This window comes from Ambystoma mexicanum, chromosome 2p (genome assembly GCF_040938575.1).
Source record: "Ambystoma mexicanum isolate Mex_15411 chromosome 2p, UKY_AmexF1_1, whole genome shotgun sequence".
Taxonomy (NCBI): domain Eukaryota; kingdom Metazoa; phylum Chordata; class Amphibia; order Caudata; family Ambystomatidae; genus Ambystoma; species Ambystoma mexicanum.
Genome location: NC_090923.1, coordinates 1,250,052,505 through 1,250,196,683, shown reverse-complemented (window position 1 = coordinate 1,250,196,683; position 144,179 = coordinate 1,250,052,505).

The following is a 144,179-nucleotide window of genomic DNA, read 5'->3' as shown; positions in this document are numbered from 1 at the left end:
GCCCACCTGGCACAGGCAGAACATCACAAGGATGATCACCACTATTGGTATCAGGAACTTCATTGTCACTCCAAGCCATGAGGGAACCCAAGAGAAGATATTGTCGAACCACGAGCTATCCTCAGCTCCACCTTCAATTTTCATCTTCTCGCCCAGGTTATGTACTGCTTCAATAACGTGGGACAGGGACCCATTTTCTGCGTCTTCAGAAGGTACGAACGTGCAGCACGCACTTCCTATTTTTCGGCAAACACCTCCATCGATAGCTGTTAACAGGTCTAGAACATACCTGTTCTGCATGGTCATTAATCGCAGAGCTCGTAGTTCCACCTTTATTATGTTAAACCCTTCTTCAGTGTCATTGGCCAACTGGATCAGTTCCCACCGTGTGATCTGGAGCCATTTTGCATTTGCTCTTGCTTGGACACTTGATACTAGCGAAGCAAAGAATGTTTCCACGGAGCTGAACAGGCGATACTTGTCTGGGATCTGTGCCAATAAATCAGATGATGCTTGTGATATGTAATTCGAGGCTCGCTTGTTCCTTGAGAGCTCTTCTCCTTTCCCTCCGGAGGACAGGACATAAAGGTGCGCTTGTGTAGTTGGAGACGCTGCATTCTGGTTCAAGCCTCCGTTCATCATGTTACTTCTGTCAATATGGCTTTCGGGAATCACCATTAGTGTTGAATGCAAAGTGGCCATTGAGCAGCTACCACTCCATGATTGGGGAAGGTGCAGGTACGCCTTGTTTCCGCATACCCAGTAGGTGTCCATTAGTGCTGCTGTTCCTTTTTTCATATCTGGGATGGTGAGAGTTTTGTTACAGTTCTTGTTCGTTCCTATTGCCATTTTTCCTTCTCCCTTGAAACATAGTTCGTTTTGTATTTCACTTTGTAGCTTGAAGGGTTTCTCCATCGCTGTTACCCATGTTAATTTAGGGATGTGTTCTTTCCATATTGGCAAGCACGTTCTTTCCATCCACCGCAGCTTTTCCGGTTGGACACCCTTCAGTGCTTCTGCCTTGCACAGCACTTCTTCGTCTTTCCATTTGTTTTCGGAAAACAGTGTCCCTTGTATTGCAAAGAAAGGTTCTTTAAGGCAGATCACTCCAGACGCTTGCGAATAGCACGTTTTGTTGTTCTGTAACATTCTGAAAGAGACATCGTGTGCTTGGAAAGTGTTCTTTATTCTACACAGCGTGAGATGAAGGAGACATTGGGCATCCACAATGGGCAATTCTCGTGGCAACAATACTTTAGGTGTGCCTGATGCATGGGGGATAAGTGAGCAGACATAACAGCTCTCATTGGTTGTTTGTTTGGCTGTTGTGCTCATGTCTGCATACCATTTATTTGCTTGGTGAGGGTGTCGTGGGTCTTCCATTTTGTCTAACCCTAGCCCATAATACTCATCATACCCTTTTCCACCAGTCTCTCTCCTCCGCCTACTTTTCTCCCTTCTTCTGTACCTTCTCATTATAGGAGGTGAAGAACCAGGCCCCCCTTCCTCCCTCCCACCCCCCTTTTCTAATTCTTCATATAGGGACTTGTGTTCTGTCATCATAATCACTTTTCCATCCTCCTTAATAAACAAGAGATCGTTGTTTGAAATTGGGGCGGGAGGGATCGTGTGGTTGTTGTATGTTCCAGGTTGGGACATTGTGTCATTATCTACATTTTTGGTTCTCCATTGTGAGAGGACAGCAGTGGGTGGTGTAGTATAGTATCCCCACACAAAGTGTGATCCATCCCAGATCAAGAAATCACCTTCTTTGATACCTACAGTCGGAATTGTTTTCGTTCCAGGAGCAAGGGTGGTGTTGTTCCCCCCTCCCCCCTCGTTCATCTCGGTAGAGATGAACGCTATAATCCAGTGTAACACCAGACAAAACATTGAGATGAAGAACACGATAGCACATATTGATAAACCACATTCAAATGAATATGTTAATCTAGCCACTAACATTTCTCTAAATCTAACATATCTATTAGTTGCAGGCTGCCCATTCGATGCCATGATAAATCCTGTTTGAGACACAAAAGTTCATTAAATACAAACATGTAAGCATTTCCACGTTGTAACGTTTCGGTGATAAAATATAGGGTTGGGTGAGGGAGGGGGTTTGTTGACAGACAAGGGAGCTTTCAGTCATCATTATTCGTACCTTTATATATATATATATATAAATAATAATAAAAAAAAAACATGACATTTTAAAAACAACAATAATAAAAAAAACATCTTAAAGAGCACAGGAGGGGAAAAAAGAACCCCACGCAAAACTTTCAAAAATTGTAAAAAAAAAGAAAATTTACATATTCATGTGTACGTGTTTTAGTCCAGGACATTTGTTGCGCGCTAATTGTGTTCACTGTTCATTTTATGAAGCACACAAACTTCCAATCATTCATTCCGCACAACTTCAACGTCCGCTGTTGCCTGTGCCTCATCCTGCACCTCACTCTCCGCAGCGCTGTAGGCTTTACGTACATCTGTCAAATGCACCCAATATCGCAGGCCCTTAACCTTTACTGCCGTAGGCGTGCAAAACACTACCTCATAGGGGCCATGGAAGCGTGGTGCGTTCCACCTCCGCACAAAACTTCTAACATATATAAGGTCACCAGGCATTAGCTGTAGTGGTTTTTCAGGCAGCCTGTTTGGTTCAGTCGCGTTCCCCTCCTCTCTTGTCGAGGGGGGGGCTAGTTGCTTTGCAATTACGCGCGCTGCCCGTGTCAGTTTTCGCAGGTATTCTGTGAACTCCTCCCCCAATATAGCTGCGCTTCTGTGTGCATCAGAACGCTCACGGAGAGGCGAATGCGCTGTGTGCATTCTTCTTCCCGTGACGATCTCGTGCGGGGACAAATGGTGATCCTTACTGGGCTGGTTTCGTAGTTCAAACAAGGCCAAAGGCAGGCAGTACATCCAAGTCTTTTTAAGGGAAAAACAAAGTTTTGATAATCTGCTTTTTAACAGGCCATTTATCTTTTCCACGACGCCATTACTTTGAGGATGATAAATCGAACATAATTTGTGCTTTATTCCCAATAATGTAGTCACTTCTTTAAATAATTCATTAACAAAATGCGTCCCGTTATCTGAGCGAATAACGTCGCAAATTCCCCAGCGCGGAAACACTTCCCGCACTAGGAACTTCGCGGCGCCCTTCGCGTCAGGGCGGGCACATGGGCCTGCCTCCACCCACCTCGAAAATGGACATACAACCACAATCATGTATCGAGCCCCGTTACACCTTTCTCCCATGTCCACATAATCAATGTGGAGCTCTCTGAACGGGCCACTTGGTTTTGGTATCGTACCCCTTAGTGTACGCAATGTCATACCTGAGTTGTAAATTTGACATGTCGTGCATTCTAGAGCTAACCTTGTGACGTGTTCCTGGAGGCAAGGTGCAAACCAATCTTCTTGTATTTCTGCCATTATGTGTTTCTTTGTGTTGTGTGCGGGAAAGTGTAGTTGTTGAAATGCTATTTCTAGCAGCGTAATTGGCATTACCACTTTTCCTGAACTCTCTTGTCGCCACAATAAATCAGTTGGTGATTTGCTGCATCCTCTCTTACTCCACAGCAATTTTTCCTCTGCACTAGCTCCCTCTTGCAGCTCTATTATCTCCTGTGTGGACATCATGTTGTATCCTGTGGGGACCTCTTGGCTTGCTGTGTGGTGCAACATGTACTCTCCAATTTCACCTTTTTGTAAATATGAAGCTGCTTTGGCAGCGGCGTCTGCTGCCGCGTTCCCCAAAGATATAAAATCTGTATTTGCGGTATGAGCTTGACATTTTACGATGGCCACTGCCGTGGGGTCTTGCAGGGCCTCAATCAGTTCTTTCAATAATTCTGCATGCTGGACTGGCGTTCCGTCTGCTCGCCGAAACCCCCTCCGCCCCCACCGGGCCAACCCACCGTGAACTGTTGTTGTCATGTATGCTGAGTCTGTATATATGGTCACTGCGCACCCCTTGGCGGCATGCAATGCTTCTATTAGCGCTATTAGTTCTGCTGCTTGCGCTGAATAGTGTGATGGGAGGCGGTGTTGTACTAGTATCTCATATTCATCTTCCTCTAATCGTACCACTGCCATACCCACATGCTTTTCTCCTGTCTCCATGTCTATTGATGCTGACCCGTCCACAAAATACACCTCAACCTCGGTCAGGTCATTTTCAAAAATCACTGGATCCTTACTTTCGTCACCTGTGTACGTGGCGCAGTTGTGGTTTTGCATGTCCTCTACGGTGCATGCTTCTGTGATGAATGTGGCTGGGTTCACTGTTTTACATCTTACTATATGGATGTTAGCGCTGGACAGTATTATCTCATATGCTGTGGCGCGTTGTGTTGTCAATGTGCTCTTTGTTCGCTCTAATATTGCAAAAAGTGAGTGTTCCACAAACAGTGTCACCGGGCAGCCCATCACTATCGTGGCACTTTTTTCAATCGCGAACGCGGCTGCAGCGAGGGATTGCTCGCACGCGAAATGACCTTGCATTACTGCGTCTAGGGTGCCGCTATAGTAAGCAAGTGGTTTGTGCCCTAAAGATGTTTTCTGCGTCAATACTGCTGTCATCAGTGTTCCTTTGCAGTGTGAAAATAAGAAGAATTCGCGCCCATAATCTGGATTTGCTAGTACTGGAGCGCTTGATATCAGCTCTTTTAGTGAGTTAAATGCTGTGTTCATCTCCTCTGTCCATTCTATGTGTTTGTGTTCTTGTTGTGCTTCTTTCAGTGCCTGTAACAAGGGCCTTGTGTACGCCGCATAGTCCAATATCCATGCTCGGCAATAGTTACACATACCCAGAAATTTCTGCATCTCTTTTACTGTTTTGGGCTCTCCAATTGTTCTAATCGCCTGTGCCCTGTCTGGTATAATTCGCTTGCCATCCTTCGATATCAGCTGACCCAAGTATAGGACCTCTGTCAGACAGTACTGTAACTTCCCCTTGTCCACCTTGTATCCTTTATTGGCCAATAAAGTCAAAAGTGTTATTGAGTCCTGTCGGCACTCTTCCTCCGCCTGTGCACAAACCAATAAATCATCAACATACTGAATCACTGTGCTTTCTACAGACAAATTCCCCAGATCTTCATGTAGTACCCTGTTAAATATGCTTGGGCTCTCGCAATATCCTTGTGGTAGTCTGCAGTGTTCGAACCTCCTTCCTCCCAATGTAAATGCTGTCAAGTACCTGCTTTCTTCCGCTAAGGGAATCGAGAAAAATGCATTTTTTAAGTCAATTACTGTGAAGTGTGATGCTACTTTTGGAATGTTGCACAGTATTGTCGCCGGGTTCGGGACTAAAGGGAACTCCTTCATTACCACATCGTTCAGTGGGCGTAAATCTTGTATCATCCTCCACGAACCCCCCTTCGCCTTTTTGATTGGGTAAATGCATGTGTTGCATGGGGAGTTTGAGGGCACTATTATACCCTGTGCTAGCAGTGCATCGATTGTCTCTCTGATCCCTTCTTCTGCTTCTCGTGACAGTGGATATTGTTTCACCCGGGGTAGTATTGCTCCCTGTTTTACTTTTATCACCACAGGCTGAACTTCATGCAGCAACCCTACATCGTGGGGGCCATTAGTCCATAAGTTAGTGGGTACTGAACTCATGTCCTCATCAAAAAATGTGTGCGGTGCTCCTACTACCGCCATTAGTTCAACCTTAGTTTGTCTGGCTGTAACTACAATGTCGCAGGGCATTGCCAGTTCCATCACTATTTCACCATCTCCCTCAGTGTCAGAAAATAGCTCCTCGTCCGAGAGCTCTCTCAGCGGGATATTTGCATTTGTACACAATACTGTCCGCCACTCGCATCCTTCCATGTCAATACCAATCACACATATTCTGTTTGTTGATACATGTATTGCATGCAAATCCAACGATAGTACTGCCCCAAGAGCAGTGTCAGGGCTTGCTATGGGACGAAAAAGGAATTCTGCTGGGATCCTCCACTCCACCCTTTTTAGTTCTGGTACTATGAGAGCCAATGTTCTCATGCCTTCGACAAACATCTCCTCATTTCTTGGTACCCCTCTGATCTCTTTTATTATTGTGTGGCCGTGTATTACTGCTAATATACGGAGGGGGCATATGCCTGGCGTTGAACATACGATGCCGCTCCCTGTGAATGATATGGTCATGTTTAGTTTGCTCAAGAGATCTCTCCCCAGTAAGTTGATGGGAGAGTTTTCATAGTACAGTAAGGGTGCTTTCACTGTTTTACCCCCCACTGTCACATCCAATACCTCTGTGTAAGGAACTTCAATTACAGCCCCAGAGAACCCCTGCGTCTCTAACGTTCTATTAGATAACGGGAACCGGCCCTCTCTAATGCATGATTTCTCCGCTCCCGAATCCACCATGAATATGAATTGCTTGTCTCCTATCTGCGCTCCTATCAATGGTTCCTCTGATGCATTGTGGGTCGTAGACAGTACTGGACACGCAAGTGTTCTCTGTGGGCTGTCCTATGCGGGGTGTCTCATCGCCCCCCCTTGATCGAAAATGTTCCCCGAAACTACTGACACTCCACTGTACGGTGCGGGGGCGGGTGCCCCATTAGCTACTGTGGCGAAAGTGTTACCAGGCGTGTAGTGCACATTGTCATTATTCTGTGGGTTGGTTTGTGTTCGGTACTGATGTCCGTGTAGTTGTGCGTTACTCCTTTGTACTACATTGTCTGGTTGCTGGTATTGTCCCATAGGGAGGCCGTAGGGGCTTCCTGGATGGGGGTGTCCATACTGTTCTATCTCTTGGAAACCGTTGTTTTGTCTGCTCCTGCATTCTCTTGAGTAATGCCCCCATCTCCCACAATTCCAACAGCTCCCCTGTGGACCTCTGGGACCCTGCCACCCATTTCCTCCCATTCCTCCATACCCTTGTCCTCCTCTTCGACCCCTGTACCCACCTCTTCCTCCTCTTGGGGCCCACTCTTGCCACGTTGGACCTCCGTTCTGCTCCTGCTCTGTCCACTGTCGTTGCCCTTGTCCTGCCCAATTCGCTGCTATTCTTCCTTGTATTGCTATTTGCCCCTCCTCTCCTTCCTCTCCCTCCCGTATGAGTGGGAGTCCCGCTACCGCGGCTGCGACCTTCACCAATTTTGATTGCACCAACTTCGCCTCGTCCGCCAACCTTTTCTGTGCTACTTCCCTCTCTCTTTCTTTGATCCGTTTACAATGGTGTACTATTATGCTTTGGATCTCCGGCCAGCCTTTTGCCTCGACACCTGCTATTTTATCTAGTGCCTTTTGCACTTCCTTTGGGAGCCCTCTCTTAATAATGAAGTAAAATAGAGACGTGGATTGGTGCCAGGGCGTACCCGTTTCCGCTCTCCACATCTCCTGCACCCGGAGAATGTAATCCATAGCGTCCTCCCCGTCATTCATAGTACATTGCATTACTGACTGCAAATCAGGGGTATCTGGGAAGGTTTCCCGCAGTGCGTCCCACACCCTTGCTCGCACGGTGTTAAAAGAAGCCCCATCATGGCGATCACACTCTAAAGTTACAGCTGGAAAACCCGCTTTAGCCCATACTCTGTCTGCCTGATCCCCTACTGCGGACACTAGTAGGCTTTTCACATCGCCTACTGCCAGCGGTATACCAGCGGTATGTTTCTCAAATGCATATATCCACTTGCTTGCCCCTCCCGACAGCTGTGGTAGTAATTTCATTAAATTAGCCTTGTCCATCTGAGCCCACGGTATATAGTTTGGCCTCCCGCCCCCCCTGTGGAGTAATGGGAGTTGTAATTTCCCTTTTGCCGTTGCAGCTTCCTTTTCCTTAGTCACTGCTGACTCTAATGACGCCATCTTCCCCACCCTATTTCTTAGTCGTCCCATCCATTCATCTTCTATAGTCCCCAGTGAACATGCACCATCTAGTTCCTCGCCTTCTCCTCCTATTGCCATGCTCAATCTATCACTCTCATCCCCCCCTCCTCTGACATCACATAACAAATCCTCTCTGATCCCTCTCTCTCGCGAGACGTCACCAATGCTTCCTTCTGCTGCCCCCACTTCTATTATCCTGGTCGGTTCTTCCTCAATTCTGAACAGTATTTCCCCCTTTTTCCATCCCTCCTCAATTTGTCTACTTTCGCTCGACGCTCTAGACGTGCGTCCAGATTGTGTGGGGGCGCATGCTGTGCGTTCACATATGTCTTTTATTCTTGAGAGTTCATCTCTTGCCACTGTAAGCCTCGACTCTAAGTCACTCGTTAACTTCTCTATGTCCACCCTCTGTGTGCCTCCCTGGGCGCGCTCTCTGGTGTTTTCGTATGGTGGGGGTGCAGTTGGTCTTTGTGGTGTGCTGGTCGAAGGGGGAGGCACATAAATCGGGTCGCTATATCCTGCTGCAGGGGCTGGTTTAGGTAATATTGGGTACAACTTAATCACCTCCGCCGGTTGTTCTGTACTTAGCTGTTCCTTTTCCTCCCGCGGGATCATCAGTGGATTATCTGTGGTGGAAGGTAAATCAATATTTGGTGTTGGAGCTTTGGGTGGGGGTACTTCCTCAAACAATCTCCAGAGATCTAATATCTCCTTCCTATTCTGCCATTGTTTCCCTTTATACTTGAGGCGAATACATGTACATACCATATCAAGAACGCTTTTGTCAAAAGACCCTCCTTCTGGCCAAATCTGGGGCAACCCCTCCCCTTTCAATTCTGTTAACCATTGATCATGATATTTATTTATGCGTTCAGCATATCCCGGCAAGCTCTTACAAATGTGTGACAAGGGAGTTTCAGCACCCATCCTCTAAATCGCTAGCGCTACCGCGTTCGCCTTCGTTACTTTTGATTAGGTGTAGATATGCGTATGTATACCTTTACGGCACAGACAAGAGCGGACCTCTCAAAATTATCACCCACTGTTATTCACTGTGCAAATCTCTTCTCACTCACCATATCTCATCTCCTTCCCATTCCCAGGCACTCTTATGTAATCTCACTTGCAATTGATCAAGTAATGGTTATGGCCACACTCTCTGGCACCACCTCGCGGCCACCCGTTCGTCTCCAACACTCGTACGGTGCGCGCACCCTTCACAATACTTTCCACTCACACTTTTGTCTTTTTCCTCCCTTTCCTCCCTGGCCAGCTGTCCCTGTTTCCCTGCTAAGGTTACTGTGTTCACGTCTGTACGTGCCACTACTGAGTCCCCACTTTTTAAGATGTTCTAACTACTTTATACCTTTCTCATCTTCCCCCCCTACCCCGTGGAAATGGAAAAAAGAAATAGAGAGAGAGAGCACAATCACTAAAAATATTCCCGGTGCCTCCTTTTGCTAGACACCAATAACTTATTTCTCACTTCTTCATATATTCCCAGTACTAGTTTAGATAGCACTATGCGGCGCCGCCTTCCACCCCCTTTCGGAGCTAGGTTTCCGTCACTTCTACCACGTCACTTATTTCTTACTCCTAATGGCCATATGCAAAGAAAGAATAAAGAAAGTTTCAAGACCCGTCTCTAGTAGACCCCCGATATTCTTCTCCTCTACCTGTCCCCGTTCTTTTATTCCCAATTCCCCTTCTTCTCCCCTTGACGATCACTCGCACTCGGTACTCACGTGCCCGTCTTGAACCGATACTCTCCGAAACTGGGTCCGTCCAGGCGGCGTCACCGGTAACTCAACGGTCAGCCCCTGGCTCCGGCGAGCGGCACTCAAAGGGGATTTTTTTCCAATCGGGATCCCGTACCCTTTCTCATTGAGTGCGCACTTCTTATTGTGCCGGTCGCCGTTGGCGGGCGGCCTCCCGGAGACGGCTCACCGTGCGTATCCCTTCTCAACCGGAGATTCTCGTGCCACAAGGGGGTCGTTTAAAAAGGAGTTAGGAAAAATAGTTTGGAGATATCACGCTATCGGGGTCACCACTGAAAGGAAGCGCCCCCAATTCAGCACGATCCTCCCCGCAATGAGAGACAATAAGGGACTCTCCCGTAGTGGGAATAAGACCAAGACAGAGTGCGGGTGAGCGTAAGTGGGAGTTTATCCAAGGATAAGGCATGCAAAGAACTCTGCAACCTACGAGAGCGCTCTGTCTGACAATAGCAAAGACAGGCGTATTTCTAATACAAAAAACGTCATCAACACCTAAACACTATAGGGGGCACAAGTCGATTGGGATTGGGTGGCGTCGACTAACTATAGGTGTTGCTGCCGTGGGGTTGGTCCTGGCGTGACGACGTCACTGGTCAGCCTCGTGGGTTGGGTTGGGCCTGGCAGGCCGGCTTGAGGTCATCTGTACGGTGTTGATGTGCTGGGGCAGCCTGTGACAATGACGAATACCTTTCCTGTCTCATTTGCCCTAGGCCATGCACACTGCAGTTATTCAGAAAATGACATTTAAGTTCATTAATAAATCGCTTCAACAGCTTATCTTATAAAATAAACACAACACATGAGGAATGCACCTCGAGAGAGGTCTGGTGGTTGTCGGTTGGGGTGAGATTTACCTGTGTCTTATTGACCGGTATTTTAGGTCACGGGACGGGGCTCTGGGGCCTGGGCCGAGTGATACATGCGTGTCTGCTGCGTTAGAAGTTATTATATAGATGGGTCTCTGTGTCCTGTCCCAATGATGGGGGTCGTCCTTACACGGGGTCAGGATTCTTGGGGGGTTCGTGGGATTTATGAGAGGGTGCTGGTAGATCAGTGGGTTCAACCGTGGGTTTATTACCGTGCTGTAAATAACACAGGTGGCGGGCTGTGGCCTTGGTTGCGGTGCCGGGGCCTCTGACTCTCTGAAGTAACGCCAGCTTGGTTGGGGGAGGTGAGGGAGCGCGGCACAAGTCTTAGCTTTTTTATCTGGCAGGCTTGGTGGGGTGGGAGAGGGAATGGCCTTGCATATATCCACAAAGGTATTTTCCTCGTGCGTTGCTGATCAGTGAATGCAGAAGTTCTATACTGTTCTGCCTTATTTTGACGTTATTTAGACACACATATATATTTCAATTTCGTTACACATTTCTTTAATACAGTCGGTTCCAGTACCTTTTCATTACCTAACATTATATTCACTACATTGTGTGCGTATTGTATGTACATTAGACGTTATACGAGGGATATCTAGGTTATGGCCTACAGAGATTGATGCTCGCCGCTTTGGGTGATTCAAAAACATATATGAGTTCAAGTTTCTACATACTATTGAAAAACACTTTTACAAAATAGAGATTACACGTTTAGTCAACATCTTTCTCCGTGGTTATAGCAGCATTAGTCCAGACCTGGAGGGATATCATATAACGTTACATTTTTATGGTTTATTCACATTTTAAACAGAGGTAGTTCATTAATACCAATACTTGAATTATTTTCCACCTTCTTCAGATAGTGATGCTTCAGCTTTTTCCCCGTTACCCCGGCCTTGCGGTCCGGGTCATACGGGGTGCAATATCACATTGTTACTAATATAATGTTGCCGTGTTGGCATCTCGGGTTTAGCTCATCTCCGACTTTCTCATGGGAACGCGCTTGCAGCGGATCTGCCAGGGCTGCTGAGGCGGCAGAGATGCATGAAAGGCCCTCCAAAGGTGGGGGCCTCGTTACAGTGTGCTGAACTCACACCATGTTTGCTATGCAAGATGGCGTCTAGGCCTAACTTAATTTTTGGTAACTGCAAAGACAGGGTGCGTGTGGGCAATGTCGTCGGCGGGTGAACCCTCCTCCACCTGGGCCCGGGTGGCATGAGGGTGCGCCCACCGAGCCATGGTCCTCACCTGGGGAGGGAGCTGTAGGTGAGGAGGGCCTCGTGGCCATTCCTCCCCTACACTATTCACTTCCTTCGAAGAGTTTATACAACGTTGCACCAGCTAATCACCTTTCACTAACCTGTAACTTGTATTTGATACTTTTTGGAGGGGGTCTCAGAAGGAGCCACCAGATATGGTTACCCAATGGGAGCACTAACACACACATATAGAAATGTTTTATACTTCACCTTAGTAACCTATCCCGGTCCACGTTAGGTTTTTGGGACGTAACTGCATTTGTGACATCATTAGTGGACAAAACCAGCTGACAACCGCCGAGACACTGAGAGTGAGCGTGGAGAATGTTACCTTGTTCATGCTGCAACCCCTGTAATTTGAATGTTTAATAAACACAGTTGAACTTTGCTCTATGGCTGGGTCTTCCGTTCTTGGTGCAGGGGGATTCCCCGGGCCCAGTTCCTCTTGCCTGTACATCGGGAAGCTGCCAATAGTCCCCTGGCCGCTTTTACAGAAAAATGCTGCATTGTGTCGTTATGAGAATCACCAGACGAACAGCAGTGCAACATAGAGTATTGCACAATTCTGAATGATGCCTCTATGTTGATGTGCTTTTATAACAACATTATTTGTTTTGATCTCATTATCTACTTTGGGCACAAGTTGCATGAACATTAGTTTCACAGTAGCAATATTGGCACATATTGTTGTCACACGACACATGATTTTCTCTGAGCGCAAACACCCTGAAAGTGGGTAGTGACTGGAATAGTGTGCTGACAGGTATCATGATATGCTTTGACCATAGCTCAAAAAGCACGACAGTGCTAGAATATATTTTTGAGATGGGTCTTGTGATTATTAGATGAGCATGGTCAACATGAAAATGTGTTGTAAAACACTCCTGTATACTGTTGTTTACCTGTTATATCCACTGGACTATTTCATGTCTTGCCCTGTAGAGCGGACTTTAAATACCATGGCCTTGTATCAATTTCCACCATTTCAAGCTATTCTTTTAAAATAATTCCTGCACAATCCACCATATCAAGCCACAATTGAGAAAATATTTTCAAGTGAAGAAACTCTCAAAGCCTTCCTCGGTTGGATTGCGTTAGCTCACTAAGATTGCTGGTGGTAAATTCAGAGAAAAGATTGTTAAGGTTTTGCCAGGCACCAGTCTGTAGTGATGTTGTCAGAGTAGGGTTAAGATGGCTGTTAAGGTCTCAATCTCTTCTTTGACTAAACGTTTCACGAAAAAGCACAGTTTCCTTAGTTTGCCACCCGTCACTCCTGCCTGGCGGAATACTCTCTGTGTGTAGTGTGAGATGGAAAGATGCAGGAGGATTCGGTTAGTGAGGGGACGGTTGGTCATTAGAGCCTGTGTTTGTGGCTAGTTACTCACATGCAGTGGTGGGGGAATCAGAGAATTCATGGATAATGCCAAGCCAGCGTTTTGAGCCACAGGGTCTGGCTTGGGTCTTAGGGCCACATACAAGTGAGCAACAGACATATACCTGCCCTGCTAACACGCCATCGCCCACAATACAAGCACCCAACCTGGTGTCCTGCCTCCCCACCCCCACAAAACCCATACCTGGCATCTTGGCGGTCCACCTGCTACAACACAAAACACACAATATTAGTAAGTATGGCACTGTGAGACAAAATGATTTGCCTTGGTGACACAGTTTAGTGAACAGGAGAGCTGTGATGTGGGCCCATTTACACAGTTGATAACGCATTTTCTCTGCTCTAGCTGAAACAAATATATGTTAATGAACGACTTTAAAGAGTAAAATAATACTCTGCTTTTTAGGTATGACTCAATCACATTGTACACCAACTTATTATGTACATCCAAAAAGAGAGTATGACTGCAGCTTTGTTTCCACACACTTTATGGTAAGTGAACAAGTACCAAAATACGAAGTAAAGCCAACCTAAACATTTTCAACAGTTTTTTTTGCAAATGTCCTTTAAAACCGTAGATATACAGCATTAAAACAAGTGTGCTATGGTCAACTGCTTGAAGTCATTGTTTGACACATGCACAGTTTGCTTTTATCTCTGACAAGAAGAATTTAAAGATCCACAAGAAGTAAACAATTGTGTGTGTGTGTGTGTTTGTGTGTGTCAAACAAGCATGGAAAATATAGTAGACAGTTTATAAAATGTGGTTTATTTTGTGTTGTATGTGCTTTAAGAAGAAAGTACAGTTCTCCTAGGATTCACACTAGGAGGACTTGTCACCAGCAATGACCCACCCAGACTCACTGCTGTGTCTGTGGTGAAAGCTCTTACCATTTAAATGTGCTGATGATTTCAATGAAATGTGCCAGCAAGAATGTGCGAGGCGGACGTGCAAGGCCCCCTGGAGTGAGGCTCTGCTCGTGGAGGTGCAACAGGAAATCAGGAAAATGCCACCTCTGCGTCCAGCTAGTCAATGTTGGTGTGATTGGAATTGGAACAACCGTGAAGACACTGCAGTGCCACATGACAGCCTCCAGTATCAGAGCCATAGAGAGGAGCTAAACTTACATTTGTTGTAGATGTCAATCTATACATACACACAAACCCCCAGTCATATATGCAACGTTGATACTTACCGCATTCTATGTTTATTTTGCAGAATGTCTATCACAAAGAGTGTAAGCGATGACAGTGACACTGAGTCCGGTAAGTTTAGCCCATGTATTTGGCAAGGCCTACAACTCTATTCACAAAATATCAGGCATGCTCCATCCACTTCAAGCATTGCTTGTGCACAACACCACCATCATCGTACACGAGCACCATCTCTACTACTACTACGCACATACACACACACGCACACACACACCCTGAAACAGTCCCACAACCAATAACCCACAATAACAAATCCTCATAGCCACCCTCCAGCCTTCTTTCCCACCAATCACAAACCCCTCCCGTGTGTAAATTTACAAACACATTGGGCCTCATTACAAGTGTGGTGGTATGGAAATCAGGGTGTAGGTTGCACCGTACCGGAACCCTTTCCGGACCGCCACACTACATCTCTGCGTGCAGGTGCCGTTGCGCCTGACAGGTCTGACATGCCTGGCGTATTTGCACCCGCCCGCAGAGTTTTCACAGAAGCACCGGCGCCGTTAGCAATGCGTTACCATATGCATGAACCGAAAAAACATGTTAACATCCAGGAAGGATAGCTCAGGGGCAACGTGTCTGTTTTAGAAGCAAGACAGCGCAGCACAACACAATTTTGAATCCCGATCCTGTGCTTAGAATGCACTCGCTGGTATTAAGCGTGCTATAAATGAACATTTAAATAAATAAAACCACCCCTTTCTATTGCCTTATTTATAGGCACCTCCAACTGCCTGTGATTAAGAAAAATCAAATTACCAGGAAGTTCAAAGAACTCTGTGTGATGTAATAAAGGTGGATGCTGAATTTAAAATGCATTATTTTGACAGAAAAATACACACGAAAAATATACAGACCAAAAATAAAACTCATCACTGCAATTTGTCTCTTCCCGGTATGACTGTAATCACAAGTGGCCTTGGAAAAAGGCAGTCTCACTAACACACCCATCACCTACCATCGTCAGTTTAAATACAGTTAACCCCCATACCCAGTTCCACCCCTAAAAAACGCTCAAAACAGCACCACAACAGACACGCAAAGAACTTGGACAGACGGCATATGGCTACACAAAGGGGGTAATTCATACAATTAAGCACAGAAGTAGTGCACGCGCATGGCGCAGAGAGGGAGCGTGCACCAGCCTGCGCCAGCCGCATGGGCCAAAACCCATTTTCACGCACAGCGTATTCATGGATACTTACATCCATAACCAGCCATGGCGCAGAGTGGCGCAGCGACCCTACAGCAGCGCCAGTTACACCCCCAACCCTGCCCCATGCTCCAAAAACATAGCGAAAATCCCCCACGTGGCGCAAAGGCCAATGGACCAGCATACAGCCCCCCAACCATGAAAACACGCTAAAAACGCCACTCAACCCTCACGCGGCAGCGAAATCGCATGTAAAATTCCCCGCGCACCCCTGGAATATGCGTACCCTGCTCGTGCCAGTGAAATTGCATGTAAAACTCCCCACGCATCCCAGGAATATGCGTACCCCGCTCGCGCCAGTGAAATCGCGCGGAAAACTCCCAGCGCACCCCTGCAATACGCGTACGCCGCTCGCGCCAGCGAAATTGCGTGTAAAACTCCATGCGCACCCCTGGAATACGCGTACCATGCTCGCGCCAGCGTAATCGCGTGTAAAACTCCCCATGCACCCCAGTAATATGCGTACCCAGCTCTCGCCAGCGAAATCGCATGTAAAACTCCCTGTGCACCCCAGGAATATGCGTGCCCCACTCGTGCCATCAAAATCACATGTAAAACTCCCCGCTCACCCCTGGAATACGCATACCCCAGTCACGCCAGCAAAATCGCTTGTGAAACTCCCTGCGCACCCCTGGAATACGCGTACACCGCTCGTGCTAGCGAAATCACGTGTAAAACTCACCGTGCACTCCAGGAATACGCATACCCCGCTTGCGCCAGCGAAATAGCATGTAAAACTCCCTGCGCACCCCAGGAATACGCGTACCCCACTAGCGCCAGAAGATAGCGTGTAAAACTCCCTGCGCACCCCAGGAATATGCGGACCCCGCTTGTGCCACCAAAATCGCGTGCAAAACTCCCTGCATGCCCCTGGAATACGTGTACCCCGCTCGCACCAGCGAAATCGCATGTAAAACTCCCCATGCACCCTAGGAATATGCATACCCCACTTGTGCCAGCGAAATAGCGTGTAAAACTCCCTGCGCACCCCAGGAATATGCGTACCCTGCTCGCGCCTGTGAAATCGTGTGTAAAACTCCCTGCGCACCCCTGGAATATGCACACCCTGCTCGCGCCAGCGAAATTGCGTGTAAAACTACCTGCGTACCCCTAGAATACACGTATCCTGCTCGCGCCAGTGAAATCGCATGTAATTCTCACTCCCGTACCCCCAGATTCACGCAGCAGTGTGGTGAGAAACCACATGCACCCCCTGCAGCCAGACCACGGCACAGGGGTCCACCTTACACCCCTCCGCATGCCCCACAGGCAGCCCATCTACCCTTCCCACACCCCGCAGGCAGCCCATCCACCCTGACCATGCCCTGCAGGCAGACCATCCACTCTGACCAAGCCCCGCAGGCAGCCCATCCACCCTCCAATGCCCCGCAGGCAGACCATCCACCCTGACCATGCCCCGCAGGCAGGCCACATGGCACCATGCACTTGGGAGCCCCGACTCATGTCCCCCCCAATTGACAGGCACCTGCAGGGAGGCCCGGACTCATGTCCCTCCACCTCCCCCATTGACAGGCACCTGCCAGCAGGCCCCGACTCATGTCCCCACCCTCCCAATTGACAGGCACCTGCCAGCAGTCCCCGACTCATATCCCCCCGCCCCCCCATTGACTGGCACCTGCCAGCAGGCCCCGACTCATGTCCCCATCCCCCCAATTGACAGGCACCTGCCAGCAGGCCCCGACTCATGTTCCCACCCCCCAGTTGACAGGCACCTGCCAGCAGGCCCTGACTCATGCCCCCCCTTTGACAGGCACCCGCCAGCAGGCCCCGACTCATGTCCCAACTCCCTCCAATTGACAGGCACCTGCCAGCAGGCCCCGACTCATGTCCCCCCAAACACCACGTCATAACTATACAGACCCATGACCCTAATGCCAACCCAAATCCCACACCCCAGTACAAACACCCAACGATCCACTGCACCCACTCCCTATTAAATCACCCATTCCATGACAGTCTGAAAAGAACCAGCATGCCCATCAATAAATGTCCTACAGAGCCACACAGTGGCAACACATGACTGAGCCAATGCCCATGGAGACATGCACAAATGAAATCATAGTAGACCACACCAAGAATGAAGAATTATGAAATGTATTAAAAATAAAAACAAATGACAATATGGAAATCACACATACAAATGAAGAAATAATTAAAGCAATATGAATAAGAAAGTGAAATCCATGGAAAAATAAATATCCAAAACATGAAAAAATAAAAGTGGTCCATACCCAAAGTCCATAGAAATAAAGGCCAAGATGAAAAGCATAAAAAATCCTTACTCCATGTGAAAATAAAAAAAATAAAGTATGTACAAGTCCGTAATAATTAAAACAAAAGTCTGAAGGGTTCATTATCCCAAAACAAAAGGAAACCTACCTCAAACCCTATCTAAAATCCATTTATATACAAAAAGTGGAGCAAAGTCTGTGAACTCCAAATAAAAAGATAAACCAAATGAAACCTAAACCTAAATAACTATATACAAAGGCGGCGGGCTAGCCCAACGGCTCACTTTTTGATGTTCCGGACCAGGGCATCATCAAACTCCACGTCGATGTTCCGGAGGCAGGCCTCTTCCCTGGCCTTGAGGTCTTGCAGGGAAGCACCCATGGCCTCCTCCAACTCCCTGCGAGTTGCCTCGAGGCACTCAGCCCGCCTCAATGACCTGTGCATGGAGTTCTCCGCCCTGACCATTGTGAGCCATGCCCTCAACGCCCGCCGCCGCTCTGCACCTATTTGCTCGCCTAGCCCCTGCCACACGGAAGACACTCCCAATCCTGGGTCCTCCTGCCTGCTGAATAATGCCTGCCCCAATGATGTAGATAGCCACGAGGCCACATGCCTCCTACGCCGAGCCTGCCGCCACCTTTCTGCTGCCTGCCGCCACCACCACGACTGCCGACGGGTAGGTGGCAACACCCGGGGCCGTCGTGCAGGTGCCCCGCTTGAATGTGCCTGCACATCGTCCGTTGCCAGGGGTCCAGTTGCTGGGGTGACCATCTGTGCTGGAGCTCCGACTCCCGACTGTAGCAGGGATGGGTTCTCCACCAGCCTGGCTGCGTTGGTTGGGGCAGGTCCACAGGGGCCCCTGGTGTCATCTGGGCCGGAAGACAGCACAGAGAACGACTGGCGTATAGTGTGCACAGAGGTGGAGAGGGTCGCAAGACTGGCCGACACATGGAGGAAATCCCCGACCATGATCCCTCCCAACGTGGCCACGTTGGCACACATCGCTTCGTGATGGCGTGTGTGGTCCCCCCAGGAAGCACGCACGTCATCGCGAATTACACGTATGCACAACGTGACACCAATCAGGACGGACTCATTCCTATCACGGGTCCCCACATCCGCAGGTAGAGGAGTGCCAGATGACGTGGACCTCCCCCCTACCTGTGGACGGGCCTGGGACGGGCATCTCTGCTGGTGCATGGAGATGCAGTCACAGTGTCAGGGACAGTGACATGCACAGGCCCCTCCGTGGTGACCTGTGCTGCCTCCTGCCCCTGCCCCTGGACTGCACCACTTGCACCAGTGGTACCACCCCCACCAGGCCCCATGTCCAGCTTTGATGCGGCCTCCTCCTCCTCCGTACATACCACCAACTTGGATGTCTCCACACCATCTTCCGCTGTCGCCAGCCCCTGTGGGGGCTCACCCACCCCTTCCGCTGCAGCCGTAGTGGCAGACGCCGCACCAGTCCCCTCGCTCCCGGATGATGGAGGGTGACTGGGCCTTGCGTCCCCGGCCAGTGGAGGCATCCCTACTGCTTTCCTCCACAGCGCCATCTCCACCCTCTTCTTCACTCACCGCTATGTAAAGGGAGAACATTCAACACAAGCATCAGGGTACTGTACAATAGTCCCCTAGACACAAAGCAATAGCACATGAGTGGCACTGTCAAACGTCACTTTCATCATGTCCCTCAACAACACATGGGTCAGTGCAGGCAACACACATGCAGGAACAGGCATGGCAAATGCAACAATCATTTGCATCCATGTCCAAGGCACCGTAGAAATATCCAATGGTGGGTTGAAACACACATGCATCATGGGACATGCTGATCACATGCACACACGTCACTGGTGGGTCATGCATCTGGCCCCGTATACCCCCAGACACAGTGGATACAGGGATGACTAGGCTGTATCAGTGAATCAACACATCGTCACGGACATGTGTCATGCATTCATGGTGTTAACCAGTCACTCACACACTACTCAGACACATGGACATGTACACCATGCATGTCCATGACAGCAGCACCCATCTCTCACACCCCAAACATGTCCAAGTACAGACACAGGCATGCATACATGTGTGCGTTCCACATGCTGCTCCGCATGATGCATTGTAACACATACACCATCCATGTGGGTCACGCCTGACTGGACTCACATGCAGCACCATCATGTCTCTGCACACACATATCCATACATGACCCATGTCACAAATACAGCCAAGTAGCTAACTACCACCACACTGCAACAGGCACTGTTTTAAACGGGAATGCATGGGCACTTACCGTTCGACTCCAGACGGGCCTGCATCCTGAGGATCTGGTGGTGAAGCACTGGGCGAATGTGCTCCAGGACTCTCATCTGCTGGGTGGTAAGCTGGCACTGGCACCCCACTGCATCCGCTGCCTCCAAGAGGCGCCAGGCCTTCTTGAGGGTCCTAGGCTTGTAGTCCTCCCAGCGCTTCTGGACATGTTTGATGTCGCGGGTTGCCATCCCCTCCGCGTTGATGGCACCCACTATATCCTTCCAGATCCTCTTCCGTCCTTCCTTGTCGGCGTGTAATGGTGTGAAGAGGGCATCATAATGCCCCAGGACTTGCTCCACCAGGATGCCAACTTCATTTGCACTGAAGATGGCAGCCCTCTGCCGGGAGCTTGCCACTGGTGCCGGATGGTGTTGGTTCGGACATGGCAACCCCCGAGGCAGGTGTGGGTGGGCAACTGGGTCCTGGGGCTGGGCTGTGGAGGTATGGAACACCAGTCGGGAGTCTTCTGTTCCAGCAGGGGTGGTCACAGCAACTGGACCCTTGCAGATGGCTGATGTGCAGGCACCAAATGGCAGGGCACTGTTGGCAGCAGGCAGGCACCAGCAGATGGCTTGTAGGAGGCTCCCCAGGGCTCTGGGCGGCAGGAAAATGGCCTTCTGTGCAGGAGCGTGGTCTTCTGTGTGTTGTTGCGTGGCCAGCTTGATGCAGAGTGAATTGGCACGTGAAAAAACACCACGACAGCGTGTAATTCGAGGAAAGGGCCTTAGCGTGTAAGTGACGTAACGTGCGCAGGTGTTTCCTTCTGCACATGTAAATGGTCCGCGTGGGTCTGCAGTGCGCTGCACGTGCTTTCAGTGAGACCGATGCGTGTGTTTTTCCTACTTTGGTGTTCACACACGATTACTTCACAGCGGTTACAGTGCCTATGTGTATTTCTTTTCCACGCAGACGGTGAGTCGCGCCAGCTATTGCACGCTATTTTTCCCACTGTGGGTGCCCCTGTTTGTTGTGTGCCCCATTTATTGAGGTCACAGTAGCCCGCGTGTTAATCGCGTATGCTTTTTTGTGTTCCTGGGTGCCACAGCGTACTGCATGAGTTTTTTTTACACGCATGTGGGCTACAGGGGTTGCGTGTACATTTGTCCTGTATTTTTGGGGTGCTTGAGCGTTACGTGAACATCATTTATCCTCAGGGTCCACAGGCAGCCTTGCAGGAGCACAGGGGTGCGTCTACCATCACGTACCATGCCCCCTTCACCCCTATTGACCAGGACAACTGTTCAGTTCAGCTCCCATTGGCATTAGTACATCCGTGCCATGGTTGTGAGGCCACCAAAGGTTAAGGGGGGCTCAGCTGGGCATCCTGCCAGTGTTGGGAGTGGTCGGGCACGTGGCAGGGGTGACCAGGGAGTACGTGGAGTCCAAGGTGGTCAGGGTGGCTTGTAGAGCGGGAAGAGGCAAGGGTGCATCACAGGGGCAGGATGTCCAGCCACGTGCTGGTGCAGCCATGCCACCACCCCCTGCCGCTCCAGGTGATGCTGCTGTTGCATGCGACCCTGGCACCCTTGTGAACCGACAGTAAGTAACATGTGCTGACATGGGCCCACCGGTAGTGGTAGCTGCAGGTGCAGCTGTGGCGACCACCACACAGCCCGGCACCCGCCAGGGTTCCTCGTGTATTTCACTTGCGTGCGGGCATTGCGTGTGTTTCCCAGCGGTACTTCCCACATTACGCCTACATTTTCACGCATTGTTCCCCATTCCCTGTGTTCCGCCCCCTTTTTAGGTGTGAAAAGTTGTGTGCTTTCCCCCTTCCTGTCGCGCACGCGTTTGGAAAGTCGCAGTGACATGTATGGTTAGCGCAGATTTGGCGTACATCCCGGGAAAAACACGCGCAGGGCCTTCCATGAATCGCATGCATGCGATTTGCATGCATGTGATAGCTTTTCCACGCTTGTGCCAGCTTGTGCCACAAATTTCGGCGCACATTTATTCCATGAATTACCCCCAAAATCTTTGAGAACACACTCCCATGAACATCCACACAGTAATACACCCATAGTTGGCAAATCCTTTTATTGGTGAGCCTGCCCCCTAGACAAAAAACAGAAGAACACATGGGGACAGAGTGCATGATGCGCCCCAATGGCACTGTAGCAGCTGCAATAAACAGCACCAAATGGAAATAATAGGTCCACACCAATTTAAATGTGAGCAAAAAAGAAACACAATTTGAAACTTTACATACAAAATGCACAGATGTCTGATAAACACCAACACAATGCTTCTTGTGTTATTTTAAGACATTGCCATCATAAAGATACAAGCAAACAGTGGAGGAAAGGTCCACAGGTATGTAATTTCACCAAAACACCAGGGGTAACGGAAGTAACATCACACGACCCTTGACCCCCTGATAACATCACAGGAAGTCATGTCATTTGACCCCACCCCGAAGTGATATCACGGGAAGCGATGGAACATGACCTTTCACTCATTGACAAAACAGGAAGTGGCATCACATAGCATTGTACACTACGAAAAATATGGTTACGATATCACTATAATGTGATGTACATTTCATACTAGAATGGATCGCCATATGTATCGTTAAGATCAGTGTGTATAGGCCCATATTACCAAATTACTGTGAATGCAAGCAGACGTCCATGACCAAATGATAATGACGTGTTATTATATAGCACTTGCGCTTAAGCGCTTTATATAGAAAAAATATACACCCAATATCACCCAACTTGTGTTGATACTCATTTATCGACCTCCGAAGGATGAAAGGCTGAGTTGAGGTGTTTAAGAACAGACTAAATCAGTGACTCACCCCCTGAAGTGTGCCTGAAATAAACCTTTAATGAGTCTAGCAATTATTGTAAAGAACTCCAGAAATACACATTATTTGGTATTCCTATTATTTCTTATTTAGGGTCAGTGCTGAAAGTGTTAGACTTGTGGCACTCTTGTTCTTATTTTTCCTTTTTTTTTAAGGTGCCTGAACAAGAAAGCCACCCACTGCAGAGGTAAAGAGCCACATGGTGCTGGCCACAGCCCAGGAGCTTGCATTCTAAAAATTAAAAAAAGGTTTCTTTTGGGGGGATTTTTTTTTTTAGAGGTCACAAGGGAGACCACAGAGGTTGCAGTTGCGACCTCTCGCGACCCCTAAATGACGTCCCTGAAGGTCCATCTGCGTCTCCTTATTGTTCTTAAAAATTAGCCACTCTATCAAACCAACAACGTTTGTGCATATCTTTGGTCCGCTATACCTTAAAGGCGTTTCTCCATCTCCACTGTAATCTTCATTCAGAAATTCCATTGATCAAAAGAAGTGCTGCACCCATGGAAGATTATTCCATCTGTGTCTCGGTGTGACAAAAACACAGCCCTCATCCAACGTATAATAAAGCAACCACATGAACTGGGGCCATTCACACAGTAGTAAGCACGGCTGTCACATGGTGTGGTGAGGTTGAGGGCAAAACGTTTGGTGAGGCCCCATTATCATTTTTTTCACTGGGCCAGCAGCGCCGCCGCCGCAAACTGGAGACGCGAGAAATCTCCCATTGAGTTTGTGTGGAGGAACCCAAATATGGTCCATTATTATGACAGCAAATCAACTACAGCAAAGTTATGTTTCTGTACTGAAGACAAGTTCACTCCAGACTAACAATTTTGTCATATGCATAAATATATATAAGATGGCGTGACGACGTGTGGTGCGTGAAGCCAGCTTTAGGCAGCACAGTGCCCTTTTGTGCGCATTAAAACACACATCATACATTTTGACAGGTAGATGATGTTCAGTGGCGGCTGATTAATTTTTGAACTGGAGAGGCTTAAATGTTTGCACCAATTATGTGGGACTGACAGAGCGAAGTGAGGGAGCTCAAACCAATATAAATGGTGCATTTTACAGCACATTCTTGAAAAATTTGGTTAAAAAGCCATATAGTTTGCAATTGGTTTTGTATGGTAGCACATGGAAAAAACCCAATAGATGTAAGTCACGAACCATGCACAGGAGCATTTTCCATTGCACTTCATGCCGCCTTTTCCCACAACATATGCCAGTACGAAAACATTTTCATGTTGGCTGTTCCCATACATGTCCATGCAGGCTGCACCAATATATGCCAGTATTACCATATAAGGACTCACGGCCAGTAAAAAATACCATGCCACAGAAAGTATATCCAGGCTTGCTGTGCACCATAAGTGTTATTACTGGCTAGACTGGCCAACATTCAATGCAGGCCAGTCTAGCCACCCGATGACACTTATGTTTTCTTTACCTAGGCCTGGCTGAAGGTGAGTTGTGTCTTATTTCAAGATGACGGTTGGGGGCCTCCAATAGCTTAGAGCGGAAAACAGACTGAGGCACTTATTGGGTGCATACATTATAATGGAGACAAAGAAATGCAGCCAGGAGTTAATAGCCGCTGATTATCACAAGACGGCCAGCCAGCAGGGAGCTGAAGCACTAAATGCCCACAGAAAATCTTTAGATCCCTCTTTGTCAGAAGTTGGCTAGGTGATAATATTTCTGTATACCCAAGGCAAGTGACAGCTGAAAGGGCTCTAGCAAACACAGCTGTAAGGTGAGCATTTCAAAGTGCTCATTTTAAGCCCCAGCACGAAAGGAATATAGAAAGGAATATATTGCTGTGTTACAAGAATGATGACTGGCAACATGGGGGCATTTGCTGGTTTTCCCCAAAGCCACTTTCAACTGAAAGAGCTGTAAGGCCCCGGCTAGACAGCCAGCTAGCAGGGAGCTGAAAAACCAAATGTCCACTGAAAATATTTAAATCCTCCTTTGTCAGCAAGTGGATGATGTGTAGGAACCTGTGTCAAAAGGCAAACAGGTGATTCCCCTAGTAACTTAGGGTGAGACCCAAAGACTGATATGTTTGGGATATTTCTTCTCTGTGAAAGATAGTGAGCTAAAGACTCTGGGTAGGTCTCTCATAACCAGGACTAATGTCTGGCAGAGGGACTCCCAGGACACCCCCTTGTTGATTTGCATATTTAAGTAACTTTGGGTCTCACCCCAAGTTACCTGGGGAATCCAGACATGGACCCCTTGCTCACTATTCTTAGAGAGGCACAGCTCCACCCTACTGATGAGGTCCAACCAGACCGAAACATGTGTCTGGGGATGCTGTTGGTACTCCTGTTCCGAGGAGAATTGCCTAGCAATTCGGTGCTGGACTGACCCAGGGCAGGACAAAGACTGATATGTTTGGGATATTTCTTCTCTGTGAAAGATAGTGAGCTAAAGACTCTGGATAGGATCTCGTAACCAGGACTAATGTCTGGCAGAGGGACTCCCAGGACCCACTTTGTTGATATGCATATTTAAGTAACTTTGGGTCTCACCCTAAGTTACTAGGGGAATCCAGATGTGGACCCCTTGCTCACTATTCTTAGAGAGGCACAGCTCCACCCTACTGATGAGGTCCAACCAGACTGAAACATGTGTCTGGGGTTGCTGTTGGTACTCTTGTTCAGAGGAGAATTGCCTAACATTTCGGTGCTCGACTGCCCCAGGGCAGGACAAAGACTGATATGTTTGGGATATTTCTTCTCTGTGAAAGATAGTGAGCTAAAGACTCTGGGTAGGTCTCTCTGTAAACCACGACTAATGTCTGGCAGAGGGACTCCCAGGACCCCCCCCCCTTGTTGATTTGCATATTTTAGTAACTTTGGGTCTCACCCTAAATTACTAGGGGAATCCAGACGTGGACCCCTTGCTCACTATTCTTAGAGAGGCACAGCTCCACCCTACTGATGAGGTCCAACCAGACCGAAACATGTGTCTGGGGTTGCTGTTGGTACTCTTGTTCAGAGGAGAATTGCCTAGCATTTCGGTGCTGGACTGCCCCAGGGCAGGACAAAGACTGATATGTTTGAGATATTTCTTCTCTGTGAAAGATAGTGAGCTAAAGACTCTGGATAGATCTCTTGTAACCAGGACTAATTTCTGGCAGAGAGATTTCCAGGACCCTCCCTTATTGATCTGCAGCTTCGAAGGCGGGCATTTGAAAGCGCTCCTTTCAAACCCCAGAATGAAAGGAATATAAAAAGGAATATATTGCTGTGTTACAAGACTGATGACTGGCAACATGGGGGCTTTTGCTATGGTCCCAAAGGCCCCTTTCAACTGAAAAGTCTGAAAGGCCCTGATGCTGTCCCTAGCTCTAATCTTTTCTTTGCTTTACTCTTGATGTATGGTTCCTTGCATCCTGGGTAAAGCAAGCTAGCAAAGCCCCACCCCTTAATTTAGGGGTCGGGACTGGCACATACAAAACTTTCAGTCACCAGTCACACAGCTCCATGCATGCACGCATACATAAAAACAAACACATCATTCACACCAACATATATGCGCACATACACACACACATACATACACAGTTAATGTAAATACACATATACACGCACACACACCAATTAATTTTAAAACAAAACAAAACACCTTCATAAAGCAAACCAGGAGCCCTCCCTCCCCTCATTTTAGTGTCCCCTGGGCCAGTAAATGTAGGTGTGGCGGTTGGCACATATAACACATTCACCTATGCATTCACCCAGCAGTCACACAACTCCTTACATTGAAGCAGACATAAACAAACACACCATTGACACCAACACACACGTGCACATACATGCACAGTTAATTTGAATACACACACACATATATATTACACGGCCTGCGGTAGCCGTGTAGTTATGGTTAAGTATATGGCCGGCTCTGAATTCTTCTTGCCAAGTTGGGTGAGGTTTCGTGCAGATGGGGGGCAAAATTATAGGGGTGTCCCACATTTTTTTTCTCCATAGACTGAATGGGGAAAAATGTTCTGCACGGCTACAGGCCAAACGGCTGTATGGATTTTCACCAGATTTGCGGCAGGAGCGGGGGCTTGGGTCAGAAAGCGTGCTCTTGTGTGTTTGGTGGAAATCGGACCAGTACTTTTGTTGAAAAGAACTGAAATGTACGTCCCAAAAATTAGGGATATCTAGGTCCGCTCCGCAGACCCATTTCCCTGTTCGCTCTGCGGACCAAAGCCTCATTGGCCTGCAGTACGCCGTGCTGTCGGCGAACATTGGATGCGGCCGGTGGTTGGTTGGAGGGAAGCGTGCTGTGAGTCAAAGGTTTTGGGAAATGCCGCGATGGTGTATTGGAGGATAGTGTTGTGGTGTGTGTGACAAGGCTGTAAGACATTGTGTGAATGGCTGGGCCTCTTTTGTACATAGCAGTATGCGCAGTAAAATTTGTCATATCTGGCTCCGCTCCGGCGTCCCATTACCCTGTTTGCCGCATGGTCAAAATGTTGATTGCAACGCAGTGTACAGTTACGGGATGTTTGTTAAAAGTGTTCCATGACGGTGGTATGTTGTATCGGAAGACAATGCAGTGGGGAAAGGGGCTAAAAAACACAGTGGGCCTCATTACGACCCAGGCGGTAAGTTACCGCCTGGGCCGTGACTTTACCACCATGGCGTAAACTACGTTTACGCCATGGTGGTTGGCGGACTTACCGCCCCATTCCGACCTTGGCGGGGGGCGGTAAGTCCCCAATCCCCATTTACCCTTCCCCATTCCCATTTTTGCCCCATAGGGCATAATGGGAGTGGGGAAGGCGTTAATTACGCCACCGTAAATTACGGTGGCATAATTAACTCCATGGTCCCTTAGCGCCATGGATTTTAACACCTGCTAAAAGCAGGTGTTAAAAGCGCCATGGCGCTAAGGGACCTCGTACTCAGGCGGTAAGGGTCGGCGCTGTTAACGCTGCCGTTAACCCCTTACCGCCTGGGTCGTAATGAGGCCCAGTGTATGGCATCTGGAGGTGGGAATAAGGGATGGAAAGGGTGCGGGAGCGAGAAGCGCTTCATGTGATAGATCTCATTAGAAGAAGATGTCGGTGTGCCAGCGCTATCCGTGCATGCTCTGCCAATGCACGGATACCTCAACAGGCAACAATCTTGTGTGGTCATTGCAGGCAGCCTTCGTTATGGCATGCCAGCTGCAGTGGCAATGTATTTCTGTGATGAGTGGTGGCAGGCACATTTGCAGAAGGGGAGTGCATTCCACGAGACATGAGGATTTAAACATAGTGTGTACTATGGTTTGCTCTGTGAAGTAAGTCCGTAGCCCCATCGATGCATGGCTGTAGCACTGGAACAGAAAAGTATGTCCACTGGTTGAAAAGGTATGTCCACTGGATGAAAGTAGGTGCCACATTGTTGCTTTTTGTGTGTGGTTCGGCTGCAGTGCACACAATGTTGGTTGCATGGGTGTGGTGATTGGTAGAACAACCTACAGTTGGCGGTGTATGGGTGGAGATGCTGCAGGGACCAGTCGTGCAGTGTGTCCACTGGGTGCACTAATGGAATAGTGTACATATGGAAGAGACCACAGTGCAAATGGTTTTTATATGTGCTTGCGTATTGTGCATTGCTCAGATTAGTAAGTTTTGCAGTGCACTACGCACCATTGGTTCTATGCACATACTAGAGTGTTGGGAGCAGGCCCAATGTTGTGAAGATTGTCTTGTTTGGTTGGTATGCTTACAATGCTTTCTGATTGGAAGTGGGTAGCGATGCCAAACACAGCGATATGTTTCTGCATTACGGTAAGTGGAACACGTGTCCTTGGCTCCCTGCTTTATGGTACGGTGGTTGGGTGGAAGTGCTAGTGCGTATGTTGTCTTTGTGATTTATGGCACATGCCTACATGGTCGCCTCCATGGCTCTGTTATGTTGTGTTGAGTGTGCCCAAGGCCTAGACTTTTGGGTGCATGGCCGACACCCCAGAGACGTTTTTATGGGAGGGCAAAAGGGGCTCTTGCCCAGGGCCCCCACCTTGGGGAGGGGCACCACAGGGCTGCCTGATCTGAAGAAGTAATATTCCATTGTGCACCAGTCTTAAATAGCACACATCAGGATATTTTATGGTGCTGAGGCTCTAAACATATTGCCTTTCTGTTTCGAGAAGTACATTCTGCCTTGATCAATTCATCATGTATTGCTTTCTGTGTTCACTGTGGCATACATAGTTTGTGTGTTCCTTACTGTACAATTCTGTAGCATTCTTCCCTTCCGGTGGGAATTATGTTGATCATGTGCAATAGGCAACAGTGAAATGCATATTGATAAATGAAGTGCCACAATGGTTCAGACTTTAGCTCAGTCCGTGAAGCACCCATTGCAGAGATATGTGTTCATATGCAAAATTAGAATATCACATTCCAGCAAGGCTGGCTGAGCCTTTCCTATGTCTGAAGTTTATAAACCTGTCTGCATTTGTACTTGGTTTTGCCGAACAACATCTGCTATTATCAGCAATGTACCTGCACCAGATAGGGGTTGCTATTAAAAGTAACATATCATCCGCATGGTGAAGGTCTAGAAATTAGTTTGTTCAGATGGGGTGTTGTAAAAACCTAGGCAATCGCCTCCAACAATGAGTATAAACTGTTAGTCCAAGAGGTGAATAAGTATCCAAATTCAAGACTATGCAACAAAAGCGTTCATGCTTGTATCCTGGATTTGCCAGCAGACGATACAGTGATCCTGGTCAAATCATCTAATATCTCTTCTATTACTGTACTGTCTTGTGTGAGGTTTGCCTCCTCGCTTGCAGGTGGCATTGTTTAGCCCATTACTTGATCTTTTTTCTGCTACAGGCCATTTGAGTGGAAGGGTTGGTAGACAGAAGAGAGCGGACCAGATGTTGCAGGGCCCAGGCAAGCATATTTTAAGGTCTGCTTGTTTCACACAAGAAACGGTTTGCTATTTGGTAATACTCAAAGGTTTCTATGCACGTTTATAAATGTAAATGTCACAAGCCTTTGTTTTGGAAGTATTTAAAGCTTTAAAATACAAAAGACAAGCCAGGATTAAATTTGTTAAATCACATCGATTGGTATGCTGGTACTTATATACTTCCCTCCATTATGGAGAGAATTAAGCTAGAATCATTCCCATTTTGCATAACACCCTTCTATAACATTTTGTTCAAAAATGGTCATGTTTGGTAATGTGATTTGTGTACTTTCCAAGTCAGTTTTTATAAAATGAGATTCTTTTCCAGTTGTTACAATGAACTAAAACAAAGTGTTCAAATTCAGAAATTGCAGAGTTGGTTCACCCCTTAACCAATGTGTGATCCTGGGTATCTCATTCACTCTTGTCTTGCCTAACCTCTCAATATTGCCAGTCCTCAAACCTTACAAAATTGTCAGCCCTTCATAGTGATTTCCTTCCCATGGTATAATCTTCATAAAAGCCTTATTCAAGGTTTCACTGGCTATAGGGTTGCTTCCACTTTAATAGTGAGCATATTTATATTGCACACCACAGGCATGTGTTCCTTTGATATCTAATGGCAACACTATTCCACTTCTAATCTCAGTCTGTCTGGATCAAGACACCTTCCTGATAGCTTCTAATCTGCATCCACTATCCATGCTTTCTCCTTCCTTTCAATTGGTCTCCTCTATCCATGCATGAGCACTTTTGCATTCTGTGAGGCAGCTAATATGAGTTCTCAGTCTATTACATACGGTCCTGCATTAATACTACAGGCCACATACCTTCGTGGATGCTATTGATAAAAAAGTATCATGTATGTACTAGAACAGTAACCTCTTCGTAGACTGCTAATGTTGGTCTTCAATTGCTACCTGTTTATCATTCTGATTAGAGCAAGAATGAAGAGGGTTAGGGGACTTAAAGGGAGTAAATGTGCTTATTATGCTGCGAGACAGCATATCAACCTAAAGGTTGTGAACGTGAAGGGTGGAGGGCGGGGGGGTGGGGGAGGCGCTAATTACGGCACCGTAAATTACGGTGCCGCAATTAGCTCCTAGGTCCCTTTACGGGTTGTTTTTTTAACGCCTACTAAAATGGAGAGCTCTTAAATGTCATTGGTGGAAGCATGTGGAACTTTTTAACAGTACGCAATGACGGCGTGCTGCAAAGAAGATACTGGAAAGGGAAGAAGGAATGTTTCTGCTTCATTGAGACACAGCCCTCGCCGTCCTTGGGGAAACGCATGTGCACGTACTCCCCTTTGCCGCTAGCTACCCATGATATTGGGACAATCATGATTATCGTTTACTTGAACACATGCATAGACACCATTTGGAAAGGGAAGGGGTAGCAGAAGTGGATACTTATTGTGGGGAAATGGGAATTTGAACAACTTGGTTGTGAGGAGAGGAAGAGATTGATGTATTACTGTAACGCCTCCCATGAAACGGTTTTTGAGGGAATGGTGGGCTCCGACATGGGGAAGGAGTACAAGTGCAGGTGTGCCAGTGCTGTTTCATTTTGTCCAAAATATATCCTTGTACGCAACCTTTAAAGTGGCACAATTGTTCACCAATTTCTCCACTTGGACTTCAACGCAGTCCATTTCCCTATGCACAGAGTTTCTTTCCTTTCCTATGGCTGTATGCTGCTGTGGAAGGGTTGCCGCTTGTACTGCCTTGCTCTCCTTTCCAATATGTTCTCTTACCGAAAAGAGAATGTGTTTGGTGTACCTGAAGAAATATATATAACATAATTTACGGTTCACAGCACTGTGCGTACCAATGGGGTTACTATAGAAAGTCATTGCGTCATGAGGGAAATTTTCATCCTGCCACTCTAAGGTGCTTGCCATTGCCGTGTTACAAAAAGACACGTTATGCTTCTGTACTATTGCATGCTACAGCATGTGTGCAATTATTAGACAAAGTTTATGGTCCTTACTACATCGTAGTGACGTTCAGGTCTTGGCACTTTCAAGTCGTTACTCTGGCCGTTCTTTCTTTGTTCCCCTTTACAGTAGCAGTGCGGTAAGATTGGTGAAGGCAGACGTCACTTCTGTTGTTGATGCATTCCGTTATGGAACAATGCTCCCTATGCCTTTGTCCTGTTTGCTTCATAAGTACACAATTTGCAAACCTACTCTATTTTCCCTGGCAAATTCTTGCACATGGTGCTGTTTGTCTATGTTCTTTGCTTTTGGTGATTGGTAACACTATGTAAGAGAGCACCTGCATTCCTCAGCAGGTTGGATGCCAAACGATCTCCACAAACAGACGCATAGTCCGCGTCTGCTGTCCACATTAACATGGTGCCAGCAGTTGCACTATGTTGCACAGTTCGTGTTTACAAACTAAGGGTATCCTGCTAAAAACCAATAAAATTCACTGACAAAAAACTTTGTTAACGGGAAGTTATGGTTAAGTTGTACTAGTAAAAACCTATGCAATTCAATGGACAAACGTTGTTACAGGGACGTTATGGTTACAGGTAAAATCGGAAACCCCCAGAAATTCGCAAGTTAAGGTCAGCTAAGCAACCATAAATCATGCTACCCCTGTGCACAGCAAGGACTAACACCCATGACATCAAAGATGACATCACAAATGTCATTCATGACATGGCTGATGACATCACATGTGTATATAGTTTTCATAAACACCCTCCACAAGGGATTGTCATTGTTACATTGTCAGAAAACTATCAGAAATCATTGGAAGAACTGTCATGAGATACATAGTTCTTTAAGAAATGTATTTCCATAAACACCATTGCATTACAGAGTTCTTTCCAGTACATGCTCCCAGTCATGTAGAAACGTTGCAATTGTCTACAGCATGCATCATACAGGTGTAATAATCAAAATCTTCTGATGTTGGATCGTACAATGATGAATGCTTTCGTTTGAGACCTTTCAGCCGTGTGACACATGAAATAAGTAGCTATGAATTATCTCTTACTACATTACTGTACTACTTATACACAATTGTCTTGAAAAGGGGAAAATCTTCCCAGGGACCAGCCCTTGAGAGCAAAAATTACCCAATTCAGCCCAAATTACAGGTTCTACCGTGCTGAGCAATTAACTCATGCTAGTGAAAAATGACACCTTCAGAATAAATGTAGCATTTATTAGACAAAAAGCATAAACAGTAAATTTAGCAGCACTTTGGAATTCAAGTTAGAGAAGATTAGCTCATTAGAGCAATCATAAAGAAACACAAAACTTACAAATCCAAGGTGATCCACAGGTTTGCAGAGCTGTCATGGGAGTGAGTTCCACATTGAGAGAGCAAGACAAGAAAAAGCTCTGTATCCTTCTTGGGCTCGCTGAAATCTGTGCACTACCGTTAACTTCTGTGAAGCGGAGAAAAATATTCTGACTGGGGCATAAGGAGTCCGTTTTTCTTGAAGATGGTCCGCTAGAGCAGAGTGAACTGCCCAGTGAACAATGCAGAGCACCTTAAATTTGATGCAGATGCTGACAGGGAGGCAGTGGAACTGGGAGACAAGATCATGAGAATGGGCCAGATGAGTAGCACCGATGGCTAGCCGTGCAGAGGCATTTTGGAGTAGTTGCAGCCACTGGATTAGAAATGCGAGTTGTCCCAAATAGATTCCATTACAATAATCTAGGGTCCCTAAGATTGATGCTGTCACTACTCATCCACAGGACCCCGGAAGAAGGAAAGGCAGATTATTTTTTAAGGTTTTCAATTTTTTAAAAACCTGCATTACACACAAAGGAGATCTGCAGTTCTTGGGAGCCAGATGGAAGGGGTTTTACTCCCAGGCTCTTTCCCGATACACTTGGTGTAGGACATTATCCTAGTGATTCAGGCCAGAACTCTGTAGTCCAAGAGGTCTCTGATCCAGTGGGCCCTACCACCATGATGCCAGTTTTGTTACCATTAAGTTTAAGGCAATTTTTGCCCATCCATTTCCCTATTGCTGACAAACAATTTCTAAGCTTTGGGGTGCGGGGGGGGGGGGTGTTTGGGAGAAGAGGTCAGAGAATCCAGTTGGAAAAGCAGCAGGGTGATGTCAGCATATGTGTAAAAATACACCTTGTGCTCGTGAATCAGATCTGCTATTGGCCCAGAGACGCATATCTTTTAAAAGATGGGAAGACCCTTGAGGGCCCCCACAGGAGAGAACAACAGGAGAAGAGAAAAAAGGAGCAAGAGATACATTCTGAGTATGGTAAGAGTGGAAAGATGTACAAAAACTTAGAGAAACACAGTCTTACGCCCCTTTAAGATGGTATCATTAATCAGCGCTGGAGACCCTGGTCATCTTAAGCTAGCTGCTGCCAGCCCCGCTCAGATGACAGCGCTGCAGGGTGCCGCACAGAGCGTCAGGTTCCGGGCACTCGCTCTTGCTTGAACCAAGTCCACGGATCAATCTCCCCCCAGTTCTGGGTGCGTGCACCTTTTGTGCTCTTGTGCCGTCAATCAACATGACGCACAGTTCCAGAACTTTCCCTGTGCAAAATATAGGTTTTTTCATGGAAAAACCCAGCTTTCTCTGAGATGCTCTGTGCTCGTACCTCTCCCTTGGAGTTCTGTCGGCGAAAGCACTGGAATGCTTCTTATCAGCGTGTGGGCAAGGCCGTACCATGCCTTCTCAGGGAAAGAGGATTTGTTTACAAAGCACAGGAGAGCCCTGGCTAAGAGAAGGCAGAATATTCTAGGAGAAGCCGAAATCAATTAACCCCATGTGAGCAAGCTCTAAAAGGCATACACTCATAGCTTAGTGTCCATAGCGCTTCAAAGATTTGCTATCTAAGCGCTATATAGGTGCCATAATGCTCCAAACTCTCCAATAATGTCTCTATTAGCTACTGAGCTGGGGCCTCCGCCCTGCCTGTCTATGCACAATGCATAATGTGACCTACCACCCCTACTAGGCCTGCATATTCCTTGTAGCTCACTAAACATAATGGAGGTGCTACCACACATTACTTTCAGCATTTAGCACATACTTTGAATAAACTATTGGCTTCCAGCTGCTAATGCTGTCATCTGAAGACCTAATTGACAAGTATGGCACTTTGTATTACACGACAACAACACATAAAGAGACCACAATGTATACAAATATGAGCATACATAGAGAAAGTAAAGTCAACAAAAAAGTAGGAGTACCACCAGAAAGTGTTCATACCCTCACCGCTTCTGTTCATGCACAGAACTGATTGCTGTGTTTCAGGCTTGCTTCTTCCCCTATGTATATGTATCTTATGATGTGACTCAACCCTAAGGAAATTAGTGTCAGAACATATGAGAAGGGTAAGGTCAACAAATATAGCAAATTTCCCACTTTTGGTTCCTGACTCCCAGTGAAGAAAAGCACCCGGTGTACATTTGTCATTGAACAAAAAAAGAGGGAGCCCCACATGTGATGTCATCAGTCATGTCCATGCACCCTTCTTCATATAAGCCCATGCCACCACGGAGGACCGAATGGCCCTCCCTTCTCTCGAGCACCTAGACACAACACCTAACAGGTGAGAATGCCTCTCCTGTCAGTCATCGTGTTCATGTTGCTGGTCTCTGCATTGTGAACAAGACAGGGGAGTCCTTCTCCATTGTCATTCAGTGTGTCTGAGCTGCCAGCACAGTAATGAGAGGCAGCAGAGTTCACTTCTGAGCCAAATGGCTCTGCATACAAACAGAAAAGGCATTTTGCAGGGGACAGGACCTGGCTGAGAAGCAGGTGGCACTGTGTCAATAAAGAACACCAGTTTACTGTGCTGCCTTCCACTCCAGTGCACAGGGGTGCCGCAAGGCCCCTCCCAAGAGCGAGGCCCGTGGTAGATTTCCCCCCTCATGACAGCCCTGGTAGTAAGCGCACACCAACAATAACACATGCAAAACACTGAAACAATATGCACCTAATTATAATCTTGGAACAGACAATTGAGAATATTTAGATAATCCTTACTCGAAGAATTTTTTTTTTTTTTAAATAGTTTTGATCTTGGTTTTATTTTATGTTATATTTAGTGTTTAATAATATAGGTAACATCTTACAAATGTATTCAAAATCTTAATAAAAATGATTTAACATAAAAAATAATGGGTAATATCTTAACATTGGCATCAACCTTTTATGTATAGCAACCTTAACTGTTTTTTAATATTTTTTCTGATATATATATTTATTTGTTTCAATGCCCCACTCCTTGCAGGTGTAAATGAGACAGATGCCGACTCCTCCTTCAGTTACACCCAAGCCACACCAAAAACAGAGAGTGGTAGGATTCCTAGGTCTGTGATGAAGAAGAATAGGATGCAAAGGGATGAAGATTGCTGGTAAGAAATCCAGGAACTTTCTCTGGTGTGTGGGGTGTAATGAAAGGCCCCAAACCAATGCAACTGATGTGCCCACTGGGAAACAGACCTGCCAGCATTAAAAAATTGGACCTATTTAGGCAGACTATACTGGTGTCTTTCTGCCGGGGAAATACAGAGAAGGTTAAAAAACATATGTAATCCGAGTGCAGATAGCAAAAGCACATCACATTGCGGGCTGAGAAATAAATGTGGCTATTTTTTCGCTGGAACTGTCACCCATCAAAAGGGGGTGCACTCTAACCATTCAGACCTACTTTTCAGCAGAAAAATGAACAGCAAGTGATAAAAAGTGTAGTTTGTTAATGACTGAAAGAAACAGCCCTGCACTTTCCACGCAAAAGCAAAGTGAACTCTGATCAGTAAAACATACCATTTGTCAAAGAATAAAGGCTGATGTTAGAAAATGCAGCATGTGAGTTCATTTCAGCCAAGGACAATGGGCACAATTCACAAGTGGCTTCCCCCACTGCAAGTCTGGTTTGTGCATCACAACTGTTTACAACTGTAATAAAATGTGTCCTACCTCCACGGTGTTGGAAAATTAACTTTATAGACTTGCTGTCTCTGCAGGATGATTGGCCCTGGCTCGTGCATGACCAGAATCTAGGGGCGAGGTGTGAAACAAGGACAACAATCAAGAGAAGCTCATTTTTAAAGAAATACAAGAAATAGAAGCCTTTCAGAACAGAATGATGGTCTCCTTCAGATAAGATGACAGGCCTTGTGATACACAGCTCATTATCTGCAGTGGAAGATCTCTGTGTAGCAAAAGCATCCCCCATTTATGATCTCCAGCCATCAACTTCGAACAACCAACTTCAAACAACAAATAGGCTAATGCCAACTCTGGTTACAGCCTGGCTGAGAGAGACAAATAACTTGGAAGAAGCAGAGCTCCCATTTGCATTAACATACAGATTTACTATGAATTTAAAAGGACTATTATAACTTAGGTCTTTTTCCCAGCAACCACAAGTCGTACTGCATTGATTTATGTGTCATTGTTTAGATCATTTCCAGGCAATTTTGCAGGAAAAGAAAATTCTCCAGCTTCAATTTAGGGAACTGTAATGGCCTCCAAAATGTTTTTCTGGCTGATCTGAAAATGTCCTGAATTTAAGAGTTGGATAGGTATTCTAAATGTTCAAATAATTTTTTGAGAGACTTGGTATTTACATTAGCATTGCTTGCTGAGGATTGAGTTTGTGAACCAGAAAATGAAGCAAAAGAGCAAAGGATTTCAGCAAGAACATAGAACCAATTACAGAGAAAACTCAAACAATTCTTTGCTATCAGAGAACAAATCACAAAAAAGAAGGCAACTATAACTAATGCTATACCCTCAGATCTAAGTATTACACATTATCTTAATACAGTGGAACACGTGTTGAGGGAACGTTTTGCATCAACCCTAAGGGAACATTTAAATTGATTCTGACAAAAAGAAAATTAAAGCATTTGTTTGACAAGATCTTCAAAATTTCAATTATTGCACTAGGTGTGCAGGCTGTATGACTACAACCATTGACCTTTTTCCAGTTCCTGAGACACTCTGCAGTCTGAGTGATATAGTCATCCCCTTGCAGCACCCAACAAACTGTTCATAAGGAATCATACCACTTTATATACCCAGTTCACCAACAGCTGTTTTTCAGGCTGCAAGATATTTTTTCAATTGAGTTGCAATAACAACTGGCAGAATTGGTTTCTTTTTTAAAACGATTACGAAAGATCAAGGTTTCAAAATTTCAGTCATCATAACTTTATGTGACAATGGAAGAACTCTTTAAAGCAAGAGAACTACAGGCAGAACAACTCTTTTCTGGTTCACAAACTCAATCCTCAGCAAGCAATGCTAATGAAAATACCAAGTCTCTAAAAAAATTATTTGATCATTTAGAATACCTATCCAAAAAGGAATTGTCACGCTGGTGGGAGATCACCACTTTGGAAAAGTATTTGGCAGTAGGAAGAATACCGAGAGGACTTAGGATCTGTATTTTCCTTCTTTCAGTGAAGAAGATGTAGAAGATCTAAAGGATTGGGAGGAACTATTAGTAGCCACATCGAAAGAAATGATACATAAAATCATAATCAATACCAAGAAGGCACATGAAAAACTCATCAAAGAAATAAATACTATCAGAAGTAACATAGAGGAACTGAATATACCAGAAGGAACTTTCAAAAACTTTCAAATCTTGGATAACTACCTGGAAAAATACGAACAAGAAAAAAAAATTAAAAAGCAGCAAACATTCTTACAAGATGAATTATATTACAAATTTAAACGTGTTTACACCTTTCACAAGAGAAATATCCAAAAAAATCCTCCCACTAAAAACAAACCAGCACCTATTGTAATTTCGGAAAGTGAAACATCTCTATCATCCGAAACAGAACTGACAAGTGAAGGAGAAATAGATAATTTGGAGGGAAACACAACTCCAAACCAAGATAGCTCAGAAGAAACTCAGAGACCATACTCTTTTTTAGAAGAGTACAAACAACACAAGCAAAGAAAAACACAAATAATGACAAGATCACAGTTTGTTACAGATGAGCGCAATAAAGATCCCAACAAAGATGGAAATCCAAAAGGGGCCAAAGGGGGAGACCAAGTAGCAGAAAACGAAGCAAAAGAGCAAAGGATTTCAGCAAGAGCGAAGAACCAATCACAGAGAAAAGTCTAGTTCTTAACCTTTCAAATAAGCAATGTTCCAAATCTCTTGAAACCGCTCTAAACAAAGGACTTTTCTTTAGCCCCTCATCCTCTTCAAACTATTTTCAAGAAACCTTAGATGTATTCAGATTCGGAAGACTTCTTAAACTCAAAAAATTCTTTGCTATCAGAGAACAAATCACAAAAAAGAAGGCAACTATAACTAATGCTATACCCTCAGATCTAAGTATTACACATTATCTTAATACAGTGGAACACGTGTTGAGGGAACGTTTTGCATCAACCCTAAGGGAACATTTAAATTGATTCTGACAAAAAGAAAATTAAAGCATTTGTTTGACAAGATCTTCAAAATTTCAATTATTGCACTAGGTGTGCAGGCTGTATGACTACAACCATTGACCTTTTTCCAGTTCCTGAGACACTCTGCAGTCTGAGTGATATAGTCATCCCCTTGCAGCACCCAACAAACTGTTCATAAGGAATCATACCACTTTATATACCCAGTTCACCAACAGCTGTTTTTCAGGCTGCAAGATATTTTTTCAATTGAGTTGCAATAACAACTGGCAGAATTGGTTTCTTTTTTAAAACGATTACGAAAGATCAAGGTTTCAAAATTTCAGTCATCATAACTTTATGTGACAATGGAAGAACTCTTTAAAGCAAGAGAACTACAGGCAGAACAACTCTTTTCTGGTTCACAAACTCAATCCTCAGCAAGCAATGCTAATGAAAATACCAAGTCTCTAAAAAAATTATTTGATCATTTAGAATACCTATCCAAAAAGGAATTGTCACGCTGGTGGGAGATCACCACTTTGGAAAATATTTGGCAGTAGGAAGAATACAGAGAGGACTTAGGATCTGTATTTTTCCTTCTTTTAGTGAAGAAGATGTAGAAGATCTAAAGATTGGGAGGAACTATTAGTAGCCACATCGAAAGAAATGATACATAAAATCATAATCAATACCAAGAAGACACATGAAAAACTCATCAAAGAAATAGATACTATCAGAAGTAACATAGAGGAAATGAATATACCAGAAGGAACTTTCAAAAACTTTCAAATCTTGGATAACTACCTGGAAAAATATGAACAAGAAATAAAAATTAAAAAGCAGCAAACATTCTTACTAGATGAATTAGATTAAAAATTAAAATGTGTTTACACCTTTCACAAGAGAAATATCCAAAAAAATCCTCCCACCAAAAACAAACCAGCACCTATTGTAATTTCGGAAAGTGAAACATCTCTATCATCCGAAACAGAACTGACAAGTGAAGGAGAAATAGATAATTTGGAGGGAAACACAACTCCAAACCAAGATAGCTCAGAAGAAACTCAGAGACCATACTCTTTTTTAGAAGAGTACAAACAAGACAAGCAAAGAAAAACACAAATAATGACAAGATCACAGTTTGTTACAGATGAGCGCAATAAAGATCCCAACAAAGATGGAAATCCAAAAGGGGCCAAAGGGGGAGACCAAGTAGCAGAAAACGAAGCAAAAGAGCAAAGGATTTCAGCAAGAGCGAAGAACCAATCACAGAGAAAAGTCTAGTTCTTAACCTTTCAAATAAGCAATGTTCCAAATCTCTTGAAACCGCTCTAAACAAAGGACTTTTCTTTAGCCCCTCATCCTCTTCAAACTGTCATGCCACTCACCCGGCGGTCTGGTCTTTCCGCTCCTGCCCGATCGGCTCCCTCCTGGCGGCTCTATCCTCGCTTCCGCTCTTGGGGTTCGGCTCCCCGGGGTATTCCGGGAGTCCGGCGTTATGTTTCGCTGCGCATGCGCGGTCGCTCGTGTCCTCGCGCCCGCGCATGCGCAGTGTATTGGGCACTCGGAGCAACGAGGGCTTGCTTCTCAAGCCTCGTTCTGGGCTCGCCAGCACCTGGGAACGAGGCGGATTGCGGTACAAGCCTCTCAGGTGCTGGCAGCCCTATAAAATGAGTCCAGGCCATGTTCTATCGCGTCTCAACGCGGTTTTGCCCAGACCGTGTTTTCGCTCTGCTCCCCTGTCCCGTTGGTTCACACCTGTTCCAGGCCATTACCTTTTACCTGCTGATCTCCTGGTTCTATTCTGTGTCCTGGGCCCATTCCCTTCCACCTGGTTGCTCTCCTGGTTCAAATCTGTTTCCCTGGTCAGTGTCCTCTATCAGGTTGCTCCCTCCTGGTTCCCTTCGGTTCCCCTGGCCATTATCCTTACCTGCCAGACCCTATCAGTTCCCTACCTGTCCTTTTGACCATAATCATCTTGTTCTCCCCCAGTCCTTCTGCGCTCCTGCCTTGCCTGCCTCTTCCTTGGTGCTTGTCTGCGAACTCCCCCTTGCCTGCCTGGTACCTAACCGCCGTGGACAAGACCCGCCTGCTACCGGATATTTCTTCTACTGCTACGGAAGGACAAACCATTCTCTGCTCCCCCTGCCAGTGCTCGCACTGTCCTGACGTCACGATAATCAGGGGTAAAGCACACCGTGACGTTGGGAGTCGGTTCATCCTCCGCCCAGTTGCTAAGTTTGGGTTTAGGTTTGGACTGGCTACCCGCGTTACACTAGCTTCGGAGAAGAACAGACAGTCTGGCTGCCAACCAAAGACCTTCAGCGAGACAAACAGGTACCCACCGATCTCGTGATATCCATTATAACAGATTGAGACGCCTGCCTTCGTGTTCCGAGATGGAGGAGGATCAGGATCTTCGCAACGAGGTACGGGCTCTCAGAGCAGAAATGACGGCATTACGACAAGAGAACCAAACATTGCGACAATTGGTGATGCAGGGAGCCGTAGGAAGCACTTCGGCAGAAAACACCTTAGCCCACACTGCACCAATCAAATTTGATGGGGATCCACGACGTGTCGCCGAATTCTGTAATCATTGCCGGATCCATTTCCTTTTCAGAGCAAACCACTTCAACAATGACAAAGCCAAAATTGGGTACATCTTGGGAAACTTGGCTGGAAATGCTTTGGCTTGGGCGACACCCCTGGTTGCCACTAACAGTCCTGTCTTAAATGATTTTGTGGGCTTTGAAAAGGCCTTTTTGGAGGTCTTCCAGACTCCCAATTTGGCTTCAGTTGCTCAGAACCAACTGATGGACATCAAGCAGGGAAACGCAGATGTAATATCATACATAAGTCGTTTCCGACAACTGGCAACGGATTTACAATGGCCGGAAATAACGCAGAAAACCTTGTTTCGTCGGGGTTTGAGAGAAGAATACAAGGATGAGTTAATACACATTCCAGAGCCAGAGACCTTCCAACGCCTCATCGAACAGGTACTTCGGATAGACCAAAGATTGACAGAACGGAAGGTTGAGAGACGTCGGTTCGAGAGGGCCAATGCCAGAATGCCTAGTATTCCTACTGGTACCTTTGGTCCCTCGGAATCCGGACCCGAACCTATGCAGTTGGGGGCCATTAGAGGTCCTTTACCTGAGGAAGAGAAGAGACGCAGGAGGAATCTACGTCTATGCCTCTACTGTGGGGCTGCTGGCCACTTTTTGGGTACCTGCCCTCTTCGACCACAAAAGAAGGCGGGAAACTAGTGGACCTGTCGTGTAACGGAAAGGCTACGACGGGTCCAACTTCTTTATCTGTCCTTTCCCACTCCTGTTCGGTGCTCCAGCCCATGCAACCTGCCGTCTTGATGACCATGAAGATCAACATACAATGGATGGACCGGTCTTTGGAAGTCCAGGGATTGTTGGATTGCGGAGCCTCGGGAAACTATATTGACGAGGTATTCGCTACCACAAACCGGATACCGCTTTTGCCTAGAGGAACGGTCTTACCAGTCGAAGTCATTGATGGAACACCCTTGTCCTCGGGACCCATCCGCTTACATACCGTGGAACTATCTCTTTTTGTCTCAGAACACAAGGAACAAATAGCATTGGACGTGATCAAGTCTCCCACATACAAGGTGGTCTTGGGGCTATCTTGGCTTCAACATCACAATCCGGTGATTAACTGGGAGACCCGTACTCTGACTTTTGCCTCCGCCTTTTGTCTTCAGCATTGTACCCCATCAGCCTTATCCCAAGACTCGGATCTCACTACCACACTGGAATCTAGTGGTACTGGGTCTGGTGTGAATTCGGTTTCTCAGATACCACAGGTATACATCGACTTCGAACATGTGTTCTCTGAGCCTATTGACATTCCCTTGCCGCCACATCGGCCGTTTGACTGTGCCATTGACCTACTTCCTGACTCCAAGATACCTCATGGCAAGGTGTATGCTTTAACTCAAACTGAGAGACAGGTATTGCAGGACTATTTGGCCGACTGTATGAAGAAAGGATACATAGTTCCTTCTAAATCACCTGCAGGGTTTCCTCTGTTTTTTGTCAAAAAGAAAGAAGGAACATTACGTCCGTGCATAGATTATCGGCAGTTGAACGACATCACCGTAAAGGATCGCTACCCATTACCTTTAATCCGAAACATTCTAGAAACCCTACATTCGGCCCGGATTTTTACCAAACTGGATCTACGGGGTGCTTATCACCTAGTCCGGATCAAGGACGGGGACGAGTGGAAGACGGCTTTTAAGACACCTTACGGGCATTATGAGTATAGGGTAATGCCTTTCGGCCTGTGTAATGCCCCAGCCATCTTCCAGCGCCTAATGGACAACATCTTTGGTGACTTGACAGGCATATCTGTTTGGATCTATCTGGATGACATATTGATATTTTCCTGTACCCCGGGGGAACACGTTGGACACGTCCGAGAGGTCCTCCATCGTTTGTCACTGAATCATCTGTTCGTCAAGGCAGAGAAGTGTTCCTTCCACCAGGACAAGATGGAATTCTTGGGCTATGTGATTAGCAGTGCAGGTATCCAGATGGATCCCGGAAAGGTCCAAGCGATTAAAGAATGGAGACCGCCTCATGATGTTAAGTCACTTCAGCGGTTTTTGGGATTCGCCAATTTTTATCGGCGTTTTATCCCGTCCTTTTCTCGGATTACGGCTCCCCTTACTAGACTGACCAGTAACAAGGTTCTATTTCAATGGGATTCTCACGCCGCGCTGGCATTCGATTCTTTGAAGACGGCTTTCTGCTCCGCTCCAGTTTTGCGCCATCCTCAAGACGAGCTGCCTTATATTGTGGAGGCTGATGCTTCAGATTTTGCTGTGGGAGCCGTTCTTCTCCAACAGGATGGACTTACTTCCTTCGAACACCCTGTGGCCTACTATTCTCGTAAATTAACTCCCAGTGAAAGAAATTATGCGGTCATAGAAAGGGAGCTGTTGGCCATCAAGACTGCCTTCGAAGAATGGAGACATCATCTGCTTGGGGGCCGCTTTCCGGTGGAGGTGCGCACCGATCATCGAAACCTACAGTATCTTCGTTCCTTGCAGTGTCGCACGCCACGTCAGGCCCGATGGGCCTTTTTCTTTTCTCCCTATGTCTTCAACATAACGTACATACCTTGCACTTCCAATCTGAAGGCTGACGCCTTGTCTCGGTCTTTGGATAAGGGAGGGGAGGATTCCGGTCTCGAAATGCCCTTAATCTCGCCTAGTCATTTTCTGTTGACTTTCTCTCCCTATCTTCAGACCATTCAACGGGAGACTTTGATGGATCCTGAAAGAACGACTCTCCGTAGGAGGACGTTGGTCACGGAACGTGATGGTCTACTCTTCTATCGGGGGAGACTGTACATCCCAAGGGGTACGGTTCGCAAGTCTATACTACATGGCTTTCATGACTCGTGCATCGGAGGACATCGTGGTGTCCGAGCCACCCAAGATTTCGTATCCAGACAGTTTTGGTGGCCCGGCTGGGCTCGAGAAGTCAATGAATACGTGAAGAGTTGTCCGGTCTGCGCCCAGATCAAGGTTCCCAGGAGGCGTCCATTGGGGTTGTTACGACCCTCTGAAATACCGCCATATCCTTGGCACACCATTGCAACTGACTTTATTGTCGAGTTACCACCCTCAGACGGATGTACCTGTATTATGGTGGTAGTGGACTGCTTCACCAAGCTCGCCCATTTCATTTCTTTCCATGCGATACCCACAGCCGCTCAAATGGCATCTGCCTTTTTGCATGAAATATATCGCCTACATGGCTTACCTGAGAAGATTATCTCGGATAGGGGGCCTCAGTTCCTTTCCTCCTTTTGGTCCAAACTGTGTGATCATCTTGGCATTCGCAGAGCATTGAGTTCCGGTTACCACCCTCAGACCAACGGTCAGACAGAGAGGACCAACCAAACCCTGGAGGACTATCTTCGGTGTTATGCTAACGCCACGCAATCCAACTGGAGATCGCTTCTGGATCTGGCGGAGGTCTCCTATAACAACTCCATACATGCCTCTATCGGGGTGAGTCCATTCTACTGTTCTACGGGTCAACACCCCAAACTGCTGCCTTTTCGTCCAGTGTTGCCCAGTACCGTTCCTTCTGCTGATCATTTGGTATCCACCATACAGAGGCATCACGAGTTGGCACGTGGGACCCTGACGGAGGCACGGGAGCGCATGAAGAGACAAGCAGACAGGGGTCGAACCCTGGAACCCGATTTCCAGGTGGGGGATCGGGTTTGGTTATCTTCAAAGAATCTACCTCTTCGTAACCTCCCTATCAAGCTAGCACCTCGTTATTTTGGTCCATTCAGGGTCATTCAGCGCTTGTCCTCTGTGGCCTTTCGTCTTCAGCTACCCCCTTCCTGGCGGATTCATCCTGTTTTCCATGTTTCCCTCCTGAAGCCCTATGTGGTTGACGAGTATGGACGTGCAAGTCCTCGTCCTGCCTCTGTCCAGGTACGGGGGTTTCCCGAATTTGAGGTTCAGGAGATTTGTGACTCGCGTTTACGTCGGGGTGTGCTTCACTATTTGGTGGACTGGAAGGGATACCCGGCTTGCGATCGCACCTGGGAACCACATGTTCATGTGCACGCTCCCCGTCTTATCCGCGAGTTCTATCAGCGGTTTCCTTGGAAACCTGGGGCCCCGGGTCTTTCTGGGGGGGGTCATAGTGTCATGCCACTCACCCGGCGGTCTGGTCTTTCCGCTCCTGCCCGATCGGCTCCCTCCTGGCGGCTCTATCCTCGCTTCCGCTCTTGGGGTTCGGCTCCCCGGGGTATTCTGGGAGTCCGGCGTTATGTTTCGCTGCGCATGCGCGGTCGCTCGTGTCCTCGCGCCCGCGCATGCGCAGTGTATTGGGCACTCGGAGCAACGAGGGCTTGCTTCTCAAGCCTCGTTCTGGGCTCGCCAGCACCTGGGAACGAGGCGGATTGCGGTACAAGCCTCTCAGGTGCTGGCAGCCCTATAAAATGAGTCCAGGCCATGTTCTATCGCGTCTCAACGCGGTTTTGCCCAGACCGTGTTTTCGCTCCGCTCCCCTGTCCCGTTGGTTCACACCTGTTCCAGGCCATTACCTTTTACCTGCTGATCTCCTGGTTCTAATCTGTGTCCTGGGCCCATTCCCTTCCACCTGGTTGCTCTCCTGGTTCAAATCTGTTTCCCTGGTCAGTGTCCTCTATCAGGTTGCTCCCTCCTGGTTCCCTTCGGTTCCCCTGGCCATTATCCTTACCTGCCAGACCCTATCAGTTCCCTACCTGTCCTTTTGACCATAATCAGCTTGTTCTCCCCCAGTCCTTCTGCGCTCCTGCCTTGCCTGCCTCTTCCTTGGTGCTTGTCTGCGAACTCCCCCTTGCCTGCCTGGTACCTAACCGCCGTGGACAAGACCCGCCTGCTACCGGATATTTCTTCTACTGCTACGGAAGGACAAACCATTCTCTGCTCCCCCTGCCAGTGCTCGCACTGTCCTGACGTCACGATAATCAGGGGTAAAGCACACCGTGACGTTGGGAGTCGGTTCATCCTCCGCCCAGTTGCTAAGTTTGGGTTTAGGTTTGGACTGGCTACCCGCGTTACACTAGCTTCGGAGAAGAACAGACAGTCTGGCTGCCAACCAAAGACCTTCAGCAAGACAAACAGGTACCCACCGATCTCGTGATATCCATTATAACACAAACTATTTTCAAGAAACCTTAGATGTATTCAGATTCGGAAGACTTCTTAAACTCAAAAAAATCTTTGCTATCAGAGAACCAATCACAAAAAAGAAGGAAACTATAACTAATGCTATACCCTCAGATCCAAGTATTACACATTCACTTAATACAGTGGAACACGTGTTGAGGGAACGTTTTGCATCAACCCCAAGGGAACATTTGAATTCATTCTGACAAAAAGAAAATACAAGCATTTGTTTGACAATATCTTCAAAATTTCAATTATTGCATTAGGTGCGCAGGCTGTATGACTACAACCATTGACCTTTTTCCAGTTCCTGAGACACTCGTCAGTCTGAGTGATATAGTCATCCCCTTGCAGCACCCAACAAACTGTTCATAAGAAATCATACCACTTTATATACCCAGTTCGCCAACAGCTGTTTTTCAGGCTGCAAGATATTTTTTCAAGAAAGTTAACATATGTCTGTTCCAGACTCTTAAACCAATCCATAGAGAGGGGCTGAATTTGGGAGGGGAGAGAAGGATAATACTCCAATCTTGGGCGATAGATCTTTTGCAGGGAGTTGCCCAAGATTGTAAACTTGATGGTGTATTGCTGCTATATAAAGTGGATGCACTATGAAAAAAAAGGAGCGAGCTCCCAAAGTTAACATTGTGAGAGCAGCTGCTAAAACCTACCATCTAACAACCACAAGGAAACAAAAAAAGGAATTTTTGCAGAGATTTCATCTGGGTGGAGCTTTCTATGGCTGGGAAGGTGTAAAAGTTGACTTGGTCCTATGGTGGGGAGCTGGGCGCCATCCCTCAGAGGGTGTAAAACAGACCAGAGTCCTAAGCGCTGTGGATTAGTTAAATAAGGAAAAAGGGCAACAAATAATCTTAGCATATCTCAAATTTATAGTGATCTTAAAAGATATTCAATTGGAGTACATATTTATCAAAAACCACCTGAGTAAGGCACACATTATAATCTATATTCATTTTACAAAACAAAATCACAGTCACAATCAATAATGTGCATAACTCCAAATACCTGAGTCAAAATCCTACTCTAAAATATAGTGGACATTTATCCAAACACCTGAATCATAATCTAATCATAAATCATAATTAGAATCTGATCCAACAATAACTCATTGGACAGCACATGCCAATGTTTCACCCTACATGGCTTTTTCGAGGTAAACAGCACTTGTTTGTATAATTGCTGGCTGCTGATCCACTCCTCATGCCCCACTATCTAATGCCCCCCATCCTCCCTTCCTCCTGTCATCCATAGCGTGCATGGAAATGAAGAAGGGACTATGGGTAGTTTCTTCTCTATTTGCCCAGGCATCACCTTCTTTTTGTAGTTTTTTTTAGCATTTGTGTCATTTCCTAACTTTAAGGAAAGGTATTGGCACACTGGAAACATTGGGTGGGGTGTTTACCACCAACTGTTCCAGGGACTACGTTAAATAACTCACTTTTCTGAGGACTGTAACCTGGTCCCTGGGCCATTACGGCCTAGTCAAGCCCCAGCCTGGGGGAGGCAGAGTTATTGCTTAAGTAGTACTGGTATTGATGTTTTGTACTTGCCGTTTGGTTCTCTTTGGTATATAAGGCCTAGTTTTGTTGTTGCGCTAACTCTGTACGTCAAGGAGTAGATTAGAATGCAGGTTCAACTTCCAACATAGTGGAGCTTGTGCTCCATTATGATGTTATGTGAATGAAAGGCGTAAATACTTTGAGTAAACACCTTTCATCCGCACCTGGGGAAGGGCGCTCAGCCAATCAGGTGGCTGGAACAGCAGGCAAGAATACATGGGGCCTCATTACAACCCAGGCGTAAAGGGGTTAACTGCGCTGTAAAAGGTGTTGGCGCAGTTAAACCCTTAACGCCTGATTACGAGGTCCCTTTGTGGGTTGCACTTTAACGCCTGCTTTTAGCAGGCGTTGAAAAACCAACCCGCAAAGGGACCTAGGAGCTAATTACGGCACCGTAATTTACGGTGCCGTAATTAGCACCCTCCCCATTCCCATTGAGCCCTATGGGGGCAAAAATGGGAATGGGGAAGGGCCCATGGTGAATGGGGAATTACCGCCCCGCCAACCTTGGAACGGGGCGGTAATTCCGCCATTCACCATGGCGGAGTTGGTAATTTACCGGCGTCAACCATGGCGCTAGAAGCGCCATGGTTAACGCCAGGGTCGAAATGAGGCCCATAGTCTCCACCCGCTGTTTCCAGCCACCCGACGCCCTTCCCCAGGTGGTGCAATCTTTTTTAAAAAAAAATATGGGGAGGCAACAGGGAACCTCTCCCTGTTGCCTCCCCACCTCTCCACCCCCCCTAACGAATCCCAACTACATTCTCGCCATTGTTCATTTTCTTACACGTGTGCTGTGAATAGAGGTTTTGCAGCGCAACCTATGTTTTCGCTGGCTTCATTCCTCTTTTACATACAAATCCTGCAGCATTTGCACCAGCATGGATTTTCATGCTAGCCCAAATGCTGCAGATCCATATGGAGCCAGCCAACTTCATGCACCTAAACCAGGTGGACGCCATGGGGATCCATTGTACACACTGCCTGCCACGCTCATGTCAGGCAGCGTTTAACTGTAACTGTGAATGCTGCTTATCATGCATGTATAGTAAGCAGCCTTCATAATTAAGAGTAAATGCTGACTGGCATGCTAGCATGCAAGGCAGTGTTTACACACTTTGCACGGCGGAGTCTAAAAGTTCAAGGCAAAAGGCAGTGTACACAAACAAACAAAAACCACCTTTTGCCCTGCACATTTGAACTCCACCATGCAAATAACGAAAATGTGTTGGCGGGAACCTGGCTACGCCTGAGTGCAAACGCGCTGGGTTTCTGCTGTCAAATTAAGCATTTTAGCAACATGAGCTCCATAGTGTCCTTTTTCTTAATCACTGTGTGGACAGGTGGTGACCTTTGCCACCTAGTGTACAGGGAATGTAGATGCCACACTGTGAGTGTAGTTTCAACAAATTGGCCACTGCCCCGATTTTTGTGAGAAATGTACTGTCAAAGTCTTTGAGCTTGTACAGTGACACATCTCTGTGGATGGAAGGGAGACAACGAGCACAGGCTGATGTTGTTTGCTTTCTGCTTTCTCCTTTTGCAGAATTAATCTACCTTTCAGAGGCAATGCTCTTTGCCAGGTCTCCATCGTGCGCTGTTAATATGTGTGTGAGGTCAGCAAGCCCTGAGCTGAGCAGCAGGCAATATGGAGAGTGGTTTCGATGCATACGTTAAATGATGGCTTGTCGAGAATCCGCTGGTCCCGAGATCCCTCGGCCAATGACACGCCTGACGAGCAACTGCAGAGTGCGACACTTCTGCTGTCCTTCCTGTCCCAAACGATTGATGTCATGGCGGCTTTTCACAGAAAGATCATTCACTTTGAAGATCATAACAGTGCCAACAATAGAGAGCACTCATACGCAGTAAAATAATATTTTTAAAAAATCCCCTTGTTTCTTCCCTTCAGATCAAAGATCCAGGATGCAAAGTACCATGACGCTAGAGCCAAGAGAAAGAAGCCTCTTAGCATCCATTGCCTTCCTCACTCCCTAACTCCTCCGGGAAAAACACAAAGACAAAGGCAGAAAGAGCCGGTGCGTTACAACTCTGCCGGCGTAGGATCCACCTGTGTACAGTGAAGAAAAGCCAAACTCTTGTCCTCAGTATAACCTGTATGGATCCCCCGTTTTCAAACCTAACATTCAACCACGTTTCTCACTCAAAAAGACGATGGGGATACAGGTGGCCCAACCCATGAACTGCCTACAGACCTGGGAGCTTAGAGGTGGCAGGGGGGGATTGGCCATTAAACAAATTAGTGTCCACCCACCTGTGCTGCAGCAATAATGCCTCCAGGGTGGTCTCTTGTTGGTTTAGGGCATCCTCAATGCATTTAGTCTCAGGAGGATCGCTTAGGGGCATCGTGCTCACATTGGAAGCAAGACGACACGGAGCACCACAGGTTCGATCCCCGGGAACACGTTTAGAAACCTCTGGGTATGCGCGTATTAAATAACCTATCATATCAATATCAGTGTGATCACTACTTTCCACCGTTTTCTGTCAAGCCAAGTCCTTCCTAAATCGAGCCAAAATTTTCAATCACGCATTTCATAACTAAAGGACCAGTCAGACTTTCCACAGCACTTCCCTCCTGCAGTCAAGGGTCTAAGCAGATGGCTGCTTGGAATTTCATTAGAAAGCCATTTCATTGCTGCATCCTGCCATTCTACAGGTTCCTGGTCTTGATATGAGGAAACTCAAAAACGGAGCTCCCTGGGCCTACAACACCAAGGATTCTGCGCCCATTCTGAGTTGATCTCAGAGGCCCATGTAACCACATCATATGATTGGAATTTCATTTTAAAGTCACCTTTTGCTATATTCTGCCATTCCAGAGGATCCTGTTCTGAGGATCCTGACTGAAAAATAAAATTCCCTGAGTTTGAAACACCAATGACTTTGCCTCCGTCCTGCCAGGAAGACTGGAAGCCACGTTGATCATTGTGATTGGCTCCCAGAGAGGCACGTGACAACATTGTGTCACTGGAATTTCTTTCAATTTGAACATCATTGTTTTGCAACATCATGCCATTCCAGAGAATCCGTCTAAATATCTGAGAAGCCGACCTCATAAAAGAAGCCCCTAGGCTGTTAACCCCAAGGACTCTGTCTCCATCCTACCAAGAAGACACAAAGCCATTTTGAGAATTGTGATTGGCTCCAAGTGACCTATGTGACCACATCATGTGACGGGAATTTAATTTTAGAAAATGTTTGCCACATCCTGCCACTCAAGAGGATCCTTTCAATATCCCAGAGTTCTGTCTCAAAAAAGAAGATACACCGAGGTCTCTGCTTCCATCTTGCCAGGAAGACTGGAAGCTTCATTGAGCATTCTAATCCACTGTCAGAGCATCATGCGGCATGCGCCCACTCTTGTTAATGAGTCTCCCCTGTGGGTCCATCTCTTGGGTCCGCAGCTAGGGGCCAAATGCAGCAAAGGGCAAATCCCTGTTTCGTCCTGTAAGGACCTGAAAGGGTTAGAAACAAAGCCCATGCTCAAGCCAGGACTACGCCAAGCTCACCCTTTGCCGGACTCCTGCTTGCACACATAGGAATACTTCGACCCAGTGACTCTCCATTCACTGCAGAATCTGCTATTACCATTGGGCATTCCTGTTTTGGGCCTGCTGGCTTTTGGAGGCTCTTAACAAATCAAGCCCAACTCAAAACGTACACCTACTCTGTCCCAGCTAACCTTTCTCTCCTTCCTTTGCCGCTCCACCACCAAACCTTTCCCTCGCCTTCTTGGATGGTGCCCTTCCTCCACTGTGTTTGCTTGCCTATTTCTTTTAACCTGCATCATGCTCCCTGACTTCGCTCACTTCCTCCTTTTGCTCACTCTTCTCCTCCCCTTCTCTCATAGAACCCACTGCTATGACTGCTGCCACTCCCCACAGCAGTACTACAATTGCTGTAATACCCGAGGAACCACCAGCCTCCACTGAGAGATCCGATTGGCTACCGGCCGCATCAAAAGGCAGCACACGGCTGAGTAGGGAGGCGAAGCCGGGCTTGCAACAAAGGCCTGTATCTAAGGCTCCTGTCTTCCCATGTCAACCCCGGGAGACCCATTCTTTGGATCGGCCTAACCAGATCATCCTGCACACTGCATCTATTACAGACCACTTGATGCCCTATGCACATTGGCAAGCCCAAGGTAAAAAGCTTGGTGACCGCTCCCAAGGCACCACCTTTGGTACTCTCCCCCTTACTCCACAACCCCAACCCGAGTGCTTTTCCGCTTAACCTCCCACTGCCTGCAACCCCCTACCTGGTTCCATACCCTCTGGTAAATCATCCGCTGTGAGTCCGCACAGCCAACCCCATTGCAGGGAACGTTGAAAATCAGGAGCCCTGCACCCAACAATCACCAGTCGCCACAAAGTGAAACTCGCTTCAGCTAAGCTGCCTATGATGATCATGATCCTCATGCCACCCATGATGCCTGTAATTTTCACGCAAGCCACTCTGCAAATGTTGATTGCGAACTCCATGTTAACCATGCTACCCTTGATGCCCTTATTCTTCATGTCAACCACGCTGCAAATGTTGATCGCAACTCGTGCATTAACCCTGTCACCCATGATGTTCCCCATGTCAACCCTACTGCCTATGATCTCAACTCGCTTGTTAACCGTGCCACAGATGTTAACGGTGCCTCTCCCACCAACAATGATATCCATGAACACCACTGTGACTCCCATGATACATGTGCTATGTCAGCCTGCGACCTTGCCCTCCTTCACAAATACTACCCCCTAGCTGTCTGTATGCTACCTCTCTCGCGCAGCACCCCAACCTCCCACTTCTCAAATCGCCCAATGCCCACTAGCAATCCCTGTGTCACTCCCTCCATGACCCCTCCGGGCACAAGCATCAGCATAACCCCTAGCACCCCCAGGGCCCACCCCTCCCCCTGCAGCCCTCACCCCACCTACCAATCCTGATCTGATTCAGCACCCCAGCACGAAGCACACAGCCTCCAGCTCTGACGCCCAGCCCCAATCCAACACCCCCGTCAGGTCCAAACCCAGACCCCCACTGCCAACCGCCCAGCCACCCCTCATACCCGCCAAATTGCACCCAAACACATTCTCTCCAATCTATTCCCCAACACATCATCAGTTGCATACAATCCACATTTTTGAGGGACTGGACTTTAATCCAGAAGAACAATTATTGGTCACCATGGACATAAAGTCCCTATACACAAACATACCGCAAGCAGCAGGTATTGAGTGTATAAGGGAATGGTTGACCAATAGCTCAACACAAACCAGGGTGCTGACAAATTTCATCATAGAAGTCATGACCATCGCCCTTTGTAAAAACTTCTTTATCTTTCATAAACAAATATTTCTACAGGCAAAGGGTACGGTATGGGTGCGGCATTTGCCCTCAACCTTGCCATACTTCATATTGCTAAATATGAGGATGATTTCATCTTTTTGCAGCTTAACCAGTGGAAGGCACAAGTGAGCCACTGGCATAGATTTATCGATGACGTCATCTTCATCTGGACAGGGACAACAACAGAACTGAATAATTTCTGGACATGGCTCAATTTGTATTATGAATATATCGAATTCACTTTGGAACTGAGCGACTCAGAAATTAAATTTCTGGACCTTACCCATAAGCATAAAAGAGGCAAACTGGAATGTGATCTACACCGTAAAACTACATATCGAAACACATTGCTACATTATGTCAGCAATCACCCCACACACAAACAAAAGACAATCTCCCATATGGGCAATTTTAGGGCATATGCAGAAATTGTACCTCGGTGGATGACTTCATGAGACATGCAGACGCCCTGACAACATGTCTGAGATCACAGGGATACCCCAAAAAGCAACTGGCACAAGCCAACAAATGAGCTAGACATGCCAACTGGGATCTCCTACTCAACCCAGAGCCAGTAGAAAACGGAACCACAGCAGACGGAATGACATGTGTTGTGACTCATGGTACACATACTTCCCAAATCAAGAAAATCATCAGGAAATATTGGAACCTAGCACAACTTAATCTACCCCACGAACCCTTTCTGGGGTTCGCCTACAAAAGGGCCAAAAACATAAAGGAACATCTAGTACATTCCCTTTACCAACCGGACACAACTAGTGGTGGCCCATGGAACCTACGTCTCCTTCAGGGTCATTACCCTTGGGGAAACTGTGTGGCTTGCCAGTTTACCAAGAAATTGAATTTTTTCCTCATTGGGAATAAACAATGGGTCCTTCGTGATTTAACTAATTGTAAAAGCAATAATGTTATTTATTGTATCCAATGCCCATGTGGCTTGAGGTACATTGGTCAGACAACACGAATGGTCAATATGACAATTTCAGAGCATCGGTCTAAAATTAGGTGCAAACATTTGACAGCACCACTTGTGGCCCACTTCGTGGAAGCCAACCACACACCAAATGACATCCTGTGGTGGATGGTAGAAAAAATTAAAGGAGGACCAGACATACATCAAAGCCTTCTACAAAAAGAATCAAGGTGGATCCATAGACTGGATACCTACCACCATGGACTTATTCCAACCGGTTACTTTTGGACCCTGATCCAAATGTTATTACACAGTTGATTCACTCATTATAAACTGGACCCTCAGCCCAGCTCCACGTTGCTTAATCCTCCCACAGAATAATAAGAACTACAATAGTCATGCCCAAAGGGGCAGCCATACTGGCAACTACTGATAATAACATTGCCCGAGCACCAGCTTAAGCCAATATTCACGAGTACTACAAGAGTAGAACAGACTAATTAGGTAAAAGCGTATATAACTGCTCGCAAGCACGCATTTATCACCAACAGACAGATAGGGGGTCAAGATCTGCTGTGTGATGATTAAAGTAACAATGAACCAGATATGTGGACTAGCACACTACGGTACACGGAGTCCGACATCGAGAGTTCTGAAACATTGGTAAATAAATTCACAAGATTTGCTTTGCAGCCGCTGGGGAAATACGTGGCTTGAGTTAAACCATAGTACGCAAATGGAGTAGCTGCCATAGTGATAAATCACAACAAACCGTAGCTACCATGCGCACAAACACGCTACTGATGCGGTTTCCTTGACAACTAGGGATATACAAGCCTTGCGTGAGCGTGCACGTTTTTCGCTTCAACATTCTCCCAGAAACCAGAACGCTGACAGAAGCAACATGCGGAGCACACTGCAAAAGGTAAGCATGGACAGACATACAACAAATGAAATAAATAAATAACTACATAAATAAAATAAATAGCCTTCAGCCACAATTTGGTCTAAGATCTACCTTACTCTCCCCCTGCATGCACACTCCTCAGAAAAGACCTTTCTACAAGGCAGGATCTCCAACCTTATCTATCCCTGTGCATACCATACAACACCTCCCCCCCCACTTCCTATCACTCTTTAACCTGGACTTTGGAAAGTACAACCCCGCTGCAATGATTCTTTGTGCATCACTGACCAGTTTGACTCTTATAATCTGCTAAGGATTTCAATCAGGCACACACCCGGGTCTCGCTCAGCATGTAATGCACAGGTGAAATACTTATTTATAATGTCTATAGGTTCAATATTCTGAGTGATATCCACTCATATCACACCCATCTCAAAATACCCCCCAGGTCACACTGAACCAGGAATCAGGCTGGATGGTAAAGGTAAATATTTCTTTATTATTTAAATTTCAAATCAAATATAAGTTTCAATATATATGGGGCAGCAATCACCAATGTGGTGCCAATACAAATCCGAAAATAAGTAAAGCTATTGAATTCAGTTTTGAGCAGCAGAGAAGATAAAACACAGAGAAAAGACAGTTTTGGGTTGTGAAAAGATAGCGCTTAGGTTAATATTTCCCGCTGCAAAATTCTTAATTCACATATGAGCAATTCTACACAGATCTAAGTGACCAGCAGGTATTCAGGAATGAACAACAGAATACAGTGTTTGAAAATAATCTTCCCTCCCCCAAACCTAGAGAGAAAAGCGTTTTTGGAACTTTGACACTGTTAAACTGACAGTTGGAAATGGCTTTGTGAAACAATGAAAAATGTGCAAAAATGCTTAAATTGATGAAATATTCCTATGGGAGCAACACTAAACAGGTCCTACCAAACATAAGCTACAATATGAGCAACAGAACACACTTTAAATCAGAATGGAATTTAAGAAACACTTTGAACACGTGTACAACTTTTGCAAAAATGCGAATTCGCGCCTAATTTCCACTATGCAACCTTTAATAAAAACGGGTCTTAGGTTTAACTGAGAGTTGAAATCAGGTCTCTATCTATAAAATTGAAGAAGTTATGCAAGTTTTACTTAGAGGTGTTTTTGAAAAAATAGAACAGAGAAAAAGCAGAAATTCGGTTTTAAAATGACAGATTGGTTTTATTTAAACTATATTACTGACTAAGGGCCTCATTACACGGATGGCGGTAGGTCTTTAACGTTACCGGTAATGGAATACCGGTAACGTTAAATGCCCATGCGGATTACGACCCGGCTCACCGCCATTAGCGGCACTGCTAATTACGGTGCCACTAATAGCGGTCAGTCCGCGTGCGCGCGACCCGCCAACCCGTAAATAACGACATGCCGCTAATAGCACACCATCACAAGGCCAGTGCACACGGCAATAGCACCATGGTAAATACCCCCAAACCCCTTACCGGCATGGCGGCAATACCGCCATCGCGAACCACCCTTTAAAAGAAATAAGCAGTGTCAACACCTGCCACAGGTGGCCAAAATCAGCACAGGTGGAGGCAATGGAGACTGTGGCTGCTCAAAAGAAGCACCCCACACCCCTTCCCACACCCCTTCCCACACCAAGATGGCTCCAATACTGGCAGCATTACATGGCCTGGAGGACCTGATTGCAGCGCTGCTGCTACAACAACAGGCTGCACAGAGGAGGGGCAGGAGGAGGCGGAGGGCCAGACAGCCACAGCAAGCACCACCACGCCACCTAATCATATCACAGAGGCACCCACCAATTCCCTGGATCAGAGCCAGTCCATTTAACCTAACACCTGAGCAGATACACACCCTGTACCGTCTGGACCGGGACACCATCACCAGCATCGTGGCATGATACACAACGACATTGTGAGCCTCATAGATATCCGAACTGTCATCCCCCCTCTACTCAAGGTGGTGACAGTGCTCCACTTCCTGGCCACAGGAACCTACCAGCATACAGTGGGGCAGATGCATGGCATCTCCCAACCAGCATTCTCACGCATTCTGAACCAGGTACTCGATGCCCTCCTGAAGCATGCACCCGAACACATGTCCATGCCACAGACTGCCCAGGAGATTGCAAACACCAAAGTTGGCTTCTATTCACTGGCAGGCATCCCAAGTTGCATTGGGGCCATCGACTGCACACATGTGGAATTGGTCATCCCACATCACAATGAAGTAGTCTACCGAAACAGGAAGCAATTCCACTCCATCAATGTCCAAATGGTATGTGACGCAAACAATATAATCACACATTGCTGTGCCCGATTTCCAGGATCTACCCATGATTTCATGGTCCTGCCGAACTCAACTATCCCCCGCTACATGGAGCGACAAGTGGGACAACGTTCATGGCTACTTGGTGAGTTCCATGCTAAGCACATGGCAGTGTGATTGGGGGGGGATAGATAGATACTCCACCTGGGTGTGCATTGGGGGGGTAGATAGATACTCCAACTGGGTGTGCATTGTGGGAGGGGTAGATAGATACTCCAACTGGGTGTGCATTGTGGGGGCAGGTAGATAGATGCTCCACCTGGGTGTGCATTGTGGGGGGGTAGATAGATACTCCAACTGGGTGTGCATTGTGGGGGGGGATAGATAGATACTCCAACTGGGTGTGCATTGTGGGGGGTGGTAGATAGATACTCCAACTGGGTGTGCATTGGGGGGGTAGATAGATACTCCAACTGGGTGTGCATTGTGGGGGAGGGTAGATAGATACTCCAACTGGGTGTGCATTGGGGGGGTAGATAGATACTCCAACTGGGTGTAGCCTGTAGTCCGTCGCCCAAATGCACGTACGCTAATCGGCATCTGTGAGGGCAGCAACGTACTTGGGATGAACGGACATGCAAGTATATGCCACATGACACAGCTGACAACCCAAATCTGGTGACATCAAACATCAATCCTCATCCACATTGCACGACACTCCACGCCATGAAATACACAAATGTCATCCATGCCGCTAACATAGTCATGCAGCATTCCTACAGCACAACATCAACAATGCATTGTGCCCTTGGATGCATGCAAAGGTATACCCCCTAGCTATGGCAATGCACCACAAACCCATGGCACCACTGAAGCGTTGCCTCTCAGCATGGCAACAGCAATGTCGGAAGGACAGTACACCACCAGTGTGGTACCAAATGTGCCTGCCCACAGGGACACCAATGACCTGGCCTCACCCAGGACATGGCAGTCACTGTTGGAGGCATCCATGGGGCATGTCTACTTGCATGCTTGTGCTCACCTTTGCACAAAGCAGTCACACAGACCATATTCATTGATGCAGTTGAATGTGTACATGAATCAAAATGATAGGCCAAAGTATGTGACATGAACAGGCCACACATGTGTCAAAAAGTAACAGGAACCCATTCCTCCCCCCATGTAGGTGATGCCGGCTATCCCCTGAAGAGGTGGCTCCTCACACCTGTACGGAACCCACAGAACATGCACAAAGAATAATACAATCATGCGCATACCCGTGCCCGCCTCGTCATCGAGCAGACTTTTGGACTGCTGAAGTCACGGTTTAAGTGCATTAGCAGGTCAGGTGGCGCACTCCTGTATGGCCATAAGAAGGTGGCCAAGATCACCATGGCATGTGTCATGCTGCACAATATGTGTATGAGACGGAATGTGCCACTGCCCCCTGACGTTGAAATGGAGACACCTGATGAGGATGATGACGGGGATGAGGATGGAGGTGAACGGGATTCAGGTCATGCAAGAGGGGATGGCCAGGAGGGACGTGCTATGAGACAGCATTTGATCAAACAAATATTCTGAGTAACCTGTAGTCATACTGTCACCTGTATATGGCTGATGATGCACTGGTGTCTGTTTGTTAGCTCATAATGGACCTTGGAGTCAATAAATTGATCATACACAATGAAGGAGTCAAGGCCTGTGTTTTGCTCAAACAACAGTGTATTAATGAACAGAAACAGGAAAATGTGCAAGGCCCCAACCATCCCGCCACCCTTCCCCCACCCCCCACAACTGTCCCATCAGACCCTTCCCCCCACCCCACACAACTGTCCCATCACACCCTTCCCCCCACACCCCACTACTGTCCCATCATACCCCCCCCCACAACTGTCCCATCACACCCTTCCCCCCACAACTGTCCCATCACACCCTTCCCCCCACCCCCCCACAACTGTCCAATCACACCCTTCCCCCACCCCCCACAACTGTCCCTTCACACCCTTCCCCCCAGCCCCCACAACTGTCCCTTCACACCCTTCCCCCCACCCCACACAACTGTCCCTCATGAGTCTCCAACAATGTATGTGTCCAGGCATGCACAAAGTTCAATGGACATTCACGCCCTATTGTTCATTGCCAGGGCCAGCATTTGGGGGCTGGCTGGAGGTGCGCCTGGTGGTGCGTGTAGAGCGTCTGATTGGGCTTGTCTGCCGCGAACTGGTGGTTGAAGAGGTGGCAGACTGTCCTGGTGGAAATTGGCACTCCATAGCATCTGCGATGCGTGTTAGCACATCCCGGACGCGTATCAGCTCCCCACACAGCCTGTCTGTGCACGACTCCATTCCCTCCCTGGAGTGCCTGGATGTCTCCCCGAGGTCAGCCCTGAGACGGGCAACCTCCTCCACATGTTGACCTACAAGGTCTGTGAGAGTCTGCTGGCGCTGGATGATGCTGGCAAGGTCAAGGGAAGTGGCGGCCTGTGGTGGTGTGTCTGCTGCGCATCCTGATGCTGGCTAGTGTGCAGATGCCACCTCTGGGGGGCTACTGAAGGCCTCCATGGACTCGTGAACGCTGACGTGCGAGCAAGGTGTGTGTAGGGGTGATTGCTCGGGGGTTACAGCAGGGCTTGGGGTGTGCATAGGCAGATCGAGTTCCGTGGGCTCATCCACGTCGGACAATGGGGCAATGGCTGCTGCCTCCCCTGCCGAACTGGCAGCAGCTGAGGATGGACCCTCGGTGGTGGTGATTTGGGGGGGGAGTGGACCTCCAGAGGCGGGGCAGTTGGGTTTTGCGTGGCACTGGCAGTGGCGCGCAGGAGTTGTTTTGGACACTGCAATAGGGGTCTTGGCATTTTTCCACCTGATGTTGTTGGTGCATCCTCGCTGGGCTGTGGCCTTTTCTTCTTTTGCACAAGGGGTGCCTGGGATGCTCCCTCGCTGTCTGTATGCGACCCTGTCGGGGACAAGAAGGGGGATGTCATTGGTTATGGTCGCATGTACTCAATGCAGACCATCATGAATTCATTTGGGGCCGTTTGAATTTCAGTGTGGAGGAAGCAGGTGAGGTGTCATTTCAGTGCCTCATCCATGCAATGTTGTGTGTGCCACTTGGCTCTGTTGATGTATGCATGTGTGTGTGTTGGGGTCTGGCGGTGACATGTGCAGGTGGGATGCATGTGTGGATGCCGGGCCATCCATGCAGTGATCCAGGGCTGCCATTTGTGGGGACTTGTACATTCACATTGCATGCTTGCATCAGTGCACTTACCTCCATCAGAAGTGTCTGGCACGGCGTGCTCCATCCTCCCGACTCCCTCATAACATTCTACCCCAATGAGGTTTGCACATGTTTCCTCCCACTCCTTCAGCTTGATCGGTGACCCTGATACTCCAGCGGTGGCAGTCTTGTGGTTCTCGGCCAGGATCATCCTGACCCGGAGTCTCAGGTTGTCCCATTGTTTTCTGCACTCGCGTACAGTGCGCGTGCTGGTGCCTACAGCACTCACTTTTGTTGCCACTTCGGCCCAGATTGCTTTCTTCTTTAGGAGGGTCTCCCGCCACATGTCATTTGCGAAGACCACTTCTGCATTGTCCGCTAAGGTTTGAGTCAGCATCACTAACTCCTCGGTGGAGAACTTCTCCTTTCGCTGGTGGTCTGTTGTTTTTTTTAATGCCTGGGGCATGGTAACAGTGTAGCAATGGGTCTCAGGCAGCAAGGTAACACGAACAGGTCCAGGGGGCAGAGGATGGCAATGGATTGTGTTTTTAAAGATGGCCGCTGTGCTCTTTCCCGTTCCTGTGCGATGATGCTATTTCCGGTTCCGGTATTTAACGGTCACCACTATTAGCGGTGGCCGCTATTTGCACGATGCGTCAAGGCGGAGTTGCTAGCTGCACTGTCGTGGAAGGCGGTAAGTGACTTTTGGGGGAGATTGGCGGCAAAGTTGGAGGGCCATTACCGGCATGGCGCAAAGCTCGTGTCCACGTACTCGTACTGATACGCTATTAGCACACTCCTACGAGGGCAGACACGTTAAGGGGGCCATGCCGGTAATTTGCGGATTTTACCGCACAACGTGTAATGAGGCCCTAAGAAAAAGAGAATGCCACTCGTGAATCTCGTGAATCTCCACAGTTACGCACGGCTGCTTGTAACTCTTCACATGGCAGATACTATGTTTTCTTTATGGGAATTACTTTATTTAATCCAAATCACTAACGGTTATGGTCTTGTAAAACAAATGAGAGAAAATCAGCTCTAACACTTTGTATTACAAACAGGGTTGCAAGAATTGGTCTGACAAGGTTAAAGGTTCTTAAGTTAAAGAGAGGATATGTTGAGAGATTGGGATTGGACAAGGCAAATATACTATGGGTTACTAGGATTCCTATTGATACGTAAAGTCCACTGTAAATTCAGATTGGACCGTCAGGTTTCTGGTCATCCCGGGTCGGGTCTACATGCAGTAGGGCACTTCTGGAGGATGGTCAGCTGGGTGGTTCTGGTCAATTGGGCTGCACCTCAGATTGGATTGGATTGGCCGTTCTAGTCACTGGACACTGTAGTTTAGCGGGATGGCGAGTTCAGTAGGCAAGCCTTAATGGTAGCAAGCCAGACTGGATCAGAATTTGCTTCCCTTAGTTATGTTATGTTATGTTATGTTACTTTGCATTTATATAGCGTCTTATGTACCATTGGTATGGTCTCAAGGCGCTGGTAGGTTGAACGCCCTCAGGAACCGAAGTTCAAGTCAGTAGAGAGAATATAGAGAGTCATAAAGGTGCGTGTGAGCACCGGAAATGTGTGCATCTGGGATGGCATTTGTGTCATAGCTGCTTCTTTGCGGTAGGTGTGGTGGATGAGAGATCAAGAGTATGTGTTCGTTCTGGCAGGTTGTTATCCAGACCAATTCTGGCTGCGTTAGGCCTGAGGAGAACGCCTAGGCTGGAGGGTGTGTAACCAGCAGTGTTTAGTTAGGGTGATGGGGAGTATGAGGCAAATGATGGTATGAGGACCTTAGTGGGATTTTTCAGTATTTGGGCTTAGCTGAAAAAGAGTTCAGCAATTGCTGGGCCTTGGTTTTTCAAAGTAGCCTGGATCAGGACAAGATGAAAAGGTCTGGAACAGGGTGAAGAAGTCAGGAACAAAACGCTGCACAGAAATCAGGATGTAGTCAGGAATCAGTCTGTGTGTGTGTGTTGTGAGGTTCCCCTATTTATCATGCCAAGTGACATCACACAGTTTATGATAGGGGCAGAATTACAGTCCACACCCACTCGACTGTGATAGGTTAGAGGCACTTGCCTTTTTCTGGTTGGAAGCCAGAAAGAGCTGTCATATTTCATGATGTGACTTAGGAACTCCCACATTGATTTGAACCACAAAGTAACTTTCCCACAAATGCATATTTCTATAATTATGCCCTCGAATAAAATCGCACACATACATTACATATTTTGTGGGTTATCCTTACATCTAACTCCCATCTCAGTGAGAGCTAGCTTTGTCATTCTGTGGAATTTTGTCAATTTTAATCATAATGGTTTGGCCTAACAATTCCTAATTTAGTACATATCTGGGCAATTACCCCTAGGACACCGGTATACAATATTATATTTGCAGCATCAATAGTTTTGCCACAATTATTCTTTTAGTGTAACTTTGGTTTCTTATGTAGTACAGGGTTCACTCACGTCTTCACAGAAAGAGCATAAAATTACATTTACAACTACCAATTTTTAGATTTGTCCTCCTTCCTGTGGCAAAGTTAAAGGTTTTCAAAACTTAATCACAAATAGGCATTTTAAACAACAAATGTCGTTTAGGAGTTTTTTTACTTGTTTTTCAACTGGCAACAGCTGTCAAATTCCTTTGATCAGGGTGGGGGTCCTCTGCCTTGAGAGGGAAGAAGTTTTCTGCCCCTCCCTTGTGGAGGTGAGTGTTCAAGGCTGCCATTGTCTTTGCTTGAGCCACAGACGAAAGTCTGATGAGGTCTTTGTTCAAGTATGCGGGAACCTTCCCACAGCAATCAAGCCTTCCTGTAGCAGCAATGTGTCAAGATGAAGTGTCATCTTTCCCAGGCTGGGCACTGTCAAGTCAGAATTAAATATTTAATTCCAAACTGGGTTACTTTAAGATTCACCTAAATCTGTCATTTAAAATATATAAAATGAACACAGTTTATAGGGGATTTTGACATTTAAAGAATTAGGTCTTTCAATAAAAACATACTTTTAAACAGGTGATTTTTACACTTTCTGCAGGAAAAAAACACATTTAAACTGAGTCCTTTACATCAGATATTCCTCTGCAACACCCACATTTTATACAGCACCAGTTCTGTCCTCAAGTGCTGGGATTTGTTTTGCAGTCTGGAAGTAAGCATCCAGCCTTTGCTTGGAGTTCTCTCTGCACAGCTGAAATTGTTACATGTTTTGCCATTTTTAGCCGCATTTTTCCCGTGGAACTGAAAGAAATGTTGCTGGGCTGCCCCTTTCATGGGATACATTTCTTAGCTGCTGTCAGTCAATGAGGCCTGTCTTCTCTGGCCACACTGGATGATCTGTAAGTCTTTTACTCTCAACGGTTCACTGAAAAATGAATGGATCTAATGGCAAAACAGCACTTTGAAGGTTGCAAAGCTGCATTTTTAAAAGACATTTTCAGTTTTTCAGTTTTTAGACCAATTCTGTGGCCTTGCTTCATGTTAAATGTAACAGCACCCAGTGGCATTCTCCTGCAGTGAGTTATGTTTTCCCCTCCACTTTGGCTGCATGTGGCAGGGGTGTGCAGCCTTTTGTGATTGTGACCCATGCACAGTTTTGCAGATTTTTATGCGCACAGGGGTTAGCACATCCATTTTTGGCTGTTTCTTTCCCCATTTGTAAAGGGGTGCAGTGGGGCATATCGGAACGGGTAAAAATATCCCACACATACTTAAGTTTCACTTCTTGCAATCACAGAAACTTGGATCTCCACTCATGACTCTGCTGCACTTACACCTCTGCACAGATGCTGCTACCTACTCCCACTCTGTCTAGACCTTTGGGAAGGGTTGTGGATTGGGGCTCATTATCAATAAGGCTCTCATCACTGACCTTCTACACCCCACTGACATCACTCCCTTTTCTTTTGAATATCCCACTATTCAACTCCTCACTCTTCCTCCTTCATTTTTCTTGCACTGTTCTGGCTCTCTATCAACCCTCTGCCACTCTGAACCTGTACTTCCCTGAGCTAACTTCTTTTTGAATCACTTCCCACTTATATCCACATTATCATATTGGGGGTAATTAACGTTTCCAAACCCTCCACAGCCACAGCCTTGAAATGCAATCCCTCCTATCTGACCACTCCCTCTTCTCCCACCATGACTAGTGTAAAGACTCTGGTGGGAACTCTCTTGACCTTTTCTTTTTCTGTATTTCACTCTTCTCCTCTGAGCTCTGCATTGACCCCTCTCCCTCTGACCACTCTATTTTTTATATTGACACCCCAAATCCTCCACTCACTATGACTCCTCTCCACTCAAAATGAATAAAAAGAAATTCAAGTAGGATTCCTTCCCCTTACCATGATGATGTGAGGACCTCTCTCCTGTCTCCCACCGTAATCATGCCTCTCTGATTGACTCTGCTTTTTCTGACTTTCACTATGCACTTTGATCAACACTATCCTGCACGTACATTCGCACATTCCCACCTCATCCTCAGACCTGGATCACCTCTGAGATGAAACCGCTCAAAAATAACATGCATTTTGAACTACATAGATGTCACAAATACGGGAACGCCACCCTACTCCTATGCTACCCAAATTATCTTGCCACTACTGCTTCTGCACCAGACTTTACCGAATGCGGCTACATAACAAACCCAACTCCTCCCTTTGCATTCACCCCACAAATTTACATCTGCACTCCATGGTTTACTCACACATTACAACGCAATAACAATTGCACCATCCTCTCTACTTATGTCTTTGCTCACCTCTTTTCCTCTAAAATCTCAAAATGTGTGACACTCTCACATCCCTCCCTCCCTGCCCTCCTCCACCACCCTATCTCCCTACCCCTTCAATTACTTCTCTCTTATCTCTCACATAAAATTAACTGACATTCTTGGAAGTGCTAATACATCCTACACTCCAATAGACATGTTTCTTTTCAATAATGGACTAAAAAGTAGCATTTTACAGCATACTTTCTGAGAAAATGTGGGTAAAAAGCCACACAGTTTACAATCAGTTGTAAAGGGAACACATGAAAATATCTAACAGATGCCCAGTCTCCAACAATACCCAGGAGTAGTTTCCAACATATTGCCAGTGTAAGCATCAGTTTCTTTCCTGCTGTGCCCATACATTTCCATGCTGGCTGAAAACATATATGTAACTATTCACACATAACAGCATACCCATGTTGTTTTCTCCCTAATGCCAGTAATGATGATATAAGAAAGCATGTCCATGCTGGCACTGCCAATGTTTGGCAACGTACCCCTGTAAAACAGTATTCCTGCTAGCTTGCCCATAATGTCAGTAAAAGATGGCATGCCACTATAAGAAAACAAGTCCATACTGACTGCACTAATTTAAGACAGAACGGCTGTGTAGGAAAACAGACCATGTTGACATTGTCCAAAATTCCACTAAAGCATGTCTTTTCACAGTAAGAAAACATGTGCATACTAACCGCACCACTGAAGGTTAGTGTGGCCATGTAGAAGCACTCATCATGTTAGCTTTGCCTACAACGTCAGTAAGAAATGCAATACCACTATGGGAAAACATAGCCAGACAGTATGCCCATGTAGGAACTTTCATCATGTAAGCGTTGCCCATTATGCCAATAAAAATTAAATACCACTGTAAGAAAACCTGTCTGCTATTGGCTGCAGCAATATAGACCAGCATAACCACCTACAAATGCTCATCATGTGGGTCAGTAAAAAATATCATGCCTCTGTAAGAAAATATCTCCATTCTGGCTGCAAATATATGGCCATTTGGAACACTCACCACTTCGGCTTTGACAAAATGGCAGTAAAAAATGCCATTACTCAGTTAAAAACATATTAACACTTTTATCATGTTGGCTTTGCCCATAGTGCCAGTAGTAAATGTTGTGCCACTGTAACAAACAAACCTACACTAGGGCAGTGTACCAATTTAGGGCAGTATCGCCATGTAAGAACACTAATCAAGTTAGCTTTGTCTGTAATGCTTGTATAAAATGTAATACCATTACAGTAAAACATGTCCATACTGGCTGCACTAACATAGGCCAGTATGGCCATATATAAACACTCATTGTGTTGGCTTTGCCCATTATACCAGTAAAAAATACAACACTGCTGTAATAAAACATGTTCATCTTTGATGCACCAAAGTAGGTCATTATGGCGATTTAAGAGCACTCATCATCTTGGTTTAGCCCATAATTCCAGTAAAAATTGCTTTCCACTGTAAGAAAAACATATTCCGAGTGCCTTCAATAATGTTGTCCAGTAATATGATGTAAGAAAGTTCACTCGGTTGGCTTTGCGAAGTCCATACTGGCTGCTCTAATGAATGCGAATATGCCGACCTACGAATGCTCACCGTTGGCTTCACCCACTATGCTAGTAAAAAATGCAACATCACTGTAAGCAAACATCTTCAATCTGGTTGCACCATAGAAAGAGGGTCAAACAGGGTCTCTGTACCAGGAAACAACTACGGTTCTTGAATTGATATTGACTTGCAAGGGCCTGGGCCTCTTGCATTGCAGTATCTGCTGCCACCACAGTATTGGCCTCACACAACTAGTGAGGTTGCCAAGGACAACAAGGAGACCTTAAGTTCACCCCACCATGAGAGGCTTATGGTCGCTCAGAGATTACAACACACAGAGTTGAACCCTGAGTATGCCTTTGGATAAGTACTCTGTACAGAAAAAAGCTTTGTGAGCCAATATGATAAGGCAAGCAAAACTATATGGTGCTCATTCACAAGCCACAGCTCTTGACTTTTAACCTAACAATAGACTGTTCTGTTTTCAAATGACAAGCAAAATATGAAAGAGTCTTACTAATTTACTCTAAGTCTGCAATGGGTATCTGGTATTAGTATGTTTCGAAATTATGAATATTGAATCGTATTGTAGACTGGATACATATTGTATCCCACACCACTGTATTAACATTGCAAAAATAGTGAGGTATTTATTCATTTATTTGATGGGACTTGTACATATGTGACATGCAACAACAGTTTGGATCAGGGTACCTAGACAGAATACAGTACAAAGGGAAATAGACCATTCACCGGCAGCTATAATATTGCATTTGTGTGCTTATCTTTGGCTTTGTGCCTTTGGTGACTAGCGATGAAGTGTTCTTTCTGGGTCTTCTGTTGCATCTCCATACATAACGTTTTGCGGAAGCTCGCTCCATAGTGCTGGACCTTGCGAGGATGCTGACCGCAACCGTGCTCATGCTATTTTTGTCTGGATCATTTTCTTCCTATAGCTTTTGTATGTTATGCAACGTATTTTCAATGTGATTCTTCATTCCATTGGCAGCACTGCAGGGATTTCAGTGTTTACTAGATGCTGCCATGTTTTTTAAGCAAAATAGGTGATTATTTGCTCTGTTTCGAACTAGTTGAAGGTTGGAGTTGTTTGCATGGGCGGACTGGGAACCAAACCAGGGGCGGACTGGGAACCTGACGATAATGTTCAAAGTTGCCCCATATAACACATTTTCAGCAAGTCATCCCTTTTCCTATGAGAACATCTGGAAATATCACATGAAAGCGGGCCAGGGTGCAGTGGCATATCGTGAAATCTCCAGAGTTCCCTATAGGCCAGTCCACCTCTGGTTGTTTGTTAAGATAGTTTGTCACTGGGTATTGTGTCTTCAGTTCTACATAGCAAAGTGAGCGAGGCATCACCTGTGGCTATTCTGAATATTTGACTTGTCAGGTAATACCTGACGACCTCTATGGCCCGGTTAACAGCAAACCATTTAAGCTTAATAGTACCACAATTCCTCTTTAAGGGATGTATCCTTCTATTGATAAAGAGAACGGGTGGTTCTTCCACATCGTTTTGGACAGTAGAGCGTTCTTCCCATGTCCCCACTCAAGAGGCATCCGTTCGCAGGATAAATGGGCCGTGGACCTATACAGAGCGCTGTCGGCAGCAGGACCTTTGATGAGCAGTGTAAGTGCTCAGGGTATTGCTCATACATTTGGTGAGGGTTGGGTTCAGTGCCACGCTTAGTCTGCCTAGGGAGCGTATGAACCGTCGCACGTACAGTTGCAGACCTTTTAGCAAGGCCCTTAGCGGGGCCAATAGCATTTCCATTCTGCATGTGATTGTCTCCTCTCCAGTAATGGTGGTCATGTGAAGTGACCAGGGGGACTTCACCATGCCACACCCTTGGGCCATTGTCTTCTAGGGCGGGGAGGTCATCAGCCCCCTTTGTAGTGTCAACAAATGACCCAAGAATAAGGTGGGTTACTTTGTTACACAGTCCAAAGTACATTGACCCCCAAGGACTCCTGTGGTTAAAGTGCTGTGGACTGCTTGCCGTAGATGTTGGAAGGTTGCGCGTAGAATCCTGTGCTGGGACCCTGAGTCCTGAAAGCTGCACTACATGTAACGGAGTTCTGCCTAGAACATTGTGTATTGGGTCCTGAAAACCATTGTGAGCTAGCTAACCGTTGTGAAAGAATGCTGCACACTGGGAAAGAGAATCTTAAACCCCATTGGTTGAAAACATTGCACTGGGAAAGACATTCTTAAAGCCCAGAGGGAATTGGAATGCTGTCGTTCTAAGAATGCTGCATGATGGGGAATAGAGCCTTAGTGTGCAGAGCTATCTTTTGTCTAAAACTGCTGTATTTTGGGTTAGAGGGTCTTACATTGGAGAGTGGACCACAGTGCCAGCAGTCGTAAACACTGAATACTAGATAGATACAGGATAGATAGTCTTGCAGGCACGATGCAGTTGACTTGCTGTTTGACCAGCACACAGCACTTTGGGGAAAAGAGTCTGAAGAGCCAGAATTGTAATTTGACTTGAAGCACTGCATGCTGGGAAAGTGAGTCTCAATGACCAGAGCAAACTAATATAACAGCGATCTAAAGCATTGCATATTGAGAAAGAAAACCTTAAAGCCCAGAGTCCACTGAAGGGATATTTGTACAACATAGTTATATGCTGTGATATAGAACCTTAAAGCCCTGAACTGTCTTTTGTCTAAAACTTCTGCATTCTGGAAAGAAGAGTGTAAAATACACGAAATTGCATTTGTTGAAAATTGAAGCATGCTCTGAATATTAACGGCCAGAAGTGTCATTGGTCCAAAAAAGCTGCCTGCTGTGCAAGAGCGTCATGAAGCTCAGAACCGTTATTTTCCCCAAAACGTGCTGTTTCTACACGGAACCAACCTTGTAACAACCAAACAATGCTTCAACTTGTCACTACGGTGAGTTTAGTAGCCAGAGCTGCAGCTTGGGAGCCGGATTCGCGGGTGGAAGCTGCCGTTTGGTAGTTTGTTTTGTGGACTCATCGGCTGGCCCAGCCAGCCCCGGGGGTTTGGGCGGGGGGGGGGGGGGGGGGGGAGGAGGAGAACGCCACACGGGCCAGACAAACTCTGCCGGAGCTCAGCCGGAGCTCAGCTCCGTCTTGTTCCGGCCCATGCTTGTAAAGTCATTCCTAAAACTCACATGGAATTGAACTGCCTTGTGCCTGGAGCAACGCCACCCGCAAATGTGCTACTGGCCACAACTGTACCGAAACAAACGAGAGTGGAGCCAAACCCCAAGAGCCAACCTTCACACTCAAAATGCCATCCATTCGAAAATTAAGAATTTTCTTTCAAAGGAGTAGTCCATGTTTGATGTAATTGAATCTGGCACTGCAGCAAATGTCTTTAATTATTTCTAGAAACGTGGCCTCGGTGTCCTCGTGCAGCAAACTGTCAGTGTTCAGTTTCTGTACCAAAAGGATGCCATCTCGTTCACGCTTCTTCTCCAAGGTTCGTGAGGCAGTCACACGAGAGAAAACAGTTCTCCGAGGTTCTGGAGAACTGCTCTCTCTCGTCTTACTGCTTCACTCCTTGGACTATTAGCACGTGTGGGCTGCGTTTGCGTCTCCCCTCGTCCCAGTAGCTGTGCGCTTTTGGTCTCCCCTCGCATTGATGGGTTGAGGTCTTGCATACTGTAACTGGCCTTGTCGCTCCTGAAGTCAGACCGCAGCATCTCCAAGTGTTGGCTCTGGCAGTGGCCGTTCTAGTCCCTCTGTCTGCCGCTGCTCTCGCCTGCCAGCCGTGCTCTGGCTCCGGCAGTATAGCTTTCACATCGTCGTCAGTCTTCACCGCATGAGTGCCCAATATGAGATGCTGCTCGTGGTCCCAGTCTCACCTGTCAGGTCTGTCTGGACTCCTGGGGTTGGAGTCAACAGGCCAGCTGGTTACAGTTTCCCCCCTGCCTAGGCCTCAATCCCGGCAGTGGGACGCTAGCAGTGCGCACCGCTATGCTCCTGCAGGGTAATGACGTTCCACAGGCAGATGATGACCTTTTCCACAAGGTGGCGCTCTTCAAGTCGCTGCGTTGCTGCTGCTGATGGGACCACATGGCCCAGAACACAACACGCTGACTTCCAAGAACACTCTTCTGTGACACATGCATTTCAAATACTTTTTAGACAAAGTAAAAAACACAACTTAATCAGGTTCCATTACTCACCCAGGCAGTATACCCGCAGAGAACCTAAGAATGTATCTCCGAAGACCACACCCCGAGAAATAGACAGTGAGGGGCAGATATCCACATCACTCTCCCCAATACCCATTCCTCGCAGTAGGCATTGGTGAGCTACTTGAAAAGAGAGGCAGGGGTAGTTAGGGGAAAGATGGAGAGGAGAGATATGAGAGGACTCTGATTCAAAGCAATGCAAACACATCAATCTTGTGCAAAGCCTTAGACATCTGGGACTCTTTCTTTGACAATAAGGCAGGCCATTTAGGCAATTAAAGCACACACAGTTTACCTTTCAGTGCCTCACAATGCCACTTTTGTGATATCATTATTTCCTCATTGTGCATGTTTCTGGCATTGCCACCCATTGAAATGTGAGCATTGTGTGCTTGTGACAATTTAATGGAAAGTGCCCCAGATGCTATTTCTTCACTCTACTTTCAGTTGGATTCACGTTCCTATTTGCTCACTCTATCTTTTTAGTGTTTGCCTCGCAGGTGCAGTGTGCACGCCCCTTTTTGCAGGTGGCTTATGGGAAACTGCCTGCACTTATTTCTTCTGCAGATGGGCTTGCATGCCAGAAAAACCATGCTTTGGCAAGTTTCAAGAAGACTGTGTTTCAAAAGCAAGACAACAGTTACCTTTCATATATCCATGAACTTAGCTATATAACTTCCCACCCCCAGCCACCCAGCCCCTTGGCAGTGAGTCCAGATGGCAGTATAGAGGGCTAGTTTAGAAAGATGGATTGTGGGGAACAAAATGGCTGCCTGATTAGAAATGTGTCTGAACTGACTGTTAATAGGTTGGGCAGTTGCAGATTGAATTTGGGCCACAGATCTAGGTCTGGAAAACCAGATATGTCTAGCAAGCTTATTGATTTTACATGTGTTCCTACGCAACGCAGGTATGAGTGGCCGTTGCTTCACCCAGGTGCATCTGTGTGTTGAATGCATTGCTTCATACAGTGGGCACCCAGAAAGGGCAGTGTCCTCTGGATTCTTGCTTCATGCTGATATTGTTTCTTTCGAGAGGGCCCCAAGAACGGAATGGATGCCATGTATTTGCCCTTCCATTATCTAAAAGCACATACCCAGTCTTGAGCAAGGGCTATGCACCAGTGTAGTGTTGGATGACCATTTCGTTGGATCCTTGCCTTTCTGCCAAATAGCAGAAACATTTTCCCTGATAAGTTTTCTCAGTTCATCAAAAGGGTGGCAAGAGAGAGTTTCCCCATAAATACTTCAATTCATGTCCTCAGCCATGTGGGCTGGGGCAGTGTCCTTTATGTTACAAAATCACAGACGCGTATTTAACTCGTATCATTTCCCACTCCTCTACAAAAGCCTACAATATTCTACACCATGCAATATATGTTTTCATAACAGACTTTCATTTCACATACATGTATTCGGTTCATACAGTGGGTTGTTTCCCTTGATGGAACACACAATTCTCCCTTACCTATTACTCTCTTCATTGTGTAGTGAACAGAAGGAGCCACCATCTCACCCCCAACTATTTTAGTTTCTGGAACCTTCATTTATTATGTTTTGACCTTCTGTGTAACAAGGAGGCCAGAAATAAATGATATTTTAGATCTAGGACAGGAACATTGGGACATAACAAATGTGCATTGTTGACTATGCATTTCTTACTGCATTCCTTACGGTAATCGTGCCCTCTTTATCCACTCTGTATCTTTTAATTTAGATTGTTGCAGTTTAGGCTGTTTTTTTCTGTTTTGCTTCAGTGACACAAGCAATCCTCTTTGTTGCTTCTTTACTGCCACATGCTTAAGGAAAGATCTCATACACTCCATAGAATTTAGGGAACTACTAGTGCCCAGACTGACACTTTTTTTCTTAGGCGGCCTAAGCCAAAGGAGCGTAATAATCGGTTTCCGGGGGAGGGACACATGAAATATTCTTGCCGTTCCCATGCTTTCAGCGTGCCCATCGAGCGTGCCAGGGGCACGGTTAATGTGCACCTGGACAGTAAGCAAGACTTCAGCCATCTACGATGGGATGAAGCAGGAAGCCAGAACTGCTGCAGCTACCTGCTGAGTCAGTATGTCCTTGCTGGAGACATTTTTAAGATAGACTCCTTTTATTACCCTTGTGTACTGGGGACATAACCACTTTGAAGGCAGAGAATGTATACCACACCACCCCTTTAAGCCGGCAATCCGGTTTTTCCTCATACTCATCTTTCAAACTAGATAGATGGGACAAGCAGGGACGTCAATTGGGGGTCGCCAGAGGTCGCAAGAGCGACCTCTGCCATCTCCCGAGCGATGCCTGCCATAATTCCTCGACCTCTGGCCTGAACTGGAGCCTGGAGCTTGCGCATTTTTATGATATGATATGGCATTTATTACGCGCCCATACACAAGTGTTTGAAGGTGCGATGAGGTAAGGGAGGGGAAACAGGATGAAGACGGACAACAATCCTACTTGGCCAGGTGACATTGAGATCGAGCTAGTGCATGGGAGGGTGGAAGAGGAAAGTGCAGGGGGAAAGGGGAGGGGGCAGTGCAGTACATAGGATAACAGTAAAATAAATAAAGACAATAAATAAAAGTGTGGCCAGCTGGTGGCAAGAGCAAGGGTAGGTGTAGACATCAGCTGTCAAGTGCTAGTAGGGGCTGTAGGGATACAGAAACAGTCCCCGAGTGCAAGGTTTGCCAAGGGGGCAGTGCAGGTGTGCAACTGGTAGGGAGGGCACCTGGGCCCAAGATCATAAGGTAGCCAGCTAACCAGTGCAGTTTCAGATTCAGCCCGGAGATCAGCAGGGAAGAGGAGGAGAGAAAGCAGAAGCAAAGAGGAAGTTCTTTAGGTGCTTCCGGAACCAGAGATGGTTCTCCTCAAGTTTCAGAGAGGCAGGGAGGCTGTTCCAGAGGTAGGCCCCAGCAGAAGTAAGAGATCTACCACCATCTCGCTGCTTGGAGAAAGGACTAACCCTTCGGGAGTTGGAGGCAGATAAGTGAAGAGCTCAAGAAGGGAAATATTTAGGAAAAGGGAGTTGAAGGTATTGAGGTCCCAAGCCCCAGAAAGCCTTGTGGACAATGCAGAGGGTTTTTAACTTACTCCTCTCTGCCACTGGGAGCCAGTGCAGAGATTTAAGTCCTGGAGAGATTCGATCCCTGGGCTTAAGGGCAAGGACAAGTCTTGCAGTCCTGTTTTGGATGCGTTGCAGAGGGCGGAGAGTAGAGGCAGGTAGATTTAGAAAGAAGGTGTTGCAGTAGTCAAGCCTAGAGAGAACCAGAGCTCTGGAGACATTGATGTTCTGTGGGAAGGAGAGGAAAGTAAAAATACCCTCTGAGGAGGTGCAGCTGGTAGTGTGACTTCTTAGAGACGTCAGAGATGTGAGGAGAAAAGTAAAGTGTGGAGTTGAAGATGACCCCAAGGTTTTTAGCTTCACAGGTGGGAGCAGGAAGAGGGCCAAGAGAGGCCGTCCAGAGAGTGACAGAAAAGGAGGGAGCAGGTGTGCCGATGAAGAGAATCTCAGTCTTACTGACATTAAGGCAGAGATCATTGGCGGCACACCTCTCCTGGATGGCGGACAGACAGTCAGAGAAGTAGATGGGAGCCTGAAAATGAGCTGAGTTTCATCCGCATAGCACTGAAAGTTGGGGCAGAAAGCGGCAATGTGATGGGCAAGAAGTGCCAGGTATTGGTTGAACAGCCAGGGAGAGAGGTTAGACCCCTGGGAAACACTGCAGATAGAGACAGAGATAGAGATAGAGGAGAGGAAGGACCCAAGTTGGACCTGGGAGGGTCGATCGGAGATGACGGGGGTCAGCCAAGCCAAACTATTTATAACTATTTATGTTACAAATTATTTATAAAAAATGAGCAAGCTCCAGACTTGACTCCACCCAGGCCTGGCTGCTGGCCAGTGGAAGCAGCGTGGCGCGCTGGTGCCTTCATGTCTGTTACTCGAGCTATGGTTGCTTAGCAAACATAGCTTGTCCGGGGCTGAGGCAGGGAAGAGCAGAGCTCTGAGTGAAGCAGCAGCAAGCCACACCGTGCCAGGTGGGATTCCTCTCCGGGCTGAGCAGACTGTGATGGTGACCCAAAGTGTAAGTAATCAAGTCCACAATTTATAGCCTTTCTTATGCATGATGGTCCACAATAAAGCAGCACGTTTTGAAAATGTGTTCATACCCATAAGGTCTAATAGCTTGATATGCCAAAAAGTAAAGTTTGCTTGACTTATTGGTGAAATAAAGCAAAAGTAAAGTATGTGAGTAGGTTAATTGCACACAGAGCCCCTGGTCTTGTAGCAGAACTTCTTTTGCTGCAGTCAAGGGGGCTGGCGCTGAGCAGCTCGGGTCCACAGCCCTGATTTATTGTTGAAAGAAAAAGTAAAGTGTTGAAGTAGGTTGGTTGCACAAAAAGCCCCTGGTCATGTAGCAGAATTTCTTGTACTGCGGTCATGATGGCCAGCCCTGAGCAGCACGGGTATATCGTCACTTTTTTGCTTTTCATTATGAATCCTCGCAAATGGCACATGGACAAATATGCATTTTCAACTCGAAACTCTGTGATCGATAGTAAAAAAAAGTTAAGCATCGATTTGATAGGCTTCACAGTGAGAGGGCGGTAATGCTGCTTTGAAAATATAAACAATAGACTCACTGATTTACTGTGGAAACTGTAGAGCGAATAGGCAACAGCATAAGAAATGGTTCTCGTGTATTTCGACTGACAATTGTATCGAAAACGTTGTGCACAATTTTGAAAATATTACTTAAAAAGAATGCTAAGCAGTCTGATAGACGTGTTATAATTCGAGCTTTATAGACCATTGTAGATGACCATAGCGGCCACAGAAGTACCAGAGACCAGGTTTGCTAAGATTCTATCAAGGTCTTACCACAGCCCTGATTTATTGGTGAAAGAAAGAAAAAGTAAAGTGTGTGAGTAGGTTGGTTGCACGCAGAGCCCCTGGTCGAATAGCAGAATTTCTTTTGCTGCATTCAAGAGGGCCAACGCTGAGCAGCTCAGGTCCACAGACCTGATTTATTGGTGAAAGAAAGAAAAAGTAAAGTGTGTGAGTAGGTTGGTTGCACGCAGAGCCCCTGGTCTTGTAGCAGATTTTCTTTTGCTGCAGTTTAGAGGGCCAGCGCTGAGCAGCTCTTGCCACAGCATTCACTGGAGGGTGAAGTGCACAGGTGCCTAACCCCAGACTTGTGCACCCCATGATATCAGGTGACGCTGTGCCAGTGAAGGAAGAGCAACTGCAGAAGAACACGTGTTCTCTGGTGAAATATTCTCCCTCTCTCCCTTTCTATCCTGCATTTCCCTTATCCCCACACCCGCCTATCCACCCCTTTCTCCCCAGAATGTGATTTTGCTCTGTAGTCATGTTGAAATAACAGGGCAGATCCACATAAAGAGGGGATTTATCATTTGGGTTCATACACGTCCGTGATAATATGGTCCTTGACACACTGCTACACATGATGATGTATTCTTGTGTTAAATGTGTGTTATATTACATTGATATTGTAACCATATTTTTCTTAGTGTATTGAGGGATACTGCCTTAGGATGCCACTTCTGACAATGTCACATGGGTTCGGGGTCAAATTACATCACTTCCTGTGGTGTCACTCGGGGGCGGGGTCAACGGACATCACTTCTGCTACCCCTTGAATTTTGGTGAAATTACATCCTGGGGACAAGTAAAATATAAAAAAGCAAAAAGTAAAAGGCTTGTTATGCAATTCAAGATCTGGCGTTAAGGACTGCTTTTCCATTTACAACCAAATTGTATAAGATAACTTGCCCTTTCTTTGCCTAACAGAAGCATGACTATCAGCAACACGGCAATTAACGCTAATCCTGTTGCATGCCAGCAAATACAACTTTGGCAGAAAGCACTTATATTTGGAAGTCTTAAACATCATGAAACTCCAATCTCCTACACTTCCAAATTTATAGACAATTCTGAGAAAATGTGCCCTTTCCCATAATGCGAACTGTTACTGAGTTACATATCACGTGACTCTTACAGTCTCTTTGTTGCTATCTCAGCGGGTCCAGCATCTGAATTGGGGATTGCCTGCCCACACTTGTTTGTGTTGGAGGACTTGAATTACAGGTGAGAGACCAATGAAAACTCAATTACTAAACATCTAATAAATTGAATACATCATCTTGTCCAGCATCTCTGCTCCCCTCCACCACACATCAAGCTGAATTTATTTTAGACTAACTGAAAAATGTCAGTGAATAACCCTCCCCGACCCCCAATTTTCTCTCGTTCAAACGATTTTGGTATCCTGATCTTTATACCTTGTGCATCGTAAATGGCACTAAAAATAAAAATGGATCCTTCAAAACACAGGGGGTCATTCTGAGTTGGGCGGTAAGGGTTACCAAGCACCAGTAAGGAGATCGATGCCGGTAAACCCTTACTGCCCAATTCCGAGGTCCCTTAGCGGGAACTGCAAATAACGTGTGGTCTGAAGACACGTCCTTTACTGGTCTGTTAAGGGACCAGGGTGCTAATTACGGGCCTGCTATTCGCGGGCCCGTAATTAGCGCCTTCCCCATTCCCAATAGGGCTCAATGTGAATGGGGAATGGTTGGTTGAATGGGGACTTACCGGGTCCGCACACGTCGGAATGTCCCGGTAAGTCCCCATTCAACCAGACCCGTGCCGGACCCTTTTTGGAGGCAGCCATGGCGCAAATAGCGCCATGGCTACCTCCAAACACGGAATGAGGCCCACAGTCTCTAAAAAATGTGACTAAAGAAATGGTCAAGGCTGAGTAAAATGCCTTGGTAAGACACCATAGATTATTAGGCAGCATCTCGATTTGTGAAACTCCATGGTAACACAGCTGTTATATATTGAAGATGTGATTTCCCCAGTGACGCAATGCTTCACAGGTGATTCTCACAGGAACCAACCTCAATACCCTGTGGCACTAAGAACTTAGAAAGGAAACGGAGAACATGTGCAAGACAGTTAAATAATTATAAGTTATTGGTTTAAACCACTATGAAGAAATGTCCTTGCAGTAAAAACAATGCTTCTAACATGTCAAACGAACTCTATTTTGTTCTGATGAATTAAGCAAGCTCAGGAAATAACGGTCACCCATTTCCCATTCCAAAGCTGGTAGAACGTCTATGGGGATACTTTACACATAAGATCGAAATTATAAGACACACCCCTTGAACTAACCAAAGAACCTTCCTTCTGAGTTGCTAATGTGGGTAATTCATCACCATTGTTAGATACTTTGTAGAACAAAACCACCCAATTTCTGAATATGTGAGCCTGGACTGTGGGTTCCCATCCTTTGCAGCACAGTCAGGGCTTTAAGTGGGCCGGGGCCTGCCGGGGCTGGGCCCCGGCAGGCTCCGAAATTTCGTTTTGAGGCGGGGCCCTGCCGGGGCCCAGTAATCTCCCCTGGCAGCCCCGGCCACTACACGAAAAGGCATTTTTTTCTACAGCCTGAAGCGCTCGCACGTTTGCGAGAGCTTCAGGCTACAGAAAAAAATGCCTTTCAGCCATAATGGTGGCGCCGCACCTGCGAGGCATCCCTTTAATCCAGCGATTCCCGTCGGCCGGCGCCACCATTATGGAAAAAACGTGAGGCCGCTGAAAGCAGAGGCCTTGCTTTCTAAATACTGGAGCTGCCGCGCATTCGCGAGAGTTTCAGTATTTAGGAAAAAGGCCTCTGCTTCCAGTGGCCTCACCCTTTCAGCCTTAATGGTGGTGCTGCCCCTCCCCAGCTGGCGAGGGGCAGCACCACCATTAAGGCTGAATAGGCAGGCGCTGTCCCCTGCCAGGCAAGCCTACACAAAATAAATGCAGAGATCAGCACCCTCTCCCCATAGGGGAGAGGGTGCTAATCTCTACGAGAGGCTGCCTGGCAGGGGTGGCAGTAGCCCATTGAGCCCGGGCTCGTTAAGGGGGCGTGGCCGAACGGGCCAGCAAGATCCCCGCTGTTAGGCCACGCCCCCTCGATGAGCCCGGCTCGATTTGTAGTGCCACTTAAGGCACTGAGCACAGTGAATCATGAACTTCATTTGGGGGTCACTGGGTGTCACAGCTGTGACCCCTGCTATCTCAGCTGCAACCCCTATCCCCCTTGCTGCCCCAGGCCAAATTAAAATGGGTTTCTCCTCTTTTTTTCAAAAACGGGCTGCCCTGTTTCCACCACCAATGCCAGTTCTTGCACTCCTGCTGGAATCAGCCCACCTGGGTCCAATATCACCCATAATGCAGTCCAGACGCCCAACATCCAACTCGTACTTGTTCTCCTTGCCTACCTGATCCCAGGTTTACAGCTTCTTTGTTCTTTTGCCTTACTGCTCCTCCAGCAGATGCCCTTATAGGACTTGATCACATGTTGAATGTTTGCACCCCTCCTGTTTGTGCTGAATGTTGGTGCAGTGCAAAACACCTCAATTAATGACCAGTCTATTTGTGCTGCAAGCTACATCTCTCTTCTAGAGTAAGAATGTCAAATGATCAATTCCCTACTTTATCACCATTACGTGATGCACCACAATATATGTCTGCAATATTGTCCCAGGTCTTCACAGTACGGCTATGGCATTGCTGCTACTTTGAGGTTTCCCATGAGCGAGTCATATTTTTTTTAGGAAAGCACACTTTGAGAAGAAGGACTTATTTTCCCCCATTCTCAATATGGACCTACAAGTCCCCATAATGCAGGGCACTGTTGGGGGAAATCACATGACATGTGACCAATTAGCCGCTACGACTTGGGGACAGTCGATGTGGTGGGACTGGGGAAATGGTCGAGAAGGGGGAAAAGGCACTGAGCCATCGTGATAGATACTCATAGTATTTTTTCCCAATTTCAGTTGTTATTGGAAAAAGCTAAACGATAATAGAATCAAAGAATACGCTGGATCAATACACTACACCGGTCTAGGATGACAATGCAGGATCTTTTGGATTGGTGTTCCTGCTGGTCAGGCTATATATGAGTGGCCCATGGGTGAGAAATCATGCCCATCAGTAGACTTGGCCCATCAGGTGGCACCTAAAAAGAGACCCATTTTAATTGGCAGAAAAACCAAGAACCGTTTTTGCCTTTGACAATAGATGTAGACTACACTGCCCCACAGGACATACATACATAGTACAGGTTATTTGACTTGCAGTGAGAGGCAAAGAGCATGGTAACACATTAATCTAATTAAATAGCGTGTTTAATATCGGGGACCAGTCTCTAAGCGCGGGACCGGGATTCAGAACCTATGTTGCTCTGCTTTGTCTTGCTTCCAAGACAAATGAGTGGCCCTGAGCTAGCTCAATTAAGATTTCTAATGTCCTACAGAAAAGCAGAACATTCCACTGCCCAGGAACTTCCATTCATTCTCTTGGGTGGTTGACCTTGAAAATGAAACTGTACGGGAAAGCCAAAGGAATTTCAGACCGAAACATATTTGGACTGTGGAACAAACCGTTTAAAACCAATACTGTTCCGTGGAAAATAAACGGATGGCTGAGAACAAAACTTGCTTTCAGCCAAACAGGACCATAAGTATGATTCTCGGCAGCAGTAAATGAAGATCTCCCATTGGCCATCTGAGAGGACCGAATGACGATGCACCACAAACCATCTCACCAAAGGAATTTTTGTTTAATAATATAGTGAATTCTATGCAGAATCTGTGTTAGGATCTTTAGAAAGAATATATTATTCCTCCTCCTAGATGACCAATCCATATAATAAGGATTTCCTTTTAATAATTGATCAAGGCATACAACATGAAGTTCCACAATCATGCTTACAGATTGGTGAGTAATACAAGTAACATATATCCTCGAATTTCCCTGGATGCTACCTTTATTTTTATTTTTATTTGTACACAGTCCTTATTACTGTCCACAGGATTCAGGGTGCAACCCAACAATCAGAAATGATATAACCCAACCATCCAAGATCAGGATTACTTAATGTTCACCAGAAGTCGGGCAAGCAAGTTAAGATTTTTAGCTTTAATAAGAATCAGATCTATAAAAAATGTGTGTTCAATATGATAAAATGACAAGAAAATGCACACATTTAACAGGGATCACTAATTATGTACTCTTACAGGGGCTGCGACTGGCAGGTTGGGGGAAATCGATCAGCAGTGTGCTTGTACAAAGTGAATTCCTTGTACAAAGTGAATACTGGCATGTTGTGGCAAAACTATTATTAGTGTGTTTGTACAGGTGCTACTAGTGTTTGTACAGGTACTACTACTGGCATTTTAGGTAACCCCATCACTTGTTCTTAGAGGGGCTAATACTAGCATTTCATGGTTAAGCTATCACAGGCATCATCCAAAAAGGGGTTAAGCTGGTAATGTTGGGGTAAAGCCATTATAGGTGTGTTCTTACGGGGATGCTGACAATGTTGGGGACAGTGATGCCTGTGTCATGTTGCAAATCACAGTTCCATTCAATTTGCCAATTCAGGGGTTGTCTAACAAGAGACATAAGTACAAAGTGTTTGCATGGACCAGCTGCACAACAGGATGCACCCACTGCCCCTACAGGACACCAGGGTTACATTCTACATTGTAACATTTTGCATATTAATTACAGACACTTATGCATACAGACAGCACGAGAGACAGGAATGCATTACTGAGTTACTGTTAATAGGAGATGAGGGGTAGGGGAGGGAGGTAACATATAGGTATTCACACACTTCAGCACATGTCAATGCAATCATCCATTTCTTTACGCTGAGGGTGTTCCTGTCTTTCCATTTCAATAAAATCTCCCTGTTCGCAATCATGCATGCCATATACACAAATACAAAGTGAGTTTTACTAGGGGGTCTCGGTCAAGTGGGGAGGCCAATACCTGTGAGATTACGTCCCAGTATTCTCCTAACCGAGGGCATGCCCAGAACATGTGCAGGTGATCTGTGGGAGAGTGTTGGCATCTTGGACAGGCCGGAGGTGTTGTATGAGCCATCCTGAAGTGTCTGGCTGGAGTGTAGTACAGTCTATTCAGGAGTTTGAACTGTGTACATTTGAATCTAAAATTCAGTGAGTCGTTTTGGGAATGCATACACATGCGAGCCCACTGGTTAGCCATGATTTCAGAGTCAAGTTCTCGGGACCATCCCTGACGTGATTGGAAGGTAAGGAGGGAGAGTAGTATCTATCAGTATCTTGTATAATGTAGAGAGAATATGTCTACAATCCCCTGAATTTACAATAAAGGCCAATGAAGCGGTCTCCGGGGGTTCGATCAGGTATGAGGGCCATCTGGCAGACACGGCAGCCCACAGCCTATTGTATTGGGGTTGGTTCATGCCTGGGTTCCTGTGACCAGGCTTCCAGGTGGTAGTGATAAATTGGCCCTCTGGGAAGAGATCCACCAGGGCCATGTATCCTAAGCGTTCCCATGTTGACTGGAAGGCCTTGTCCCATGTGGGTTTTATTTCGGGGAACCTCCACAGGTGGAGCCAGCGATAGTAGGGACACTCTGTGCCCATGTGGGAAAATAGTAGGCGCCATGCGTGCAAGTTGGAGGCGACCGGGTCATGGGGGCAGTCGTCTTTATAGCGTTGATCAAGTTTCAGTGTTTTTAGATCTGAATCAGTAGCAGCGAGTCTCTCCAGTTTTACATGTGGGGCGTGAGATGCCATGGGGTACCAGAATGTGGTGGATTGCGCTTGGACAGCTATCCAGTACAATTCTATATTGGGGCGGTAAATCCCCCTTTGTCATAAGGGTATGTAATTTCTACCCATTTCTTACGGGCCGCCCAAGAGTGCCATAGAAAGTGCGCGAATAGGACATGCATTTTGGTAAAATATTGCTTTCCCGGCCACACTGGGGCATTAGTAAAAGTGTATAACAGCTTGGGGAGGATTACCATCTTGATTAGCAAAAGTTTAGCCACAGGTGAGAGCGGGAGAGGCTTCCATTTATGTATTTTAGATCCGGTATATGAATTGAGTGAGGTGTAGTTGTCCTGTAGCATGGATGGGGGGGAACGGGAAACTGTCACTCCCAAGTATTTGATGCAGTCTGGGGACCATCTTAAATAGGAAGTGCCTCAGCAATCTAGTGTGGCATCAGTGAGGGGGAATATTTTGGACTTCATGAAGTTAATTGTGAAGCCTGAGAATTTCCCTATGCGTGTGATAGCCTCAAGGATTGGGGACAGGTTGGTTATGGGGTCTCAGATATACAGCATTCAGTTGGCGGCGAGGGGCCAGTTAGCTGAATTCCATGGTGCCCATGGTGTATCCTGATGTGTTCTGGCATGGCCTCGATGGCCAGGGCAAACACTATAGGAGAGAAGGGGCATCCTTGTCAGGTTCCCCTCTCCAACTGGAATAGTGTGGAGGTGCAGCCATTAATAAGGACCCTGGCCAATGGTTGTGTATATAGGAGTTTAATAAACTTTATCATATTGGGGCCGAATCCCATCGCCTGCAGTGTTGTAAATAAATAATCCCAGGCAACTACATCAAACACTTTTTGGGCGTCAATCGTTATCGCAACTCCTTGTGCACCAGGGTTGATCCTAGCCATTATATTGACTAACCTCCTGAAGTTGAGAGTGGTGAATCTTCGTGGGATGAAACCCGACTGGTCGGGATGGACCAAGTGTGGTATCAATGGAAGAAGACGATTGGCCAGGGTTTTCGCATATATTTTTGTGTCGCAGCTGATTAGGGATAGCTCACTGTACGAGTCGCAGTCATTGCTAGACTTGTCCGTTTTCAGCTTTACAGTGATTAGAGCTTCCCTCAAAGATTCTAGAAGATCATGGAGATGTAGGGGTTGGAGGATCGGGGCCAGTGTCGCAGCGTATTCTTGGTAGAATTTGGCTGTGAGGCTGTCAGTGCCGGGTCCTTGCTTTTGGGTAGGGCAGAGTGGACCGCTACAATCACCTCAAGGGTGATCGGAAGTTCCAGTTCCTTTCTGACTTGGGCATTAATGAGGGCAATGGGGTATTCTGGAGGAAGGTTCGTATGACTTGTTCATCACTTGGGTTTGGTGCTGTATATAAAGTGTGGTAGAATGTGTGGAACACCTCGACCACGTTGGTATCCAACCATATATTGTCACCATTCGTGTCCAGAATGCAGTCGACCTGGTCTCTAGTGGGTTCGGATCTGACCACTCTCGCCAGTATCCTCCCTGGCCTATCTCCTTCACCATACTTTTTTGCTGCCGTCGGAAGCAAGAAGTACTGGGTTTCTCTTATGGCAAGAGCCTCAAACCTATCCAGTTCGGAGCGGATTTGCACTAGCAGTGCAGGGTCAGATGTTCTAGTGTGTTCCTGCTCAAGGTCCTTGAGAAAACTCTCAGATTTCTTGAGCTCCCTCCTTATGCATTTAAGGACCCCTGCCTCCCTCGACATAGCCATGCCTGTGAAGTATACTTTGAAGGCTTGCCATCTGACGCTGTGAGAAGGCTCGTCAGCTGTATTGAACTTGAAAGTATCGATATCAGACTTAATGTCTGCCTTGAAAACTATATCAAGCAGTGCCTTGGATTTAAACCTCCAGGAGCGACTTGACGGACCTGCTTTGAATTTCATGGTGAGTGAGATCATAGAGTGGTCGGGCTCCAATGTACATGTCGAACACTTTCCCAAGTAGTGAGCTGGAGATGAGGACGAGATCGATGCAGGACGACATATCGTGAAGTGAAGAGTACAAAGTATATTCTCTTGCTTGTGGGTGTGTGACCTGCCAAGCATCCCTTAAAGTGCATGCATGATAGACAACAGTTGGCGGGTCACCTGTGTTTGGGGTCGGGGGGCTTTGTTTGTCCTGTCTAGTGTGGGGTCCAGGAGGAGATTAATATCCCCTCCCCATATCAAGGGTAGGCTGAGGAATGCAGCCAGAATGTCATTGAGCTGGGCAAAGAATTCCCAGTGAGTCTGTGTTGGGACAATAAGTGTTTATAAAAATGAGTTCTAGCCATTCCAAGACCCTGTGTATTACAAGGAATCTACTATCTGGGTCAATATGGGTGTGTTTCACTACGAATTTCAAGGATTTATGGACCAGTACCATGACGCCTCTGGACTGCGTAGAGAATGAGGTGAAGTATCCATGTCCCCCCATGAGGTAGCTATATTGCGGCAAGTGTTTTCCTTGGCATGAGTTTCTTGTAGTACTAGTATATTGGCTTTATGCCTATGTGTGTGATAAATTATTTTGTGGGATTTAGTGAAGTTCCCCAGGCCACGGATGGTCCAATTTAGTATCTTTACCTGTTGTGCCATTGGTCTTTCAATAGGTCATGATAATCTCTGCCTGTGTGTACGGCCGCAGTGTCTTGTGTGTAAGAGTCCCGTGTGCCTCTGAACCCAGTCACCATTTTTCAAATACACTTCACCCGTTGTACTGATCGATAGGCACAACAAGCGCTCTGGTAACAACTTACGCAACAGGCGCATTGAGTAGCCTCGGAGTCGGGTTGCAACCCCTTTATGGTATCCCCACCCCCTCCCTCACTGCCTCCCCCAATCCAGCACTGCTGGACTGGCCCACCGGGACACTGGGACTTTCCCCGATAGGCCTGGTGGGGATAGGGCCTCTTTCAGGTCTTGGCAGAAGGAAACATAAATCGTGAATGGGTAGTTCCCATCGAACTGGCTGCTACCTTTCCTTTCTGCCTGGGGCTGGCAGCCAGGCCCAGGGCAGGCTCGCATGTGTGCCTGCGCATTTAGAGGGGTACCACCCGGGAACGCACGTGCCCTACAGTCGTAGACTATATGCTGCAGTGTACTTGCATCACATGCTGGCTGTGCAATGCAGGAGAGACCTGCTGGCTGCTGTCTCTGTTGAGCCCGAGTGCGCCTCCAACTGTATGACAACGACTGGCGGGAGAGTGATGGTGACTGGCCATGATGCAAGCAAAGTGCTCACTGGGGTATAATGATGTCAGGTGTAAATAGATGGCTGCTCGTTGGGCCGGGTGTTACTAGGGCCTGCTGGAGGCGAGCTCAGAGAAATCTGCCTCTGGAAATCTGGGTGCGCAATGGGTGCTGTTGTCACACTCCCAGCTGCCGTGGGTAAAAGGGCAGGTCCACAATTGGTCCAGGTGAAGACGGCTCACAATGTCGACCCCAGGCCGAGAGGAGAGCATCTGAAATCCTTGGCAAGGGGGAGAGAAGTAATCCCTGCCCTGCCTTCCACACACACTGTGGTCGATTGTTGGATAAGTTGGTGGGGCTCGTTCTGCTCCACCAAAGCATGGTATTAGCGATGAAAACGAAAAGCAGAATAGTGTAGGGGAGTAGGGTAGAAGTGTGGCATGAAACACAATTGAAACTGCAAACGGGTACATGGAAGCATAAAAATTGTCAAATAAAACGAGAGCAGAAAGGCACGTATCGTTGAGAAAATACACAAAAGTGGAAAGATGAACGTTGTTATTTTCTCTACCCCTGGATCCTGGCTGCCCCTTCCTAAACTCATCGGATTTCCTTTTCCGCGGCGCCTCCTGCTCCCCAAGCTGAGAGCTGTAATGTAATTACATTGCAAATGCTTTTTTTCACCCTCTTCTACTTCCTCTTAGGTTTTTTTTGACTCCTTCGGACCCGGAATCCCCGACACGCACTGTTTAATGATGTGGCATTCTGGCAAAAATATTTGTTAAGGAATCCGTTCCATTCTGCCCGTTGCCTTGGGCAAGAGTGCGGTGTGCAGGGCCCCGGAGCTCCCCTGCCACTATCTGCAACTTTCGCACAAGAACAGATGCAATTGGGTAATAAATGTCTAAGGCCCATCACTGTTGAAAGCAAGCCTTCTACATGCTGGGCACACTGTTTTTTTTCTCCAAATGTGCATCTAACACTTTCATAGGAAAACATTTCCAAACTCAAAAATGCTGCTTAAAGTTGCATTCACTAGTTTTCTTTTAAATGTATTTGTTTGTTGTCGGACTACCACACAAATACCCTGTACATTTTGTGCAACCCTTCCTTTGTGTTTTTTTCACAGGTTAAATTTATAAAGATGTTACATACTTGCCAAACTGCTTTATCACAACAAATGCTTCTCTTCTGCTGACAGCAGTTATTAGGAAATTAAGCTGGCGGTTCATGGGTGCCAACTTTTGATTTTCACTACAGGGGCAGAAATACCCCCACTTCTGCCCTAAATATAAGCAAGCAACCAACCCAATCCATGCCCTGGCCAAACACATTGTATAGCACTTGATTGATTTATAAGGAATTGCAAAAAGGCATACGATTAACAACCAGTTTTTAACATGTGTAACATCTCAGCAACGGTCTCTCAACTTGATGAGCTACCCTGATAGCCTTCTACTGTAGAGCGTCTCTATGGATCCCTTAATGTACTAAAAACCACTGCATTACCAACAGCTTTTTGGGGATACTCCCAGTCCCCCTCATAGAAGGGTTGGGCTCACGCACTGCACTTGCTCCTTCAGCGAAATACGGGGCCACTTTGAACATAATTTTCAGGGCCACCTTTGGTTCTCAGTCCAGCCCTGCAACCCAGCAATGTAGATACCCATCTCTACCATCACCCCAACTATCCCTACATGCCAACAGGGCGTAAGGAGTGAGAACAGCATACTTCCAACTAACAACTGCAAATGGGAGCACCATTGCCACACGAATATCGACAAAAAGGACATTATGTCCTAACCATAGCTAGTGTTCAGGTGGCGAGTTTAAGGAAGGTTGCAAGCAGCACATAACATTGCATGAAATATAGGCATTGATCTTAGCTCAGAGTAAGCGGTAGGGTGGTCATTCTTCCTCAGCCAGATCTTCCGGGGGACCAAGCATCAGGATTTGTGCTTCAATAAACTTTATTGCCTCACTGGGTACCATGAAGAAGTACAGCTTGCCTCAGACCTGTAGTTTGAGGTGGGCCAGGAATAACATCGCATATTGTACGTTTTGTTCCCGGAGCATCTTTTTGACTCCAATAAATTGACGCCGATCTAGATGTACAGAGATAGAGAAGTCCGGGAATATATAGACAATTTGGGATCCGAGTCTCAGTTCCTTCTTTTCCCGGGCTAAGCGGAGAAGTGTGTCTCTGTCTCGGTATCTCAGAATTTTTGCTATAATATGCCTGGGAAAGTCTCCTGGCTTTGGCTTGGGTGATAGGGCACGGCGTGCACGCTCCAATGCGAAGAACGGAGAGAGAGAGGGTTGATCCAGTAGGTCCTTAAGAAGCTTTTTGACTGCCAGTTGCATATTACCGGCAAATGATTTCCGGGACCCCCACTATCCCAACATTATTTCTACGGGAATGCGATTCAAGGTCATTGCACTTGCCCTTGACTTGTTTCATGTCTCTGGAGACGGTGGCCACCGTGTCTGCAGTGAGCGGAATGTTATCTTGACTGGTGCCAATTCTGTCCTCTGCTTCGGTTATTCGGGCTCCCTCCTGTGCCAGCTGAGAATGGATTGAGGTGACACTGGCGTTGATGTCGTCCAACTGTTTGTGTACAGCTGCAAAGCCCTTCGCCATGGCCTCCATCATGCCCATAAGGTCCGGGCGTGGGTGACGGAGCAGAGGTGGATGGATCCGATGGTGATTGTCAAGGTTGGCTTGGGTGTTCTCGCAGGGTTGCCTTAGCGAATTTGTACATTGCGTCCACCTTCTTCCCTCCACCAGACCCCTTGGTCATGGATGCCTATTATTGAGTTGAGTATTGCAGACCTTGTAGTGCGGAGCCTGTAGCTAAGAGTCAGCTGCAGCTTCTCTGCAGTTCCCGTGACACAGTTGGCACCAAGCATCAGATCCAATCATTATATGTGGGCTCTGGCACCGGGGCGAGCAAAGAGGTAGTGTATCGTGGGAGGGCCAGGAAAGTTCACATGTGGGGTGTAGATAGCCTCCAGTCCCGTCATGCTGAGAAGTATGTAACCCTTCTGATGCAGCGGCAGGTCACCCCCCTGTCAGCTCACACCAGAGTATTTGTATTTTGTATTTTTTTTTGTATTAGAGGTATGTGTTTGCTACTTATCTGTGAAGGTTGAAATCCTGTGATGGAGTGTGTGTGATAGGAGATCATTCTTCTTAATCGGGTTGTGACGAGGTAAGGTACCTCTGTGCGCTTCTGTTTGGGGTTCCATAACAGTATGCAATTGGGTGTTCCAATATGAAGGTTGTTGCCCGCAGACAGGCGTTGGATTTCCCTTTTAGGGTCGATACCTGGGCACTTCAACAAAATGCAGCAAGGCGTTCAGATGGGCCCCCTTTGGGGGAACGTGGGCTCGGGGCTAGCACAGGTGCTCCAGAGGGTGAGGAGAGAATTTCCTGGAGAATCCAGGGCCACTGGTGCGCTAATGAGGCCTGTCGGGACCTCTATCAGAGTTCTGCTAGTTTGTTGTGGGGTGCAAACCGCTACCTGGGCGCTGGCATCTGTATAAGGTTGACCTGCCGCCTTATATGTAGACTAGTGGGGCCAACAACAGATTTGAGAGATGTAGGTATGGGGGCCTCACTTTAGCACCACTGGAGCAGAGTCTGCCCCGCCCGAGCATGCATCAACTCGGGGGCCCCAAAGGGGTTAGCAAGGGTGATGGAGAGTCTAGTAAGAGGCCCTCACCTTGTGCATAACGAGTTTGTGGTGGCTTCAGGATCGGCAGGGTGTTTTGGAGGTGCAGGTGGCAGTGATCGCTGAGCTGAATGGCCCAAGGGTAGTCAAGTGCCATGGGGATCAGGCTATGCCGCCAATTCCAGTGGTCATAATTGTAGGCAGGCCTTCAGATGGAGCCCAGATGTGCCCGGCACTTACTTGAATCAGGTGAAGCCAGGATTTGGCATGGGTTCAGTGGCGAGTTCCTCCGCACCAGCACGGAGCCCAGTGCCCGCTGGCCATGGGGACAGGGGGTGGCAAACCGGCAGGTGCGGAAGGTATCTGGACTACCTCTATCCTACATGTATGAGTCTAAGAGTAGTCTCCTGGGTTGATGAGGGGATCCAGGCTGTGCTGGTGTCACGGGTGGACCCGCTTTAGGAGGAGAGGGGGGTCCTAGCTGGAAAGCCTTGGCAGTGACGGATCTGCTGTGCTGTCGATGTCTTTATGGCTGTGTGCTGCGCTCGGTGAGGACCTTCAGACACAGTGAATACATGTCACAGTAGGGAGCAGAGTCTTCCCAGCCCCCTCTGTTGCGTGTGACAATGTGGGCTGCGGCGCCATGAAGCTGAGAGGTGTAGTGTCCACAGGGGGCAGGGTAGGTTGGCGTGGTGTCTCCCATCCCTCGGGGCCAGTAGCATTCATACGGCTTGTTTGAGAGAGGCTGCGCAAAGACGTGGAAGCACATTGCGGACACAGGAGTCAACACCATAACACTTTCTGGTTAGCCGGCCCGTCTTATTAATTCATGCTGTGGGTTAATCCAGTGGACAAGGCGGGAAGGTCGGGAGCCGCAGTGGGAGGTGCATGGGATAATGGGTCTGTGGCTCCGCTGCTGGGGCATGAATGCTATCGTGGTCAACCCCTCACCATCTAAGGTTGTATCTGTATGCCAGAACTTTAATGATGTATATTATGCCAGGAGTGGTGCACCACCAAAAACCTCTGTCTTGATGCCAGTAAGACAGAGATCCTCCTCATCGGCACACCTGCACCTTCTGTTCCTGTCACTCTCTGGCCGGCCTCCCTTGGCCCTCTCCCTGCTCCCACTTGCGAGGATAAGAACCTCAGGGTCATCTTTGACTCCACACTTTCCTTTTATCCTCACATCTCAGACATCTCAAAAATGTCTAACTACCAACTGCACCTCCTCAGAGGTATTATTCCTTTCCTCTCCTTCCCCCAGAATCTCACTGTCTTCAGAGCAGCTCTGCTTCTCTCCAGGCTGGACTATTGCAACAGCCTCTTTCTAAATCTACCTGCAACTACTCTCCGTCCTCTGCATCTCATCTAGAATAGGACTGCAAGACTTGTCCTTGGCCTCAATCCCTGGGATTGTATCTCTCCAGCCCTGAAATCTCTTCATTGTCTCCCAGGGGCTACAAGGATTAAATTCACAACCCTTTGCATTGTCCACAAGGCATTCTGGGGCCTATTTAAACAGAAAATTCTTCAATGCCCATGAAATTGAGGTAGTGATTTAAGTGTCCTTATTCCCAAAGGAAGTGAGTTCCATAGTTTTGGACTGAAAACAGCAAATCTTATGTCTCCTCTTGATGTATGAACAGAATGGGGATGGCCAGATTATAACAATCACTAGATCGAAAGTGTCTTGAGGGCTGATACGGTTGAACCAGATCCATTAAGTATGCTGCAGCAAGACCATTGATACACTTAAAAATAAGGCAAGCCGGATCCAAGATGGCGGCGGGTGTGTGAAGACGCATCGCCCGATCTCCCACTCCGCAACTCTTAAAAAGCCAGCAGAAACGGAGTTGTAGGTGAAATTACCCTTCCCGGGAAACAAAGCGAAGTGGACCAGACTGCTAGAGAGCGGGAGACCGCTGAATCAGCCCAGCTGGGATCGCCACGCTCCACAGTGAAACCGAGATCCCCGGGGCCTACCGCCCGGGGTGGTGGAGGTGGGAGATATGCTGAGAGTTGACCGTGGGCCAAGGAGGGTCTGGCGGCCTCGGTGGAGCTGCGGCCACCGCTCAGGGAGATAGGTGTTGCCGGTCCAGGGACTGCCGCTGTTGATCACCAGGCCACGCTCCCTCCACCCCCGTGGACCAGGAGGAGCTGCCGGGACCCCGCCGCGACCTGAGACAGGAGGGCGGGTCGCTCAGCGGGCAGCTGCGGGACCGCGGCTCTGAACGCGAGGCGGGGCCGGCACCACGGGGGAGCCGCGGAGGCCCGCCTTCTGAGGTGACTGGGGGCCCGCATCGGAGGGGACCGGTAGGCGGCCCAGAAATAGAAGATACCTGCCCCCGGAGCGGCGCCTCCCGCTGGAAATTCAAATAAGTGGGTGGCGGGGGGCCGCAGATGAAGGGTGGTGAAGATGGGGCCCCTGGCACGCCTCCTCCCCTTAGCAGCTGGGAAAATCAGGAGCCCGAATAACGGGTGAAGAAGTACCCCCCTGCCTGGGAGAGGGGGACCTGGCGGGGGTCCCTGGGATCCAGCAACCTGCCCCCAAAGTCAGAGATAAACACCCCAGGGCTGCCCGAGGCTCAGGGACCTAGTAAGTTACCCCAAGAAGAGTTTACCTTCAACCTAATGCCGGGCCTACAAGGAAGACTGTGGGAGTGGGGCAGGGCCCCAATTTCCTGGCACACCGATAGGCTGCTCGCCAGAGGCAACCACCTGGAGATAAAAGAGGGGGCGCTCTGGTCATGAGAAGTAACACCGGAATCCATATTGCAGAGCTGTGAAGAGCGGTGCCCTCTCTGGGGATTCCCTAGCCTCATCAAGATGTCCAGAAACAAGTCCAAGGACACACCAGCTTCCTCCAAGATGACAAAAAGCCTCAGGAGGGGTCACTAGCCCAGATCTGTGCCAAGGATCTTGCAGAGCAGAGACTTCAGGATCCCAAAGACAGATCTGAGCGGTCAATCCTGGTCTCCACTCAAGACCCCAAAGAACCTCCGGTTATTCAATCGCTACTCAGAACTCTGCTTGTGGAAATCGTAGAGAAAATCACGGAAGCAGGCCAGAAACAGATGGACGCGCTAAGGGTAGATCTGGCCGAGGGCCTTCAAGACATAAAAAGGGACCTCAATAAAATGGAAGAGAGGGTGGACACGAATGAGAGGGCCATACAAGAGTTGACAGAAGACGCACGAAAAGCGGACTCCCTATTGGAAACCCTGTAGGCAGCAACACATAACCTCGAATTGAGGGCTGAGGACTTGGAGAACAGGTCCAGAAGGTCCAATATACGTGTCAAGTCCCTGCCAGAAGCAGTTCAAGATCACGATCTGGTCGAAACAATGAAATCAATATTCGGTGACCTCACGGAAGCGGACCAGATCGATGACATTAAGTTCGACAGGGTCCATTGGACTGGGCCGAAGCGCCTGGAACCGGGACGTTTTGGTGGCGTTCCATAGTTATGCACAGAAGGAGAGGGTCCTGCAAGCAGCCAGGAAGGCGGGCCAGATAACCCACAATGGTACAGAAATTCAGCTATATCAAGATCTATCCCAGAGTATCTTGACTAGGAGACGGCGCATGGCCCCGGGCCTGGCCCATCTTAGAGAAAACCAAGTGCAGTACAGGTGGCTCATACATTTGCCCTCACCTTCCTATGGCAGGGGAAGATCCATAAAATTAGGACCTGTGACCAAGGAATAGCTCTATTGGGCCTAGTGGACGACACTCCACCGTCACTGTGAAAACAGAAAAAGAATATCGAGGCTGAGTACCCCAAAAGGAAATACACCGAACACGGGTTACAAAGGAACATACAAAGTACTTTATTTTATACTGAACCAAGTTACAAAAAACAGAGCAAAATCAAATAGCTATCGGCCCTCAGTACAACACAACGAACTCCAGCGTGGTTCAGTGTGTTCAGTGAGAGACGCTGTACATTAGAATGCATTCGCTTTTTATACATTTAGTGGGCGCGTTGTCCAGCCCCACTTCGGGTTAATATTCCTTTTAATACATCACCGATCTAGGGTTCGTGCCAAGTCTCAAAAACCCCGCATATAACTGGTTTGCCTTTAATACATGTATTAACAAGCGTATGCAATAACTGTGTATTCGAAAGTTTTCCATGCAGGCCTTCTTAAACATTAATACAATGTAGTTAAACAGATGTTCTTCGTTCAATATTTGAATACATTGTCTCAACATATGCTCGTGGATTAGTTTAATTGCACGAGTAATCCTTCTACAAATAGGTCAATGAAGGACAAGGTCTCAGTTCATGACCTCAACAAGTGGCCTGCAGGCAAATTACATATTAGCTATGTACAAGACGGCCTTGTTGTATTCTCGAATGACATCGTCCACCATTTTAGCTCACAGGGTGACTTTTACACAACGAATCCTAAAATGGCGGTTTGACCTAAAATGGCGGCTTACATGGATTTAAGGTCAGGACCTTGCAACACAGATTTTCTTTCGCAAGCGACTTTTGAGCAGCTTGGCATAGGCCAATATTAATATATTTATTACAATAGGAGGCACAATATTCTTTCTATTTCAACATCACGACCGTCCCCGACCGATTTAGCAGTCTCCGGGAAGCCCTGGGAATGGTCAGAAGCGGGCCCTAAGAAATCAAGAAAAGAGCGAAAACATTCTCAGCACAGATCCCAGTCCCAGGACCAGGAGCCAGCTCGGGGGACCAGCCCGGGAAGAGGGATTTACAAGGAAAATAAGGAGCACAAATCACATCCCGATATCAACCCTGGGGAGGGTTCAAACAGGCTTTAACTATCGTGCAGATCAGACTATTAGAGGCGATCGCCTACACAAGAGCGGGTTGCTTCGAGTGGGAGGGAGGGACCCAACATCTTGGAATGGGAATGGGATTGGGGAGTTCCCGCAAATCCCGCGTGGATAGTTTCTGGGTTTGTTATGGAGTTCGGTTCTCGTGGACAAATCACGAAGGGGGCTGGGTGCCAGCCGAATTCGCCTGGAAAGGGGGCGAAGGGAAAGGAAGATCCAAGGCTCAGGTCATGAGGGCCCATCCAGCGGCCCACAAATCGAGGGAACACATCAAAGAGCACACAGCAGGGGCTTCAGGGGGCACAACTGGGTTAACAAGATCTTGCACATCCTACTCATATGACTAGCTCGGAGGCACTGAAGGTGCTCTTATTAAATGTGAATGGCCTCAATTCCCAGGTCAAGAGGAAGAAAGTGGAGAAATTCCACAAGCGGGAACACCCCCACGTAGTGGCAATGCAGGAGACCCATGTGCACACTAGGGACACCCATAGGATAAGATCTCGGAGATACTCAAGAGTGGTACAGGCTACACAGGCTAGCAAGAAGGGGGGAGTATTAATCGCACTGGGAGATGGGTTCGATCTGACCATCAGGGATATGCAGAAGGATAACCAAGGCAGATACTTAGCGGTGATACTCGGAGGAAAGGCGGAGTCCTTCATGGTAGCTTCCCTTTATGCACCTAATCAGGCCCAAGACTCCTATATACAAAAAATTGTCACCCGCTTAGGGAAATTTGCCAAGGCAGATATCCTTCTATTGGGAGACTTTAACGTAGCCTGGGACCCCACCAAAGATAGGAGTTCCACCGCTTGGGACGCACAGGGGGGACCTTCAGGGGACCTGGTAAAGAAAATGCGGGACCTGGCCCTGGTTGATGCATGGCGCAAGCTTTATGGTGATGCCGAGGGATACACTTTCTACTCTCATGCACATAGGTCACACTCAAGGATAGACTATGCCTGGATATCAAAACCACTGTTGGGAAGAGCCATAGCCTTGGAAATAGGGGCAATTACCCTTGGAGACCACGCTCCTCTTACCCTTTCAATAGCTAGACCAAAGGGACCCCCAGGCATTTGGAAATGGAGGTACCCATCTGGGCTGTTTAGGGATCAAGTCCTGGTCAAGGAGATAGAGGAGGAAGTACTTGAGTACTCCACCCACAATAATTGGGAGGACACGAACCCTCAAATTTGGTGAGATGCCCTCAAAGCTACTGTTAGAGGTAGGATCATAGCACTCAAGGCCAAAAGGGAACAGGGGCTGAGATTAGAAGAGCAACAACTAGAAGCTAGACTCAAGGAGGTCATGGCTCGTATGGGCGGTTGGATGTCAGCAGCCACTGAGAGGGAATATAGGGCAGTGAGAGGTCAGCTGAACCTTATACAAACAAGGGTGGCCGAGAGGAATCTCCTCAGGCTGCGTCAAAGGTTCTATATGAAAGGAAATAAGGCGGACCGCTTGCTGGCCAGAAAGCTAAGGAAAGAGGCCGGGGACAAAATGATTTTAAAAATAAAGGGGAAGGGAGGGGCACTTCTTACCAAGAACCCCGATATAGAGGGAGAATTTTGCAAATTTTATGCGGACCTCTATAGATCGGGGGATCCCGCAAGCCCAGATCAGGAAGCGTGCCTGAGGCAGGCGGGGTGCCGTCGGATCTCTCAGGAAGATAGGGAGGTGCTGGAGTGGGAGATCACTACGTATGAAGTTAGAAGGGTGATTAATAACCTACCGTCCAGCAAAGCCCCTGGGCCTGATGGGTTTGTATCTGATTTTTTTAAGACACATAAAGAAGTTCTAATCCCCAATTTTGCCAAATTGTTTAACTGCAAAGGGTCCACAGGAAATCTCCCCAACTCTATGAATGAAGCCAAAGTCATTCTAATACAAAAGAAGGGCAAAGACCCGACCGACTGCGCATCCTACCGACCAATAGCCTTAATAAACATAGACGCCAAATTCATACCAAGATCCTCGCCAACCGCCTTGAATCAATCCTCCCCAAATTAATACACACTGACCAGTCAGGTTTTATTAAAGGTAGGCAAACATCAGACAATGTTAGAAGATTGGCCCACCTGATCGAAAAGACACAGTAAAAAAACATCCCGGACCCTTCTCTTGGCAATCGATGCCTAGAAGGCTTTCGATCGGGTCGAATGGGGGTTCTTATTTGCGGCCATGGGCGGAATGCGGTTCGGCCTGGGTTTCATCTTGCGAGTAAGGGCAAATTACTGTAACCCAATAATCCGGCTAGCAATAAACGACCAAATATCAGCCCCTGTTCGGGTAGGAAGGGGTACGAAGCAAGGCTGCCCGATGTCACCGCTCCTCTACGCCCTTCACCTGGAAGCGTTCCTGCAGACGGTAAGAGCGACAATGGATATAAAGGGGGTTCCGTTTGGTGGCGAGGAACACAAGATCGCTGACTTCGCAGATGACATGATCTTGTCGCTGACCCAACCGATCACCTCCCTGCTAGCAGTGGTGAGGGAACTAGGCAGGTTCGGCCAAGTAGCAGGCCTAAAAATCAATGTCCACAAATCTGAAGCACTCCCTCTAACCTTGTCAGCTAGCGCGGTACAGGACCTCAGGAAGGCTTATAACTATAGATGGGTCGACTCTTCAATAAAGTACTTGGGAATTCATCTGACCAAGAACACGGGGGAATTATACACAGCGAACTTCCCTCAGCTCCTCCAGAAGGAGAAATCAAAACTGGTGGATTGGGGCCCCCTCGAAATCTTGTGGTTGGGTAGAATCAACGCCCTAAAGATGATGATCTTGCCCCTGCTCCTTTATCACTTTTCAGCTCTCCCTGTTCGAGTCCTGGCAACCTTTTTCAGGACCCTACAAAAGATAACCAGTCCCTTTGTCTGGAACCGAAAGTGCCCGAGAGTGGCGGCCTCCCTCATAAAAGTGTTGTCTGACAGGGATGGGGTAGGGGAGCCGGATTTTAGGGTATACTATCTCGCAGCACAGATTAGAGTCATCAGGAACTGGCAAAAAAAATGACAGAGGGAAGGTGTGGAGGCAGATGGACAGAGTGGTGGTGGGAAAGGACCGGAGGGGGTTCTGTGGCTGCAGAGGCATGATAGACCTTCCTGAATGTATTGTAGTGATATAACATTGACTACAGGTGATGCATCGGATCAAGCTATTATTAGGGCACACATGACCACCTTCCCCTCCCCGTACACGCCCTTGCATGGGAACCTGCAATTCTCACCAGCAGTCACCAACGCGCAGACCTTTGATCCTTGGCACGGGGGGGGGCTGCCAGATGGTGCGGCATATGTTGACGGGGGGCGAGGTGAAACAATTTGAGCAGTGCAAGAAGGACTTTAGCTAGGGGGAAAAGCAGAGATTTTCCTATCTCCAGATCAGGCACTGGGCCTCCCAGCAGTCACCCAATTCGAAAAGTATCTAGATACTGACACAGGGGAGTGGTGTCGTTCATTTATAAATGTATTAAGCGGCAAGAAAACTTGCAGCCCAGTAACTGTATGGTCAAATGGGAGCAGGTTGTAGGGACGAGCATAGAGGAACCAGAATGGATAGGGCTGTGGTCTCAGATCCCGAAAGTTGCAATATCCATTCAAATACAGGAGATGTGGATGAAGCTGATGCTGAGGTGGCCCTAACCCAATTCAGGCTAAATAAAATATACCCCAAAGTATCAGGGCTGTGTTAGAGGGACTGTGGCGCACTGGGCTCTTGGGCTCATGTCTGGTGGGAGTGCCCAAAAATTGATCCCTTTTGGACCCAGGTCCAAACTGCAGTGGCCCAGGTGCTGGGAGTAAAGCGAGGTCAAAACAGAGGACTGGACTTATTGGGCCTCAACGGGATGCTGACAACGCTTGCCATGAGAGCGGACCGCAAGCTTTACGTGATTATGATGTTGGCGGCAGCACTGGTCCTAGCCCAGAAGTGGAAGTCGAGAGACCCCCCACAGGAACATGAGTGGATCGCTAAACTGTGGTCGCTGGTGGCCTTGGAATGGCTCACCTACACTATCCAGGGGCATCACATGCGATTCATGTCGGACTGGGCTAATCTGATATCATACCTAAAAGCGGGTGCCCGCCGGGCATGGTGCCCCAATGCTATGGAACTACTTATTATTAGCCCACAGGATGAGTCCGACCTGTAAAGACTTGGCTATGTTAGCGCACCCACCATCAGGAGTGGCCGGCTAGAGAACAGGTTGCAATGGACCACCGTGGCACCCTGGCCAACATGACATGCATTATATTTCTTTTTCTGAGCTAGTTGTCTTGCTATCATCAGACCTCTTGGATCTGGAGGGAGATGGGTGGGCAGGGAGGTGGGGGGGGTAACAGTTGTGGGAAAGGGGTTTATGTTTGCCTGTTTTCATTGGAAACTGTTAATAAAAACTTATTGAAAAAAATAATAATAATAAGGCAAGCCACCTTGAATCTAATCCAGTCTTCTACTGCCAACCAGTGTATAGCACGCTGAGAATGCGAAACATGTGCTGTTCTGCCTAGCCCAAAAATAGTTCTTACTGCTGCATTCTGAGCTTTTTGCAGTGTTTGCATTTGTTTAAGTGGGATGCCGAGCAGCAGGCTGTTACAATAGTCCAAGTGTGCATTGGTTAGAGCGCCCACCACCACAGTATGGTCCTCCTTGGGGATGTAAGGTAACACCTGTCGAAGGAGCCTCAAGACATAATGCACTGCCTGAACATGCCTGTATTTGCTGCTTTAAAAAACTCACCCGGAGACGAGGAGAGACCCAGACCTGTGTTCCCAACACCCACACCAGGCACAGCAGGCATCGGCGAGCTAAATAAAAAGAGCGGTGATAGGCAAGCAGGGTGCTTTAACGAGAGGTACGAAGGGACTGTTAGACAAACCATGTTAAGCAATCACTGTACTGTCAACCCTCGGGAATCTGGGACTCTTTGCAAATAAAGCACATGCACACACACCCACACACACTCTCTCTCTCTCCACCTTTCAGCAACTCACAACGTGCCGGTAATATGCAAAAGGAGGTAACAATGATATGGATAGTGCTATATTACAAATGTGTGTGAGTGCACATACACTTTAGTGACATCATTATGAACATTATGTCCGCCTTCTGGCATTGTGAGCTGCTGAAACTTCTACATTGTGTGTGTGTGCCTTAGTTACAATTGGCTGCTTCTGATATCAATTTAAGGGAAAGACTCCCAGATGTGTGAAGCGTAACAGAGCAGCGGTTCCTTCACCCTCTGCTTAATTGCAGTCACATCCATGTTTACTAGCTCTACACTTTTAGGTTTTACCTTGCAGGTGCAGTGTGCAGCGGGTGCATGGCAAACTCTGTACTTATTTCTCTTGCAGATAGACCTGCATGTCAGAAAACCCCTAAATTGGCAAGTTTGAAGAGGTCCGTGATGCAAATTGTGATGCAGCAATCACTGCCCCAACATTGCACGTATTCCATGTAAGATCACGCTTGTGATGCCTTTGCCCCAACATTGCCAGTATTAGTCCCTGGAAGAATACATGTGTGATAGGTTTGCCCAAACTTTACCAGTGTTACCCCCTGCAAAAACATGCCTGTGATAGGTTTCCCACAACAAGCAAGTAGTAGTACCTGTAAGAACACACCAGTGATAGGTTTCGCCATTTTACCAATAATAGCCCCTATATAAACAAACTTGTGTGATAGGTGTGCCTCCACATGCCAGTATTTCCCCCTGCACAAGCACACTTTTCCCCCAATCTGCAAGCAGTTGCACTTGCTGGGACACACCCATGATAGATTGATCAGAGTTTCTGCCCCACATGCCAGTAATGGCCTGTGTAAGAACACACTTCTGATGGCTTTACCGCACCATGCCGGTAGTAGCCCCTGTCAGTACACACACATGTGATGGCTTTGCCCCAGAATGACAGTATTTGCACCAGTTGGTCCATGTGTGTGACCTCTTTGTCCCAGTATCCCTGTATGTTCCGTTGTATGTGCACACTTACGACAGTATGACCCACACATGCTAGTTAGTATTTACCCCATAACTCCATACTAGTGGTGGCTTGTCCATTCATGCCAGTATTTGCCCTGATAAAAACTATGACCAGGAAAAGGGACTGCTTGAGACAGATAGAGATCCAGACCCCTCTCCCTAACACATACCCAGCACAGTAGGCATTGGAGAGCAACATGAAATGAAGGATGGGAAGAGGCAGGGGAGAAATACAGAAAAAAGAACTATGAGAAAGCTGGGTAAAGCAATCACTGTTCTTTAAAGCCTTGGACATTTGGGACTCTTTCTATTAAATTAACAACAGAGCAAGCCAATTGCAGCCAAGGCACACGCACAAACACACGCACACACACACCCACACACAGGCGGGCACACACACACACAAACACACACACACACACAGCTCATCTTTCAGCAACCCACAATGCCAGAATCATACAATATACAATATACTCATGTGAATCGTATTCGATGTCAAATGTGAACAAATACCCATCCACTTTTGTGATCCCATCATACCCCCCTTTTCTATGTTTCTGGCATTGTGAGCTGCTGAAACATGAACGTGTGGGTGTTCCTTAGTTACAATTGGCTGCCACTACTCTCAATTCAATGGAAAGAATCACAGATGTGAGAGATGTGAAAGAATCACAGATGTGAGAGATTTGAAAGACCATTCATTGATTTACCCTCCTTTTAATTGCAGTTACCTTCATACATGCCAACTCTACCTTTTTAGGCTTTGCCCGGCAGGTGCAGTGTGTGCATCCTGTTGTGCAGCTGGTCCATGCAAACACTTGTACTTATTTCCCATGTTAGAAAACCCCTGGATTGGCAAATTGAATGGGACTGTGATTCAGCCACCACTGTCCCCAACATTGTCAGCATCCCCTGTAAGAACACACTTGTGATGCCTTTAGCCCAACATTGCCAGTATTAACCCCTGCAAGAACACACCTGTAATGGCTTTACCCCAACATTACCAGCTTTACCCCCTTTCGGAAGATGCCTGTTATAGCTTAACCATGAAATGCTAGTCTTAGTCCCTGTAAGAACACACCAGTGATGGGGTTCCCTAAAATGCCAGTAGTATTACCTGTACAAACACACAAGTCATAGTTTTGCCACAACATGCCAGTATTCACTTTGTACAAGATATTCACTTTGTACAAGCACACTGCTGATCGATTTCCCCCCAACCTGCCAGTCGCAGCCCCTGTAAGAGCAACTACTTAGAGAACCCTGTCAAATGTGTACATGTTCTTGTCATTTTATCATATTGAACAAACATCGAAATATTTAATAGATCTCATTCTTCTTACAGCAAACAATCCTAACTTGTTTGTCCGACTTCTGGTGAACATTAAGTAATCCTGATCTTGGATGGTTGGGTTATATCATTTCTGATTGTTGGGTTGCACCCTGAATCCTGTGGACAGTAATAAGGGTTGTGTAAAATAAAAATAAAAATAAAAATAAAAATAAAGGTAGCATCCAGGGAAATTCGAGAATATATGTTACTTGTATTACTCACCAATCTGTAAGCATGATTGTGGGACTTCATGTTGTATGCCTTGATCAATTATTAAAAGGAAATCCTCATCATATGGATTGGTCATCTAGGAGGAGGAATAATATATTCTTTCTAAAGATCCTAACACAGATTCTGCATAGAATTCACTATATTATTAAACAAAAATTCCTTTGGTGAGATGGTTTGTGGTGCATCGTCATTCGGTCCTCTCAGATGGTCAATGGGAGATCTTCATTTACTGCTGCCGAGAATCATACTTATGGTCCTGTTTGACCGAAAGCAAGTTGTTTTCCCATCTACCCGTTTATCGTCCAAGGTATAGTTTTGGTTTCAAACGCATTCCGCCACAGTCCAAATGTGTTTCGGTCTGAAATTCCTTTGGCTTTCCCGTACAGTCGCATTTTCAAGGTTAAATCACCCAAGAGCATGGATGGACCTTATTGGGAGGTTGCATGTTCCGCATTTCTGTAGGACATTGGAAATCTAAATTAGATTAGCGCAGGGGCAATCACTTGTCTTGGAAGCAAGACAATGCAGAGTAACACAGGTTTGAATCCCGGTCCCTTGCTTAGAGAATGGTGCTGGGTTTTAAGCATGTTATTTAATTGGAATAATATGTTAGTGTGTTCTTTGCATCTCACTACAAGTCAAATAACATGTACTAATTATGTCAGTCCAGTGGGGCAGGGTAGTTAGTCTAAATGAATTGTCAGAGGCTAAAACAGTTCTTGATTTTTCTGCCTATTAAAATGGTTCTCTTTCTACGTGCCACCTGATGGGCCAAGTCTACTGATGGACATGATTTCATACCCATGGGCCACACATATATGGTCTGACCAGCAGGAACACCAACCCAAAAGATCATGCATTGTCATCCTAGACGGGTTTAGTGCATTGATCCTTGCCATTCTTTGATTCTATTATAGATTTGCTTTTTCCAAAAACAACTGAAATTGGAAGAAAAAAAATAATATGACTATCTATCATGATGGCTCTGTGCCTCTTCCCCCTTCTCGCCCATTTCCCCAGTCCCACCACATCGACTGTCCCCAAGTCACAGATGCTAATTGTTCACATGTCATGTGATCAGGTGATTTCCGCCAACAGTGCCCTGCACGATGGGGACTTGTAGGTACATATTGAGAATGGAGGAAAATAAGTCCTTCTTCCCAAAACGTGCTCTCCTAAAAAACCCTGACCGGCTGATGGGAAACCCCAAAGTAGCAGCAGTGCCATAGCTGTACTGTCAAGGCCAGGGATAATATTCCAGACATCTATTGTGGTGACAAACGTAATGGTGATAAAATAGGGAATATCTCATTTGGCGTTCTTAGCACAAATGGACCGATTATTAATTGAGGTGTTTTGCACTGCACCAACATTCAGCACAAACAGGAGGGGTGCAAGCATTCAACATGTGATCAAGTCCTATAAGGGCATCTGCTGGAGGAGCAGTAGCAGTGCAAAAGAACAAAGAAGCTGTAAACCTGGGATCAGGTAGGCCAGGCGAACAAGTACAATTTGGATGTTGGGCGTTAGGATCCTGGACTGCATTATGGGTGGTATTGGACCCAGGTGGGCTGATTCCAGCAGGAGTGCAAGAAGTGGCATCAGGGTGGGAAAAGGGCCGCATGCAGCCAGTTTTTGAAAAAAGGAGGAGAAAAAAAACTTTTTATTTTGGCCAGGGGTAGCCAGGGAGACAGCAGGGGTCACAGCTGGGACACCCAGTGACCCCCAAATGACGTCCCTGATTCACTGTGTTGCAAAGGATGGGAGCCCACAGTCCAGGTTCACATGTTCAGAATTTGGGTGGGTTTACTCTACAAAGTATCCGACAGTGGTGATGAATTACCCATTTGCTACTCAGAAGGAAGGTTCTTTGGTTAGTTCAAGGGGTGTGGCTTATCATTTCGATCATATGTGTAAAGTATCCCCATAGACTTTCTACCAGTTTTGGAATGGGAAATGGGTGACCGTTATTTCCTGAGCTTGCCTAATTCATCAGAACAAATAAAGTTCCTTTGACATGTTAGAAGAATTGTTTTAACTGCAAGGACATTTCTACATAGTGGATGATACCAATAACTTATGATTATTTAACTGACTTTTCGGAATGGTCTTGCATTTGGCGCACATGTTCTCCATTTTCTTTCTAAGTTCCTAGTGCCATAGGGTATTCAGGTTGCTTCCTGTGAGCATCACTTGTGAAGCAATGCGTCATTGGGGAAATCACATCTTCTATATATAACCGGTGTGTTACCATGGAGTTTCACATATCCAGTTTGTGCCTGATAATCTATGGTGCCTTACCAAGGCATCTTACTCAGCCTTGACCATTTCTTTAGTGACATATTTCAGAGACTGTGTTTTGAAGGATACTTTTTTTTATTTTTTAGAGCCATTTACAATGCACAGGGTATAAAGATCGGGATACAAAAACTGTTTGAACGAGAGAAAATTGTGGGGGGACAAGAGGGTAGTCACTGACATTTTCCGGTTAGTCAGAAATAAATTCAGCTTGATGTGTGGTGGAGGGGACCAGAGGTGCCAGGGCAAGATGATGAATTTAATTCATGTCACAAGATATTATGCAGCACAAGAATGTTAGGGACCTTCTACCCCTGCAAAGATGGTGACGCACAATACAACGCATTATATGATTCCACAGAATTCTTTTTAGGAGGCCTCCACCCCGTCTCGCACCCAACCTCCACCAGCACCCCTTTTCTCAATAGACCAGGAACCAGGCTGGTGTGTTGTCAATGAATTATTTATTTATTTATTAATTTAATATTTAATCAGGTCACAAATATGACACAGCCACTAAAGTTGTGGCAACACAATGCACATGCTTCTAGAATATAACCAGGTTAAGCAAGACTTCAATGCCACACCAGATTTGTGCTGTGAAAAGCGATGCCAAATACTTTCCCTCAACTGATTGCAGGAAGGTTAAGTGCTTCAACCTTGTGAAATTGGAAAACTGAGTTTTAAATGATTCAATATTACTACCATGGGACAGCACACGAGGGACTTTCGGACTGCTTACGCTAGAGAACAAATAGGGCTTCCAAACAGACTATCTAGCACAAATAGGAAATCCGATTTTTACACATGCAGCACATGAGAAAGAAAAATCAAAAAATAAAAGGGAGATAATTTGAATCTGTGATCAGAGTATGACAGAGAAGTAAAGCTACAGTAGGAAAAATGATTTTTCAAAGGTGAAAAGAAAAATTTGGAAAAACAAAAATACAAATCCCACTAAATTTTGCTGGAGCTAGAAATGACAGGCAAGCTCAAAACCATGAAAAATGAAAGAAAGGCAATGCCAAAGCCGAGTTCAAAATTGGGAAACCACCAAATTTGGCTAGGTTGGAAATGACACACACACTTTCAACAATGAGAAAGGCACATAGGATCCACAGTTTTTTAGAGAAAATGACAGAGACAACACACAGGTATGTTTTAGGCAAAGAGCTTCTCATAGTGGGAACAACAGTTTGGGTTCAATATAACAGTTGCAAAGGGGATTTGTTTTTAAACACACAATTTAACACATGGACAAATTCTGTTTTAGCTCATACTGGGAATTATTTCTTTTGGGCAACACTTTAATGACTATAACAATTATATAACAACACTGGACACACGATGGTTGATTTCGAATTGCTCCAATCTTGATCTGTGAATTTCAATGGGGGAATTAATTGATTTACTAAGCAAAATACTAGGGAAATAACATACTTAGCTATGCAAACAAGCAAAGGACTTTTCAGGGGAAAGAGAACTATAATGAACAGATACACAAGGGATGATTTTGTTCCATAGGAAAATGACTTAAATGCACATAGGAACACATTATTTATCAAGGGGACAGTTACCAAGTTGCAAAGACAAATAAAATACTTTTCAATAGAAAAATTACAAAATTTCACAAACAGATAGCATAGAGGATTTTTCCTTATGGAGACACTCTAGGGTAGTGCTTAAATAGATATGACTTGTTTAATCTATGGCTGTGGAGATCTATACTTACAGAAGAAAAGGATTCTATAATCATTAATGGCACCAGGGCTCCACTGCCAGGACCATCAAAGCGGTCAATAAAGGCCTCATTCTGTCCACCCAACCAGTTTCTCCAGTTACCTGCTTCACTCCAGGACTAGGCCCAATTTCTGCAAGTATAGCTCCAGATTTCCAGTCATCTGCACAACTCAAATTTTGTAGAGAGAATCTTCAGTTGAGCAGGAGTAACCTATTTATAAGCCAAATGACATCATAGCTGTGTCATCCTCCTTGCCAACTGATTGGGCAGTGGTTAAAGGATCCCCCCCCTCTGTCAGCCAGTAGGCTCAGAGAAAGTATGCACAATTTGAGTAGTCAGGGGCGGATACCCCATCCATCATATGACACAGGCAGGGGGTTGGATCTGGCTTTTGTTCCTAGAAACCTCACATTTCATTAAATAACTTTTCTCATCATGATATGTCACTGATGGCAGCATTTCTAGATAATATATTTTTCAGGCAGTCGCCTAAACTTACTTTGATGACCGTAGGACCTACTGGTGCGAAGCCACAGTTTTCCCTTTTTTCTGCCGAAACCATATTACTGCAAATTTAGGCAATCGATGGACAGAACACCCAGCACCTGTTACACATTTTCTCAAATTTTTATGATCATCATATTTACGCAGATATCATAATCAATTTTTCCCTTGTAACGTTTGTTAAGTGGGGTCACCTAACTCATTTTCGGTTGATTAGATGCAGCTTGCCAGAAATCTGCACATGAATATTCTGATATAAATATTGGGTATATTACACCAAGAAAAGCATATCTCACCATTGTGTGCAATGGGACACCAAACCCCTCTATAAAACTGCCCCCACACTCTGTCATGTGGGGCTGTGATGTCACGAGGATGGCGGTTCCTGCTTCAAAGAACTGATGGCCAGTCATAGTAGATTTTATGATATCCTTAAGTGCTTTTGGTTGTACAGGGCTTGGGCGCAGCCAGTATCACACCTAAGGAGCCCACAGCAGAAATGAAAGTGAAACTCTGGCATTTGCCCCACTGCAAGCATTTTCTTAAATCAACTATTGGAATGGCACACGTACAATATGTATAAACTTTCACACAGTGGTTGCCTGCAATCCCTGATTATAGAAAGGCAACATAATGTATTTTACATGACTTTGACAGTACATGTGGACACTTCAAGTGTTGGTGTTTAAAAACACAATTACAATTTTGCTGCAGAAAGTTCCAGCTGTGACCCTTCATTTCTGTTGGAGTTTCACATTACCCCACGTGGCTTCTGCAAATTGTCTTTTCATGATGGGCTCATGATGCACAAACGAACAGTTCCTTGATCATACTTTTGCCCCCATTTTCAGGAGCACATCTTTAACTGAAAAGGAAAAGTGACTTTTGAAGGCAATGATTGCGGTCAAAGTACAAAACTCCATTCTGCAGTGCAAGTCTGCACACAAATTTACACGCTGAATCCTGCCGATTTTGACAAGATGGTCTCAGACTTTCCAGATCTTCCTCAAAAGGATCATGAGGTCTTCCCCTCGTGTGTGGCAGGGAACATTTTCAGGCCTCACTAGGCTTAGAAGTCTAAATTGGCTCCTTCGTGTTTGAGCAAAGGCCTCATTTTGCACATACTCATGCGCAGGCTTGTAGTTCTGGCATTTTAGGGCTAGTTCACCCCACAATTCCCCCTCCTAGCTCTGAAGTAACTTTATTGAGAAAGAAGAGCTAGGAGAGAGTGTGGTGTACATTCCGTGATGGCCCGGGTTCGCCCCAGGGGTCTCCTTTAGAGTGCACCTGCTCCTGGGTTCATTCAAGGACTCTCTTTCGGAGTGCGTCAGTCTGTTCTATTCCTGGTCCTGAAGGAGGGGTGCACTGGTTCACACCCACTCTCTTCGGATTTTGATTTTTCCATTGGGTTGGGGTTCCTGGGCTCTCTCCCCGTCCAGCGGCTCTTCTCTGGCCTGTAGAGGCAAAGAGTTAATAGATCTGCCAAGAAGAACAGAGAGATTAAGTGTTTTACCCAATACCATTTTTCCCAGGTAGAGACGTGAAAATAGGTTACAAAACAGCAGGAGAGATACATATACAGTACACATAGCCAGCATACATATTCCTTATATAGACCTTACAAATTAGCAGTTTGAGTTCTACATACTTATTACCCATACATATTCCAAAAGAAAAAGAATTGTTACACTCCCTGGTAATTTCAGATTTTTTTCATCCAGGTTCCAATTCCTTCTCTTTACTCCTCAGAGGATTCTTCTGGGTTCTTCAATCAGTTGCAAGTTTTGCCTGGCATGGCAGCACTTCAACTGATTGATGTGCACCCATTTCTCTTCCATTTGTTCTCCTTTACGAATGGGGGTCTTATATGCGACAGATGAGATTTTGTCAACAATTTCAAAGGGGCCGGGCCAGGAGGGAAGGAAATTCTGCTCCTTGGTCTGGTTCCTCTGAAAATTGTACAAGTAGACCCTGTGTCCTACTTCATATTCTATTTTAGTGGTCTTTAAATCATAGTGGGTTTTCATATCCTCTCTGCTGATTTTTCCAGATTCTGTTGAGCGTACGCAAAAGCATGCTGAAGGTGTTTTCTCAGATTCTCAATGTATTCATGTGTCGGGGACACGTTGAACAGGGTCTGCTCTTGCGTTCTTTAGAGCAGATGCTGTGGTAACACCATTTTTCATCCAGTCATTAGCTCGAATGGAAACATTTCTGTTGCAGGCGATGGTGTAGACTTGAGGGCCATCAGGGCAAGCGGTAGTCGGATGTCCCAACAAGGCCCAGAGTCCACCACAAGCTTATTTAGGATGCCCACAATCATTTTATTGTACCTCTCAACTCCCCCAGTAGAGGCTAGGGAGTAGGCAATATGGAGTTTTCTCTTTACCCCAAGTATCTCTGACATCTTTGTCATCGCCTCGCTGATGACATGACTTCCTCGGTATGACTCAATCCTTTGGGGAAGGCCAAAATGTGAGAAGATGTGGTTTATCATCAGGGCAGCAGCTGTTTCTGCCTTGAAATTTGGGGCCGGGAGACATTCCACCCATTTGAAAAACAAGCATGTTACTGTTAACATTTTAAATATTGGTCGAGGTCTTGACCCATGTGTGGCCAGTATGCAATCTCTTGCAAGATTATCAAAGTAGTATGAATCCCCCGATGACCGGCTGTGGCCGCCTCATCGGTGTGACTTAGCATCAGGCTTTGTAATGAGGTAGGTACCACCCACTGGTCACATCCAGAGATGGATCTCCATACCAACAAACAGTGTTGGATTTTGAACATTTTGGGAAACTTCAACAACACCTGGAGATCCTCTTTCCCAATGTAATCGGTTTCTGGCAGAGGAAAATCCACGGGTCTTCAATGTGTTGATAACATTTCCCAATTATCAGATACCCTCTTTGTGCCATGATCAAATCAGCATCTGGGGTATCTTTACTCCACTGGGCAGTTGAGAGTGGATTTTGGGTAAGTGTATGGGACCTGGTGACAGCAGCAACCTGGATTTCCCCGAACAGGGACTCGATCTCAATGAGATCCCCATGGATGGCTCCGGTTTTGGCCAACTGGTCAACCAGGTAACTTCCGGTTTTGTCTGGTGCCTCTATTCTAGAATGACCTTTGATCTTCTTCCAGTAGATGATCCTCTCATTAAAGGTGATCAGATCATCAATGGATTGTATAAGTTTGCCATGCTTGAGTAGTTTATGATTTGCAGATTGCATGCCTCAGGTTTTCCAATTTATCAGGTGCTCCCCGAACCCGTTCCAGACATAATCTGAATCAGTGATTATGACCAGTTCGTGGAGTCGGTGTTGCACGGCAGTGAGGATGGCCTGATGAACCGCCATCAACTCCGCCATCTGACTACTTTGGGGACCGATCTTGGACCCGCCGGAGGACTCTGGGGCATCATTCACCCAGGCATTCGCAAAGCCGGCCACCAGTTCCTTTTCCCTGTTATCAATGTGGTAGGAGCACCCGCCCACATAGACTGTGGGCATCCCGTGGCACGTGTCTTCTTCATAGACTTTATGTGGGGAAGTCAGGTATGCCTCCATTTTGTCCTGTGTTTTTAGACTTTCGTCTTCGAGACAGTTTTCTCGAGCACAATCATGCAAGTCAGCCAAACCTTGCGCGAGGGGACTCTTCTTCTTTAGGCCATATCTGGCCTCCACAGGAATGCCTTGCAAGGACAGAATCCAGGAAGTAATCCTCGAATTACTCACATTCTCTGCCCGGATTCTGTCACTTTGGAGATATTGCAAAGGCTGGTGAGGAGTCTCGACGTTGATGTGCTGCCCCTAGCGGTAATTTTTCAATGCCCACACCGTTGCCAGGAGTGCCTTCTCACAATCGTTGAATATTACCTCCACAGAGGATAAAGTTTTACTCACGTAGGAGATTACTTTATTTACCTTTTCATGCTTCTGGTATAATACTGCTTTTAAACAGGTATTCGAGAACGCATCTCCAAGACGAACTCCTTCTTTTTGATGGGGTAAGCTAAACAAGGCGCTTGTGAGAGGCTTCTCTTCAGTTATTTCACTGCCTTGGCTTGTTCTGGACCCCACTCCCACTTGACCTTGGCCTTTAGTAAATAGACCGAGGGACTTGTGACCTCTGCATAGTCTTCTATGAGCTTTCTACTATAATTAGTCAGTCCAAGAAGGCTTCTCACTTCAGGCAGAGTCACAGGGTCTTTCAGTTTTAATAATGCTTCCACCTTTTTCGCCTGTGGACAGAGACCCTCAGTGGTGATTTCATGCCCTAGAAAGTTCATGCGGGTCTTATACCACTGCACCTTCTGGAAGAACAGTTTTGCTCCGGCTTCCTTCAACTGGGTCAGAACATAGCAGATTTCCGCTATATGTTCCTCCGCGTTTGAGCTTTTAATTAGGATATCATCCGCATAGGCCATGTTTCCACTTTCACCCAAGTCGGGCATGGATGGCCTTGTGCAGAAATATGTTAAACTCATTGCCAGAGTTTATATATCCAAAGGGAGTTCGGGTCCACGTGTACTGCTGCCCCCGAAGGTGAAGGCCAGCTTGTACTTGTCTTCCTTACTCACGGGTACTGTCCAGTATCCATTTGTCAAGTCAATGACAGTATACACCTTCAACCCATGGATCTGGGCCAGTCCCTGATCAATGTAGGGAAGAGGCCATTGGGACATGTGGACCCATTAGTTGAACTCCCTAAGGTCTGCGCATAGTCTTCATTGGCCATTAGGTTTTAGTGTCCCCAGTACCAGATTATTAAAGTTACTGTGGACTGGACGAATTATCCCACAGGAATCTAAGTTCTTTATGATCTCTGTGAGGGACTCCATAGATGCGAGAGGCAACCGATATTGCTTCACGAAGACAGGAGTCATCCCAGGGTCCGCGGGTATTGATGTAGAATGTGTCTCGGTGCGACCACAGTTGGACAAGTCCATGGCAAAGATTTCTTGAAAATCCAGAAACACCTGCTTCAGTTTCTGCTTTTGCTCCTCGGTCTCACAGGCATCAGTGAGGTTGATCCGCTCCTCAACCATCTGCTTAAAGCCTGGAAAGACCTTGGGTTTGGCAATCTCTCCAGTTTCCTCCAGCTGCATGGAGAGATCGCTGGTTATGGTGCTTGCCTGGACAGGAGATTTCAGGTAGGAGAGGCAGTCACTGTTGACCTAAAATACCACCTCATCCTTCCTGATGTTGCAGGTCAGCTCTTCCCCCCGTAAGGGCAGGAAGAGTACAGCCAGAAATTCCCCCCTTGCCGGGTGAAAATCTTTTCTGGAGGTAAGTCATCGGCACAGTCGTAGCAGTCATTGGGGATCTGTCCCATGGTTTCATTCCCTAAGTCAATGGAGAAATGTTGGGCATCAACCCGCCATTCCAATAAAGGTGCCTGCACCCAGAGTAATACTCCTAGAGTCGCTGTTATCCACCAATATTGGACCGGTGTCGTGTTCTAAGTCAACTAACTGTGTTGGGTTCAAATACAATCCCTGCTGTTGGAGATGATGATTTAAATTTACATGGGCATCCAGGTTTTGGAGTTTCTGTCCTCTCTTAATTTTTAGGGGGATAATGAATTGTCAGGCCAGTCCTGGGATGGTGACCTCTTCTCCAAGTTGAACTTCTACTGCATACAGTAGCAATTGAGCTGACCGAAATGCTTTTTCAGGATTGTCAAAGACCATGGTGTTACCCCCCATTCAGGACCAGACTTGATAAGTAAAAGCCCAAATTAATTGTGAATCGATTGAGAATGTCACTGCCTAAGTAGAAGGCAGAGGGGACATCTCGCACAACCCAACAATTATGCTCTATGCTTTTATCACCAATGGACATTTTGAGCATGCACCTGTAGGCAGGAGATGTTTGGAATTGGGAGTTCCAGGCCAATTTCCCACATATTAATCAGTTTTAATGTGGGCATGGTCTGATCTTTTTGGAGTTTCCTGAATAACGCCTCACTGATGAAGCTTTTTCCATTATTCAGGCATGTTCTGTTCATCCATTTTCTGCATATCAGCCAAGCTTTGAGCTGGTTTTTCATCACTTTTATCATGGGATTTGGGTTTTCCTCAAATTGTGGATCAGTGTAAAATTTCAGGGTATTTACGTCCAGTGTGGAATGCCACTTGAAACTGGAAGGAAGGTTGATGTTCAAGAATGGAGAAGGGTTCCCATCCCCAGTTGTCTCTCCTACATCGATTACAGTTATGTCAGTGACATGATTGTTCCTAAAGTGGAACTCTATTTTATCAGACCGCTGCTCAACCATATGGAATGTGCCGTTTAGAGTTACATAGTATTTAGTGCTTTGTTTTAATATTATTGGTTGGTTAGTCTGTGTCCAGAGGACTTTGTTTACACAGTCTATTACGGGTGACAACCTCCAAAGGAGGTTATTCGCTAAGAGACAGGGTGTTCCCTCTGGAGTAACGACTATAACGAGGTTTTTACTTTGTGTTGCCCAATTCTGATCCACAGATCCGCAGTCTCCTTGATGGGAATATCATTTCAGTTGAAGTTCTGGAGTTGTCCATGAAGGGGTGTGAGGGGAATTTGGTGACCCCCCTTCCTGAATTGATTTGATCAAATGCCCCTTTGGATAGAAGGGTGGCTTGGGATCCTGTATCCATCAGCTGAAAATGCACACAGCCCTCCCATGGGCATAAAACCTACCTTCTTTCTCCTCCAGGGGGGGAAAGGAACTGGGCATTTTGGGCCAGATAGGCGGTTAACTTCTTTATTTTGAAATCCGACGCTGTGTGACCTCGGGCAATTTTCTGTGTCGGAGCTCTGGAATCTGTAAACAAAATGTGACATCCTAAGATTTGGGGGATTTGGGAATTCCCTATTTCCCCTGATTCTGTGCTGTCCCCCTTATCCTGGAAACAGTCACCTGAACCGGTTTGGCGGAAGGATCCCTCATTGATTTCTGCGTTGTTGGGATCACATTTCTGGGTTTCAGGGATAGGCGGTTCTAGGTCAGTCCCCACACTTACCCAGTCTATGTTAGGGTCTTTTGGGACCCATTTTTCTTTCGGGAGGAATCCCCCCCATCCTTGAAAGAAAGACTTTCTTCCCTGAATCCTCCAGGGATTCTTCCCCTTCAAACTGGAGGACGCAGACTTCCTCCACAAAATGGGTCTTCTTGATCACTGGATTTCTCTTACTTACCCTCTGTTCCCTAGGTTGCAGTTTTTCTGTGGTAGGAGATTTGGGTTCAGGTTCAGAGGTTTCTTTGGGCTTTTCACTGGTGAGGAAGGAAAATCCCTCTAGGGCTTTGCATCCCCTTCCTTCCAAGCCTCCTCCTGTGGAACCTGTGGGTTCTCAAGCCTTCCTCCCCTTCATTGTTCCGGGGTGCCAGGCCCTTGGTTTGAGCTGTTCTGGGCAGACATTTTCATTTGAGGGCTCTGCTGAGCCCTCAACATGCAACCTAGGTCTTGGGTCAAGCTCTGGAGCTGGTCCTCCAGTTGTGACACCATCTTTGGCTGATAGGGAGGTCTGAGGTTAAATCTTTGCTGCTCATGGCAAGGGTAATTATCCCTCCTCCCAGAGTAGCCTGAGAATTGAGGGTTTCCCAGGTAACCTCCATCCTTGGTCTCCCCTCTCCCTGATTTAGGGTTCTAGATTCCTGAAAGCGGGGCAAGAGAGGATTGTTCTGAATGTTGGGGTTTGGATGGTACCTGGGGAAGAAACTTAAACGGGAGGGTGGAAGATTACTGCCGTCCTGGGGGAAGTTTGGAGGGAAGTTTGGAGGAAAGTTTCCTTGTGTCGCACTTACCTGATTGGATCCCCCCTCTGAGCCGGGGGAGTCTACACTTACCCCAATATGGGTCTGTTCCCCTTATACCTTGGGCTAATGTAGTCGGCAGAGTCAGGTGAGACATTTGTGTTAGCAATAAAATCAGCCTTTAAAGCCTGGTGGCAGTATCTATTAGGTGCCTGACATACCATCACAGTAATTACAGCTCACAGGAATCTTAAATACCTGAAGTCAGCAAAGGCTCAATCTTCACGACAACTGCAATGGGCTTTATTCTTAGCAGAATATGATTACATAATCACATACCGACCGGGAGTTTGGAATGGTAAGGCCGATGCCTTATCTCGCATGGGGGTTGAAGAAAAAACAAACATTACCCTGGACCCTATTGCCATCATTCCAAGTGACAAATTATTGTGATTTACTACTACCTTGACTCTAAGCAAACTTCAAGATAAGATTCAACTCTTAATGAACCCTGAGGCCTTACAAAAATGGAACACCCTAAGTGAACATCATACAGTGCTGGGTGGCTTACCCTACTTCAAAGGGCGACTATATCTACCAACTAAAGAATTGCAAGAATTGGTCATATCTGATTATCATGATTCCCTTATTGAGGGCCATTCCGGAATTGCTAAGACTCGAGCCAAGGTTAAACAAAATTATTGGTGGCCAACCTGGCGTAAAGACATTGCTCAATTCATTCTATCTTGTGGGGTACGCGCACAGAATAAATCTCAAAAGCAGAAACCAGCTGGCCTTTTACAACCACTGGATATTTCACCGGCTCCCTGGCATACCCTCTCCCTTGATTTTATTACAGACCTACCCCCAGTCAAGGATTTGACACCATCCTAGTGGTGGTAGATCTGTTCTCCAAAATGGCACATTTCATTACTTTCAAAGGACTTCCTAACATTACCGGTTTGGCTAAGGTATTTCTTGAACAGATTATAAAATTGCATGGTTTCCCATCAATCCTCATCTCAGATCGAGGAAGTCAATTTGTGTCTAATTTCTGGAAGAAATGTTGTACCATGGCACAAATCGACATTCGATTATCTACTACCCATCACCCTCAAACGGATGGACAAACAGAAAGAACAAAGCAGACATTAGAACAATATCTACGTTGCATGCTGCATCAAGTGGAAGAGAGTTGGAAGGACTTATTATGGATAGCGGAATACGGCTATAACAACTCCATACATACCAGCACAGGACAAAGCCCTTTCTAGACAATATACGGGAGACACCCACGTACCTCTGAACTAGATTCTCCTGCGGCCTTGGAAATGCCAGCGGTCAAGACCTTGCACACAAGTATAATTTAGGCCTTCAGAAAGGCAACGGAACAATTACAGCTAGCCAAAGAAAGACAAAAGAAATGTTCTGACCAACATCGAAGGAAAGCTCCCGACTACCAAGTTGGGGACGAAGTCTGGTTAGCATCAAAACATGTACCCATAAAAGGAACCCGGAACTTTCATCCAAGGTATCTAGGATCCTACACCATCAAATCAGTGATTAATCCAGTGGCCGTAAAATTGGCCTTCCCACCCAGCATGTTCCACATATCACTTATGAAACCTGTTTAGCCCGGGACCCGAGTCAAGACACCACCAAAACCAGTGCTGGTCGATGGACAGCCTGAATTTGAAGTTAAAGCCATCCTGGATTCATACCGTACCAGATCCAAATTGTACTATTTAGTGGATTGGAAAGGGTACGGGCCTCAAGACAGAACATGGCAACCAAGTGAACATATCAATGCACTGCGTTTGATTAAGTGATTTTACCAGAATCACCCCACCAAACCAGGACCGGACAGGAGAAATACCCTGGGAGGGGCCTTGGGGGGGAGCGCTGTCATGACCACTATTAAAGGCCACAAGCAAGCACCCACAATAGCCCTAAGGGCCTCGAAACTTCTGCAAAAGGATTCCTGGACTCAGGCCTGGCACCTCTGGCACCAGGCGTATATGCAGTAAGGAGACACATTTATTTACAATTATAAATATGGGAACTTTAAATCCAACATGGAGGCCACCTCATAGCTCATAGCTCAGTTCTTTAGAACCAAGCCACACAGTCTAGTGTTTTGGGTATGGCTGGGCCTGGAACTATTTGGTCTGAAACTACTTTACCTTGGCTATTTAAACCACACCCGAACAGCAGAACATGCTTCACGTTATTCTGGATCTAGCAGCGTGACGCTCACCGCGTTCAGCTCTTGGTCTTCAGCAGCTCCCTGCAGTCCTGCAAGTACGAGAAGATTACTCTGCCTGACCTGTGAGTTCACAATCCAGCATGCAGCATCTCACACATCCCTCGCTGGAAGACCACAACCTGTGGAACGACAGAGAGAAGAACAGCATCAACATCACTCACCTGTGAGTACTGGCTTGAGGAATTACTGCAATCCGCTGTCGCAGCCTCCGCTCGAACATCGCAACCTGAAATAACAAGAAAGGGAATAATATTAAAACCTGCGCGATTTCAGAACTTTGACTTTCATCATTCTTACCTGAATTCCGTCGCGCTTCATTGCGCTTCTATCCAGAACACCATAGCAGCATCCTGCAAGGGAAAGGGAGAATTATTCAGGTTCGCTTTCGACTTTAAATAAAAGCGCTGCACTCTATGCATCACTTACCTTAACGGATTCCTGGCCCAGGTATCATCGTTCTCTCGTCCACTCGGAGTTCCACAGTGGCCTGCGAGGAGAAGAAGAAACGGACAAAGGTTAGCTTTAAATAGACAATAAAAGAATGCAGCGCTTCACGCTTTCTCTTACCTAAAGCATGCATCTCCACCCGGCATGCCAGCACCAAAAGACTTTCACACCTGCAAAGAAGGAAATAAAGACATTAATGAAACTGTTCAAACCACCATATAAGAGTAGACAAAGACTGATAAAACATCAAACCTACCTGTCTACAGCAGACTTGGGGTCACAGCAGGCCTGTACCCAAAGGAAGGCTCACTGCACCAGTGAAGTAACTCGGTCGGAGCGCCAGCAACTTCTAAGCGCCCCTGCACAGGAAACGCAGGCCGGATAGCTCAAAAATAAGATTCATTGTTTCCACGTTGGGCAACTACTTATCCAGGATTCCAGACCTCAGAGCTTCCCAGACGTCCGGGGATAACAGGTGAGCGTAACAGAACGCGAAGACTCAAACCTTATCCACCTGGGCATCATGGATATATCTGAAACTGACCATTTAGCTCAGCTTTTGGGAAAAATATGCGCCGAGGTACGCGCCGAGGTACATGCAGCCCGGCAAGAAACCAATGCTTTGAGAAGGGAATTGATAGTGATAGTCACAACAAACCGTACTGATGAGCTAAGCAAACAGCTACTAAAATCACAGGCTGGACAGGCTATCAGGTGAGCGTGACAGCGCACTGAGAAGTGCTTCAAGATGATGGCCTGGTAGGTAGACCACCGTGAATGATTCTGATCTTCCAGCCAAGCAAAGAAGCTTGAGCATTCTGGGGAGAATGTCCATTTGGCAAACACCATAGAATTCTGATAATTTATCATGCCAAATGACATCATCATCTGGTCATACAACTCCAGATGCTCCCAGACTGAGTATTTGGCATTCTTATAGTAAAGGGTCATGAAGTTTCTAATGGCTTTTATTTGTCTAATAGGGTCTTTTACCAGAGTTCTCTTTTGTTTGGCAGCCTTCTTTTTCTGCTGCACCTGAGTCCATTCATCCTCATACTCAGAGCTGCTGCTGTTTGAGGTCCCATCCCTATCATCTGGGCGCTCCCTGATTCTTTGAGACTTGGAGTCTCTCCCAAAATGACGGGGCCTAGTCTCTTCTCCCCTGCTGTATTGGGGGTGCTCTGGGTCACATCCCTTGGACTCCCTCTTTTGCACAGGGGAGTACTCATCTGACTCCTCCCTTCTTCCGGGGTTGGTGGAGAACTCCCCCACCCACCACCCTGAACGGGTGGAGGTTTTCAGGGTGCTCTTTTGGGGCCTAAACTCAGACCCTTCTTTATCTGCAAAGTGGACCAAGTGGTCCCTTTGTAGCTGACATCTCTGCTATTCGAACTTCCTGATCTTCTCTTCATGGGTCTCCTCCTAGTCAGATATATTGGCCAAAATATGTTTAAACCTAAGCAAGGAGGCACGTCCATCAATTTCTGATGGGGCAGGCCTTCCCGCTCTGTCATGCAAGGCCTGCTTGGGTCCAGCTGCCTCATATTTCCTGGTTCTTGTTGATTGTTGATTGTTCCTGATGTTGATCATAGGTAAGAAGCTAGCCGTGCTTTGCACATGCAAGGTGGTGACCTGGCTTGAGGTCCCTGCTACAGGGTGCATCCTACCATAGTCAGGGGTCGCCCTTCCATTCCCTGACTGTTCGGGGTTCCTCAAGGCCTGATGAAATCTAGCCCGTTCTTTTTCTGTTCTACCTAATTTATCTTTCTCAGCCCCTATTTCTTGGTTGTTTGCAGAGGCCTGAGCTTTGTACTCAGCTAGCAGGGCTTGATTGGCTTCTATAACCTTACCTTGGGCTACTACGTGGCCCTGGAGCCCCTTGTTCTCTCCATTCAGGGACTCACTTTCTTTCTGTAACTCTTGCAGGAACTGGAATACTCAGACCTCTTCTTTTGCAGGAGGTTAATGTCCTAGCTCTGTGCAGTTTTGATCTGTGTTGCCTGCTCTAGTTGGACTGGTCGGAATACGTCGGAAGCGGCTGTTTATGCGTGATTCTGTGCGATTCAGTGCGGCTTGATGTGTTTCCCTGTTGTTCGTAGGGTCCTTTCCTCTAGCCTCAGATCGAGTGAGACGAGACGAGTCAAGCTGTGCAGTGTGAGAGGCGCTGCTACTCCTGCTATCCCCGTGATTCTTGGTGATATTTGGCGGCTCCCCGCACTGGCAGATAACTCAGAGCAGACTCGGAGGAGGACGAAGTGTGTCTGCACCTGCAGTGAGTGAAGCTGGGTGATTGTATTGGCGCGCATTGTTAGCATTGTTTCCTGCGTGTCCACCCTTGTTGTGAGCAAGCTATTGACGCTGGTTGCTGTTTGAGATGTATTGGGAAGCATTGCTGAAAATGCTCTAATAGATTACTGCCTGCTCTGCCTTACTGAGGGTGTGCTGAAGGTGTTTGAGTGGAGTGGTCACCTCCAGTGCATAGTGCAAAGTGGGTTAGGTAAGAGCAAGAGCAGTTTGTTATCAGTTTTTTGCCAATTTCAGTCGTATAAGTGGGGACTGCAGGCTTGGCCTTTGACCCACATGGCTGAGAGGGGGTCCATACCCCTTAGTATATTATTTATCCAGCTGAGGAGTTGGTAGGCTTGGACTGACTAGTACTCTCCCTACTCCTTTTTTCCTTTTCTTTGAGATAAAGGATTTTCAACATGCCTGGGAAAGCGCAAGGAAAGAGTAAACATTACAACCTTTGTAAAAATAAACCCTATGGCAAAACGTCAAAATCCAGCACTGTATCTCAGTGTAGTGACTCTCCAATTTGTGGAGATAAAAGCGAGAAAAGTAAAGGTCCTAAGAAATCCACCATACTGTCCGGCAGATCCCCCATTCAAATCACTGATTTCTTCAAACCTGACAATGTCATGAATGATGAAAGATGTCAAAAAACCACTGCTCAAGTGCATGCTAAGGCAGGTACTGGTAACCTGAGTGTAGCGTCAGTTCCATCTTTTGGTCCTATAGACGATAACTCCCTGTTGGATTTGTGTTATCGTCTATGTGGCTCTTATCAGGGCGCTACGGAACATGGGAATAATAATCTGCGCCAAGAGGCATGCAACCTCAATAAGGTGGTACAGAGAGAGGTCAGAATATTCAACAAGAATTTGATAGATTATCGAGTACTCCCTCTCTGTCCCCCCTCTCTAGTGTCCCTGAAACACAACCTAATATAAGAAGTGAAGATGAAGATGTCAATAACACTCTGAACCATGAAGGATCTGCGAGAGAAATCAATGAATTTGATAACAATGTAAACGTCCCTACAATTAGTATATCTACCCCATCACTCAACTTGTTACACTTTGCCTTAAAAATCTTGATAAAATTATGTGACAATATCTATTCTCAGACACAAGTTCAAAGTCAATATTTAAACATTCTCATGATAAAATAATAAAATGATGCAACAAGATATGGTTAACGATAATGATGCCCAGGATGTTATTGAAATTGATCAAACTAAAAACTCTGTGGTGATTGTTGATCCCATTGCTGATCCTACTTGTCTTGATGAAATACCTGCTCCGAATATTTTTTTTAAAAAGTCCCAAAAATCTGACCACATCAGTAAAAAGCCAAAGGGTAGTAATAAGAAGACTGAAAGTAACAAAGAAGATGAGATAATACCATGTCGTCCTCTTAACTCAACAACGACCTCTTGTAAAGAACAGAAAACAAATAAGAGGCGAGCCCGTAAACGGGCTAATCGGAAAAGAAGACGACAGGAAATGAAATCTGGCATGTTAACAAGTTGGTTACTACAAAAAAATAAAGCGAATGGGAAGAAAGATGCATCTTTGGATGATGAAAGTACTGACTCAGAAAGCGAATTGGAAGGGTCATCGATTTGCTCTGTCACCACGCACTCTGATGATAAAATGAAAAACGATGGAAAAAGGGTGAAGCTCTGTGTGGAGAACAAGTATGGCCCCCCTCGTTGATAAGGAGGAGGTTTGCCTTGACCCACGAATAGTGACAATAAGTTAAAAACGTGACAAAAAATCCTATTAATAGAGCTTCTCTTTTAACCCTATTTGCTAAAATTCCTGAACTGAGAATGTTTAAATCATGTGATTTTGAATTTGTTGAGCCAATACGGAGGCATTGTGTACTGGTAGCAACAGTGAAGGTGATTAGAGCTCATGGAGATTCTCTTGATTTCCTTGGCTATGATTTGGACATGGAGATCGCTGATGATGATCAGCGGAACACATGCCTAAACTGTAAGCCTGGGAAATCTGGGGAGCAAAAAAAATATTGCACCGAAAGGGGAATCTGATAATCAAGTGGGGCTACGTTGGTTACAACAACTTGTGGACATGATGAAAAAGGCTTGCAGATGAGTATATAGGATTGTGTTGTGGAATACTAGAGGACATGGTCATTTCATCAGGCCAGGTTACTCCTTGGATAGAATACTTATCCATCATATATTCCTATTACAGGAGACCCGGCTGATGAACGATTTTTTGGTTGACACCCATGTTCTTTTCCACAATCATGCAAAAAAAGGTATCAAGGGAAGACCATTTGGTGGCCTTACTATTGGAGTCAGTCATGATTTTGAACCTAAACCCCTCATGCCCTCAGAGTCAAATGACAATGTCCTTGCTGTTGTGATTAGATCGAAACAGAAATCACATTTTGTTAAAATGTTGGTTATTAATGTATATGACCCTCCCGGTGGTAGTAAAACTATGGCTATCTTTGATACCATTGATGAATTGATCACCAGTTGGATGCTTAATCCCAACAATTTCATGATCCTTATAGGGGGAGACATGAATGAAAAACGTGGCATTATGAATATGAAAGCGAAGTTTAATCATTTGGCATCCAGTAATACGTTAATGTGTACTAAGTCCAATGCACAAGGGAGAGTATGGAAAAGATACATGAATGAATGGGGCTTCAGTTTGCTTAATGGGAGAACAGTCAGTGATACCCCTGGGAAATACACATGGTCTTGTGGTAAGAAGTTCTCCACGATTGACTGCATATGGGGTAACACCGAATTGCTCAATAATGTGTGTGACTTTGAAATAGCTGATAATAAAAATAGCGATCATGCTATGCTATCTTCTAAATTGGAATTAGATATGGATGCCAAGATAATAAGTGGCACTGGGAATATCTCTACTAATCAAAAAGGTACAAATATTAAGTGGAATATAAAAAAATGTAAGATCATGTCTCTCAAATTACATGGACTCTCTGAGTTAATATACAAGTATGCCTACTACTGTCATGATCCGCAGAACACGCCCCTTTTGGACCTCATGGTCCTTGTCACAACAGGGCTTGCACTCCTTGATACTCCCAACATGGCCATCCAACGTGCAACATCTTGCTTGTCCTTACGTCAGACGTAGCGTATTTACGAATAGGCCGCGCCCCCATGGGCGCGTGCGTCTCAATGCTACTGCAAGCAGCGACTAGACGTGTGCTCCGTTGTTCGCTACACTGTTGTCCTTGTTCCTGGACCTCCTAATTCCATTCCCATTACCCTCTTCCTTCCTCCTTGTTTCCCGGACTCGTGTGCTGTGTGCTTACCCTCTTCGTTCCTGGGTCCCGGAGTGTCTGAATCCTGGAGCTCTGAACGCACGCTGGAGCCAGAAGAGGCTTGCGCGGGCTTATACAAGACCAGGTCCATGCGTAAGAAGACACCGCCCAAGAAATCCTACAAGGATCGCTCCCAAGTGAGAAAGGGGGAATTCCGTGACAGTTTGAGACCCGCCAAAACGACCGAAGTCGAAGCCGACATGGAAGCGGCTGTTCAGGATCTCATGCGTGGCATGCAAGAACTAATGACCGAGGTACAAAATTTAAAGGCGGAACACGCTGCTCTCAAACAATCAGTTCTATCCCGTGATTCTGACACAAAGGAAAGCATATTGCTGGGCAGCATTGTTGACAAATACGATGGGTCGGCAAAAACCCTTTGTGGATTCCTTGATTCTTGTTTGGTTCACTTTACTTTTAAGCCATACTACTTTTCAACCCCTAGGGCTAAGGTTGGCTTCATAATTTCACACCTTTCCGGAAAATGCTCTAACTTGGGCTACATCCATAGTCAATTCTGGTGATGCCCTCCTGGATGACTATGATGGTTTCATACAAGCCCTTGAAGACATGTTTGACCGCCATGAGCAGGTCTATAGTGCCCAGGAGCGCCTTCTAGACTTTCATCAAGGATCCCAGGATATGCTTACGTATGTAACCCGATTCAAGCAATTGACCAAGGAAGCTGACTGGTCTCCTGAAGCAAGTTTTACACTTTTCAGAAGGGGACTGAATGAGGAGATCGAAGATGAATTGGCCAGAGTGGCTCGCCCAAGCTCGTTACAGGCCCTTTTGGACCTTGCCATGCAAATAGATTTTCGTATCCAGGAAAGAAAGGCAGAAAAAAGGAAAGTAACCCCCCCGAAGGCATCCTTTGAGATTACCTCCAAGACTGACACAAATCCAGGGTCAGCTACTGAACCAGAACCTATGCAGATAGGAGCCTTCTGTGGACCTATATCCCTGCAAGAAAGGATGAGAAGGATTCATACGGGGCTATGCATGTACTGTGCCTCGGATAAACACCTGGTTAGAGAATGCCCTCTAGCCCCTCCTCGGCGTTCGGGAAACGCCAGCTCCCGATCCTAGATGGAGCAAGGCTTCGGGAGAGAGATGTTTGCTCCACGTCTATTCCATCCTTGAACTCTCCTGGACAAAACAGCCTAGTGATTGTACAGGCCCCTCTATCGCCATCCAATAATAAGACCTACTCCATTTTGGCCTTGGTTGACTGCGGAGCTATGGGAGTATTCGTTGATCAAGATTGGGTTACGTGTCACCACATTCCATACGAGACACGAAGTACCATGCAACCGGTGGAAGCGATCGATGAAAGACCCCTCACTTCAGGGCTTATAAACCTGCAGACTAAAGAGATCCAACTTTCAATAAACCATCACCAAGAGCTGATCAGATTTGACATCATTAAGTCTGCTCTTCATCCCATTGTCCTGGGTATGCCCTGGTTAAAAAAGAATAATCCTTATATCAACTGGGCAGTAGGATCCTTATTTCTTGGATCTGAGTTTTGTATGTCTCACTGTCTATTCCTGGAATCATCCATGACACCTTCCAAAGAACCATCAATAGATCAGCAAGTTCCACTCATGGTTTCCAATATCGTATCTGTTCCAAAGGCCTATCAGAGTTATGCTGATGTGTTCTCAACTGCCATAGTCCAGGCTTTACCCCCTCACAGACCTGAAGACTGCACCATAGACACAGAACCCTCAGCAGTGATTCCCTTTGGGAGGATTTTCATCCTATCCGAACCTGAAAAGAGAGCCCTACGAGAATACTTGGATACCAACCTTGAAAATGGCACCATAAGACCTTCGAAATCCCCAGCTGGAGCCTCACGGTTTTTTGTTCCCAAGAAGGACACCAAGGAACTTAGACCTTACCTTGATTATCGTGGATTAAATCAATGCACCCTCAAGGACCGCTACCCTTTACCCTTGATCTCGGATATCCTGGAAGCGGTGATAGGAGCTGTAATCTTCACGAAACTGGATCTCAGGGGTGCCTATCATCTGATCTGTATCAGGGAAGGAGACAAATGGAAAACTGCCTTTTGAACACCCATTGGACACTTTGAATATCTGGTAATGCCCTTTGGACTTGCTAATGCCCCTGTCGTCTTTCAACGTTTCATGGATAGGGTGTTCTCCGATATGCTGTTCATCTTCGTCATCGTCTACCTGGACGATATCCTGATCTATTCCAAGGACCTTCTAAGGCATGAAGAACATGTTAAGGCTGTCTTACAACAACTACGTGAACATAGACTCCTAGCCAAACCCGAGAAAGGCCTGTTTAATGTGACCTTGGTTCATTACCTAGGATTTGTCCTTTGTCCAGAAGGAATTGGTATGGATCAAACAAAGGTAAAAGCCATATTATCCTGGCCGGCTCCCACTTCTGTGAAACAAGTTCAATCCTTCCTGGGGCTAGCCAATTTCTACCGGAAGTTCATACCCACCTTTTCTGAAATTGTTCAGCCGATCATTGCACTCTTGAAGAAAGACACTCCCTTTCTCTGGTCTACACCTCAAGACAAGGCATTCCAACGTTTAAAGACAGAGTTTACTCAAGCCCACATCCTTGCACAACCTGACATAAATCGACCATTTATAGTGGAGACGGATGCCTCTAACTACGCCATAGGAGCAGTGCTGAAACAAGAGTTTGAGGACAAGATGGAACACCCCATTGCTTATCTTTCAAGAAGTCTGACTCCCAGTGAGACACATTACTCTGTCCTGGAAAAGGAACTGTTAGCCATCCGTCAAGCCTTCACCGAATGGCGACAGCTACTCCTGGGAGCGAGACATCCAGTCCAGGTCCACACGGACCATTGGAATCTTCAAGTTCTACAATCCTTGGAGTGTAGGAACAGTCGTCAGGCCCGTTGGGCCTTCTTCTTTGCCCAGTACCAGTTCCACATCCACCATGTCCCCGGATCACAGAACATAATTGGTGATGCCTTATCCCGACGTCCTTACTACGAAACAATTGAAGACCGGACCTATCCCAAGACGTTTCCCCACACAATTTCTGTAGCCCAAGCAGTCAGTCTCCTCGAAGAAATTCGGATACAAACCCAATGCTCTGAACTCTGGAAGGACATTTCAAGGAAGAATCAATGGAATCTAAGAATCAAGGATGGATACTTGTTCAAGGATAATGCTCTAGTCATCCCCACACAGAAATTACAACAAAGGATAATCAATCTCTGCCACAATACCCTTCATTCTGGACATCGTGGCATCATCAACACCCTCCGTCTTATACAAAGACAATTTTGGTGTCCTAGAATGAAGACAGACGTACAACTGTACATCCAAGCCTGTCCTATTTGTAGTCAGAACAAACACGATAACAAGACACCAGCAGGTCTCCTACTACAACCTACTCTACCAACAAGACCATGGGAATTCATCACTACAGACTTCATTGTGGAATTGCCACCTTCCAGGGGATGCACAACTATCATGGTTACCATTGACTTGTTCACTCACATGGCTCATTTTACACCCCTGCATAAACTACTCATCAGAGATAGCTGGAATCTTCCTGGAACACATTTTCCACCTACATGGACTTCCTTCCAAGATCATATCAGACCGAGGACCTCAATACGTCTCACAATTCTGGAAACATCTCGGTCGCATTCTGGGAATCCAACGCGCTCTCTCATCAGGTTATCATCCACAAACCAATGGAGCTACGGAACGTGTAAACCAGACCCTGGAACAATACATTTGCTGTTTCGCCACTAAGGTTCAGGACGACTGGTCGCTCCTAATACCCGTGGCTCAGTTTGCGTACAACAATTCCGATCATTCGGCAATCAACACCAGCCCCTTTTATTGCAGTCAAGGATTCCATCCATCAGTGTTACCCTCTGTTCTTCCAAATCCCACACCTGTTCCTACCGTTGACTCCTGGATGGAAACACTCATCAATGTACACAAGGAAGCCAAGGAACACTTAGAGAAGGCCAGAATACGAACTAAACAAAATGCTGATTCTAAAGAAGACCAGGGCCTTCATATGCAGTTGGTGATCAAGTCTGGTTGTCCTCGAAGCTACTACCCCGACACTTACAGCCAAACAAACTGGCCCCCCGGTACTATGGTCCATTTCCCGTCAAGGAAATCATAAATCCTGTCTCATACCGACTCAAGCTACCCGACTCCTGGAAGAAGATTCACACGGTTTTTCACACTTCTTTATTAAAACCCTACATACGATCTTCCCGGAAATCTTGCAGACCCCCTCCGGTGGTGGTGGACGACCAAGTGGAATATGAAGTGTCCCGAATATGCGATTCCAGGTATAAACGGAGTCAGCTTCAATACCTGGTTGAATGGAAAGGATATCCTCCAAGTGAAAGAACCTGGGAACCAGCTTCTAACCTGAATACCCCTCGATTGCTCAGAAGATACCATCTCATACACCCGGGCAAACCCGGTGGAACGAGTCTTCGGAGGGGGCATGCTGTCATGATCCGCAGAACACGCCCCTTTTGGACCTCATGGTCCTTGTCACAATGGGGCTTGCACTCCTTGATACTCCCAACATGGCTGTCTAACGTGCAAAATCTTCCTTGTCCTTACGTCAGATGTAGCGTATTTACAAATAGGCCGCGCCCCGCGGGCCCGCGCATCTCAATGCTACTGCAAGCAGCGACTAGACGTGTGCTCCGTAGTTCGCTACACTGTTGTCCTTGTTCCTGGACCTCCTAATTCCATTCCCATTACCCTCTTCCTTCCTCCTTGTTTCCCGGGCTCGTGTGCTATGTGCTTACCCTCTTCGTTCCTGGAGCTCTGAACACACGCTGGAGCCAGAAGAGGCTCGCACGGGTTTATACAAGACCAGGTCCGTATGTAAGAAGACACCGCCCAAGAAATCCTACAAGGATCGCTCCCAGGTGAGAAAGGGGGAATTCCGTGACAACTACCTTAGTGGAAATGAGATTGAGAGTATGATAAAAGCTATTACGGATCTTGTTAGCTCTGTTAAGGGTATCCCAAAAATGAGTAAAGGCAATGGGTTTAATCGCTCCATTGATGGGAAATTGATGGTTGTTAAGCGTAAATATCGACGCTCCCTGCGTAAAATGACAAAAGCCAACATGGGCTCCAATGAGATCAGTAATGAAAAAAAGAAGTTGAAAAATGGTTTCAATAATTGGTGTAAGTGTAGAAAATGGTCTAAATTAAATTCTAAATGGAAGACCATGTTTAATACTCTCCAACGGAATGAATCCAGTGCTGTGTGGAAAATCTTGAATAATGTAAGAAATGAACATAAGGCTTGTATTCTGAACTCCATAGGTGAGAAAAAGTGGAATGCCTATATTGACAGAACCATGTACAAGAGAATAGATGAGACCTATCCTAGACCTAATTGTAGTGCATGGCCGCTTACATTTTCAACCAAAACGATAAAGTCCATTATTGTTGAATTGAATAAATCTCGTGCCCCTGGACCTAATGGACTTGCCACTATAGTAATGAAATATGATCCATCCATATGGAGCAAAGTGTTGTTTAGGCTGTTTACCAGTGTATGTTGGGAGCGATGCATTCCAGATTCTTGGAACAAAGCTATTCTTATTCCGGTGTACAAAGCGGGTAATAGAGACCTTCCTGAGAACTACCACTTGTTGTCAATCTTAGACTCCACCAGTAAAGTATTTACTGCTATTGTCTTGGAACACATCAATGACTGGGCTCTAAGCAACCATTTGTTGCACCCCTTCCAGACTGCGTTTCGGCGTGGCACCAGTACTACTTATAACATTTGTATCCTGGATGCCATAACCATTAATGCAAAATCTGGTAAAAGCTCTTTTGTTCATGTAATTTGTGTTGATTTTAGGTCAGCATTCGACAGTGTTGATCGAGCCAAACTGTGGGAAGTTTTGATGAAATTTGCATGCCCCAGTTGGCTCGTTGACATTCTTCTTAACCTACATGAAAATAACAGTGTGCAAATCCGCATAGATAATGAGGGCAGTCTGACACAACAGATTCGTGTAAACAGAGTGTTACACAAGGCTGCCTGCTGGCTGCCTTCTTGTTTAACCTCTATTTAGCTGACCTCATTAGACGTCTTGTCGCCAAAGCTAAATGTCCTGCTAAATTCGAAAAAAGCACTGATATCTGCTATGCTTTATGTAGACGATTTGGTGATAATTGATCACTCTATTGTTGGTATGAAGGCAAAGTTGGAAGAACTTGGCTGTTTTGCGAAAGAACATGGGCTGACCATTAACCTGCAAAAAACACAGGCCATGCGGTTTACTGGTAAAAAAGTTAACAGAGTAAAAATGGAAGTTTCTTGGGGCAATGTAGAATACACCGATGTGTATAAATATCTGGGTGTCCTTTTTAATTGTAAAATTGGATACAGATATTTAATTGAGAATAAAATTAGGAGGGCCAAACAAATTACTATAATGGTTTACAAGTTTAAGGAATATGCAGGTTACTCACTTAAAGGTATACTAACTTTATATCGCCAATGGTTTACTCCGGTCTTGCTGTATGGTTTAGAGGCCATCACTATTCCTGACCTTTCCTTCCTAGATAGAATTGAAGGTCTATTTTGGCAAAACATCCTGGGGTTCCCTCGCTCGTGCCCTATCCAATATATTAGGGTGGAACTTGGCCTGCAGTCTTTAGGATCCATTGTAAGGCAACAACGTGGCCTTCTTAATTTGAAAGCTGTGTGTCACCCAGAGAGTGAATTGTTACAAGTCATTGGCACTAATGCTGTTAAAATTGACGTTCCTACACACAGGAGTAAATATATGACCAACTGTTGTGAATACTTCCAAGAACTACAGTGGGAGGCAAAAAGGAATTGGTGTGGTTTTTTCCCTGTTATCAAAAAAGCGTTTAAATCCAAAGCAAGGAGAATTGATTGGGAGATGAATTTTACTCGTATGTATGAACTGAAAGAATTTAAATATATTGAATGGATTGTACATGAGTACTATAAACCTCAAAGATATTTAATACGTTGCCCAGACCCGTTGGTACAGAACTTTAGATTATTAATGCGAACCAACCAACTCTCGGTGAAATCTACCTTCAGTCACCAATGGAAGACCTCGGAAAAAGATAGATACTGCCGAATGTGCCTGAAAGGTTGATGAACTAGAAACTGTTAGGCACGTATGAACCTCATGTCCTGAAAGACGAAATCAGTATATGTTGTATTATGGTCGATTTGTCCATAATATGAATTATGTACAATCAGAGGAATTCTGGAGATGGTGTCTGAATGTGCAATCTGAGGCTGTATATATTGCTTTATATGGAGTATGGAAAACAATCCCGCCTAGAAATATTGAAAACCTTTAGTACAAATTGGCTATTGACATGTAATAATGTACTAAGGAAATGTTCAGTAGCCTTTTAAGTATTGCATGGATAACCGTTCTATATTATGTATTGTATGAATGCCTGAGTATTTATTTCTTTTTCTACTTTTATACATTCAATACATTTTTAGATAGTATGTGTGTATGTAAAAGTTATAAAGTTTTATGAACTGAAAAACAACTTAATAATAAAATAAAGTTGCCTACTCTAGATCAAATTCTATTAGTCTATGTCCCATCACTTTTCCATACTCTGCTTTTAAGTCATTCAGTTCCTGAAAACCTGACTATCCTTCCTCCAGGTCTGCCTTCAATTGGCACACTTCCTGGCACAGGACATCTTTTTCCTGACACAGCCTGCTATTCTGTTCACAGAGATGATCTCTCTGATGTTTTATAGTGCCCAACCTCTGGCGCTCTTGGTCAAAATCTGCATGGGAATGGACCCCCTTCATAGCCCACTGAATATTCTCCTCTTTCAATTGCCTAATCTGCTTTTGATATGCAATCATATCCTCTAAGCAGGCTCTAATTTATGTCACTTGTTGGTTCAATTTTAGTTGACTCGCTTCCAGAGAGCCAATCCTTTCTTGGCACTCCTCTTGCAGTGCAGATAATTGGGCCTCCTGCTCTGAATTAGTTTGTTGCTGAACTGCTAACTCCTCCTTGAACTGCTGAATGATGTTTCAGTATTCTAAATCAGAAGGTTGTCTCTCTCACGCTTTCTCCTTTACCTGTCTTAACTCCCCTGTTACTTGCTCCAATAACTCAGATTGATTCTGCCCCGAAGTTACACTCTCCTGGTACCTCACTTCCATAACTATCATGTGAAAGTACATGTATACAGTGAGTTGCACCATTTTAGTTTGCTCATTTTTGGTAGACTGCATCATGTAGAAATTGGTCATGGTTTGATGTAACAGGCTACTGTCTTGCTACACTTTCAGATTTGTAGATGTTACCTGTTGCATCATCCTAGATTGCCATGCCTCATGTCCCTGCTGGCCATTCCCCTTTAATGAACAATTTGGACAGAAGGTGCTTCCTAGCCATGTTGATTTCCACGGTGCTCATTATGAAAAGTGTTCTGCACCTGCTGGGTTATCTATTCAAGGGCTAAATCTCTACCCTGCTCCTTCCTAGTTTATGCTTACGTTATTTTGTTTGGCCACAGAGTCCTGATTTCTAGGGTACAAGTTTGGCTGGCACCTTCACAGTGTGACACAACCTACCATCCACTAAATGTAACAATACTTCAATGGGCTAGTGTGCTGTGCTACCCTGTCATGGGTGGAAATACTCTGTCAATCGGAACTCGAGTCCCCAAGTTGTCATGAGATATTATGCAGGTATACAAGGTATAGAGCTATATAGTCCTCTTTTTTAGGGGGCTGTGTGGAAGAGGACAAATGATCGAGTCCATGTACACAATCTCAGTACCCACATGCCCATAAATAATTGTTGATATTTTCTACTATTAAAATATTTAAATGGTGCTTCATGAGCGTAAAGTGAAGCACTTCTACCCAGGTGGAAATACGTGAAATGCCATATGGAGAAACAACAGACATGAGTGTTTAAGTTTCATTTCATAGCTACACAATGTTGAGGATTGAAATATCTGTTGAACAAGAAATACCATCAACTCTATTGTAGATGAAGCCTCACACGCCGTTAAAGAAATTAGAAGGTTAGTGTTGATAGTTGCATTTGCCTAAAAAGAGATAGAAAATGCTTAAAGGTTTTTAAGGTGTCACCAACACGTTTTTCGTTTTGGTTTTTGGATTGTCGAAAGTGAAGTTTCCCATGTTACGGGCATTCTTCAAATACCCTGTGCCATTACACAGTGTCCTGAAGACGGGTCCAGTGGACGTCGTAAAGCAGATTAAGTCGCTATAGACTGTCAGATATATTTTTGGCTAGGACCCAGAAACACATTGTTTAGTGTCGACATAGTCAAGGACAACTATACAGCAATATGAGGACACATGAACTGATTGAAATGTTTACCTCACAACCCTACTAACCACATGATCGTTTTGTGACAAGGAGACTGTTTTTTTAGCCTAATCAGGGCTCACTTATGTTAGTCCCAAAAGGTTGTTTTCACTATGTTTTGTATGTGAAGTTCTTTATAATATTTTGTACGTTTTGTATACACTGATTAAAATATGCAAATCTTTATTACTTTGTCTAAATATAATCAATGACATTTTGTGGCACCACTTGCAACTAGACACACCTAGTACGTGTGAAGGCGGGAAGCTGTTTTTGTGGAATCCTCTGTATACAATGAGATATTATGCAGCACAAGCATGTCAGGGACCTTCTACCTCTGCAATGATGGTGACGCACAATAAAACACTTTTTATGATTCCACAGAATTCTTTTGAGGAGGCCTCCACCCGGTCTCGCACCCAACCTCCCCCAGCACCCCTTTTCTCAATAGACTAGGAACCAGGCCGGTGTGTTGTCAATGAATAATGTATTCATTTATTATTTTAATATTCAATCAGGACAAAAATATGACAGCAGCCACTAAAGTTGTAGCAACACAATGCACAGGCTTCTAGAACATAACCAGGTTAAGAGAGACTTCAATGCCACATCACATTTGTGTTGTGAAAAGCAATGCCAAATACTTTCCCTCAACTGATTGCAGGAAGGTTAAGCGCTCCCCCCCTGTGACAAAGGAAAACTGAATCCTAAATGATTCAATATTACTACCATGGGACAGCACCCAAGGGACCTTCGAAACTGCTTACACTAGAGAACAATTAGGGCTTCCAAACAGACTAGCTAGCAGACATAGTAAATCCTATTTTTACACAGTCAGCACATTAGAAAGAAAATAAAAAGGGGCTACAATTGGAATCCGTGATCAGGGTATGATAGAGAAGGGCACGATAGAGTTGGAAAAACAATTTTTTAAAGGTGGAAAGAAGGATCTGGAAAAATGAAAATACAAATACCACTAAATTTTGCTGGAGCTGGAAATGACAGGCAAGCTCAAAACCATGAAAAACGAAAGACAGGCAATGCCAAATCCGAGTTCAGAACATGATAGAGGAAGGCGAATACTCTGGAAAAATCATTGTTTAAAGGATTAAATGAAATATTTGGAGAAACAAAATTGTGAATCCCACCAAATTTAGCTGGGGTTGAAAATGACACACACGCTTTCAACAATGAGAAAGGCACATAGGAACCATGGTTTTTAATGAAAATGACAGGGGTAACTCACAGGTATGTTTTGGGCAAAGAGATTCTCACATTGGGAAGAACAGTTATGGTTTAATATGACAGTTGCAAAGGGGATTTTTATTTAAACACACAATTTAACACATGGACAAATTTGGTTTTATCTCATACTCGGAATAACTCTTTTGGGGCAACACTTTAAAGACTACAACAATTAAATAACAACACTAGGCACAAGATGGTTGATTTCGAATTGCAACAATCCTGATCCGTGAATTTCAATGGGGACATTAATTGATTTACTAAGCAAAATACAACGGTAATAACTTTCTTAAATATGCAAACAAACAAATGACTTCAGGGGAAAGAGAGCTTTAATCAACAGACACACAAGGGATGATTATGTTCCATAGGAAAAATGACTTAAATGCACAGAGGAACACAGTATTTGTCAAGGGGAGAGTTACCATATTCAAATTGCACAGACAAATAAAATACTTTTCAATAGAAAAATGACTACATTTCACAAACAGATAGCATAGAGGACTTTTCCTTATGGGGCCACTCTAGGGTTGTGCTTAAATAGATAGGACTTTTTAATCTATGGCTGTGGAGATCTATACTTCCAGAAGAAAAGGATTCTAAAATCATCAATGGTGCCAGTGCTCCTCTGCCAGGACCATGAAAGGGGTAAATCAAGGCCTCACTCTGTCCTCCCAACCAGTTATTCCAGGTCCCTGCTTCACTCCAGGACTAGGCCCAATTTCTGCAAGTATAGCTCAAGATTTCCAGTCAGCTGTACACCTCGAAATGTGTAGAGAGAAACTTCAGTTGAGGAGGAGTAACCTATTTATAAGCCAAATGACATCAGGGCCGTGTTATCCTCTACACACAACTGATTGGGCACTGGTTAAGGGTCTCCTTCCCCTCTGTCAGCTGGTAGGCTCAGAGAAAGTAGGCGTGATTTGAGCAGTCAGGGGAGGGTACCCCATCAATCATATGACACCGGCAGGGGTTAGATCTGGCTTTTGTACCTGGAAACCTCACATTTTAATAAATACCTTTTCTCATCATGTTATGTCACCTATGGCAGCATTTCTAGATAATATATTTTTCAGGCAGTTGCCTAAACTTACTTTGATGACCGTGGGACTTACTGATGCAAAGCCACAGTTTTCCCTTGTTTCTACCCAAACCATATTACTGAAAATGTAGGCATTCGATGAGCAGAACGCCTAGCACCTGTTACACATTTTCTCAAATTTTTATGATTGTCATATATTTACACAGAGATCATAATTTAGCTTTTGTTAAGTTGGGATCACCAGAATCATTTTCGGTTGATCAGATGCAGCTTGCAGACAGCTTTCCAGAAATCTGCACATGAATATTCTGAGATAAAGGGGGTAATTCATGGATTATTTGCGCTGATAAAGTTAGATTTGTGCTCCATTCTGCCCGCAAATCCCTGTTTAACAAATGGGGATTTGCGGGCAGAATGGAGCGCAAATCCTGTTTTTTTCGGCGCAAATAATCCATGAATTACCCCCAAATATTGGGGATATTACATGAAGAAAAGCATATATCCCCATTGTGTGCAATGGGACACCAACCCCCTCTATAATACCGCCTCCACCTCTGTCATGTGGGGCTGCTTCAAAGGGCTGATGGCCAGGCACGGCAGATTTTATGATATCCTTAAGTGCTTTCGGTCATAAAACTGTGGAACACAGAGAATTCCTCAGGCCATCTCCTTGGCAACAGGGCTTGGGCACAGCCAGTATCACACCTAAGGAGCCCACAGTAGAAATGAAAGTGAAACTCTGGTATTTCCCCCACTGGAAGCATTTTCTTAAATCAACTATTAGAATGGCACAATTACAATATGTAAAAACCTTCACACAGTGGCTGCCTGAAATCCCTGATTATAGAAAGGCAACAACATTTATTTTACATGACTTTGACAGAACATGTGGACACGTCAAGTGTTGGTGTTTAAAAACACAATTACAATTTTGCTGCAGAAAGTTCCAGCTCTGACCCTTCATTGCTGTTGCAGTTTCATATTACCCCATGTGGATTCTACAAATTATGTCTTTTCATGATGGGCTCATGATGCACAAATGCACAGTTCCTTGATTATTCTTTTGCCCCCATTTTCAGGAGAATATCCTTAACTGAAAAGGAAAAACGACTTTTGAAGGAAATGATTGTGGTCAAAGTACAAAACTCCATTCTGCAGTGCAAGTCTGCACACAAATTTACACGCTGGATGCTGCCGTTTATGCAAAGATGATCTCAGCCTTTCTGGATTTTTCTCAAAAGGATCATGAGGTCTTCCCCTCATGTGTGGCAGGGAAAAATGTGTAAGCCTTGCTAGGCTTAGATGCTTAAATTGGCTCCCAGTTGACCCCGCCCGAGTGACATCACAGGAAGTGATGTCTTTTGATCCCGCTCCCATGTGACATCTCCGTAAGTGGCATCCTAAGGCAGTATCCCTCAGTACACAAAGAAAAATATGGTTACAATATCAATGTAATATAACACATTTAATACAAGAATACATCATCATGTGTAGCAGTGTGTCAAGGGCCATATTATCACAGAAGTGTATGAACCCAAATGATAAATCCCCTCTTTACGTGGATCTGCTCTGTTATTCCAACATGACTACAGAGCAAAATCACATTCTGGGGGACTGGGGTGGATAGGCGGGTATAGGGATAGGGAAAGGCAGGATAGAAAGGGAGAGGGGGAGAATATTTCTCCAGAGAACACGTGTTCTTATGCAGTTGCCCTTCCTTCACTGGCACAGCACCACCTGATATCACGTTTTGCACAAGTGTGGGTTTAGGCACCTGTACACTTCACCCTCCAGTGAATGCTGTGGACCAGAGCTGCTCAGAGCTGACCCTCTAAACTGCAGCAAAAGAAAATGCTACAAGACCAGGGGCTCTGTGTGCAACCAACCTACTCACACACTTTACTTTTGCTTTCTTTCACCAATAAATCAGGGTTGTGGACCTGAGCAGCTCAGCGCTGGCCCTCTTGGCTGCAGCAAAAGAAATTCTGTTACCAGACCAGGGGGGGGGTGTGCAACCAACCTACTCGCATACTTTACTTTTTCTTTCTTTCACCAATAAATCAGGGTTGTGGTGAGACCTTGATAAAATCTTAGCAAACCTGGTCTCTGGTTCTTCCGTGGCCGCTTTAGTCATCTACAGTGGTCCATAAAGCTCTAATTATAGCACGTCTATCGGACCGCTTATCATTCTTTTTAAGTAATATTTTTAAAATTGTATACAACATTTTCAATACAATGAACTGAGTTCCGAGATGCATCCTCACTCTGAACTGAACACATTGTCAGTCGAAATACACAAGTAGCGTTACTTATGCTGTTGCTTATTCGCTCTACAGCTTGCAGAGTAAATCAGTGAATCTATTTTTTAGATTTTCAAAGCAGCAGATTGAATATTACATTGCTGCCATCTTACTGTGAAGCCTAACAAATCAATGCCTAACTTTATTTCACTATGGATCAAGGAGTTTCGAATTGAAAATGCATATTTGTCCCTGTGCCATTTGCGCAGGGTTCATGATGAAAAGCTAAAAAGTAGCGATATACCTGAGCTGCTCAGCGCTGGCCCTCTTGACTGCAGCAAACTAAATTCTGCTACAAGACCAGGGGCTCTGTGTCTAAGCAACCTACTTGCACACTTTACTTTTGCTTTTCTTTCAATAATAAATCAAGCAAACTTATCTTTTTAGCATATCAAGCTATTGGACCTTATGGGTATGAATACATTTTCAAAGCATGCTGCTTTATTGTAGACCATCATGCATAAGAAAGGCTATAAATTGTGGAGTTTATTACTTATGCTTTGGGTCACCAACACTGTCTGCTCAGCCCGGAGAGGAATCCCACCTGGCACGGTGTGGCTTGCTGCTGCTTCACTCAGAGCTCTGCTCTTCCCTGCCTCAGCCCCGGACAAGCTATGTTTGCTAAGCAACCATAGCTCGAGTAACAGACATGAAGGCACCAGCGCTCCACGCTGCTTCCACTGGCCAGCAGTCAGGCCTGGGTGGAGTCAAGTCTGGAGCTTGCTCATTTTTTATAAATAATTTGTAACATAAATAGTTATAGTTTGGCTTGGCTGACCCCCGTCATCTCCGATCAACCCTCCCAGGTCCAACTTGGGTCCTTCCTCTCCTCTATCTCTATCTCTGTCTCTATCTGCGGTGTTTCCCAGGGGTCTAACCTCTCTCCCTGGCTGTTCAACCAATACCTGGCACTTCTTGCCCATCACATTGCCGCTTTTTGCCCCAACTTTCAGTGCTATGCGGATGAAACTCAGCTCATTTTCAGGCTCCCATCTACTTCTCTGACTGTCTGTCCGCCATCCAGGAGAGGTGTGCCGCCAATGATCTCTGCCTTAATGTCAGTAAGACTGAGATTCTCCTCATCGGCACACCTGCTCCCTCCTTTTCTGTCACTCTCTGGCCGGCCTCTCTTGGCCCTCTTCCTGCTCCCACCTGTGAAGCTAAAAACCTTGGGGTAATCTTCAACTCCACACTTTACTTTTCTTCTCACATCTCTGACGTCTCTAAGAAGTCACACTACCAGCTGCACCTCCTCAGAGGTATTTTTACTTTCCTCTCCTTCCCACAGAACATCAATGTCTCCAGAGCTCTGGTTCTCTCTAGGCTTGACTACTGCAACACCTTCTTTCTAAATCTACCTGCCTCTACTCTCCGCCCTCTGCAACTCATCCAAAACAGGACTGCAAGACTTGTCCTTGCCCTTAAGCCCAGAGATCGAATCTCTCCAGGACTGAAATCTCTGCACTGGCTCCCAGTGGCAGAGAGGATTAAGTTAAAAACCCTCTGCATTGTCCACAAGGCCTTCTGGGGCTTGGGACCTCAATACCTTCAACTCCCTTTTCCTAAATATTTTCCTTCTCGAGCTCTTCACTTATCTGCCTCCAACTCCCGAAGGGTTAGTCCTTTCTCCAAGCAGCGAGATGGTGGTAGATCTCTTACTTCTGCTGGGGCCTACCTCGGGAACAGCCTCCCTGCCTCTCTGAAACTTGAGGAGAACCATCTCTGGTTCCGGAAGCACCTAAAGAACTTCCTCTTTGCTTCTGCTTTCTCTCCTCCTCTTCCCTGCTGATCTCCGGGCTGAATCTGAAACTGCACTGGTTAGCTGGCTACCTTATGATCTTGGGCCCAGGTGCCCTCCCTACCAGTTGCACACCTGCACTGCCCCCTTGGCAAACCTTGCACTCGGGGGCTGTTTCTGTATCCCTACAGCCCCTACTAGCACTTGACAGCTGATGTCTACACCTACCCTTGCTCTTGCCACCAGCTGGGCACACTTTTATTTATTGTCTTTATTTATTTTACTGTTATCCTATGTACTGCACTGCCCCCTCCCCTTTCCCCCTGCACTTTTCTTCTTCCACCCTCCCATGCACTTGCTCGATCTCAATGTCACCTGGCCAAGTAGGATCGTTGTCCGTCTTCATCCTGTTTCCCCTCCCTTACCTCATCGCACCTTCAAACACTTGTGTATGGGCGCGTAATAAATGCCGTATCATATCATAAAAATGCGCAAGCTCCAGGCTCCAGTTCAGGCCAGAGGTCGAGGAATTATGGCAGGCATTGCTCGGGAGATGGCTTGTCCCATCTATCTAGTTTGAAAGATGAGGATGAGGAAAAACCGGATTGCCGGCTTAAAGGGGTGGTGTGGTATACATTCTCTGCCTTCAAAGTGGTTATGTCCCCAGTACACAGGGGTAATAAAAGGAGTCTATCTTAAAAATGTCTCCAGCAAGGACATACTGACTCAGCAGGTAGCTGCAGCAGTTCTGGCTTCCTGCTTCATCCCATCGTAGATGGCTGAAGTCTTGCTTAGGGTGCAGGTGCACATTAACCGTGCCCCTGGCACGCTCGATGGGCACGCTGAAAGCATGGGAACGGCAAGAATATTTCATGTGTCCCTCCCCCGGAAACCGATTATTACGCTCCTTTGGCTTAGGCCGCCTAAGAAAAAAAGTGTCAGTCTGGGCACTAGTAGTTCCCTAAATTCTATGGAGTGTATGAGATCTGTCCTTAAGCATGTGGCAGTAAAGAAGCAACAAAGAGGATTGCTTGTGTCACTGAAGTAAAACAGAAAAACCAGCCTAAACTGCAACAATCTAAATTAAAAGACACAGAGTGGATAAAGAGGGCACGATTACCGTAAGGAATGCAGTAAGAAATGCATAGTCAACAATACACATTTGTTATGTCCCAATGTTCCTGTCCTAGATCTAAAATATCATTTATTTCTGACCTCCTTGTTACACAGAAGGTCAAAACATAATAAATGAAGGTTCCAGAAACTAAAATAGTTGGGGGTGAGATGGTGGCTCCTTCTGTTCACTACACAATGAAGAGAGTAATAGGTAAGGGAGAATTGTGGCATGTGGGGCAGAAACTCTGATCAATCTATCATGGGTGTGTCCCAGCAAGTGCAACTGCTTGCAGGTTGGGGGAAAAGTGTGCTTGTGCAGGGGGAAATACTGGCATGTGGAGGCACACCTATCACACAAGTTTGTTTATATAGGGGCTATTATTGGTAAAATGGCTAAACCTATCACTGGTGTGTTCTTACAGGTACTACTACTTGCTTGTTGTGGGAAACATATCACAGGCATGTTTTTGCAGGGGGTAACACTGGTAAAGTTTGGGCAAACCTATCACACATGTATTCTTCCAGGGACTAATACTGGCAATGTTGGGGCAAAGGCATCACAAGCGTGATCTTACATGGAATACGTGCAATGTTGGGGACAGTGATTGCTGCATCACAATTTGCATCACGGAGCTCTTCAAACTTGCCAATTCAGGGGTTTTCTGACATGCAGGTCTATCTGCAAGAGAAATAAGTACAGAGTTTGCCATGCACCCGCTGCACACTGCACCTGCAAGGTAAAACCTAAAAGTGTAGAGCTAGTAAACATGGATGTGACTGCAATTAAGCAGAGGGTGAAGGAACCGCTGCTCTGTTACGCTTGACACATCTGGGAGTCTTTCCCTTAAATTGATATCAGAAGCAGCCAATTGTAACTAAGGCACACACACACAATGTAGAAGTTTCAGCAGCTCACAATGCCAGAAGGCGGACATAATGTTCATAATGATGTCACTAAAGTGTATGTGCACTCACACACATTTGTAATATAGCACTATCCATATCATTGTTACCTCCTTTTGCATATTACCGGCACGTTGTGAGTTGCTGAAAGGTGGAGAGAGAGAGAGAGAGAGAGTGTGTGTGGGTGTGTGTGCATGTGCTTTATTTGCAAAGAGTCCCAGATTCCCGAGGGTTGACAGTACAGTGATTGCTTAACATGGTTTGTCTAACAGTCCCTTCGTACCTCTCGTTAAAGCACCCTGCTTGCCTATCACCGCTCTTTTTATTTAGCTCGCCGATGCCTGCTGTGCCCGGTGTGGGTGTTGGGAAGACAGGTCTGGGTCTCTCTCCGTCTCTGGGTGAGTTTTTTAAAGCAGCAAATACAGGCATGTTCAGGCAGTGCATTATGTCTTGAGGCTCCTTCGACAGGTGTTACCTTACATCCCCAAGGAGGACCATACTGTGGTGGTGGGCGCCCTAACCAATGCACACTTGGACTATTGTAACAGCCTGCTGCTCGGCATCCCACTTAAACAAATGCAAACACTGCAAAAAGCTCAGAATGCAGCAGTAAGAACTATTTTTGGGCTAGGCAGAACAGCACATGTTTCGCATTCTCAGCGTGCTATACACTGGTTGGCAGTAGAAGACTGGATTAGATTCAAGGTGGCTTGCCTTATTATTATTATTTTTTTTTCAATAAGTTTTTATTAACAGTTTCCAATGAAAACAGGCAAACATAAACCCCTTTCCCACAACTGTTCCCCCCCCACCTCCCTGCCCACCCATCTCCCCCCAGATCCAAGAGGTCTGATGATAGCAAGACAACTAGCTCAGAAAAAGAAATATAATGCATGTTATGTTGGCCAGGGTGCCAGGGTGGTCCATTGCAACCTGTTCTCTAGCCGGCCACTCCTGATGGTGGGTGCGCTAACATAGCCAAGTCTTTACAGGTCGGACTCATCCTGTGGGGTAATAATAAGTAGTTCCATAGCCTTGGGGCACCATGCCCGGCGGGCACCCGCTTTTAGGTATGATATCAGATTAGCCCAGTCCGACATGAATCGCATGTGATGCCCCTGGATAGTGTAGGTGAGCCATTCCAAGGCCACCAGCGACCACAGTTTAGCGATCCACTCATGTTCCTGTGGGGGGTCTCTCGACTTCCACTTCTGGGCTAGGACCAGTGCCGCCGCCAACATCATAATCACGTAAAGCTTGCGGTCCGCTCTCATGGCAAGCGTTGTCAGCATCCCGTTGAGGCCCAATAAGTCCAGTCCTCTGTTTTGACCTCGCTTTACTCCCAGGACCTGGGCCACTGCAGTCTGGACCTGGGTCAAAAAGGGATCAATTTTTGGGCACTCCCACCAGACATGAGCCCAAGAGCCCAGTGCGCCACAGTCCCTCTAACACAGCCCTGATACTTTGGGGTATATTTTATTTAGCCTGAATGGGGTTAGGGCCACGTCAGCATCAGCTTCATCCACATCTCCTGTATTTGAATGGATATTGCAACTTTCGGGATCTGAGACCACAGCCCTATCCATTCCGGTTCCTCTATGCTCGTCCCTACAACCTGCTCCCATTTGACCATACAGTTACTGGGCTGCAAGTTTTCTTGCCGCTTACTAAGTTTATAAATGAACGACACCACTCCCCTGTGTCAGTATCTAAATACTTTTCGAATTGGGTGACTGCTGGGAGGCCCAGTGCCTGATCTGGAGATAAGAAAATCTCTGCTTTTCCCCCTAGCTAAAGTCCTTCTTGCACTGCTCAAATTGTTTCACCTCGCCCCCCGTCAACATATGCCGCACCATCTTGCAGCCCCCCCCGGTGCCAAGGATCAAAGGTCTACGCGTTGGTGACTGCTGGTGAGAATTGCAGGTTCCCATGCAAGGGCGTGTACGGGGAGGGGAAGGTGGTCATGTGTGCCCTAATAATAGCTTGATCCGATGCATCACCTGTAGTCAATGTTATATCACTACAATACATTCAGGAAGGTCTATCATGCCTCGGCAGCCACAGAACCCTCTCCAGGTCCTTTCCCACCACCACTCTGTCCATCTGCCTCCACACCTTCCCTCTGTCATTTTTTTTGCCAGTTCCTGATGACTCTAATCTGTGCTGCGAGATAATATACCCTAAAATCCGGCTCCCCTACCCCACCCCTGTCAGACAACACTTTTATGAGGGAGGCCGCCACTCTCAGGCGCTTTCGGTTCCAGACAAAGGGACTGGTTATCTTTTGTAGGGTCCTGAAAAAGGTTGCCAGGACTCGAACAGGGAGAGCTGAAAAGTGATAAAGGAGCAGGGGCAAGATCATCATCTTTAGGGCGTTGATTCTACCCAACCACAAGGTTTCGAGGGGGCCCCAATCCACCAGTTTTGATTTCTACTTCTAGAGGAGCGGAGGGAAGTTCGCTGTGTATAATTCCCCCGTGTTCTTGGTCAGATGAATTCCCAAGTACTTTATTGAAGAGTCGACCCATCTATAGTTATAAGCCTTCCTGAGGTCCTGTACCGCGCTAGCTGACAAGGTTAGAGGGAGTGCTTCAGATTTGTGGACATTGATTTTTAGGCCTGCTACTTGGCCAAACCTGCCTAGTTCCCTCACCACTGGTAGCAGGGAGGTGATCGGTTGGGTCAGCCACAAGATCATGTCATCTGCGAAGTCAGCGATCTTGTGTTCCTCGCCACCAAACGGAACCCCCTTTATATCCACTGTCGCTCTTACCGTCTGCAGGAACGCTTCCAGGTGAAGGGCGTAGAGGAGCGGTGACATCGGGCAGCCTTGCTTCGTACCCCTTCCTACCCAAACAGGGGCTGATATTTGGCCGTTTATTGCTAGCCGGATTATTGGGTTACAGTAATTTGCCCTTACTCGCAAGATGAAACCCGGGCCGAACCGCATTCCGCCCATGGCCGCAAATAAGAACCCCCATTCGACCCGATCGAAAGCCTTCTAGGCATCGATTGCCAAGAGAAGGGTGTGGGATGTTTTTTTACTGTGTCTTTTCGATCAGGTGGGCCAATCTTCTAACATTGTCTGATGTTTGCCTACCTTTAAT